This window comes from Amblyraja radiata, chromosome 2, assembly GCF_010909765.2.
Source record: "Amblyraja radiata isolate CabotCenter1 chromosome 2, sAmbRad1.1.pri, whole genome shotgun sequence".
Classification (NCBI taxonomy): domain Eukaryota; kingdom Metazoa; phylum Chordata; class Chondrichthyes; order Rajiformes; family Rajidae; genus Amblyraja; species Amblyraja radiata.
Genome location: NC_045957.1, coordinates 133,628,596 through 133,772,774, shown reverse-complemented (window position 1 = coordinate 133,772,774; position 144,179 = coordinate 133,628,596). Strand labels below are relative to the sequence as shown.

At 43.8% G+C, this 144,179-nt stretch overlaps 3 protein-coding genes across 3 annotated transcripts; 1 reads left to right on the top strand and 2 right to left on the bottom strand.

Annotated features, from left to right (window-relative positions):
* Positions 1 to 23,755: 23,755 nt before the first annotated feature.
* On the bottom strand, positions 23,756 to 36,000 carry LOC116985391 (putative uncharacterized protein encoded by LINC00614). The gene is made up of 6 exons (XM_033040191.1): positions 35,892 to 36,000; positions 34,634 to 34,707; positions 29,517 to 29,670; positions 28,749 to 28,909; positions 25,863 to 26,066; positions 23,756 to 23,769 (listed from the first exon to the last, which is right to left on the bottom strand). Exons 2-6 carry the CDS (start codon positions 34,689 to 34,691, stop codon positions 23,756 to 23,758), a joined length of 591 nt encoding a protein of 196 aa, XP_032896082.1. The 5' UTR covers positions 34,692 to 34,707; positions 35,892 to 36,000.
* Positions 36,001 to 64,186: 28,186 nt separating this feature from the next.
* LOC116969213 (patched domain-containing protein 3-like) lies at positions 64,187 to 85,448 on the bottom strand. Its single transcript, XM_033016118.1, has 6 exons — positions 85,347 to 85,448; positions 82,210 to 82,276; positions 80,827 to 81,612; positions 76,020 to 76,141; positions 75,770 to 75,915; positions 64,187 to 66,205 (listed from the first exon to the last, which is right to left on the bottom strand). Exons 3-6 carry the CDS (start codon positions 81,553 to 81,555, stop codon positions 64,551 to 64,553), a joined length of 2,652 nt encoding a protein of 883 aa, XP_032872009.1. The 5' UTR covers positions 81,556 to 81,612; positions 82,210 to 82,276; positions 85,347 to 85,448; the 3' UTR covers positions 64,187 to 64,550.
* Positions 85,449 to 90,416: 4,968 nt separating this feature from the next.
* LOC116985385 (patched domain-containing protein 3-like) lies at positions 90,417 to 131,365 on the top strand. The gene is made up of 4 exons (XM_033040177.1): positions 90,417 to 91,130; positions 102,831 to 102,952; positions 103,043 to 103,188; positions 129,843 to 131,365. Exons 1-4 carry the CDS (start codon positions 90,417 to 90,419, stop codon positions 131,363 to 131,365), a joined length of 2,505 nt encoding a protein of 834 aa, XP_032896068.1.
* The last annotated feature ends 12,814 nt before the right edge of the window (positions 131,366 to 144,179 follow it).

The following is a 144,179-nucleotide window of genomic DNA, read 5'->3' as shown; positions in this document are numbered from 1 at the left end:
TTGTGATATTCTTGTTGGGGGAATAAGCACATTAATTTGTTCATGACGTCTTGGTGATCAATCTTCAATTGTTGCTGCCTTGGCCACGATTTCTTGAGCGTATTTAAGAGATTCTACCGAGTTAATGAATGTTTTTGACATTCCCATTAAAGTAATACGCATTCTGGCCGGATAATACACTCCACATATGACACCCTTGACACCGTAAAGAGCTTCTCTGGTCTGTGAGAACTTTCTTCTCTTTTGCACAATCTCGTAAGGGTAGTCCCGTAGGAGTTTAATAGAATCATTTCTGTACATCATCTTCTCTCCGTATTTGATCTTTTTCATCAGCGCTTCCATTGTTGGGATATCCCGAAGTTTGATTATGATCTGTCGTGGGTAGGCATGTTCTCCTTGAGATCTTGGTTTAAATCTGGGTAGTTGATGTGCTACTTCAATTACAGGTGCCTCAGGTAGATTGAGCACGTGTTTGATTAGATTGGCAGTGAACTCACAAGCATTGTCCCCCTCAGCTCCCTCTTTTACTCCACGTATTCGTATATTTTGACGTCTTGAGCGAGCTTCTAGGTCAACATATTTATCAGAAACTTTTGTAAGTTGGCTCTTGAGGCTCTCTATTTCTAACTTCATCGTCTGCATCTCTCCGGTCATCTCTTCCACAACAGCTTCCATATCTTTCACTGCAGTTACATTTGCAGAAACAGTTTCATGCACAGCCTCAAACATCTTTGTGGTCTCTTCTGCCACCTTATTAATTTTCCCCGTTAATTCTTCTTGCACATCATCAACTCTTTTTTGCAGAGCACTAATGCCCACAAGTATTTTTTCATTACCGGCATTAATAGTGCATGTTTTCCATCAAATTTAAGTTTCCAGCTTTCAAATCATTTTTCAAATCTCTTACCGAGATCATGCAATAGTTGGTCGCTCGTTGACCATTAAATCATGCAACAATTTAATGGTCAACGAGCGACAAACTATTCGACAAGTAGCAAGAGTAATTGGGGAAATGGTAGCAGCATTTCCGGCAACACAATTCGAACCTTTGCACTATCAAAAAATTTACAGAGAGCAAAGGTACAGGCAATAAAACGACATACAGGTCACTATGATCGTGTCATGAACTTACCCACTGAAGCAATATCAGAGCTACAGTGGTGGGCAGAAAACATTTGGCATAGTTTCAGCCCTATCTTTATCACTAACCCTACTTTAGTTACTCAAACAGATGTCAGTGCTCAAGGCTGGGGAGCGACTAACTCCATATCCAGCACAGGTGGTAGATGGACTAACCTAGAGTCATCATTACTACTTACACTGGGCATTAACTATCTAGAGATGTTGGGCGCCTTTTATGGTTTAAAAGCATATGTATCTAATATGCAGCACTTGCATGTTCGGTTACAAATTGATAAATACTACGGTGATGGCTTATATTAACCATATGGGTGGCATAAAATCATTATCATGCGACAAATTGGTCAACATGATTTGGCAATGGTGTGTCGAAAGACATATTTGGCTATCAGCTACTTACCTACCAGGTAAGCTAAACACCCATGCCATGAGAAAATTAAACGCCTGGGTTGCAAGTTTGAACAGACCTTACCTGGAACTGGGATTGTCCAAACAAACCATCACCACCATGTCGGCATCCCTTCGAACATCCACCAAGAGGCAGTACTTAACCAGCATCAAAAAAGGGAGAAGTACTGCCAGGAAACAGGGACAACATACGCAACAGCTACAGCCACCAACATACTGGAGTTCCTGGCCTATCTACACCACGATGTAGGGATCAGCTACAGTGCCATCAACACAGCGCAGAGTGCTCTTTCTGCTTATCTCAAACCAGCGCCAGGACAACAGGCGATGGGATCCCATCCACTGGTGGTAAAACTGATGAAGGGCATTTACAATATCAAGCCCTAAGCCCAGGTATACCCATATTTGGGATATCAGTGTGGTCCTGACATATCTCAGGGAATGGCCACCAGCCAGATCCCCCGGCCTCGAGCAAGCTACACTAAAGACGCTCATGTTGATGGCACTTGTATCCGCTCAGAGGGTCCAGTCACTACACCTATTGCGACTGGACAACATGATCACAGCTCCAGACCAGATCTGTCGTTATCCAGCGACTGATCAAAGAGAGCAGACCAGGAACACCTAATCCAGTCGTGGCTTACCCACCAGATCCACGGTTATGTGCCATGACCCACCTACTATCCTACATAGACACAACCAAAATATTCGAGGGAGATGAAAAGCCTTGTGGGTCAGTCACAAAAACCTTATGGTCGGGTGACGAGCCAAACCATTGCGAGATGGCTCAATCAGGTGCTAGAAACTGCTGGGATAAACACTAACATGTACAAATTTTATTCCACCAAAGCAGCATCCATGTCGATGGCTAAAGAATGGACATGCCTATAGACCACATCCTGGCTACAGCAGGATGGTGGGGGGGGGGGAAACACCGTTCAAAATTTTTATAATAAGCCGTTGGCAAAACCTGGTTTATTTGCAGTAAAGATTTACGAACTGCAAATATTTAATTTAAGCCCAGGGGAGCAACTTAATTCTTTGTAGTTATTGTTTAAAAAATACCATTGTGTTTTTCTACAAATAGACTCATTGGTTGATTACGATAACACTTCCTCCCTCAAGAACTTCGGCAGTGAGTGAAATGAAACTGTTACACGGTTTGAAATCACAGAGCTTTGAAATCTTCACGTAGTCACTCACGTGACTCCGAAGTAAAATAGTAAGATTAAACGAGAACTTACCAGTTTGAAGTTTGATCTGTATTTTATGAGGAGTTACGATGAGGGTATTACGTGCCCTCCGCTCCCACCCTCATTATATGGATCAAACTAATAAATTGATGTCTCCTTATCTTTACTATGTTTACTTCAAAATAACTGTGTCTATCTGTGATTCCACACCGCTGCTTGGAAGTATGCCGCGCCTGCGCACTGAGCGGGTTCTTCACGTAATACCCTCATCGTAACTCCTCATAAAATACAGATCAAACTTCAAACTGGTAAGTTCTCGTTTAATCTTACTATTAGCTCTTACAGTGTGTTCAAAAGGGAACTGCAGATGCTGGAATATCGAAGGTACACAAAATTGCTGGGGAAACTCAGCGGGTGCAGCAGCATCTATGGAGCGAAGGAAATAGGCGACGTTTCGGGCCGAAACCCTTCTTCAGACTGAAGAAGGGTTTCGGCCCGAAACGTCACCTATTTCCTTCGCTCCATAGATGCTGCTGCACCCTCTGAGTTTCCCCAGCAATTTTGTGTAGCTCTTACAGTGTTTTTGTTTAACAATACTTAATTGATGTTCTTCAGCCCTGCGCCTTAATCCAAGAATCCAGTTTGCAATTTGCTAATCTCTCTAATGCTAACTCTTTCTTTATACCTTACCAACTTTAAGTTATACTATGTTATACCAAAGGAAGCTATTCCTGTTTCACTTATACGTTGGCTTATCTATTTAGTATCACCATTTTGTTAATTTGTCTTGTTGTATTATTACTATCATCACTACTATTATTACCATTAGTGTTAGCAATGTCATTGGTAGTATAACTACCAAGGCTATTATTTTAACTTTGTATCTATTCATTTAGGTTTACTTCACTTTATTTCTATTTTCTATTTTCTATTTCTCAAATTATTATTATCATTGTTATCATTACTATATTTATTTCATTTTATGTTACTTTACTGATATTGAGCGACTTTGCTGCTTTGGGATGTGGAAATATTGGGAGTTAAGATCGGACTACTCCATGCGGAAGCGAGGACAACGTACCTTGGTGCAATGGGCACTCAAGGTTCGGTTGGGACATTGGGGATCTCAGGTCCGGGGACTCAGGTTTGAAAGATGGTTAAGTGATTTGTGTCACGACTGTTTGTTGTGTGTATACGTATGTATGTATCTTTTTTTTTCTTCTTTTTTTTTTTCTCATTTTATTTTATTTTATTTATTTATTTACTTATTTATTTATTTACTTATTTATTTATTTATTTATTTACTTATTTGTTTGTTTATTCCCTTTTACCACCCACACCCCCACTCTCAGCAGCTGGCTTCGATGCGCTCTTCCATCTCAATTTGCAGTATTACAGCGCTCTGCCCACTCGTTTGGATATAGCTAAATATGGCCAACACAAACGACACTCTTAGATTTGTCTCATGGAACGTGAGGGGAGTGGGGGGTCCTACTAAGACTGATAAGATCTTGGCCCACTTGCAATACCTTAAGGGCGATATATTTTTTATTCAAGAGACAGACCTTCGCAACAGAGAGGTAACACGGCTTAAGAGAGGCTGGATTAGCCACTTATTTCATTCAAAATGTAATTATAGGGCTAGGGGTACTGCTATCCTGATTCGTAAAAACGTTATGTTCGAACCACAGAAAACGGTGGAAGACCCTGCTGGCCGCTTTGTCATGGTTTCTGGCAAACTGCAAGACACACCTGTCATATTGGCCAGTATTTACGGTCCCAACTGGGATGACAGCTCATTTGTAACCAAATGTTTTACATCTCTCCCAAACATTGAAAATTACCACATCATTGTGGGTGGAGATTTTAATCTGGTCCAAGACCCTATACTGGACAGATCTTCGAACAAAGCCTCCACTTTAACTAAATCAGGTAGGACTTTGCATGTTTTTACCAAACAACTTGGGCTCACTGACCCATGGAGACATACATTTCCCACGACTAAATTATTTTCATTTTTTTCCCACGTGCACCGTACCTATACCCGTATAGACTTCTTCCTCTTAGATAACAGACTGCTCTCCAAAATCAAATCCAGCGAGTATCATAGTATCGTGATATCAGATCACGCTGCGACTTCCCTCGATCTTCACTTTCGTAAACGAACTAACCCCTTTAAACAGTGGAGGTTCAACTCCTCATTACTAGCAGAGGCTCACTACAAGCAATTCCTGCACTCTCAAATCATTTTATATTTTGAGCTGAATGACTCGCCAGACATAGCAAGAGGTATACTCTGGGAAGCTTCAAAAGCTTATATTAGGGGCCAACTTATCTCTTTTGTCTCCAACCTCAAAAGAGCCGAGACGTCCCAAATGGCAGACTTGTTACGAAAAATAAAGGACATTGATGATAAATACGCATCTGACCCAGACCCTAATTTTTATAAAGAACGCCTTAGGTTACAAACAGACTTTGACCTCATGTCTACTAATAAAGCCAAGCTACGACTGCTTAAATCTAGGCAACACTTTTTTGAATCTGGGGATAAAGCTGGGAAGCGTTTGGCCCATCAGGCCAGAACCGAGGCGACTTCACAGCTAATTCCAGCCATTAGATCCAGCTTAGGGGAGATTCATACTGATCCTCTTAAAATTAATGAAGCATTTGCTAAATTTTACGCTGAGCTATACGCTTCCGATTGTCCTCCCACTGCAGATGACATGTTCCGTAGTATGACGTTTCCCCGAATTGACGATGAAGCCACGAGAGTCTTGGGTGGTCCCATAACTGTCACTGAGGTCCAAGAAGCCATCACATCGCTGCAAAGCGGAAAGTCGCCCGGCCCTGACGGCTTCACTGTAGAATATTACAAAGCTTTCTCTGCTCTCCTCACGCCAGTCCTGAGAGATATGTACAATGAGGCGTTTTTACATCGTCGCCTTCCGCCCACCTTGTCGTGGGCTACTATCTCCCTAATTCTTAAAAAGGAGAAAGATCCCCTGCTTTGTAGTAGCTATAGACCAACTTCACTCTTGAATGTGGACCTCAAAATCCTCTCTAAAGTTCTTGCGCTCCGTCTTTAACAAGTGATGCCCTTTAATATCTCATTAGATTAAACAGGGTTTATGCCAGGCCGACAGTCCTCGCACAATACTAGGCGTCTCCTTAACATCAACCATTCACCAAGTAGTGAGGCCCCGGAGATAGTGGTCTCCCTCGACGCCGAAAAAGCTTTCGACAGGGTCGAGTGGAAGTACTTATACGAGGCGATGGACAGGTTTGGCCTCGGCAATAGTTTCATTCATTGGGTCAGTCTATTATACTCGTCCCCGGTGGCCTCAGTACAAACAAACGACACACTGTCGCCCCACTTCCCCCTTCGGAGAGGTACCAAACAGGGTTGCCCTTTATCACCACTTCTGTTTGCTGTCGCGATAGAGCCCTTGGCAGTTTGGTTTTGTGAAGAAGATATTCCCCCATTTCCCAAATCGTCCCCCTGAAACCCTGACCGATTCCATCCTAGCTCTAGATCCCAACTGGAAGAAATGAATCTCTTTTTTGTACAACTTGTTAGGGTCGGTTATATTGAAACCTCATACCTCATTAAAAGCTGTATGGGAGGGCGAGCTGAATACGAAACTAACAGACCAGCAATGGGACTCTGCCTTGGATTTGATCCATTCTTCCTCCATATGTGCCCGTCATGGCCTAATCCAATGCAAAGTCCTTCACAAAGTCCACTACACAAACGCAAGATTATCTAGAATATACCCCGCTGTTAAAGACACCTGCAACAGATGCAATCAATCCCCTGCCAACCATAGTCATATGTTTTGGTCTTGCCCTAAGCTAGCAACCTTTTGGAGGAGTGCTTTCGACGTGCTAAGCAGAGCCTATGGCCAGACTATTCCTCCAAACCCACTGTCAGCTATTTTTGGTATTCCTCCCAACACCAACCTCTCTGTTGCGTTGAAGCGGGTCCTGGCTTTTACAACCTTGTTAGCCCGGAGACTGATTTTGCTTAACTGGAGGCTTACCTGTCCCCCGACACACGCCCGCTGGATCAAGGAGGTGCTCTACAACTTAAAGCTTGAAAAACTTAGGTTCTCTCTCAAAGGCTCTACCAAGACATTCCTAGATACATGGAACACTTTCCTGGAACTTGTTAACTCTCTTAACTTGTTTCTGGACTCGGAAGAGGACTGAGTGCCCTATATCACTGCTCTGTCTTATTGCAGCTGCTATCCCCTCAACCCCTCCCCCCCCCCCCCCTCATTTTGTTTATCTTATCGTATTTGTGTGGATGTGTACGTATGTGAGTGTTGTTTGTCCTCGGGTGGCGAGGGTGGGTAAGGGTTTTGAAGGTCGTTTACATACTGTTGTATAATTATGTCCTGACTATCACTGTCTGTTATCATTGTATGTATGCAAATTGCTGTTAAATTCAAAATTCAAATAAAAAGATTTAAATATTACGTTCCATATCTACGAACTAGTAAAGCAGAACAGACAGGGATCAGCAGGACAAAATATACAATTTAGGTCATACCCTACAGATGACCGTCTCTGTGTAGTCAGACACCTGTCATCATACATAGAGAAAACAAAAAACCTAAGAGGCAATGAAAAGGGACTCTTGGTCAGCCACAAGCAACCACACAAAAGAGTGATGGTTCAGACCATCTCTAGATGGCTGAAACAGGTGCTTACACAGGCTGGGGTGGATACTAACATTTTTAAATCTCATTCCACCAGGGCTGCAGCTACATTGGCAGCAATACAATTGGATGTACCAATGGACCAAGTCCTCGAAGCAGCAGGATGGTCCGGGGAAAGAACATTCCAATTATTTTATAATAAACCAGTAATGAAACCTGGAACGTTTGCAGAAAAAAATTTAAGTTCTGTAAATTAATTCAAACCCAAAAAAGGGTTATAATTTGTGTTAATAAACTTCATGATTTCAATGTCGAACTCATGTCCAAATTATGTTAACATAATTCCTCCCACAGCCAAGGCAGACGTGAAGCATGGACTCGTTTCCACGGCATGAAATCACAGAGCTTTAAAATCTTCACGTAGTCACTCACGTGACTCCGAAGTAAAATAGTAAGATTAAACGAGAACTTACCAGTTTGAAGTTTGATCTGTATTTTATGAGGAGTTACGATGAGGGATTACTTGCCCTCCGCTCCCACCCTGATCATATACTTAACTGGAATCTCTTCTCTAATCTTACTATGTTTAGTCATTACAGTTATCTGTGATTTCACACCGCTGCTTTGAAGAATGACACGCATGCGTCCTGGCGGGCTTCTTCACATAATCCCTCATCGTAACTCCTCATAAAATACAGATCAACCTTCAAACTGGTAAGTTCTCGTTTAATCTTACTATTTATGTGGCCACTATTCGCATACGTTGGGTATGTATGTAAGTAAAGAATTTCACTGTGCTTTGTCACATGACTATAAAGTATTCAGTTCAATTCAATGTTCACGTCCATATCATTTATATATATATTACAAACTATAGAGATCCCTGCAGAATTCCGCTGCTCACAGACCTCCAGACTGAATATTGTCCTTCCACCACAACTTTCTGATCTATCAGTAAGCCAATTCTGAATTCATACAACTGTCACTGTTAATCCAGTGAGTCTTAATCTTCATCAATCACCTTCATCACCTGCTCAAAAAATTTGATCAAGTTAGTAAGACACAATCTGCCGTGTACAAAGACATGCCGACCGTCCCTAATTAACCTACTCTCCTCCAAATGGAAATAAACACAATCCTCTCCGATAGCTTCCCTACCACGGACATGAAGCTCACTGGCTTATAAGGTCCTGGTTTCTTTCTACTTACCTTCTGAAAAAAGGAATCACATTAGCTACTTGCCAGTCCTCCAGAGGCTTTTGAGGCAAGATCCAAAGTTCTTTCTTGTGGCTTGTGCAATCTCCCCTCTTATCTTTCTCAAGAGAGAAAGAGGTTCCTTTTCAGGCTGGTTGCTTGTGACTAGTGGTGTGCCTCAGGGTTCCGTGTTCGGCCCATTACTGTTTGTCTTCTATATCAATGATTTCGATGACAATGTGCATGGCAGATGATACAACAATGGGTGGTATTGCAGATAGTGAAGTTGGTTGTCCAAAAATGTAGCAGGTACGTGATCAGTTGGCCAGGTGAACTGAGGTATGGTTGATGGAATTTAATACAGAGAAATGTGAGGTGTTGTATTTTGGGAAGTCTAACATGGGCACGACTTATACAGTGAAACATAGAAACAATGAAACATAGAAAATAGGTGCAGGAGTAGGCCATTCGGCCCTTCGATCCTGCACCGCCATTCAATATGATCATGGCTGATCATCCAACTGAGTATCCTGTTCCTGCCTTCTCTCCATACCCCCTGATACCTTTAGCCACAAGGGCCACATCTATCTCCCTCTTAAATATAGCCAATGAACTGGCCTCAACTACCTTCTGTGGCAGAAAATTCCAGAGATTCACCACTCTCTGTGTGAAAAATGTTTTTCTCATCTCGGTCCTAAAAGATTTCCCCGTTATCCTTAAACTGTGACCCCTTATTCTGGACTTCCCCAACATCGGGAACAATCTTCCTGCATCGAGGCTGTCCAACCCCTTAAGAATTTTGTAAGTTTCTATAAGATGTGTATAGTATAGTGCTGAATAGTACGGCTCTGGGGAGAGTGGTAGAACTGAGGGATCTAGGAGTGCAGTTGCATAGTTCCTTGAAAGCGGAGTTGCAGGGGTGGTCAAAATAGCTTTTGGCCTCTATCAGTCAGAGTATTGAGTATAGAAGCTGGGCGATCATGTTGCAGTTATATAAGATGTTGGTGAGGGTGCATTTAGAGTATTGTGTTCAGTTCTGGGCACCATGTTATAGGGAATATGTTGTCAAGTTGGAAAGGGTACAGAGAAGATTTACAAAGATGTTGACAGGACTCAAGGTTCTGAGCTATAGGGAGAGGTTAAGCAGACTAGAACTAGAGTGCAGAAGAATGAGGGGTGATCTTATAGAGGTATATAAAATCATGAGAGGAATTGATTGGGTAGTCACACAGAGTATCTTGCCCAGAGCAGGGGAAAATTGAGAAGCATAGGTTTAAGGTGAAGGAGGAAAGATTTTATAGGAATCTAAGGGTTAACTTATTCACAGAAAGGGTGGTGGTGTATGGAACGAGCTGCCACAGGAGGTACTTGAGGTAGGGACGATCGTAATGTTTAAGAAGCAATTGGACCGGTACATGGGTAGGGTAGGTTTAGAGGGTTAAGGGCCAAACACAGGCAGGTGGGACTAGTGTAGACGGAACATGTTGGTCAATGCGGACAAGTTGGGCCGAAGGACCTGTTTCCACACTATGACGCCATGACCAATCATGATGCAGCTGTATAATAAGTCCTTGGTGAGTATGGTGTGCAGTTCTGGTTGTAAAGCTTTAATAAGGAATTTCTAACATCATCAGGATGTTACCTAGATCTGCAGTTTTGAGGTATAAAAAAATGCTGAGTAGGCTGAGATACTTTTCTTTGGATTAACTTTTTGAGTGTTCAAAATCACATGGGGCATGGATAAAATGATTGCTCACAGTCTTTTTCTGAAGATAGAGGATTCTAAAAATAGAAGTTATAGGCTTAAGGTGAGAGGAGAGTGATTTAAACGGTACCATAGTGGCAGCTCTTTAACTCATGGTGTGGTCTCTATCTGGAATGAGCTGCCAGAAGAAGCTGTGGAAGTGGATAGTTACATTTTTCAAAATAGTATTTTGTATCAGTTTATGCAGTTCCAAATTCAAGCAAATGTGATTAGCCCAGAAACCCACCTTGGTCGACATGAACCAGTTAGGCCTGTTTCCATGCTCTATAGTTCTATGACTTCTTAACCAGGAAGAGGAAGAAAAATAATCAGGCTATTGTTATCATTGGAAATTCCAAGAGGTTAGGTTGACCATTTATCTGGTTTACTGATTTAATCCCACTTACAATTCTGTCTATCTTTCTGTTTTATGTATGGTCATGTACGCAATATTGATAGGTTATCTCCTGCAATTATACATTGGACTCAGTGGATGGTAAATACAGTTATTCACTCATGAGTCTAAAGTCAATGGTCCTACAGTATTAGAATTAAATAAAGGTGACTTTCTTAATGGAAATCATTGTTATTTTATCATCAATCTAATGGAACCAGTCTGCCAAATAAATTAAAATATTTTCAACAATAACGTCTGGGTTGTTTTTGCATAAAATAAAAATTCTTTGACCTGTCTTTTCACATGAATATCCTTAGCCCTTGGTTGTCACCAAGAAACAGGCAATTAGTATCATTAAAAATACGTGCAGGTAAATCATCAGATCAACAAGTGGAGGCTGAAGCTAGTGAATTTTTTCTCTTCTCTTTTTTCTACCATTTCTTTGGGTTTTCTTAACTATCTCACGAACTAACACTGCGGCTTAGGATATTATTTTCTCCTCTATCTTGGCTACTCTCATTTTCTGTTCTATTCTGCTAAATTTGAAAAAAGAAGTTGTACATTAACTGTATTATCTCATTATGTATTAGATACTTATTTACCGCATTATTAACCATATAACCATATAACAATTACAGCACGGAAACAGGCCATCTCGACCCTTCTAGTCCGTGCCGAACACGTATTCTCCCCTAGTCCCATATACCTGCGTTCAGACCATAACCCTCCATTCCTTTCCCGTCCATATAACTATCCAATTTATTTTTAAATGATAAAAACGAACCTGCCTCCACCACCTTCACTGGAAGCTCATTCCACACAGCCACCACTCTCTGAGTAAAGAAGTTCCCCCTCATGTTACCCCTAAACTTCTGTCCCTTAATTCTCAAGTCATGTCCCCTTGTTTGAATCTTCCCTACTCTCAGTGGGAAAAGCTTATCCACGTCAACTCTGTTGTATTGTACTTACTTTTAAGACAGAGACAGAGAGGGATAAAGAAAGAGAGAGAGGGGGAAGAGAGGGAGAGGGAGAAGAGGGGGAGAGAGAGAAGAAAGATAGGGGGGGAGAGGGAGATGGGGGAGAGAGTTAGGGGAAAGAGAAGGGAGAGAGAGGGAGAGAGGGGAGAGCAGTTAGAGAGAGGAGAGAGGGGACGAGAGAGAGGGTGAGAGTGAGGTGGAAGAGAGAGAGGGAGAGAGAGAGGGGGGGACAGGGGAGAGAGAGGGGAAGAGAGGAGAGAGAGAGGGGGGGAGGGAGAGGGAGAGGGGGGCGAGAGTTAGGGGAAAGAGATTGGAGAGAGAGTTAGGGGTAAGAGGGGAGAGGGGGGAGAGAGAGGAGAGAGGGGACGAGAGAGGGGGAGAGTGAGGTGGGAGGGAGAGAGGGGGAAGAGAGAGAGGGAGAGAGAAAGGGGGGAGAGAGGGGAAGAGAGGAGAGAGAGAGGGGGTGAGAGGGGGAGAGAGAGAGGGGAGAGAGAAGAGAGAGGGAAGTGGAGAGAGTGCGAGGGGTGAGACAGGGGAGAGAGGAGAGAGAGAGGGGGAGGGGAGAGAGAGAGGGGGAGGGGGAGAGAGGGGGAGAGAGAGGGGGGTTGAGAGGAGAGAGAGCGGAAGAGAGGGGGAGAGAGAGAGGGGAGAGAGAGAGGGATGAAAGAGAGGTGGGAGTGAGAGAGAGAGGGGAGAAAGAGAGAGGGGGAGAGAGAGGTGGGAGGAGAGAGAGAGGAGAGAGAGAGGGGGGAGAGAGAGGGGGGAGAGAGAGGGGGGAGAGGGGGGAGAGGGGGGAGGGGTAGAGGGGGATAGAGAGGCAGGGCTGCCAACTCCCATGCATTGAGCGTGAGAATCACGCATTACACCAAATTCTCACGCTGATTACAAATTTCTATAGTGAAGATTTTAAAGCTCTGTGATATCATGCCGTGGAAACGATTCCATGCTTCACGTCTGCCTTGGCTGTGGGAGGAATTATGTTAACATAATTTGGACATGAGTTCAACATTGAAATCATGAAGTTTATTAACACAAATTATAACCCTTTTTTGGGTTTGAATTAATTTACAGAACTTAAAAAATTTACTGCAAACGTTCCAGGTTTCTGGCTTATTATAAAATAATTGGAATGTTCTTTCCCTGGACCATCCTGCTGCTTCGAAGACTTGGTCCATTAGTACATCCAATTGTATTGCTGCCAATGTAGCTGCAGCCCTGGTGGAATGAGATTCAAAAATGTTAGTATCCACCCCAGCCTGTGTAAGCACCTGTTTCAGCCATCTAGAGATGGTCTGAACCGTCACTCTTTTGTGTGGTTGCTTGTGGCTGACTAAGAGTCCCTTCTCATTGTCTCTTAGGTTTTTTGTTTTCTCTATGTATAATGACAGGTGTCTGACTACACAGAGACGGTCATCTGTAGGGTATGACCTAAATTGTATATTTTGTCCTGCTCAACCCTGTCTGTTCTGCTTTACTAGTTCGTAGATATGGAACGTAATATTGTCAGGTGTGGAGGTCTTGTTGTCCAGTCTAAGTTTTTGCAGTGACTGTACCTTCTGTGCTGTGACCAATGCCATTAGCATGACTGTTTTTAAAGTCAGTCTGTGTAGTGACAGAGCTGTTGCTGGGGACCAATTTCTTAGCGTCTTCAGGACAATGCTTACATCCCAATTTTGGGAGTACCTGGTTTTTGGGGGATTTGTATTAAAGATTCCCCTCATGAGCTTTGTCCCTACAGAATAACGCTCTGTCCCTTGCCATAGGTAAGTCGATAAGGCATGTTCCTGCTGGTGATGTTGTTTTTGTGGCAGTACATTTCCCACTTCCTGATATGGACCAGATACTGTTTTTTAGTTGATTGTCTTTGGGCCGCCGAGATCATGTTTGCTGTTCGGTCCGTTAGTCCCAGTTGTAGCAGTGGTGTTTTCAAACTCTACAAATCAATAAGTTGTGGATCAAGTCTGTGGATCATGCCTTATTGTTACAAAGACTATGCAGCATCGGTTTGTCTGATCAAGCTGCCTGTTGGTTTAAAAACTATCTATCAGGCAGATCCCAGTGTGTGCGAGCAGAAGGTATTACTTCTAGCTCTCTTAATGTATCCAAGGGTGTGCCACAGGGATCGGTTTTAGGACCTTTATTATTTACTATTTATATTAATAGTCTAGATCATAAAGCTCCGAACGCAAATTTTCACTTTTATGCTGACGACACAGTGATATATTGCTCTGCGTCTACCCCAAATCAGGCTCTCTGTCAGCTCCAAACTGCTTTTAACACTGTGCAACGTAACCTGTGTGATTTAAAACTTGTTTTAAATGCTGACAAGACAAAGCTCATGCTGTTCACTAAAGCTAAATCAAAGCCCTCGGACCTCCCTCCTATCACCACTTTGCAGGGCTCTGTGATTGAATCTGTGTCTCAATATAAATATCTGGGAATTATAATTGACGATTCTCTCTCTTTTAAACCTTATATCCAGCAACTTGTGAAAAAACTAAAGATAAAATTAGGTTTTTACTTTAGAAACAAATCTTGTTTTTCTTTTGAAGCCAAAAAAAGACTTGTTGCTGCAACGTTTATGTCTGTGTTGGACTATGGTGATGTTTTATATATGAATGCATCTTCAAAATGCCTACAGTCTTTGGACACGGTCTACCACGGAGCACTGAGATTTGTTACAAATTTTAAAACCCTCACGCACCACTGCTCTTTGTATGCTCAAGTTGGATGGTTTGCCCTGTCCACCCGCAGACTCCATCATTGGCATATCCTTATTTATAAGACTATCCTCGGTGTTCTTCCTTCATACCTGCAGAAGTATGTAATTCGAAAAAGCACAGGAACCTATCAGCTCCGCTCTGAGGACTTGTTCTTACTAACTGTACCTAAAGTCCGTACTGAACTGGGGAAAAGGGCATTTAGTTATGCTGCTCCTTTCGCATGGAACCAGCTGCAGAATGAACTGAAACTTAAGGAGCTGGTTTCTATTAACAGATTTAAATCCCTTCTTAATGATGTTGAAGTGGCCTTTTCTGTCTGTACATGCTTTGTTTGATGAAGTTCTGATTGTGACTCTATTTATATGTTCTCTGTTGTTTTTAAATTATTGTCTGTAACTGTGGAACTGTGCTGCTGCCTGTCTTGGCCAGGACTCTCTTGTAAAAGAGATTTTTAATCTCAATGAGACTTCTCCTGGTTAAATAAAGGTTAAATAAATAAAATAAAAAATTATGGCATGGGTGGCTATCCCTTGTTACGGGATGTAGCAATAAGTCTGGTCTATGTGGGATAGTAATACGGTTCTAATGCCATGTTTTGTACCACTGGGAACCATGGTTGAGCAGGCCAATCGGGTACTACCAAAATACCAGACAGAGTCTTGTTGTATTTTCCTTAATACCCGACTGATGAGGCAGAAAGGAGGGAATGCGTAAATGAACAATTTCCCCCAATGCAGCGAAAATGCATCTGTCGCTGCTGCCCCAGGGTCTAGTTCCCATGAAACATAATTTGGTATCTGATGGTTTAGTCTGGATGCGAATAGATCAATATCTGGTGTTCCATATTTTGCTGTAATATCAGCAAATACTTTTTTGTTCAACATCCATTCGGCGTTTTTATTAAATTTGCGTGACCTGGTGTCTGCCACTAAATTTAGTCTTCCTGGTAGGTAAGTGGCTGATATCCAAATATCTCTCTGGATACACCATTGCTAAATTGAATTAGCCAGATTGTCACATGATATCGATTTGTTTCCACCCATGTGGTTAATGTATGCTCTCACCCCAACCACGGACAGTTTACCCTCCTACCATCTGGGAGGCGCTACAGGTCTCTCCGTTGCCGAACCAGCAGGTCCAGGAAAAGCTTCTTCCCGGCGGCTGTCACTCTACTCAACAACGTACCTCGGTGACTGCCAATCACCCCCCCCCGGTCACTTAATATTATGTATTCAAATCATTTGCTATGTCGCTCTTCCAGGGAGATGCTAAATGCATTTTGTTGTCTCTGTACTGTACACTGACAATGACAATTAAAATTGAATCTGAATCTGAATCTGAATCTGAATCTGAATCTGAATCTACCACGGTGGTATTGTCTATTTGTAATCTGACATGCTGGTGATATGACCCAGTACAATATGACTTTAGGCCATGGAATGCACCCAACATTTCCAAGTAGTTTATGCCAAATGTGAGTAAAAAAGATGCCTCCTGTGCAGTCCATCTACCTCCACAGCTGGTGATGGTATTGGTGGCTCCCCACCCAAGTGCACTGGCATCAGTTTGTAGTACCATAGAAGGGTTACTGACAATGATTGGGTTGGAACAATGCCAGATGTTATCTATCCACCATTTTAGTTCCATTTCGGCTTGGATTGGTAGTTTCATAGGTCTGTCAATGTGACCTCCATTAATTTTGAGTGCTTGTATTTTTGCTCTCTGTAAGTTTTGGTAATGTAGAGGTCCAAATTATGTGGCTGGAAAGGCAGCCACCATTTTACCAATTACTTTTGCTACCAATCTGATGGATGGTTTCCTGATGTCAATGAGGTTATTGCAAGCCTCTATTAAATCTCTAGCCTTCTCCTTAGGTAGTGTCACCGACATGTGAATTGAGTCAATGGTGAACCCCAAATAGTCTATAGTATTGGAAGGCGTTAGTTTAGATTTAAGTGGATGGATGATAAATCCCAGTTTTTCAAGTAACTGTTTTGTGGCTGTTACTGTTTGTATGGCCAATTCCAAAGTTTTGCCCACAATGAGTATGTCATCTAAATATGCCATAACCATGTGTTTACGTTTCCGTAGAAACGCTAGGGCTGGTTTTAAAATTTTTGTGAACAGCCTGGGGGCTGATGATAGCCCATTTGGCAGTGCTTTATACTGGCAGAGTTGTCCCATCCAGTTAAATTTTAAGTAACATCTGTGGTCACCTCATATAGGCACTGTATAGTAAGCATCTTTTAAATCGATGCTTGCCATGAAGTAACCTTTGGAAATTAATTGTTTAGCAGTAACAAAGGTTTCCATTTTAAAGTGAATATATTGTACAAATGTATTCAATTTTGTCAGATCGATGATGATACGGCAACCACCATCTTTTTTGATTTTGGTAAATATATTAGACACGAATTCTAATGATTCGTGTTGTGTTTCCTCAATTACACCTTTTTTGTAAAGATGCTCCAGTTCTGCTTGTGCCTCTGATTTTTCTTTATCAGAGAGTACGAACACTCGGTTTGGTATATGTTGAACTGGAGGGCTATACTGGTGTATAAACTCTATTGTATATCCCTGGATACTGCTTAAAATGTAAGTATCAGTTGTTAACATGCTCCATGCATTCAGAAAATTGTGTAATCTTCGCCCAACCTCCATGCTCTCCATATTTTTTAGGGAACCAGACCCACCTACCTCCATTGTTACCAGTGGCAGGTTTACTTCTTTTTGTAGTTGCTTCGTTGTTGTTGTTGCGCTGGTGTCTGGTTTTTCTGTTTGGTTGGCGTTGGAGGTCCCCGCATCTTCCAAGAAGGCCGGCCTGGGCCATGGCCTAAAAAAGACTCATGTTTGGAATACCGTGCCTTCGAGCTTTCACCAGTTCTACTGGTGGGTGCGTAGGGGTGCTGTCTTTGGCTGTAGTGGGTTTTCGTTGGTGTTCCTTTTATTAGTCCCAGGGTTTTGGCTTCCTCATCGAGTTCTTTTACTTGTTTCGACAGGTTGCCTCCAAACAAGAGTGTAGGTGGTTTTGAGGTCCCGGGTTTGCACAGTCCTGCGAATTTTGGGTTCAGTGTAGATTGTATGGCACTTTTCCTGATGATGTTTATCTCATACTGGGTATTACAGAAAAGTGCCAGTGCATCTTGTTGGTCCTGGGACATGTCCTTTTCGTCCACTGTACGGGCAAATGCTGTTATCCCTGCGGTCAGTAATTTCAGTACTTTTTGCAATTTTACATCCATACTCCTGACTCCTGTTCCAATGTGTTTCCATATGCAGTTGTTTATGATTGGAACGTTTAGAGATATGCAATTGCCTGGTGCCTGCTGTCTCGCTGTGGTGTCCAGTACAGCCTGCTCTTGTAGCTGGTTTATAGACATGTAGTCTATGCTGGCAGCAAGCTTTGGCTCCAGATTTTTACCAGTCTGATCCTGCTGTATGAAATTGGACACCATGTCCAGTAGGTTCTCTTCCTGCACCCCATGCACACTTGTCTGTTCTTCTGCGGACCCCTCTTCCAGGTCAGCCCAGAACTGACCCGCAGTGCTCCCCTCCGATGAGGTGGAAGCACTGTGCAGCCCTTGAAAAGGTACTCCTGTGGGTTTATCATAGGGCCCACAGTGACCCGACTCCATCTCCCGGAGCCTGTCACGTTGAAGCAAATGCTCCATACACCGCTCCAATCGGCTCCAGCGTTCCCGGTCGCTGGCCGCCCGCGGTGGTTCAAAGTCGGACTCCTCTGAGTCCACGGCCTTGTTCGTTTTGTGTCTAGCCTTGCCGCACGGCCGCGTGGATTTCGCCGGTGCGGAGGCGACATCGGGCACAGCTGATCCCACTACGGGTGATCCAAGTGCCGTCGGCTGCTGCTGCTGGCTGCCCGCTGCTCCGCGGTCCTCCCTCCCCAGCTTTGTCGCAGCCCTCGCCTTCTTTGTTTTGTCCATTCCTCCTGTAGCGGGAAATGGGAAACAAAAAAGACCGCAGAGTAATCGCTTACCTGTTATTAGCGGCTTTTAAAGCTGCCGCTGCGAGGAACGTCTTTCCACCGCGTCTGACGTTTCACAATGCGTGTAGCGTAATGACACGCATGCGTCCTGGCGGGCTTCTTCACGTAGTCACTCACGTGACTCCGAAGTAAAATAGCGCTGACAGTGTTACAAAGTATCCACAACAGGTCCCCCTTTGTTCTACGCCGCTCCTAAAGTATCCTTCCTCCACGGCGGTCCCCCCTTGCCGGGTCCTCCTTTGTTGTTCCCTCCCACCCGCAACAAGGTGCCCCCCTGTGTCCTCAACGACTGCCGTACCGCCGACCATGGGTTGGCTTGCGAGGCTCCACCGCCGCCGCAAGGTTCTGTCCGACGCGAGACTGCACCACCACCACAGCCGAGAGACACCACAACGCACCACCGCTGGTCCCACCAAGATGCCTCACCACCACCTCCCACAACACAGGCAGGCTTTGCCGCCCCGCTTCTCTGCTGCTTCCTGGGGGCATCTCCGGCCTCCTGGGAGGCACAGATGTGTGATTAGTAAGTTTAGAAACATAGAAACATAGAAAATAGGTGCAGGAGTAGGCCATTCGGACACCAAGATTTTTGCGGTCACAGACTGTGAGCAAGGTTGTCAAAGTATGCAACAGGATATAAATGAGTTACTAAAATGGGCAGAGAAATGGCAGATAGAGTTTAGTTTGAGCAAATGTGAGGTGTTGCATTTTGGGAGGTTGAATGTAAGGGGAATGTATATAATTAATGGAATGACCCTTAACAGCATTGATGTACAGAGGAATCTTGGGGACTAGGTCCATATTTGCCTGAAAGTGGCAACACAAGTAGGTAGAGTGGTAATGAAGGCCTATGATATGCTTGCCTTCATTGATTGGGACACTGAGTTTTAGAGTCAGGATGTTATATTCCAGCTTTAAAGGACTTTGGTTAGGCCGGATTTGGAGAATTGAGTGCACTTCTGGAGCCCCATTACAAAGAATATGTGGAGGGTTTGGAAAGGTTGCAGAGGTTTACCAGAAATATGCCTGGATTAGTTAATATTAACTACAGGGAGAGGTTGGTCAAATTTGGATTGTTTTCTCTGGTTTGCCAGAGATTGTGGAGAGACCTGATAGAAGTATAGAACTTAATGATAGGGTGGACCCTTTCCCAGAACGTTTTTCCCAGGATGGAAATATCAAATACTAGTGGGCATACTTTTCAGATGAGAGGGGAAATGTTTAAATGAGGCAGGTTTTTTTACACAGGTGGTAAGTGCTTGTAATGTGGTGCCGGGGATGGCGATGGAAGCAGATACAATTATGGCATTGAAGAGACTTTTGGATAGGTACATGGATATGTAGGGATGGGAGGGATATGGATTATGTGTAGGCAACTAGGTGGATCTTGGCATTATGTTCAGTATAGACATTATGGGCCGAAGAGCCTGTTACTCTGCTGTACTGTTTTATGTTCTAGAATTTATCTTATAGAATTTTTTGAGGATGTAACTAGTAGAGTGGATAAAGGAGACCCAGTGGATGTGTTATATCTGGACTTTCATAAAGCTTTCGACAAGGTCCCACATAAGAGATTAGTATACAAACTTAAAGCACACGGCATTGGGGGTTCAGTATTGATGTGGATAGAGAACTGGCTGGCAGACAGGAAGCCAAGAGTAGGAGTAAACGGGTCCTTTTCACAATGGCAGGCAGTGACTAGTAGGGTACTGCAAGGCTCAGTGCTGGGACCCCAGCTATTTACAATATATAATAATGATTTGGACGAGGGAATTGAATGCAACATCTCCAAGTTTGCGGATGACACGAAGCTGGGGGGCAGTGGATACTCCCCAGATATTCCCTCTCCAACAACTCTCACCAACTTCTACAGATGCGTCATAGAAAGCATTTTATCAGGACGCATCACGACATGGTTTGGGAATAAACTTCATCTAAGACCACAAGAAATTGCACAGAATTGTGGAAGCAACCCAGATCGTCACACAAACCAAAATCCCTTCCATTGACTCTATCTACACTTCACACTGCCTTGGCAAGGCCACCAGCATAATCAAGGACGAGTCACTCCCCGGATATTCCCTCTCCTCTCCCCTCTCCAATCAGGCAAGAGGTACAGAAGTGTGAAAACGCATATCTCCAGATTAGGTGACAGTTACTTCCCAGCTGTTATCAAATAATTTAACCATCCTATCACCAACCAGAGAGTGGTCCTGTCCTACCATCTACTTCGAAGATAGACACAAAATGCTGGACTAACTCAGCGGGTCAGGCAGCATTTCTGGAGAAAAGGAATAGGTGACGTTTCGGGTCAAAACTCTTCTTCTTAAATAATTTATGTTCCTTTTCTCCAGAGATGCTGCCTGACCCGCTGAGTTACTCCAGAATGTTGTGTCCATCTTTGTTGTAAAGCAGCATCTACAGTTCCTTCCCACCATCCACCTCATTGAAGAGTCTTTAATCAGACTTTACTGGACTTTATCTTACACTAACCATTATTCCCTTTATCCTGTATCCGTACATTGAGGACGGCTTGATTATAATCATGGCCTTTCCGCTGACTGGATAGCATGCAACAAAAAAGCTTTTCATTGAATCTCGGCAGATGTAAAATAAAATAAACTAACTACGTGATTTACATGCCTAACACTAGACTGCTGAAGCAGGCCTGTTCTACCGTGGACTTGATTTCTAATTGCGATTTGCACTAATGCGTGGCCTTGTTTTTGCACATTCGTTTTCTTTTCACCATGTTGAATAATTTATGTTTTATGTGTTGTCTCAGTCTATGTGCCTGTGATGCCACCGCAAGCAAGATTTTCATCGTACCTATAATTCATTGTACGCGTGCATTTGAAAATAAAATTGACTTGATTTTGATTTATTCAAAGAAAAACAATGTGCTCTTCTGGCGACATGGCCAACATTCATCATACAATCACCTCCAAAACAATTGAGCAGATCACTTATTTACTATTTACTACTTACAGGACTTGTCTACAGGTCTATAGAGGATGCCATATCGGCGGCCCTACACTCTGCCCTGACCCACCTGGACAACAACAACTCCTACATCAGGTTGCTGCTCATTGATTTCAGCTCTGCCTTTAACACTGTCATCCCCGCCAGCTTGATCACCAAACTCAGCGGACTTGGCATCTCCACCTCCCTCTGCAACTGGACACTGGATTTCCTCACCAACAGACCACAGTCTGTTAGGGTCAACAACCTCACCTCCTCCACTATAACACTATAACAGTGTGCTCAGCCCTCTCCTCTACTCCCTCTTCACCCACGACTGCATCCCTAAGTACGGATCCAACGCCATCATTAAGTTTGCTGACGACACCACGGTGGTAGGACTGATCAGTGACAACGATGAGTTAGCCTACAGAGAGGAGGTCCAGCACCTGACAACCTGGTGTGCCAACAATAACCTCGTCCTCAACTCCAAGAAGACAAAGGAAATTATTGTCGACTTCAGGAAGGTCAGAGGAGGCAGACATACCCCCATCCATATAAACGGGACTGAGGTGGAGCGCGTCTCCAGCTACAAATTCCTCGGGGTACATACCTCGGAAGATTTGTCCTGGTCCCTCAACACCTCCAAGCTGATCAAAAAGGCACAGCAGCACCTTTACTTCCTGAGGAGGCTGAAGAAAGCCCACCTGTCCCCCCAGATCCTGACCAACTTCTACCGCTGTACCATCGAGAGCATCCTGACCACCTGCTTCACGGTATGGTACAGCAGCTGCACTGTTGCGGACAGGAAGGCACTACAACGGGTGGTGAAAACCGCGCAGCACATCATCGGTGCCCCGCTCCCTGCCATCCTCCACCGAAAACAGTGTCTGAAACGGGCTGGGAAGATCATTAAAGACCCCTCCCACCCCAACCATGGACTGTTTGCCCTCCTCCCATCAGGGAGGCGGTACAGGAGCCTCAGGTCTTGTACCAGTAGGATGAGGAACAGCTTCTACAATTATACCATCACATAGCTGAACTCGGAGTCCCGCCGATAGATTTCTCCGGCCCCTCCGTCCCCATTGTTTAATTATTCTGTATTTTTGATTATTCTGTATCTTCTTTTTTTTTAAATTTCTATATGCACTACTACTACGGACTGACGCAAAACTGCATTTCGTTGTACCCATACTTAGTATTTGTGCAATGACATTAAAGTTGAATTGAATTGAATTGAATTGAATTGGCAGTGCTAAATTGGCTAAAAAGCTATTTGCTTTAAATTAAAATTATTGGTTTTGCAGTACTTAGGGATCATGTGAAGATCCTCATAACTACAGATAAATGTACTTATGTTTTGACAGTGATCCTGTAGAAATTGCCGAGGAAGTCCTCCTAGCTAATCAGCTCATTGGTCCTGCGCTTTGAAACACAGTCAGAAATGGGCTGGAGGTCAGGTGCTCTTACATCCCTCCTCCTGCTCTGCCATTCAGGTTACCACTGTCTGTGCACAACCAGCCCAAACTGGGAAACCAAATGCTTTAGGACCGAGATGAGAAAAACATTTTTCACAGAGAGTGGTGAATCTCTGGAATTCTCTGCCACAGAAGGTAGTTGAGGCCAGTTCATTGGCTATATTTAAGAGGGGGTTAGATGTGGCCCTTGTGGCTAAAGGGATCAGGGGGTATGGAGAGAAGGCAGGCACAGGATACTGAGTTGGATGATCAGCCATGATCATATTGAATGGCGGTGCAGGTTCAAAGGGCCGAATGACCTACTCCTGCACCTATTTTCTATGTTTCTATGTTTCTATGTTTCAGCTTTATGCCACAGATGGTAGGCAGATGTATTTGAATGAGGTCATTAACTATGATTGAAAGAAAAAGTAGTGGTAACTGGTTTGTTTCCTTAGTATATTTATTTTAAGGTATTTTAAGTATATACGGCAATTTAAAAATAAATTTTACTCTCGCTGATTATTTTAATGTATTTCAACTATTATTAAATATCTCTGATTATCAAATGGGTTTTAAATTATTTCTAGGACCTTTTACAGATCTCTGCCTCACTTGACTGCCTCAGCACCTCACCAGACTATCAGGGCAGCAACCTCCAGATAAGCTTAGGTCAAGTGTAGGAAGGATCGGCAGATGTTGGCTTACACCAAAGATAGACACAAAATGCTGGATTAACTCAGCGGAACAGGCAGCATCTCTGGAGAAAAGGAATGGGTGACGTTTGGGGTCAAGACCCTTCTTCGGACCCCTGTCTCGACACTAAATGTCACCCATTCCGTCTCTCCAGAGATGTTGCCTGTCCAGCTGAGTTACTCCACCATTTCATATCTAAGCTTAGGTCAACATAGCTGCAGATAAGCCAGGGAAATTCATGAAAGCAAACATGGGAGATTTCTGGAAATTCTGCTCTATAGGATCATTACAATCAATCTCCACGGTTTACTCACACTAACATTAATAGATTTACAGCATTGTTGTTGGTTTTCTTATCTATAATATGTGCCAAAAAAAAGTCAGTGTATCTGAAATAAACAATACTGAAAAACAGGGCAGGTATGAAATATTTATTATCTCTCAGAGCAAATTTACTTTCTGGTAAATTTTAATGTTTATTTCCTACTTCCAAAGATCACTATATACTGGTCCCATTATCTCTCTAAAGCAGGCACGTGCCGGGGGTAATTACTCAAGGTAGGCAGTCAGTCGGCTTTTAAAAAAAAACGTAAACCGCGCATGCGCAGATTGTTCTCTCCATAAAAATACAAAATAAAAATAAAAACAGTAACAATTCAATTTGTCCAAGGCTTCCAAGTCTCCTTAATTCTTAATTACTGCATGGGGGGGGGGGGGTGAAGGGTGACGGCAGGTGTAGAGATGGTGTGAAAAACTGGAGCACAGGGATAAGTTGAATCAGTTGTCATCTTATTGAATGACAAGACTTGTTCAAGGGACCAATTGGTGGGAGAGTTCCTTTCACAGTGTGTGGAGAGTCTGTGCCAGGGGTAAAGTTGCGGGGAGGGCAGGAGCATTGAGAAAGAAGGGGTCGGGAATAATGCCAGTAACTCACTCACTCACCGCTGCTGTGGTGCTCCGAACGTGGAGCCACCGCATTTTAGCCGGGGAGGGAAGCAGCTCGGGTGGCTACGAGTGGCCGCCTGGACCCGACAGCAGAACTGGCCGCCACTTCAGCGCCTTCTGCCGGCCCGCTCACCTCTGGCAGTGCTCTCTGTCTGAATACCTCTCACCTGCTGCTCGCCGGCCTCGCTCATATCAACCGCTTCCCGCAAATCCTTAAATTCCCACAGCCGAGTAAGCTCAATTGCGCTGTCAGTATTTAAGGATTTGCGGGAAGCGGATGACATGAGTGAGACCAACGAGCGGCAGGAGAGAGGTTTTTAGACGGAGAACTGCCAGAGATGAGCGGGGGCCGGCAGAAGGTGCTGAGGTGGCGGCCGGTTCTGCTGTCCGGCCCAGTGGCTGCTTCTCCCCCCCGGCTTCAATGCGGTGGCATTGCATGCCTCCGTGCAAGGAGCGTCGCAAGTGGCATAATCCCGACCCCCTCCTTCACAACACTCCTGCCCTCCCCACAACTTTACCCCAAATGCTGTGAAAGGAACTCTCCCCCCCCCCCCCCGCCCCACCCCCACCCCGGGAAATACGGTATTTAAAAACATATAGCACTAAGAAATGTACTTACCACATTACATGAACTCCATTCTTCTCTCTTTGCTTCCTGAGATACTCTTCAGATAATGGCAATCCATATTTGAAAAACCCGCTAAGAGACTAGCGCTGCACCTGCGCAGTAGGCTGCTGCACCTGCGCAGTACGGCAAAGGCAGAATTTCTGCTGCCTTCAGCTCCCCTTGAAATTGTCAGCTTGAAGCAGCGCCGACGGCACGTGGGCTGCACAGACCTTCGCGTGTTGCAACTGCTGTGGATGAAAGGCACGGAGAATTATGCCTAACTAAGAGATTGATCTCTTAGATAGGCATAATTCTCCCACGCCTTTACTATTTATATTTAGTAATTACCAATTTAAAATTTTAGTCAGGGTAGGCAGTGCCTCTAGATGGCTCTAAAGGACTGGCTCATGAAGTAAGTGACTTACGAGACTTACCATGTTGACCAATACATTATCTGGGTTCAAAGTCCCATGCACGTAAACATTTATTTTTCACCCAATACTTCCTTAGTCACAATAGTTTAGATTCTTGAAAATACATAATCATGAAGCATTTGGAAGCAAAAATCAAGTTAAATGTAAAAGGGGCTGCCAACTTGGTTTCACCCATTTGCACTATCTTACAGAATTTATTTTTTCCACGGGTGGACATCATATGAAATTTAGTTTGTTGTAAAAAGAGTTGATACATGCTTTTCATTTAATTTGTGAATAATAAGTAACAGTGCTTACTGTCAATAAAAAATATTTCCTGTACCTTGCTTGATGGCTTGAGCAGCATAATGTAAAGCCACAAGTGATGAAGAACATGCTGTATCAATAGCCAATGATGGTCCAGTAAGGTTGAAAGCAAATGAAATCCTATTTGCTGCTATACTCATTGCTGATCCGGTCCCATTATAATGGGTGATATTTTTGGCGAAGTTATTTGAAATCCCCTCGTAATCACGATTCATGAGTCCTAAAACGTGAAGGCAAGGATAAAGTGTCATATAGTGATGATGAGTATATTACATCTGTATACGTTAAACAATATATTACATTGTGTAGAAATTAGAGCCTTCATTTGGCATTACTACCCAAGCTACTCCAAACACTTCCTCCTGATCATTCTCTCAAAATCCTATTCCCCTTCCAGTCCTATTTCCATTTGCATTTACCACAGGAAAATTCACTATAATTTATAATTGAAATTTCAGTTTCCCATCAGCCATTATTTACTCTCAAACATATGCAGTTTATGAAATGGATTTTGTGTTCAAAATGTTAGTGGAGTTCACTGTTTGAACACGCAAATCACACAGCAATTTGCTGTGAATGCATTTGTGCAATTAGATCTGTAAATCAAGATGGTCTCCAAATGCTACATAAAACAAATTCTATGATATATAATAATCGAAGGGCCGAATGGCCTACTCCTGCACCTAATTTCTATGTTTCTATAACTAAGTCTCCCAGAAGAGGTTAGGCCCTAAACTCATCTTTGTACATGACCATTTAATGCAATAATAATTCTTAATATTTCCCAAATAATCTTACTGAAATGTCACACCTCAAACTTCTATGCCCGAGGGAAAAAAGTCACAGTCTACCCAGCCTCTCCTTATAGCTCAAGCCCTCCAATCCTCATAAAATCTTTTCAGCACCCTATCCAGCTCAATGTCATCCTTCTTGTATCTGAGTGACCAGAACTGCACACAATGGGGTCTCACCAACAACTTGTACTATTATAACACGATGCTCCAACTCTTGTACTCAATACCCTGACCTATTAAACCAAGTGTGTCCAAAATGTCTTCTTTTCACCCTTTCTAATCATGTCGGCAATTTCAGGGACCTCTTGGTTTCTCTGTTCTACATATTCCAGGGCCCTGCCATTTACTCTGTAAATCCAGCCTTGGTTTACTTCACCAACATGCAACACCTCCCACTTGTCTGAGTTAAATTCCATTTACCATTTCTTAACCCACTTCCTCAATTATTCTCGATCCTGTTATAATCTTAGATAACCTTCTTCACTGACCACTACATCACCAGTTTTGTTGTCATCTGCAAATTTACTAACCATGTTAACAACATTGTCATTCAAACCGTTAATAAAGGTGACAAACAACATTTTTGGGGAATATGTCCTAACACATCACCTTTTTCCTACATTTCTTAGCTTCCAGGACCTACTTCACAGTAAATACACATTGGAAATATTCATTTAATACCTCACCCATCTCTAATGACCCCACAGTGATCATTTAAAGGGACCTATTTTCTGCTTGGTTAGCCTTTTGATCTTAACATATTTGGAGAAGCTACCCTGTGTCCTGTTTTATACTCCACTCATTTCCTCTTAAGTGTACTTGTATATCTTTTATACTTCTCATGAGATGTACTTGATCTTTGCTGCCTACTATACCAGACATACATCTCCTTCATTTTCTGGACCAGTGCCTCAATACATCTCATCACCCTGGGTTCCCTACTCCTGCCAGAATTGCTTTTAACTCTGACAGGAACATGCTGTCCTTGAACTTTCCGTATTTCACTTTTAAAAGCATCCCACTTGCAGATGTCCCTTTATCTGGCTCTTGCAATCAACAAGACCCTGTCGAATACTTTGAAAATTTGCCTTGGGAAATTTAGGATTTTAATTTGTGGACTCAACCATAGACAGGGTGGTCACATCTTCTTCCCATGGGAGGATTATCAAAAATAAAATGGCATAGACTTAAGCTGAAAGGTAGAAGTTTTAGTGGAACTGAGGCGATACAGAAGATAGTCAATAAAAGGAACGATGCCAGAGAAGGTGGTGGAATCAGATACAATTATTACACTCAAGATGCGTTTAGACAAACATTTAAATAGACAAGGCATAGAATTCAAACCCAATGTGTTGTAAATGGGATTACAGTAGATTCCACCAAGGATCTAAAACACGACTGGCTATCTACCGGCATACACTACAATTCTCCAACTGGGCACTGAGATCTACCCTGGCTGCGATGTGCCGGCACCAGCAGGACCTCGCATTGACTCTCCCGAAACTTCGGGCCTCACTCACCCAAATCTACAACGGACCCCAACTATACTTCATCCTCCAGAAGATCCACCTCTTCAATCAACGACTCCTGGACCACCTTAACTCCACCAAGAACCTAAAAAATTGGGGAGTCTGCATCCTGGTGGCATGAACATTGAATTCTCCCAATTCTGTTAGCCCTTGTTGTCTCCTCCCCTTCCTATCTCTCCCTCAGCCCTCGAGCTCCTCCTCCTCCTCCTTTTTCCTTTCTTCTCCCCCCCACTTCCCAGAAATAAACGTTGCCTATTTCCTTTGCTCCATAGATGCTGCTGCACCCGCTGAGTTTCTCCAGCTTTTTTGTGTACCTACAGTAGATGGGTATATAGGTTGGCAAAGACATGGTAGACCAAATGGCCTGTTTCTGTGCTGGATAATACTAAGACTCTTTGACTCCATGGCTTCCCATAAACATTGAAGGAAATCTAGGATTCCTTGTCCAAAAGGCAATGGTTGTAAAGTGAATTTACTCAGTCAAAGGTGGGTGAATGTTCCTTTCAATAACATCATGAAACAAGTTTTGGGGTCCAAATAACCAGGTCTGATATGCATGTTCTAGCAATAACTACTCACCAATGAAAACACCCGTTTTACTCCCACTGATTTCTTCCATAGGAATCCCTGCATTTTCAAACACTTTGTATGTGCACTCCAACAGAAGTTTATGTTGTGGGTCCATACTATTGGCTTCAATTTGCCTTATGTCAAAGAGGTTGTGGTCAAATTCATTAAACCTGTTAATTAAAAAAATAAATAAAGTTTGTGTTAACAGCCAGCAAGTGCTCCAGTGTGATCACATATTCATGGACTGCAAATTCATCTAAAGAACCTTGGAAATAAAAGTCATTATGGTCACTTCATAATTAATCTTCTGTTGAATTATTGGATTGACAGTTTGGATTATCTGGAAAACTTTCACAGAAATTTAGCAAAAATGTAAACTGCATTATGTCAAAGAGCAATGAAAATCAATTAAAGATAGACTGCATAATTTTAAGCAGAATGCAAAATCAGGTATATTTGATTTAATGTTCATTTATGATAGGGATAAAACAAAGTTAAATTTGTTACTAGTAGTTATATCATTAACTTTGCCAATTTAACCTGTTTGTACCAACTGTGTTGGCCACTTTCACACCGAGCCCTGACCAGCTAACTTCAACCTCTGACAAATGGTTAAAATCTTTGCCCTCTTAATAGCATCGCGATGATGATCTGCAGATTTAATTCCGAGTTCAACTAGACCTCAAGATTAAACAGTACATTGCTCTTTATTGATTTATAATTACTGATATTTATCATTCAATTTGTCATGTTGTTAAATGTTTTACAGGTCATTACCCTTCGATTAAACTTGCTCGTTTTGTGATCATTTTCCCTGCTTTGTTGCCATCAGTGTTATACCAGAATGTCGTATCGAACCGATTTGGTGGAATGTCAACCACACAGTTCCTTCCCTGAAGAAGAACTTTCCAGAAATTATCAATGCCTTCGCCTGGAAAATGAAAGAAAATCATTTGGATATTAACTGTCTTTACCCTTGTATTTCAGTTATTTATCTGTGAGGAGGTAACGTTTCATGGACCAGGCCAGTCTCTTGTGTAGTGTCAATATTCTGCATCTATGCAATAAGAATTAGCAGCAGTTTCTGATGCTTCAATGTGTCAGTTTCTCTGATGTCTGGAGGGAATTGCCAACAGTTCTGAGTGGAGACACATGAGACTAGATGGTGCAATCTTGAGCAAAACACAAAGTGCTGGAGTAACCCAGCGGGCAGGCAGCATCCGTGCATGGAATGAACAGATGATGTCTTAGCTGGGACACATCTTAAGACTAAATGTGGCAGGAGGGAGAAAGCTGAAAAAGAGCGGTGGGAACAGGACAAAGTCGGGTCAGTGATAAGTGGGTACAGATGTGGGAGGTTATAGTGAAAGCTTGTGATCAAATTAATTAAAGCTGTTAATTTCTTTTTGACAAGTAAAATTTGTATTAGCAGCAGGCAAGTATTTTCTGGGGTGCTTGCGTGTTTGTTTATTGTAACTTTTTCTGAAGAGCCCTGGAAATAAAAGTCACAGCAAACGGTAGAGTTATAGAGTCAGAGCATAAAAACAGGCTCTTCGGCCTAACTTACCCATACCGACCAACACGTCCCATCTGCACGAGCCACATCTACCTGCGTTTGGCCCATATCCCTCTAAACCTGTCCTATCCATGTACCTGTCTAATTGTTTCTTAAACGTTGTAATGGTGCCTCCCTCAACTGCCTCCTCTAGCATCTCCTTCTATACACCCACCACCCTTAGTGTGAAAAAGTTACCCCTCAAAAGCCTTTAAACCTTTTCCCATTCACCTTAAACCTATGTCCTCCGCTTCTCGATTCCCTGCTCTTGGCAATAGACTGTACATCTACCATATCTATCCTCTCATGATTTTATACACCTCTATAAGATCAGCCCTCATCCTCCTGCGCTCCAAGGAATAGAGTCCCAGCCTGCTCAACCTCTCCCGATAGGTCTGACTTTCGGGTCCTGGCAACATCCTCGTAAAACTTCTCTGTACCCTTTCCAACTTGACAACATATTTCCTGTAACATGGTGCCCGGAACTGAACACAATACTCTAAATGCGGCCTCTCCAATGCCTTGTATAACTGCAATATGACTTCACAACTTCTATACTCAATACTCTGACTGATGAAGGCCAATATACCAAAAGCATTTTTGACTACCCTATCTACCCATGTCACCACCTTCAAGGAACTATGTACCCAAACTCCTAGATCCCTCTGCTCTACAACACTCCCCTAAGCCAAACCATTCACTTTGTAAAGTCCTGCACTTGTTAGAATTTCCAAAATGCAACACCTCACATTCCTCTGTATTACATTCCATCAACCATTCCTCAGCCCACCTGGCTAACCGATCAAGACCCTGCTGCGATTTTTGAAATCCATTTTCACTATCTACAGTACCACCCACTCAGTACCGGCTCTCCACAGGGCTGCGTGCTGAGCCCCCTGCTCTACACCATCTACACACATGACTGCACCCCCGCCCACCACAGCAACACCATTGTCAAATTTGCGGATGACACTACGGTGGTGGGACTCATCTCCGGGGGGGACGAGTACGCATACAGGGATGAGGCGGAGCAGCTGACAGTGTGGTGTGCAGAAAATAACCTGCTCCTCAACACCTTAAAGACAAAGGAAATAATAATAGACTTCAGGAAGAATAAAACGGACATGGTACCATTAATTATCAGAGGGGACTATGTGGAGAGGGTGGCGGATTTCCGTTTCTTGGGAATCCATATTGAGGAGGACCTGACGTGGAGCGTGAACACCTCTGCGTTGCTGAAAAAGGTCCAGCAGAGACTGCACTTCCTGAGGGTGCTCAGGAAGAATAACACCAATCAGAGACTGCTGTTGTCCTTTTATCGGTGCTCCATTGAGAGCATCCTAACATACTGTGTATGCGTATGGTACACCAGCTGCACAGCGGCTCAGAGGAAAGCGCTTCAGAGGGCCATTGACAACACCCAGAGGATTGTCGGCTGCCCTCTCCTTACTTTGGAGGACTTACACAGTTCCCGCTGCATCAAAAAATCCCAGTATTATAAAGGACATTTCCCACCCCGGACACTCCCTGTTTGAACTGTTGCCGTCAGGCAGACGGTACAGATCTACAAGGACAAGGACAAACAGACTTAAAAACAGTTTTTACCCCACTGCTATAAAGGCACTAAATGTAGCCGCCAAGGAACGCAGGGGCGATACATACTAAGGGACTGTGGTACACTGTGAAATCCACAGAAAGATGTAGGGTTGGGTGTTTATGCGTGCTATTTTCATGATATTTATTTTAGTTGTTTATCTTTTTTAAATATTTTACCTTGTATGTATCGTTAGCTTTTAGAAATGTTTGAATGGTGCACTGACTGGCTGACATTTTTAAATTTCGTTGTACATGGTTCATGTTACAATGACAATAAAGAAACTATTCTATTCTATCTGCAAATTTGCTAATCTTGCCATGTACGTTTTTATCCAAATCATTGATATAGATGACAAACAATAATTGGCCCAGCACCAAACTTTGAGGTACACCACTAGTCAGAGGCTCCAGTTAAAGAAGCAACCTTCCACTATTACCCACTGCTTCCTTCCACGAAGGCAATTCTCTATCCATTTAGCTATCTCTCCTTGGATCCCATGCAATCTAACCTTCCAGAGCAGCCTACCATGTGGAACCGTCTGGTTCTCCTGCTGAATGTGGGGTATCTAGGACATGAAACCTCCCGCTTCATTTACTCAGTCGTTTTGTGGGCCTGCCCGCACGATGCCTTTACCGTGCAAAGCTCAAGCTATGCACAGATCTCCATCATTCTGAATTGTGGATAGACACAACGTGCTAGAATAACTCAGCAGGTCAGGCAGCATCTCTGGAAGAAAAGGATAGGCGATGTTTTGAGTCAGGACCCTTCTTCAAACTACCAGGCTGAAGAAGGGTCCCGACCCGAAACATCACCCATCTTTTTTCTCCAGAGATACTGCCTGACCCGCTGAGTTACTCCAGCACTTTGTGCCTATTTTTGGTATAAACCAGCATCTGCAGTTCTCTTTCTACATTTTGAATTGTGGTTTTTCTTGCCAGCAACTCAACCAGACACACCCAGTACTTGATATGCCTGGGTGTCTTGCTGCTAATGGTAGGTTCTGCTTCAATAACTCTGACAAATAGCAAGGCATTGTTGACCCTTTGTCAGAACTCAAAGGGCCATTGATCTTAGAGTTGCAGCCTGACCTGCTGTGTATTATGCGGCACTGTTATTATTTCGGATTTCCAGCATCCACAGTTGGTATGATTTTCATGAGGATAATCATGTTTTTCAAAGAACGTCTGAGTACTTGCTGCCAGAAGGTGTCAGAAGCCACCTGATAAGGCTAATCCTTATCAATGTTACCTTAACTTCCCTCCTGCTTCACAAATATTGATATACCCTTGAATCCAAAATATGAGAATACATCGGCATTTTTTGATCCTGTATGACCAGCACGAAATAAGTGCGCATTTTCTATTTTCCATGATAAGACTGCAGCTGATTGAACCAACTATTCTTTGCTGCAAGTGAGTTTCTTTATTCCTCTCTTTCTGGTATAGCCTCAATTGGAGGGATTCAATTGGAAGAAAATGAGACTATCTTCTTTTCAATCACCAAAAAATTATCAAGCTGAGATAAATGAAAGGTTGAACAAGTTAGGTCTTTATTCTTTGGAGCGCAGAAGGTTAAGGGGGGACTTGATAGAGGTCTTTAAAATGATGAGAGGGATAGACAGAGTTGACGTGGATAAGCTTTTCCCATTGAGAGTAGGGAAGATTCAAACAAGAGGACATGACTTGAGAATTAAGGGACAGAAGTTTAGGGGCAATCATATAATATAACCATATAACAATTACAGCCATCTCGGCCTTACAAGTCCGTGCCGAACAATTATTTTCCCCTACATGAGGGGGAACTTCTTTACTCAGAGAGTGGTAGCTGTGTGGAATGAGCTTCAAGTGGAAGTGGTGGAGGCAGGTTCGATTTTATCATTTAAAAATAAATTGGATAGGTATATGGACGGGAAAGGAATGGAGGGTTATGGGCTGAGTGCAGGTAGATGGGACTAGGGGAAAATACGTGTTCGGCACGGACTTGAAGGGCCGAGATGGCCTGTTTTCCGTGCTGTAATTGTTTTATGGTTATATGGTTATAAATCTATTTAGGAAGATGGTTCCCCCACCATCTTAAGATTATAAATGGGTGGCCAAATACCTTCACCTTTGTGCCATGGCTAATGAGATGGGTTTTAAAGGCCTAGCATGTAATGTTATCCTGAAACACAGTGGGATCAGGCAGGCTGCTGCTGTCTTGGCATTGATCCACCAGCTAATGTGCCAATCTAAGCAGATTCTGAAAATACTGAGAACAAGTATTTTTTTCTGGAATTGGATATGCAAATGATTTTTTTTAAATTCCCTGGAATCCCCAGTAAAACCTAAAGACCCACCCATCAAGGAGAAGACACTAGTTATTTAAATCCATGAATTCAATAAAACTAACTTTGGGCAACTATAACATCTTCAGTATTCTACCCATGAAGGTCGATGCCCAACATATATAATAGTGTATAAAGAGAAAACTATCTGATGCTTTGATTTGATCTGGCTATGCTTTAATTGTATTATACACAGCCGTAAGAATCACCGGTGTGCTTAAAGACATGAAAAATGGGCAGGGGGTGCTGCAGACTGACCAAACTAAGGGGACAGAAAATTGGCTGTGCCCATTATAGGAACGTCATTGACCTTCGAGAACTTTTTCAATTTTCTGAGCACTGGAAAAATCAGCCCTAATTTGTCAATCATATTCAGTAATGTTGCTGAAAGGTTAGTTTTCCTTTGATGTTTTCCTTACCTCCAGGAAAGTTACACCCTATTCCGATAATAGCTATATCTTCACCGTTTTTTTCCATTTTCCACCTTTTGAACCTATTGCTCAAATGAGAATAAAACAAAGTGATCATTTTTTGAGATATTTGCTTGTCAGATTCCATGAACACTCTTGTTTTTGTAGAATCGTATTATGCAGCAAAAAAATTACATCATCTTTCTTTGAATTACTGGTGAAGAATACGGACAATTATTACAGGATGCTCTGATACAAAGCTGAAGTGACTGTTACCATGCTGTTTCCTGTTACCGCTCTGACTCTAAACTCCCTATCGTAATCAGACACCATTGTCTGTAAGAACTCAGATCTAACCTTAACCACAGGCAGCCACTGAATTTATATTTATGGAATACAACCCCACCTGATTATGTCTGTGATCTGTCAACTCCTCCATTAAAGTGAGAAAATAGATTATTCCATCCTTTACTAATGAATATAGATGAAGATCCCAGCCGGGTAGGTTCAACAGTTATAGGAGCAGAATTAGGCCATTCAGCCCAATCATGGCTGATCTATCTTTCCCTCTCAACCCCATTCTCCTTCCTTCTCCCCATAACCCCTGATACCCATAATAATCAAGAATCTGTCAATCTAGCATGCAACTAAAGCTTTTCACTGTGTCTCGGTACATGTGACAATATACTAACTGAATTCATATACTTGGCCTCCAAAACCCTCTGTGGCAATGGATTCCACTGATACACCACTAAATAAATTCCTCCTCATCTCCTTTCTAAAGGTATGTCTTTTTGTTTTAAGGCAATGCTCTCTGGTCCTATACTATCCCACTAGTGGAAGCATCCTCTCCACATCCACTCTATCCAGACTTCACTATTCGGTAAGTTTCAATGAGGTCCCCCTGTTGTCACTGAAAATCTAATATTTATTGTCTTTACAATTTAAGGAATCATTATTATTTTTCCAGTCATCAGCTAAAACTTAAAGTATTAGAAAGAGTGAAGTAAATTATAAATATTTGAATTCTTAACTTGGATTCATGTAATGAAAACAAAGTTAGCTTAATTCCTGTCCTGTACAGGTAATGCATTTGCAATTTTTACATTAAAACATTTGATGGATTTAGCTTTGGAAATAGTTTTGCGAAGAAGAAAATGGAAACAATTTATAGTTAAAGCACCATCTAAAACAGAAAACTGCATCTTATTTATCACTTTAAAAATTTTCACATTAATTCACAGGCTCAAATTATAGATCAACTTACCAAATAAATGTGGAATTGTTTTTGTCTTCTTCACCTGACAATAATCTTACGCAATTAAAGCCAAGTATAGAAGCCAGGTGATTTATAAAACCACATTGTCGCTGTTGAATAACATCTGTAATAATTAATCCTGTTCAACAATTGATTCATTCATCATTTAGCTTAAACATTAAAACATGTCACACATAGAAACATAAAACATAGAAAATAAGTGCAGGAGGAGGCCATTCGACTGATCATCCACAATCAGTAACCCGTGCCTGCCTTCTCCCCATACCCCTTGATCTGATAGCCCCAAGAGCTCTATCTAACTCTCTTTTAAATTCATCCAGTGAATTGGCCTCCACTGCCTTCCGTGGCAGGGAATTCCACAAATTCACAACTCATCTCAGTTTTAAATGGCCTCCTGTTTATTCTTAGACTGTGGCCCCTGGTTCTAGACTCCCCCAACAATGGAACCATTTTTCCTGCATTTAGCTTGCCAGCCCTTTTATAGTTTTATATGTTCCTATAAGATACCCCCTCATCCTTCTAAATTCCAGTGAATACAAGCCCAGTTCTTTCCAATCTTTCCTCATCCCGGTGATTAACCTCGTGAACCTACGCTACATTCCCTCAATAGCAAGGATGTCCTTCCTCAAATTAGGAGACCAAAACTGCACACAATACTCCAGATGTGGTCTCACCAGGGCCATGTACAACTACAGAAGGACCTCTTTGCTCCTATACTCAACTCCTCTTGTTATGAAGGCCATAACTTTCTTCACTGCCTTCTGTACCTGCAAGTTTACTTTCAGTGACTGGTGTACAAGGACACCCAGGTCTCGTTGTACTTCCCTCTTTCCTAATCTGACACCATTGAGATAATAATCTGCCTCCTTGTTCTTGCCGCCAAAGTGGATAACCTCACATTTATCTACATTATACTGCACCTGCAATGCATCTGCCCACTCACTCAACCTGTCCGAGTCACCCTGCAATCTCCTCTACGCATCCTCTTCGCAGTTCACACTGTCACCCAGCTTTGTGTCATCTGCAAGTTTGCTAGTGTTACTTTTAATTCCATCATCTAAATCATTAATATATATTGTAAATAGTTGCGGCCCCAGCACCGAGCTTTGCTGAACTCCACTTGCCACTGCCTGCCATTCTGACAGGGACCCGTTTATTCCTACTCTTTGTTTCCTGTCTGCCAACCAATTCTCTATCCATGTCAATACCCTAACCCCAATGCCATGTGCTCTAATTTTGCCCACTAATCTCCTGTGTGGGACCTTATCAAAGGCTTTCTGAAAGTCCAGATACACTACATCCACTGGCTTTCCTTCATCCACTTTACTTGTCACATCCTCAAAAAATTCCAGAAGATTAGTCAGGCAGGATTTCCCCTTCATAAATCCATGCTGACTTGTAAAAAGAAAAATCTTCCAGTAAAAGGTTCTAAAGAAATTAATCAATGCAATACGTCAGTTATAAAATATGCAAAGTTGTTTTCAGCCAAAAGTTGCAATAACCTGCAGATTGGTTTAAACGTGTCTGATTTTATTTAATTATCTCAATTATTGTAATTCAACACTTGAGTGTTAAACAGTCATGATTTGATGGGTATCAAAATATTTCAAATTATTATTACTTTTATTTAAACTTTCAAAAAATGAAAATATTTTTATTCACCCTGGACTTTTAGAAATATCCTTTGGCAAACCAGACAGGATATTACTCAACTGACTAAGCTGAAAATTCATGAAGTCACCAGAAACCTCGGATAATTTAGGTTTCCAATAAACAACATTTTTCAGGAAACATTATTTATAAAAAACATGTTTCACATAATTATAAAAAATCCTCATCCCTTGAAATTCGAAATGGAAATGTTTTAAATAACAATTTAAATAATACAGGAATAAGTTAAAATTACTTTAAATAAAAGTTTATTATCTCATATCAAACCCTTTTTTCTCATTCATTTTGAGAATATTTTGGTGATTTCTTATGACATTTCAAACTTGGCATGAATCTTGGCAAGTGGTTTGATTAATCATATGACTTGATGAGTACAACATATCAGCATTTCCAGTAAAGGGTTTTAAAAACATCAACCAATGTTATTCATATCGTGCTAATTATAGAATATTGCCAAAATGCTTTTAGCCAAAAATCAGAAAAGTCCAACCCAAAGCAAATTGGTCTTAGTTCACCTTAATTAATGTAAATTACCCAGTGGGTGATTCAACACTTAAGCTTAAACTTTTGTGAATTGATGGAAATCATATCATTTAACTATTAAAAGTCTGATCTTGTATGTGTATGTGTGTTTGTTTGTGTGTTTGTTTGTTTGTTATCACATCTTCGCCAAAAAAATGCCACGGTAACGATAAAATATTTAGATATTCCGGTGGACATTTTTCCTGTCGTCCTAAAACTACTTATCTGAAAATTTCATGCTTTATTTCTCGACTTATTATTGTAAATATTTAAAAATATGACAAAACGTTGAATTTAAAATCAACTGCCTTTCGCTGATGACGTCACAATGGGTCTGCTTCGCTCGCTGTTTTCTCACGTGCTGTGAGTGATGTCACCCCCCACCCCCCTCCCCCCCGGTTATTCAAAAGACGCAGAAAGAACGAGCAAGTTGGGCCCTGTACTGGAGCGGCCGAGCTCTCGGGTCCTCGGGTTGGAACCCCTCTCTCCCCCTCGGCCCCTCTCGCTCCCCTCTCTCTCTCTGCCCCTTTCTCCCCCTCTCTCTCCCCATCTCTCTGCCTCTCTCTGCCCCTCTCTCTCTCCCTCTCTCTCTGCCCCTCTCTCTCTCCCTCTCTCTCTGTCCCCTCTCTCTGCCCCTCTCTCTGCTCCTCTCTGCCCCTCTCTCTGCCCCTCTCTCTCTCTCTGCCTCTCTCTCTCTGCCCCCTCTCTCTCTCTCTGCCCCCTCTCTCTCTCTCTGCCCCCTTCTCTCTCTCTGCCCCCTTCTCTCTCTCTGCCCCCTTCTCTCTCTCTGCCCCTCTCTCTCTGGAGCGAATGAGTAATATTTATACAATATCAAGGGGGTGGTTAGTGTGTGTGTGTGTGTGTGTGTGTGTGTGTGTGTGTGTGTGGAGGGTGGTTAATGTGTGTATGACCCCCCCCCCCCCCCCCCCCCCCACCACCACCAACGGGCCCCACTTGGTCTAGTTACATTTAAAATCAATGTTACGTGTTTTATGCCATAAAAGTAGAATTGTATTTATTCACTATGTACTTACTGGAAAGAACATTAGCAATAAATCAAAATACTTTGAACACTCATGTTGGAAAAGATCGTTTGACAGAGGTTCTGCCACTTTCGTTTCTAAAGACTCCATTTGAAAATCTTCAACAATTGCATCCTACTGGGTTCTGCATTTTAAGTTACAAAACTTTGCTCTAAATTGATATCAAAGATTAACACGAGTTTAAATATTTGAAACAAATAAATGTAAAGCAATGACGTTCTCGATGTATTGTTGACTTCCACTTAAAGTGCTAAAATGTAGCACAGATTCAAGTGAATGGATAGATGTAATTAAGAATCCATGGATATTTGCCTTCAAACATAGTAGGTTTTCCTTACTAAAAGGGAAATCATATTTTCCAACATGAATGTTAAAAATATCTTGCCCGCCCGAAGGCTCGGCGGGACCGGTAATCTGCAGAAATTGACAGCAGTCGGCGGGACTTGTAACCCGCCCGAAGGCTGGTTTGGACCGGGGAGGGAGCCGGAGACTTCAGGCTGCGGGAGGCGCCCCCGGGTCAGAAAGTTAACGGGGCGAGGAAAATAGAGGTCTGTCGGTTTGTGAGAACTGCTCCAGTACTGGGAGCACACGGGCAGAGCGGACTGAATTACAGCGCCAAAAATGCCCGTGCAAAAAATATTTTCAACTGTGCAATTACATATGTGACAAATAACACCATTGATCCGTTGAAATGATCTTGGAATCATTTGTTTTTCCTTTTCTCGAGTACAGCATGTCATTATGTCACACTAAATCTCTGAACCAAGCCAATGATAGAAATGACTATATATATATATATATATATTGCCTAACATGGACAGTAATGAAGCAAAAGCATTGACCGGTGTAAAAGCCCCGCTGATCTTTAGATTTTAGAGATACAGCGCAGAAACAGGCCCTTCGGCCCACTCAGTCGGCAGCGATCAGGATACACCAACACTAGCGACAATTTACAATTTTACTGAAGCCAATTTACCTGTGTAGGAAGTAACTGCAGATGCTGGTTCAAATCGAAGATGGACACTAAAGCTTGGAGTAACTCAGCGGGTCAGACAGCATCTCTGGAGAAACATCACCAATTCCTGTTAACCGACCTTTGGAGAATGGGAAGAAACAGGAGCACCTGAAGAAAACCCACGGGATCACAGGAAGACACTACAAACTCCGTACCAAAGATATAAACTGCGCTGTAAGGAAGCAGCTCTACCCCTATGCCATTGTGCCACCCCCTTTACTTCCTTTATAAAGTAAATAACAGTAAGTTTTGACAGATTAGTAGATTTCAGAAACTGGCATTAGTTTATGGAAATTAGAAGCAGAGAATCTTCAAATATCAAATAAGAACTGTACGGAAAGTTTCATCAGAAAATATGTTTTTTACCTCAAGCTTTATTCCATCTCTGCTTTCTCTAGTTCATTTTGAAAACCTTGTTATGGCTTCTCATACCATATATAGTGTTTGAAAAGAGGAAGTAAATAGGTTTATATTGCAATCAAATAGGGAAATTCCAAGTGGTGAGGCTGAACACCACCTTAATTTAACAATTAAATGCCACTGAGGTTATAATAATAATAATAATAATAATAATAATAATAATAATAATAATAATAATAATAATAATAATAATAATAATAATAATAATAATAAACTTTATTACGGACTCAAGGTCCAGACAAGGGGCAACATTACATTAAAAAATGCATTGCATATCAAATATCATAAATATATATAAAATCATGGTATATCACATAAAAACATCATAATTTATATTTAACAAAAACCCACAATACTTAAGTTAAAAATCCAGATTAAAAGATGATCAATGTCCTACAATGATACAACGATACCAGTGTCTCCACAATTGGGATTCATAGCATGTACACAAAAGGTGCAGGAGTAGGCCATTCGGCCCTTCGAACCATTCACTGTGATTATGGTTGATCATCCACAATCAGTACCCCGTTCCTGCCTTCTCCCCACATCCCTTGAATCCGCTATCTTTAAGAGCTCTATCGAACTCTCTCTTGAAAGTATCCAGAGAATTGGCCTCCACTGCCTTCTGAGGCAGAGAATTCCACAGATTCACAACTCTGTGAAAACGTTTTTCCTCATCTCCGTTTTAAATGGCCCACCCCTTATTCTTAATCTGTGGCCCCTGGTTCCAGACTCCCTCAACATCGGGAACATGTTTCCTGCCTCTAGCGTGTCCACTCCCTTAATAATCTTATATGTGTCAATAAGATTCCCGCTCATCCTTCTAAATTCCAAAGTGTACAAGCCCAGTCGTTCCATTCTTTGAACATATGATAGTCCCGCCATCCCGGGAATTAACTTCGTGAACCTACGCTGCACAATAACAAGAATGTCCTTCCTCAAATTTGGAGACCAAAACTGCACACAATACTCCAGGTGTGGTCTCACTAGGGCCCTGTACAACTGCAGAAGGACCTCTTAGCTCTTATACTCAACTCCTTTTGTTATGGAGGCCAACATGCCATTAGCTTTCTTCACTGTATGCTGCAGGGCCGGCCTTAGGAGGTATGAGGCACAATTGGGAATAATTTTGGTGAGCCACAGGTTCCCAGCCAAGGTCTGTCAGCCCTGTTATTTAATATATATTATGAAATTGTACATTAAAATGCTATGGATTATACAGTGTCTTAATCTCTCCTGCTCCCGTCTGACTGTCAGTACCTCCGCTGGCTTCCAACCTTTACCGTAGCTGCTAATTACCATTAAACCGCATTATATGATTGGATGCAACCCCCTTAGAGACAGCGGTTGATTGGCCGCCAAATAATCGGGCACAAAAAAATTAACAAATAGGAAAACAAAAAAATCTGAATTCCGATTTAAATCTGATATAAGGTACATAGGGTGGGTGTCGATTAATTCTAGACAACAGATTTAAAAAATAATCTAATCCCATTAATTCACTCAAGGTGTATTATGATGTGTTCTACAGTATGAAGTGTACAGCAAAACTTGCACTTCCAGAGTGGTCTATCGTGTTGTTTCTTCAGCGGACCACGGATTTATTTTAAAGGTAGACACTAAATTCTGAAGTAAAGAAAGCTGCATTCTGGAGAGTTGCAGTTGATGAGGTGAACTAACCCGACGAGATTGAGACAAGCTATTAATGCATTCCGTTTTTGCAAGAGGAAGACAGGCGGAATACTTGAATATATTTGAAAAGCAAACATCACAAACAATAGTGAGCCAGTGGTGCACTCCAGGAAGTGAGGAGGGAGTAGCGGTACTTCAGTTACACTTGACCATGTCCACCGTCGTTGTTCCTGGACTCGTTCAGAAAGTACCACTTGAACGGAAGTAGTACCTGCATTGTAATGGATTAACCCACTGAAACTTGCAGCAAGTGTTGTCACACACAAGTAGCAAGCCACTTCAACAGTGCGGGCAGTATGGTGGCACAGCGGTAGAGTTGCTGCCTTATAGGGCCAGAGACCTGGGTTCATTCGTGACTATGGGTGCTGAGTGCACGGAGTTTGTACCTCTCCCCGTGACTGATGTGGGTTTTCTCCTGGATCTCCGGTTTCCTCCACACACTTCAAAAACATCCAGGTTTGTAGGCCGATTGGCTCTGGTAAAATTGTAAATTGTCCTCAGGGTGAGTCGGATAGCGTTAATGTGCGGGGATCGCTGGTCGGTGCGAACTCAGTGGACCATCTGCGCTGTATCTCCAAACTAAACAGTATAACATGCAGGTACATTCATTTAAAATAAAATTTAGTGATTATAACCATATAACAATTACAGCACGGAAACAGGCCATCTCGACCCTTCTAGTCCGTGCCGAACACATAATCTCCCCTAGTCCCATATACCTGCGCTCAGACCATAACCCTCCATTCCTTTCCCATCCATATAACTATCCAATTATTTTTAAATGATAAAAACGAACCTGCCTCCGCTACCTTCACTGGAAGCTCATTCCACACAGCTACCACTCTCTGAGTAAAGAAGTTCCTGCTCATGTTACCCCTAAACTTCAGTCCCTTAATTCCCAAGTCATGTCCCCTTGTTTGAATCTTCCCTACTCTCAGTGGGAAAAGCTTTTCCACGTCAACTCTGTCTATCCCTCTCATCATTTTAAAAACCTCTATCAAGTCCCCCCTTAACCTTCTGCGCTCCAAAGAATAAAGCCCTAACTTGTTCAACCTTTCTCTGTAACTTAGTTGCTGAAACCCAGGCAACATTCTAGTAAATCTCCTCTGTACTCTCTCTATTTTGTTGACATCCTTCCTATAATTAGGCGACCAAAATTGTACACCATACTCCAGAATTGGCCTCACCAATGCCTTGTACAATTTTAACATTACATCCCAACTTCTATACTCAATGCTCTGATTTATAAATGCCGGCACACCAAAAGCTTTCTTTACCACCCTATCTACATGAGATTCCACTTTCAGGGAACTGTGCACATTTATTCCCAGATCCCTCTGTTCACCTACATTCTTCAATTCCCTACCATTTACCATGTACCTGTACGTCCTATTTTGATTTGTCCTGCCAAGATGTAGCACCTCACACTTATCAGCATTAAACTCCATCTGCCATCTTTCAGCCCACTCTTCCAACTGGCATAAATCTCTCTGTAGACTTTGAAACTCTACTTCATTACCCGCAACCCCACCTATCTTAGTATCATCTGCATACTTACTAATCCAATTTACCACACCATCGTCCAGTTCATTGATGTACATGACAAACAACAGTGGACCCAACACAGATCCCTGTGGCACCCCACTCGTCACTGGCCTCCAACCTGACAAACAACCATCCACCATTATTTCTCACGCAGATTATTTCTCATGATTTCTCACTGAGTAAAGCTCAGTATCTGACCAATCTCTGTTTTACATGTTTGGTCTGCCGTGGGCAGACCAGGACATTTTTCTCTCCCAAAACAGTTCATAGGGGTAACATGAGGGGGAACTTCTTTACTCAGAGAGTGGTAGCGGTGTGGAATGAGCTTCCAGTGGAAGTGGTGGAGGCAGGTTCGTTGGTATCATTTAAAAATAAATTGGATAGGCATATGGATGAGAAGGGAATGGAGGGTTATGGTATGAGTGCAGGCAGGTGGGACTAAGGGAAAATAATTGTTCGGCACGGACTTGTAGGGCCGAGATGGCCTGTTTCCGTGCTGTAATTGTTATATGGTTATATGGTTATATATCTAGCAATACGATCAACAAACCAGACAGCAATTGGACGCAGTCATGCGATTAGCAAGCGATTGATAGGATTTGACGGGGCACCCTGGGCTTTTTTGCACTAGTATTAGGGTTATTAAGTTATTGAATTTACTTGCTTCTCATACGTTCTCATACAATCTATGCGTATTGTGTTTACATGCCTGTTATGCTGCAGCAAATAAGAATTTCATTGTTCTGTTGTGGGTACACATGACAATTATACATTCTTGACTTAACTCTTCACTCATGCATTTGTGCAGCAGAAAATGGGTAACCATTGCACTCTGCGCCAAGTTAAAAAGAGTCAGCAGTTAGTCAGGAAGTGACTATTCGCCTCCAAAGAGCATCCTTTTGTTAGGTGGTTTCACTAAATGGTGTGACTCAATATTCCTCCAGCAGTTTGTTTGTTTGCTCAAGATCTGCAGCATCTGCAGTTGCTTGTGATTCAAGTTGCTTGCAGTTGTACAGGGTCTTGGTGAGACCACACCTGGAGTATTGCGTACAGTTTTGGTCTCCAAATCTGAGGAAGGACATTATTGCCATAGAGGGAGTGCAGAGAAGGTTCACCAGACTGATTCCTGGAATGTCAGGACTTTCATATGAAGAAAGACTGGATAGACTCGGATTGTACTCGCTAGACTTTAGGAGATTGAGGGGGGATCTTATAGAAACTTACAAAATTCTTAAGGGGTTGGACAGGCTAGATACAGGAAGATTGTTCCCGATGTTGGGGAAGTCCAGAATTAGGGGTCACAGTTTAAGGATAAGGGGGAAATCCTTTAGGACCGAGATGAGAAAAACTTTTTTCACACAGAGAGTGGTGAATCTCTGGAACTCTGTGCCACAGAAGGTAGTTGAGGCCAGTTCATTGGCTATATTTAAGAGGGAGTTAGATGTGGCCCTTGTGACTAAAGGGATCAGGGGGTATGGAGAGAAGGCAGGTACGGGATACTGAGTTGGATGATCAGCCATGATCATATTGAATGGCGGTGCAGGCTCGAAGTGCCGAATGGCCTACTCCTGCACCTATTTTCTATGTTTCTAAATCTATGTTCCGCTGCGATCGAACTAATGGATGGCCCCAGGCTGAAGCACACGCAGCATTGAAATGCTAATACGACAATTAGCAAGAATATTGAACAATACAGTAACACGTAGCTCACAGGACACTGGGGTTTATTTTTACAAATGCACATTTTCACGCAGCAAGTCACTTTTGGCAACGATACCAAGTTTTAAGAAGGCAGACTTTGCACTGACCACTTGAAAATAAATCAGTGGTTAACTGGCAATGCTACCAAAGCAACAGGCACCGTGAAACAAAAAGATAAAGAGCTGGTTTCAGTCAACAGCAGTACAAAACTAGAAACAGCTGGTCACAGGGCTAAGAGGCTGAAGTGCTTCAGGCTGCTGTGGAAACAATTCTGCCATGGAACCGGGCCACTTTCTATAGCACCCATTATCACAAAATCACTTTAAGCCTGGTCTCTGCATTATAAGTGCAACATGAACAGTGATGGAAATGAGTTTAAGGAACTAGGGGTACTCTAAGGTCCGTGAGGCTGAGGTTGTGAAGAAAGGGGGGTAGACGGTATAAGCCCCCCGTGAGAAATTTTATTTCTCTGAAATTGAAGATAGACATTAAGCAGGAATAACTCAGCAGGACAGGCAGCGCAGCGACTCCGGAGAGAAGATCCCTCTTCAGACTGAACTGAACTCTCGTCGGTGAGTTGTGAAACTAGAGTTGTGATTGTCTGAAGAAGGGTCTTGACCAGAAATGCAACCCTCTCCCCAGAGCCGCTGCCCGTCCCACTGAGCCACCACAGCCCCCTGTGTCCACCTTCAACTCCAGCCAAACAAAAAACAGAGAGTGCTGGAGGCTGAGCGGGCAAGGCGGCACCCACGGAGGGAACGGACCAGGAGCCACCACGGGCCAGGACTCTTCCCCCCCCCCCCCCAACAGAAAGGAACCGCAGATGCAGCCATCACCGCAAAACGTCAAATGATTCCCGGAAATGCCGAGGTGACAGGGTGAGAGAGAGGGAGTGAGAGAGCGAGAGAGAGACGAGATGGGGCACGGGAGAGAGAGTGCGCGAGAGGGAGAGATGGATGGAGGGAGAGAGCGAAAGACAGAGAGACACAACATGGGTTGGTAGGTGAATGACTTTACCTGCACACCAAGAAGAAGCCCGTGCTCGTGGTCCGGAGCCCTCAATCAAGAAGTGAGTTTTAAGAAATTCTCAATATGTCACCAATACATCATAGAAACATAGAAACATAGAAATTAGGTGCAGGAGTAGGCCATTCGGCCCTTCGAGCCTGCACCGCCATTCAATATGATCATGGCTGATCATCCAACTCAGTATCCCGTACCTGCCTTCTCTCCATACCCTCTGATCCCCTTAGCCACAAGGGCCACATCTAACTCCCTCTTAAATATAGCCAATGAACTGGCCTCGACTACCCTCTGTGGCAGGGAGTTCCAGAGATTCACCACTCCCTGTGTGAAAAAAGTTCTTCTCATCTCGGTTTTAAAGGATTTCCCCCTTGTCCTGGACTTCCCCAACATCGGGAGCAATCTTCCTGCATCTAGCCTGTCCAACCCCTTAAGAATTTTGTAAGTTTCTATAAGATCCCCTCTCAATCTCCTAAATTCTAGAGAGTATAAACCAAGTCTATCCAGTCTTTCTTCATAAGACAGTCCTGACATCCCAGGAATCAGTCTGGTGAACCTTCTCTGCACTCCCTCTATGGCAATAATGTCCTTCCTCAGATTTGGAGACCAAAACTGTACGCAATACTCCAGGCGTGGTCTCACCAAGACCCTGTACAACTGCAGTAGAACCTCCCTTGTATTGTATTGTATTGTATTCAAATTTATTGTCATTGTCTCAGTTAGAGACAACGAAATGAATTTCCCTTACAGGCAGTATCATAAAAATAAAAATAAATAAATAATAATAAATAATAAAACATATTAAAAATAAAATAGAATTTTTAAAAAAGCACAAACAGTGAAAGTCCACGACACAACATAACACAGTGGCACCAAGGTGAGGAAGGCACCATAGTCCAGCCAGCCTCCCCTCCGTTCTTCCCAGATGTTCACTCGTGGTCGAGGCCTTCCTAGCACCCGCAGTCGCCGCCCCGGGTGGCCCGATGTTCAGGCCCTCACGCCGGGCTGGTGGAACGCCGACGCCGAACCCCGACGGTGAACATCCTCCTCCTCAGCGGCCCGGACCTCCCGATCAGCTCCCGAGTCCGCAGCAGCTCCCGAGTCCGCAGCAGCCCCCGAGTCCGCAGCAACCCCCGAGTCCGCAGCAGCCCCCGAGTCCGCAGCAGCCCCCGAGTCCGCAGCAGCCGCAGCAGCTCCCGAGTCCGCAGGCCGAGCCGGGCAGAGTCGCAGGACCCCGCGCTGTCCATCAGCGCCGCCCGCGTTGGGAGCTCCGCAAACCGCAGCTCCATGATGTCGGTGCAGCAGGTCCAGCACTCCGGGCTCCAGACGGCGATCCCCGGTAAGGCATCGCCAGCCCCGCGATGTATCAGCGCTGTCCCGCCGAACTGTGTGTGAGATACATAGATAAAATACAAGAGGTACGAAATATGAAACTAGTGGAAGGAATATAGGTGGAAGGGGATGGTGACGGGGCGGGGGGGGGGGGGGGGGAGGGAGAGGGGTAGATCAGGGGAAAGGGATAAATGGTTGTGCATCCAGGTGAGACAAAGGGAAGAGAGGGGGAGAACAAGAGGGGGGTAGGGAGTTTATGGTCATAGAATGGTTACCTACAATTGGAGAATTCAATGTTCATACCGTTGCCTTTCCATAATCTTCACGTTCAAGTTACCCAAGTGGAATATGTGGTGTTGTTCCTCCAGTTTGTGTGTGGCCCCTCTCTGGCAATGGAGGAGGCCTGGGACAGAAAGGGCACAGTATGGGAATGGAAAGAGGAGTTAAAATGGTTAGCATCTGGGAAATCCAGCAGGCCTAAGCAGACTGAGTGTAATTGTTCAGCGAAACAGTTGTCAAGTCTACTCTTGGTCTTGCCGATGTAAAGGAGGTGCCACATGCAGTAGATGAGGTTAGAAGAGACGGCACGGTGGCACAGTGGTAGAATTGCTGTCTTACAGAGCCAGAGACCCGGGTTTAATCCTAAATACAGGTGCTGTCAGTACGGCGGTTGAACATTTTCCACGTGACTGCGTGGGTTTTCTCCGGGTGTTCCTGTTTCATAGAAACATAGAAAATAGGTGCAGGAGTAGGCCATTCGGCTCTTCGAGCCTGCACCGCCATTCAATATGATCATGGCTGATCATCCAACTCAGTAAATATAGCCAATGAACTGGCCTCAACTAGCTTCTGTGGCAGAGAATTCCAGAGATTCACCACTCTCTGTGTGAAAAATGTTTTTCTCATCTCGGTCCTAAAAGACTTCCCCCTTATCATTAAACTGTGACCCCTTGTTCTGGACTTCCCCAACATCGGGAACAATCTTCCTGCATCTAGCCTGTCCAACCCCTTAAGAATTTTGTAAGTTTCCATAAGATCCCCCCTCAATCTTCTAAATTCTAGCGAGTACAAGCCGAGTCTATCCAGTCTTTCTTCATATGAAAGTCCTGACATCCCAGGAATCAGTCTGGTGAACCTTCTCTGTACTCCCTCTTGTTCGATCTTGTTCGGCGCCGGGGTACAACCTGGGAGTTTTGGGTCCCCATTGTAAACATGGGATTGCGTGCAACCAGCCCAAAAACTTGAAGTTGTATGCAATTGTAAATTATACCTGTTCTTGTCTTTTTTAAAGTGTATCAAAGCTCAATGTACTTTGAGTTCAGGGAGATTCTACCAAAAGATTCTTCCATGACGTCTCCTCTGTGTGTCTGCTCTGCTTGTGTTGAATAAAGATCTTTATTTACAGCTCATATTTCCAGGTGGCTCATTCAATGACACAGCAACCCCACATTCATTTTACTCTCTCCTGGACTCTGTTTCCCATGCTTGCTTTAAACTCACTGGCACCCCATTTTTCGCATTTCCATTAAACACAACAGTGCCTGGTTCCCAAGATTCCAGTAAATTCAATGGTTGACTGGAAACTTCACCATACCACTGTATAATATTTATAATTTTTTATAGTGTACAGCATATAAAAACTTGAACTAAGCATGTGTTGTGATATTGTCCCCGGAGGGTTTTGGCCTGAAACGTTGCCCATTTCCTTCGCTCCATAGATGCTACTGCATCCGCTGAGTTTCTCCAGCATTTTTGTGTACCTTGTGTTGTGATGTTAATACGAGTAATATCACTGGACAAACTGCTAAAACTAATAGAACTACGGCCGCTGGTCCCAAAATGCTTCCCCACCTGACTCCTCAGACACTTGCTCTACCCTGGTGGAAAATAAATGGGAAATATCTCCGATGACTTATTGACTTAATGTGGCAGTTAGTAAACATTATGCTGCTTTGTCTGACATGTGCGGCTACCAGTAAGAATATGCTACTTGCCCAGCATTTGGACAATAATAATACAACAAGAAAAACAGACAAAATGATGGCAGGCAGAAATGGTCACCTGATACAAACAGGAAAGTTGGAGAATTCAACATTGAAGCATGAAGGCTGCAATGTGCCCAGCCAGAAGAGGTGTTATTCTTCAAGCTTCTATTGGACCTCATTACAGTGCAGCAGGCCACAGGCAGATAGTTCAGAGTAGGAGTGGGGTGGGGTATAGAAACATAGAAACATAGAAAATAGGTGCAGGAGTAGGCCATTCAGCTCTTCGAGCCTGCACCGCCATTCAATATGATCATGGCTGATCATCCAACTCAGTATCCTGTACCTGCCTTCTCTCCATACCCCCTGATCCCTTTAGCCACAAGGGCCACATCTAACTCCCTCTTAAATATAGCCAATGAACTGGCCTCAACTACCTTCTGTGGCAGAGAATTCCAGAGATTCACCACTCTCTGTGTGAAAAATGTTTTCCTCATCTCGGACCTAAAAGATTTCCCCCTTATCCTTAAACTGACCCCTTGTTCTGGACTTCCCCAACATCGGGAACAATCTTCCTGCATCTAGCCTGTCCAACCCCTTAAGAATTTTTAACGTTTCTATAAGATCCCCCCTCAATCTTCTAAATTCTAGCGAGTACAAACCGAGTCTATCCAGTTTTTCTTCATATGAAAGTCCTGCCATCCCAGGAATCAGTCTGGTGAACCTTCTCTGTACTCCCTCTATGGCAAGAATGTCTTTCCTCAGATTAGTAGGAGTGGGATTGGGGTATTCAAGTGGCAAAACAGCAGAGCCTGTTCTGAACATTATGAGGACTTCCAAAAAGATCTTGGCTGCAACATTGACACCAAGAAAATAGATCTTGGTTGATTGGTATTTTGAAACCAGGTGTGTGCTCAATACCATATGGACATAATCTGGCAAGAGCAATGCCTTTTTTATATCCCCGACAACATGTGTGTCATGCTGGAAGATGATTATCTTGACTTACATTTTAGGAAAGACCCTGGGAAAGTGGAAAAGGTGACATTGAGAGAGTATACTGAGGGGCCATAATCATAATTCAGTAACATTTACAACAGTTAAGGTAATGCCAGTGATAAAATGGAGTAGAAGCTCTAAATTAGGCAAAGCCAATTTTACCGGTTGAGATGTGATTGAGCAAAAAGGACTGACTACAGCTATTTGGAGTTAAAATCACTGTTGAAATTTAGGAATTCAAGGAGTTAATGTCAAATAGGCTTGAATGGCCAACAGATACACATGCACAATCACTTGGCTCTGTGTAGAAGAATGGTACATTACATTAGGATACTTCAGATGCATTGTTTGGCGTTACAGGAGGCAGAAACATGGTGAATTTGAATCAGAAGGATAGTGAGTTGCAGTGCATTAACTGTAGTAATTGAGTTACAATAGATATTGCTCAGAGAAATGCTCTTGGTTTTAGATTACCACCTAGAGCAATGTCTAGGACTTTTTCCTTGCCCGTTTAAATGAGGGAGACATATTATTACCTACGTTGTTATCACCTACTGCTCCAGAGCTTACAGACATTGTGCATCCTGTGAAGGAATACACAAACTCCACACAGCGAGCACGCAAGGATTAAATTCATGTTGCCAGAGCTGTGAGACACGGGCACCAATTACTGCACCACTTCTCCACCTCGAGGAACTGCTGCAAAGAACAGAATTTGATATAGTACAGCACAGCAACAGGCCCTTTGTCCAACAATGTCTAGTCTCTTTAATGTTGCTCAAGCAGGAACTGCAGATGCTGGAAAATCGAAGGTAGACAAAAATGCTGGAGAAACTCAGCGGGTGCGGCAGCATCGATGGAGCGAAGGAAATAGGCAACGTTTCGGGCCAAAACACTTCTTCAGACTGATGCAGGGTGGGAAGAAGAAAGGAAGAGGAGGAGCCAGAGAGCTGAGGGAGGGCTGAAAAGGGAGGAGACAGTGAGGGCTAACGGAAATTGGAGAAGTCAATGTTCATGCCACTGAAAACTGCCCAAGCGGAATATGAGGTGCTGCTCCTCCAATTTCCGGTGGTCCTCACTCTGGCCATGGAGGAGGCCCAGGACAGAAATGTCGGATTCGGAATGGGAAGGGGAGTTGAAGTGCTGAGCCACCGGGAGATCAGGTTGGTTATTGCGGACCGAGCGGAGGTGTTCGGCGCAACGATCGCCAAGCCTACGCTTGGTCTCACCGATGTAGATCAGCTGACATCTAAAGCAGCGGATGCAATAGATGAGGTTGGAGGAGATGCAGGTGAACCTCTGTAGACGGAGGAATTGGGAGTAGGGGATGGAGTCCTTACAGGAAGCAGGGTGGGAAGAAGTGTATTCCAGATAGCCATGGGAGTCAGTGGGTTTATGGTAGGGAAGTGTCGGAAATGGTCCAGGTGTATTTGAGTGCCGGATGGAAGTTAGTGGCGAAGTTGATGAAGTTAGTGAGTTGTGTGTGGGTGCAGGAGGTAGCACCAATGCAATTGTCGATGTAGCAGAGGTAGAGGTCGGGGATGGGGCCCTGGTACGTCTCGAACATGGATTGTTCGACGTACAAAGAGGCAGGCGTAGCTGGGGCCCATGCGTGTGCCCATAGCTACGCCATGTGTTTGGAGGAAATGGGAGGAGTCAAACGAAAAGTTATTAAGGGTAAGGACCAGCTCCGCTAGGCGGAGGAGAATATCAGTGGACGGGGATTGGTTGTTCTCCAGTCGAGGAAGAACCAGAGGGCTTTGAGACCATCCTGGTGGGGGATGGAGGTGTAGAGTGACTGGACGTCCATGGTGAAGATGAGGGGATGGGGGCCTAGAGAATGGAATGCGCGGAGACGACGGATAGTGTCTGAGGTGTCTTGAACATAGGTAGGGAGGGATTTAACCAGGGGGGATAGGATGTGGAAATAAGTTTGAGGTCGGGGTATGTAGAAATAAGTTTGGTAGGGCATGAACAGGCAGAGACAATGGATCTACCAGGACAGTCAGGTTTGTGGATTTTGGGGAGAAGGTAAAATCGGACGGTGCGGGGCTGGGGAACGATGAGGTTGGAGGCTCAGGGGGGCAGGGAACCGGAGTTGATGAAGTCGGTGATGGTGCTAGAGATGGTGGCCTGGTGCTCGTCAGTGGGGTCATGGTCCAGGGATAAGTAGGAGGAGGTGTCCGAGAGTTGGCGCGTGGCCTCAGCTTTGTAGAGATCAGCGTGCCAGACTACCACGGCACCTCCCTTGTTGGCGGGTTTGATAACCCAGTCCGGGTTGTTGCGGAGTGAGTCGATGGCAGTACGTTCAGGGGGGGGGGGGGGAGAGGTTAGAGTGAGACAGGGGAGTGGAGAAGTTGAGGCGGTTGATGTTCCGCCGGCAGTTTTGAATAAAAAGTTCTAAAGCCGGAAGGCCATGGAGAGGGGGGGTAGGTCCACGAGGAACAAGGATGGCGGTGTTCGATGGGCATAGTGAGGCGGCGAGGGGGAGATAGTCCGAGTATTGGTGCCAGCACTCACCAGGACGCCGTCTTCGCCAACTTCCACGTCGATGCTGCCGCCGATCTTCACCTGCCTACCGATGACGCTGAGCCTCTCTGCGTCACCGGTAACTCGGACTATCTCCCCCTCGCCGCCTCACTATGCCCATCAAACACCGCCGCCGCATCGGGCCCATCTAACATTGCCGTCGTACTGGACCCACCGAACAATCAAAACCATGATTCTCGTCACTGGAGTGTTTTCACTTTGTTGCCCAGTTTTACAAGAATTCCTTGATGTCACACTCAATTAAATGTTGTCTTGTTGTCAAGGGAAATCAATTCTATCTCACCGCTGGAATTCAGTTATTTGCCCATGTTTGGTCCAGTGCTTGATGGCGCTGTCAATGACAGTTTCTATCACTTTAATGATGAATAAGAATCTATCTATCTATCTATCTATCTATCTATCTATCTATCTATCTATCTATCTATCTATCTATCTATCTATCTATCTATCTATCTTATAAGACAATAGACAATAGCTGCAGGAGTAGGCCATTTGGCCCTTCAAGCCAGCACCGCCATTCAATGTGATCATGGCTGATCATCCCCAATCATTACCCCGTTCCTGCCTCCCCATATCCTCTGACTGCTATTTTTAAGAGCCCTTTCTAGCTCTCTCTTGAAAGCATCCAGAGAACCTGCCTCCGCCAACTCACCACTTTCTGTGAGAAAAAGTGTTTCATCGTCTCCGTTCTAAATGGCTTACTCCTTATTCTTAAACTGTGGCCCCTGGTTCTGGACTCCCACAACATCGGGAACATGTTTCCTGTTTCTAGTGTGTTCAAGCCCTTAACAATCTTATATGTTTCAATGAGATACCCTCTCATCCTTCTAAACTCCAGAGTGTACAAGTCCAGCTGCTCCATTCTCTCAGCATATGACAATCCCGCCATCTCGGGAATTAACCTTGGAAACCTATGCTGCACTCCCTCAATAGCAAGAATGTCCTTCCTCAAATTAGGGGACCAAAACTGCACACAATACTCCAGGTGTGGTCTTACTAGGGCTCTGTACAACTGCAGAAGGACCTCTTTGCTCCTATATTCAATTCATGTTGTTATAAAGGCTAACATGCCATTCGCTTTCTTCACTGCCTGCTGTACCTGCATGCTTACTTTCATAGACTGATGAACAAGGACCCCCAGATCCCGTTGTACTTCCCCTTTTCCCAACTTGACGCCATTTAGATAGTAATCTGCCTTCCTGTTTTTGCTACCATAGTGGATAACCTCATATTTATCCGCATTAAATTTCATCTGCCATGCACCTGCCCACTCCCCATACCTGTCCAAGTCACCCTGCATTCTCATAGCATCCTCCTCACAGTTCACACTGCCACCCAGCTTTGTGTCATCTTCAAATTTGCTAAAGCTCTGATCTTGATATCTTCCGTTTGTGCGTCCATTCTATTTGCGCAAAAAGTACGCGATAGCACTACGATTGTATGCCAGCTTATTCGCCGTTCTCCTGTGCTACTATTACACCAAGTTTTGTTCTGATCGCTGGTCTAATGTAGAAGTTAGCGAGGTTTGAAAAATCTGAAAAAACATGCATGCGCAGATTGATCCCCTCTCCAGCCGTTCAGCGGCACGTGGACAGGTCTTTTCGCCTGTCACTCAGCGGGATGGTCAGCCCCTTCCTGCGCCATCACGTTTTTGCTGGAGCTGAGGATGGCCGGCGGAGGTTTCCAACCGGACACAATTTTCAGAGGGGCCGGAAATGGCCCAGCCCGGCATCGGAAATGTCGCCAAACGGAAAGCGGAGAATCTGATCCCAGTGGAGGAGAACGACCAGCGACCAGCGGCCAGCGACCGCTGTGAATCCCCATTGCACCGTCTGCTCCAGCCCCTTCCCCTCTGGTCCCCTTCGCTGGCTCCTGCCCTCCTCCCCCATGATACCTCCCTTTCCCCCACAACCCCCGTCTTTTCTCCGAGCTCTCTTCGCCCCCCATGCCCCCCTCCCCCGCCCACATGATCATCATCCCCAGCACACCCTCCTCCTCCTCTTCACCCTCCCTCTTCAATCTCTATAGAGTGAGTGGGGTAGAGAGGTAGGTAGAGAGGGAGGGGTAGAGAGGGAGGGGTAGAGAGGGACGGGGGGTAGAGCGGGCGGGGGTAGAGAGGGGGATGGAGGGTGGTAGAGAGGGAAGGGGTAGAGATGGAGGGGGAGGGGTTAGAGAGGGAGAGGGGCAGAGGGAGAGGGGGGTAGAGGGAGAGGGAGGCAGGTAGAGTGGAGGGAAGATAGAGAGGAAGAGGGCGAGGGAGGGAGAGGTAGGGGGTAGAGAGAGGTGGGTGGATCGGGAGGGGGGAGAGAGGGGAAGGGAAACTACCAAAAACACCACTGCAACCCTGGTCATGGCCAAGTAGACCTTTTCAGAGAGTTCATGTAGATTTTGTGAAAAGGATAATATGATCACTTTCTGGTACTAGTAGATAGTCATTCCAAATGGATTGAGGTTAAGCATATGGGGTCAAGCACGACTACTAAGTGTACCATAGATGAGTTGAGATCAATTTTTGCATGCCATGGTTTACCAGCAGAACTTGTTTCTGATAACGGGCCTCAGTTTAGCTCAGAACGGTTCAAAGAGTTCATGCAGCGGAATGGTGTAAAACAGACACTTGTTGCCCCATACCATCCAGCCTCCAACAGGGTGGCGGAATCGTCTGTTAGAATTGTCAAAGATGCTCTCAAGAAATAGGCTTTGCAGGGTAGTTCAAAGCTCAGCATGAAACATCGTCTGGCTAGTTTCTTGCTGAAGTACAGAACCACACTGTAAAGAAGTGTTATCAACACACTGTGACTTTACTTCTTTTATTCATACTGTGGCATTACAGAGAGCACTAGCTGTACGTGGTCTGTCACGGAAACTAGAGAGCGATATATGGGTGGGGAGGTTGTAATTATACTCAGCGATATGGGGAGTGGTTAGTAGTGATGAGGTAACTATATTAAGGGTCACATGCATATATCATCTACATCCTTCCCCTTGGAAATGAAAGACAAACAAAGTAGTGACAGGGCGACCACGTCTCATGCGCTAGAAATGCTTAAGCAAAATCGCCATAGCGGACAGGCGGCTTGACAACACGCCCCGACCGGGTTCGCATATTGCCATCTCCCCCCCCTGCAGGAACAAGTGGAGGCAGTACGGCAACAGGTGCAGGCGGCCGAACTGGAACAGGGGAGCCGGGAGGGGACGGAGAAGACAAGGGCAGAAGGGCATGAGGGGATGCGGGGCTCGCAGTGGACTGCGCGCGGGCAGGCGAGGGAGGGTGAACCGGAGGAGGATCGGACGGATAGAGCTGTGAGGGTAGAGACCGTGGCATGCGAGGAGCGATGGGCCGAGCATCGCCTGGAGGCTGAAATTGAAACGGGGGAGCAAAAGGATCTGCGGGTGGTGGTCGCGGCTCGTTGACGAGCCGCAGATGTTGGCGGGACCGGCGGTAGATGGTTCCTGCATGGTCGACGAGATAGGACCGAGGCGACCCAGCAGAGGCGACTACGGTAGCGAGCCGGGAGTGACCGGTGGGGGTCTGCACGCGGACAACCTGACCGGGTAAAAGGCGCGGCAGGGGGCGGCAGGACTTGTCATGGGAACGTTTCTGGACATCGCGCTTAAAGGCAATGCGCTCCTGTACAGCAGCGGGCTTGAGGACAGAGGGGACGAGTGAGCGCTGGGCCACTGGGATCGGAGGTCTGGTAGTGCGAGACATGAGCCGCTGAGCAGGGGAGCCCATGGCAAAGGTAGAGAAATGGCGGCGCAGCTTATCGACAATGGCCGAAGAGGTGAGGGAATGCAGCTGGTCTACCTCGAACCAGTTGGAGTAGGAGTCGACAAGTACCAGGAAGTGTTTGCCTCGCCACTCGAAAATGTCAGTGGCAACCGCCATCCAGGGCAGTTCGGGTGCAGGCTGCTGCAGAAGCGGCTGTCGTTGCTGGTGGGGGCGAGGCTGTTGCAGGTGGAACACGAGGAGACCCTCTCCCGGATGTATTGGGCCATACCAGGCCAGTAGAACTGGCTCTGGGCGTGAGACAAGGTGGCTTCGGCCCCAGGATGCCCGTTATGAGCGGCCTGAAAATAGTGGTCGTGCAGAGCAGCAGGCACTACCACCTTGTGTCCTTTCACGACCACGCCGTCGTGGAGTACGAGCTCATCACGGACCAGGAAGTAGGGCACGGCGCCAGCCGGCAGAGTGGAACGACGGTCGGGCCAGCCCTGCTGGATGATGGCAGCAAGCTGTTGCAGGGCAGGATCATCGGCAGTGTGCTCGACCAGGGACTTCATCTGCTGTGAAGGGACAATATTGACATTGAGCACCATCAGGTCAGACATTTCATAGGGGTGGCGATCGGTGGATGTTAGCGGGGCGCGGGATAGCGTGTCGGCCACGAACATGTCTCTGCCTTTTCGGAAAACGGCGTTGAAAGTGAAGCGCTGGAGCTGCAGCATCATGCGCTGCAGGCGGGATGAGGCAACCTGGATCGACTTGCTGAGGATGGTGACAAGTGGCTGGTGATCTGTTTCAATGGTGAAAGTGTTGCATAGTATGTAGTCCTTGAATTTAAGTGTGGGGGTACTGATCAGCGTGGACTTAAGGATGTCGAAAGCTTTTTGGTGTTGAGGGAAACTAGAGAGCGATATATGGGTGGGGAGGTTGTAATTATACTCAGCGATATGGGGAGTGGTTAGTAGTGATGAGGTAACTATATTAAGGGTCACATGCATATATCATCTACACACACCACACACAACAACGGGTTACTCACCTGCAGGACTGTTGATGAAGAGAAGGCTAAGAATACACCTAAGTCTAGTTCAACCCAATTTGGCCTTGAGAGTTGAGCAAAAACAGTTAAGTCAAAAACGCCATTTTGACTCCCACAAAAAGGAGAGGAACTTCAAGCCAGATGAGCAGGTTTGTGTTCTCAGTCCTCCCAACTTCCAGTCGAGACAAATGGAATGTTGGGAAAATAGTGGAAGTGTGTGGAACAAAAAGATACAAAGTAGGAGATAGGATCAGGTGTTCATGTTGATCAAATGATTCCAACCAAAGATGAACCAAAAACTGAGCATGGTCCAAATCCGAGTTTTTATCTGAAAGCGAGTTGGAAGAGACCACTGTGATTGAAACACAAAGTTCAGTTAGTACAGACAAAGAAACAGATTCCTCTGGTCAAAGTCAGGGTACTAAAACAGAACCAAACAAGCCTACAGTTGAGTCAACACCTAAACCGGTTACACCTGTTATGGTTAGACAATCAGGCAGAATCCATAAACCAGTAGTCAGATTAGGTTTGTAAATTAAGTAAATCACTGTATAAGTAAAATAAAAATGTGTAGATATGTAAAATATATTATGTTTATCATTTAAGATTTCATAAATACTGGTTTAAATCAAGTAACACAACAACAAAATTGTAACTGAGTACTTAGATTTAATACTTAAAAAAAGGAGAGCAGTGTAATGTATTCATACATATTCATGTATATGTTAATGAGTTGGTGTTCAATATAAGCAGGGAATGTTGGGTAGTAAATGTCTCTCGTGTTCCAGGCAACCTGCGTCATTCTGCCGTCCAGAATATAACAGGAGGGAGGGTAGAGAGGGACGGGGCAAGAGAGGGAGTGTAGACATGGCAACTACCCTCCCTACCCCCTCCTCTCCCTCAATCCCCCCACTCTCCCGCATCACCTCCCCAGGATCTTTTCCCTCTCCTCCTCCCCTCCCCCAATCACTCCTTTACCTCGCGTTTCCTCTACTTTCCCCTACCGCCCTCGCGGCGCCATCGTCACCGCCGCGAGCGTCACATGCGAGCGTAACCTGCACGAGATAGACCAGCCGTTGGCGGTTATGCAGTAAACAAGCAGAAGCAGAAGCAGACGACCCACCGTCGCGATGCCTCACCACCACCGCGGCCCCATCGTCGCGAGGCCTCACCAAATCGAGATCTCCTTGCATTTAATAAGATCCCACATAGAAGATTAGTGGGCAAAATTAGGGCACATGGTATTGGAGGTAGAGTACTGACATAGATAGAAAATTGGTTGGCAGACAGGAAACAAAGAGCAGGGATTAACGGGTCCCTTTCAGAATGGCACGCAGTGACTAGTGGGGTACCGCAAGGCTCGGTGCTGGGACAGCAGCTATTTACTATATACCTCAATGATTTAGATGAAGTGATTTAAAGTAACATTAGCAATTTTGCAGATGACACAAAGATGGGTGGCAGTGTGAACTGTGAGGAGGATGCTATGAGAATGCAGGGTGACTTGGACAGGTTGGGTGAGTGGGCAGATGCATGGCAGATGCAGTTTAATGTGGATAAATGTGAGGTAGCACTTTGGTAGCAAAAACAGGAAGGCTGATTATTATCTAAATGGTGTAAAGTTTGGGAAAGGAGAAGTACAACGGGATCTGGGGGTCCTTGTTCATCAGTCAATGAAAGTAATCATGCAGGTACAGCAGGCAGTGAAGAAAGCGAATGGCATGTTGGCCTTCATAACAAGAGGAGATAAGTATAGGAGCAAAGAGGTCCTTCTGCAGTTGTACAGGGCCCTAGTGAGACCACACCCGGAGTATTGTGTAAAGTTTTGTTCCCCGTATTTGAGGAAGTACATTCTTGCTATTGAGGGAGTGCAGAGTAGGTTTACAAGGTTAATTCTCGGGATGGCGGGACTGTCATATGCTCAGAGAATGGAGTGGCTGGGCTTGTATACACTGGAATTTAGCAGGATGAGAGGCTATCTTATATAACATTATTAAGGGTTTGGATACGCTAGAGGCAGGAAACATGTTGCCGATGTTGGGGGAGTCCAAAACCAGGGGCCACAGTTTAAGAATAAGAGGTAAGCCATTTAGTACAGCAATGAGGAAACTTTTTCACACAGAGAGTTGTGAGTCTGTGGAATTTTCTGCCTCGGAGGGTGGCGGAGGCCGGTTCTCTGGATACTTTCAAGAGAGAGCTAGATAGGAGTCTTAAAGATAGCGGAGTCATGGGATATGGGAAGAAGGCAGGAACGGGGTACTGATTGGGGATGATCACATTGAATGGTGGTGCTGGCTCGAAGGGCCGAATGGCCTATTCCTGCACCTATTGTCTACTGATGGCTGCCAAAAACCCCAGCCGGGGCGTCGCGAGTAGAAGCCCAGGTCGGAAATAGAGGAACTTTAATTTAAATGCAGCCCTCCCCGTGACGTAACTGGAAGCTGGTGGCCGCCCACTCCTCCTTTGTGACGTCACTCAAAGTGGGTTGAAGGAGGATTGTCGTTAAAAAGTTGTTTTTTACTATAAAATGCTGTAACTTGTGAAATATAGCATGTAATGTGAAGTGAAGCAGTTAATTTTGTCGAAGGGCTTAATGTGATGAATAAGGTGTGAATATTTCTGAGCTAGCACGTGGCGTTTTGATAAAGGGAGAAAGACACAGATGACACACACACATATACATACATACATACAAGATGAGACTTTTAATAGTATAGAGATTGCCAATCTTCAATTATTCATAACTGCAGGCAAGTAAGAATTCTAATGTATTGAAATACTGGCAAAATATAAGTAAAAAAAGGATAAAAGGATGTACAACAAGGATGGGTTGCACTTGAACCCGAGGGGGACCAATATCCTGGCGGGGAGATTTGCAAAGGCTACTGCGGAGACTTTAAACTAGAACAGTTGGGGGGAGGGACTCAAATAGAGAAAGCTAGTAGACTGTGTGTGAGGCAGGAGGCAGAGAAGGGAAGCACTCAGACCCAACATGTAGGGGGGAAAGAAGAAAACAATAATAAACAGAGAATAAGAGGTGGTGGGATTCTTAAATGTGTGAGCAGAGAGACAGAGGGGTGTAAAATGGGGGTAGAAGCAATAGGTAGCAAGGTGAAAAGTAAAAGTGGCAGGCAGACAAATCCAGGGCAAAAATCAAAAAGGGCCACTTTTCAATATAATTGTATAAGGGGTAAGAGCGTTGTAAAAACAAGTCTGAAGGCTTTGTGTCTCAATGCAAGGAGCATTCGTAATAAGGTGGATGAGTTGAATGTGCAGATAGCTATTAATGATTATGATATAGTTGGGATCACGGAGACATGGCTCCAGGGTGACCAAGGCTGGGACCTCAACATCCAGGGATATTCAATATTCAGGAGGGATAGACAGAAAGGAAAAGGAGGTGGGGTAGTGTTGCTGGTTAGAGAGGAGATTAACGCAATGGAAAGGAAGGACATTAGCTTGGAGGATGTGGAATCGATATGGGTAGAGCTGCGAAACACTAAGGGGCAGAAAACGCTAGTGGGTGTTGTGTACAGGCATCCTAACAGTAGTAGTTAAGTTGGGGATGGCATCAAACAGGAAATTAGAAATGCGTGCAACAAAGGTAAAACAGTTATAATGGGTGACTTCAATCTACATATAGATTGGGTGAAGCAAATTGGCAGGGGTGCTGAGGAAGAGGATTTCTTGGAATGTATGCGGGATAGTTTTCTAAACCAACATGTAGAGGAACCAACGAGAGAGCAGGCTATTCTAGACTGGGTATTGAGTAATGAGGAAGGGTTAGTTAGCAGTCTTGTTGTGCGTGGCCCCTTGGGCAAGAGTGACCATAATATGGTTGAGTTCTTCATTAGGATGGAGAGTGACATTGTTAATTCAGAAACAATGGTTCTGAACTTAAAGAAAGGTAACTTTGAGGGTATGAGACGTGAATTGGCCAAGATTGACTGGCAATTAATTCTTAAAGGGTTGACGGTGGATATGCAATGGAAGGTATTTAAAGACTGCATGGATGAACGACAACAATTGTTCATCCCAGTTTGGCAAAGGAATAAATCAGGGAAGGTAGTGCATCTGTGGATAACAAGGGAAATCAGAGATAGTATCAAAGCAAAAGATGAAGTGTACAAATTAGCCAGAAAAAGCAGCCTACCTGAGGACTGGGAAAAATTCAGAGACCAGCAGAGGAGGACAAAGGGCCTTAATTAGGAAAGGGAAAATAGATTATGAAAGAAAACTGGCAGGGAACATAAAAACTGACTGCAAAAGTTTTTATAGATATGTGAAGAGAAAGAGATTAGTTAAAAACAAATGTAGGTCCCTTGCAGTCAGAAACAGGTGAATTGATCATGGGGAACAAGGACGTGGCGGACCAATAGAAAACTACTTTGGTTCCGCCTTCACTAAGGAAGACATAAATAATCTGCCGGAATTAGCAGGGGGCCGCGGGTCAAAGGAGATGGAGGAACTGAGTGAAATCCAGGTTAGCCGGGAAGTGGTGTTAGGTAAATTGAATGGATTAAAGGCCGATAAATCCCCAGTGCCAGATAGGCTGCATCCCAGAGTACTTAAGGAAGTAGCTCCAGAAATAGTCGATGCATTAGTGATAATTTTTCAAAACTCTTTAGATTCTGGAGTAGTTCCTGAGGATTGGAGGGTAGCTAATGTAACCCCACTTTTTAAAAAGGGAGGGTGAGAGAAAACGGGGAATTACAGACCAGTTAGTCTAACATCGGTAGTGGGGAAACTGCTAGAGTCAGTTATTAAAGATGAGATAGCAGCACATTTGGAAAGTGGTGAAATCATTGGACAAAGTCAGCATGGATTTACGAAAGGTAAATCATGTCTGACGAATCTTATAGAATTTTTTGAGGATGTAACTAGTAGAGTGGATAGGGGAGAACCAGTGGATGTGTTACATCTGGACTTTCAGAAGGCTTTCGACAAGGTCCCACATAAGAGATTAGTATACAAACTTAAAGCACACGGTATTGGGGGTTCAGTATTGATGTGGATAGAGAACTAGCTGGCAAACAGGAAGCAGAGTAGGAGTAAACGGGTCCTTTTCAGAATGGCAGGCAGTGACTAGTGGGGTACCGCAAGGCTCAGTGCTGGGACCCCAGCTATTTACAATATATATTAATGATTTGGACGAGAGAATTGAATGCAACATCTCCAAGTTTGCGGATGACACTAAGCTGGGGGGCAGTGTTAGCTGTGAGGAGGATGCTAGAAGGCTGCAAGGTGACTTGGCTAGGCTGGGTGAGTGGGCAAATGCATGGCAGATGCAGTATAATGTGGATAAATGTGAGGTTATCCACTTTGGTGGCAAAAACAGGAAAGCAGACTATTATCTAAATGGTGACCGATTAGGAAAAGGGGAGATGCAACGAGACCTGGGTGTCATGGTACACCAGTCATTGAAAGTAGGCATACAGGTGCAGCAGGCAGTGAAGAAAGCGAATGGTATATTAGCATTCATAGCAAAAGGATTTGAGTATAGGAGCAGGGAGGTTCTACTGCAGTTGTACAGGGTCTTGGTGAGACCACACCTGGAGTATTGCATACAGTTTTGGTCTCCAAATCTGAGGAAGGACATTCTTGCCATAGAGGGAATGCAGAGAAGGGGTTGGACAGGCTAGATGCAGGAAGATTGTTCCCGATGTTGGGGAAGTCCAGGACAAGGGGGTCACAGCTTAAGGATAGAGGGGAAATCCTTTAGGACCGAGATGAGAAAAACATTTTTCACACAGAGAGTGGTGAATCTCTGGAACTCTCTGCCACAGAAGGTAGTTGAGGCCAGTTCATTGGCTATATTTAAGAGGGAGTTAGATGTGGCCCTTGTGGCTAAAGGGATCAGGGGGTATGGAGAGAAGGCAAGTACAGGATACTGAGTTGGATGATCAGCCATGATCATATCGAATGGCGGTGCAGGCTCGAAGGGCCAAATGGCCTACTCCTGCACCTATTTTCTATGTTTGTATGTTTCTAAAAGGTAATACTATATATAAATATGGTAAATCTTGATTCCAACACGGTAACAATGCAAGACAAATGATGATGCAGTGAAAATCCCCCCAAAACTGCAAATGCCTTAAGTATTAAACAGATTGCACTAGAAATACACAGAAGGTTGGGCATAGTCAGTGGAGAGAAAAACAGTTACAATTTGAAGCCAATGACAACTTGCAGAGTTTCGCAGAATGGCATATTTGCAACATGAAAAATAATTATCTTTACAATAGCTAAATCTTGACATTCATGTGTATTCAAAGGCTTGATTTTCTTTTCCTGTATCTCAAATTATACATGTTGTGATAATACACAAGTTTGTGAAAACAATTCTATCTTTAAGACTGAGGTAAATGTCACTGAACAGGCTCCTGTCATGATATCTGTGTTAATTCACTCGACGTATCTACATTTACTTTACCATGATGTACATACTGATAGGTGTGAGGATATTTGCTCTTTTCACACTCTTTAACATCATTTGACATATCATTATTCTCGTTGCCACAAATTTGATAAAAGGTCAGAAACACCGGCATAAATACAATGCCATGAACTGCACCAAAAAATATTACAAGAAACATGATCTTAAAAAAGGTTCTAAATATGTAACTTTCTGCAACAGACAATACAACAACACCTAATATTGTTGAGAAAGCCCCCTGGATTACAGGATAGCCAAGAGTGTATAGGACATCAATAGCTCGTCCATTGGCATTTGTTTTATCACTTGAAACAAAAGCATATGAAATATGAGCTGTAAAGTCCACAGAAAAACCAATGCAAATGACCAGGTCAATCATAGATATAGAATCTAAATTGACATCCCAGAAAGCCATAAAACCAGCCACACCCACTAAAACGGATACAATCGCAAATGTCACCCATAATGAGCAAACTGGATTAGGTATTAATAGTAAAGAAATAATCAACATAGCAACTGTTGCCATGATTATGTTCTGAATTGTGTTAGCCACTATCACAAGAAATTGATCAAAGTAAATGAAAGCAGAATGATATAGAAGTAAAGAGATTCCACATTCCTGTGCCAAATTTCTTAATTCAATCAGCATGTTTTTCTGATCTAGCGAATCACTGGCATTTACAATTTGAATGAAAAATCTTGAAGCTCTAATGTTCATATTATCTTGTGAGAACTCAACATCTTGTTGAAAAGCAGGAACAAACTTAAATAATTTGGTTAAATTTCCAGTAAAAGCATTTTTCTCTTTTATATCTATGTACATTTTTTTAGAAAGGTCAATATATGCACGAAGCCAGGACTCTGACAATTCCTGATCTACGTACGAGTTGTTTTCTAGCTTGCCCATACAGGTTTCTATTTCATCCAGAATGGTGGCATTCCAATAATCTACAGATTCAGTCACAGTCACCATAACTCGTGGACCATACTCTGAGAAAAAATCACGTTCGGCATCATAGAATGGAATTACATACGAATCATCAAAGGCCAGATTTCTGAGATCTATTCCTTCTTTGATCTGTAAACAGCCATAAATACTGCCCGATAAGTATGCTAAATACAGAAGAATCACAGCTGCCTTGGTCCATCCATTTGTAAGGAATGGTCCATAATATTCTTTAAAGAAGAAGTAGACTGGATGTTCCAATTCTGTGCCTGATTCCTGATCATAAGCACCACCTACACAACACTTTGCACTGAGTGTAGATTCTCCTTGTTTAGGAACCATTTCAACCTTTCTGAATGTCAGCCAATGTCTGTTACTGGCTTCTCTTCGTCCATTCAGTGCAAGAACAGCTCCAAAAAATGTAATGTTGTAAATGAAGCAGAACAGAACAGATGTACCAGTGTAAATACAAAATGATTGCACGGATCGAAAAGGTGTCGCAATGCCAATATAAAAGGCCAAAACATCAGTCAGAGTGGTGATTGTGATGGAAACAGCTGCTTCCGCGTACGTATCTGCCAAGCGATCTTCAACTTTAGCATGAACTTTTGTCTTTTGCCAACTAGAAAGCATAATGAACATATCATCCACACCAATACCTGAGGATAAGAGAGGTTCAATATGTGGTAAGTCAATCAGTGTATTGTTAAATATTTTGTATTTTCAGAGTTCAGATTTTTACCTAATTTAGTTAAATACTTTATTATTCAGAGATGAAGTATTAGAGTGTTAAACAAATCAGTTTTACAATGAGGATAAAATCTATTTCTATGCAACAATCATTGCTTTGATTTCTTTACTTCCTCGTACGCTCTGAATTATAATTAATAAGAATGAAATATTAAGATTAATATTGATTGAAGAAAATTACTTTTGTCCACTGAAACGTGGAGCAAACTTCATCAACAATATTCAACAATGTTGTATGGGAGAGAAATTTGATTACTTCAGGAATATTTCAGGAAGAACCTGAAGCGGTTTTCATGCAGTCTAATGCCACATGAAATGCAAGACAGAGAGGCCAATGCCTTCATAACATTTGCTGCTGCCTTCCTAAGGTCTAATAGTGAATGACATGTCTGCTGATACCTGGTGCGAAACAATTCTATCATTAGCTTAAAATGAGTCAGTCATATGGTACAGAATCAAGCCCCTTGCCAATCATCAAGTACTCTTCTAAAATAATGTCATTCACCATATCTGGTTCGTAGCCTTCATTGCCATGAGAATTTAAGTGCTCAATTTTAAGTGTTGAGATTCTTTGCTTGCATACCCAATGTATACAAAAAGTGTCATGAGAGTACCTACTGTGAACGTTTGTTACCATTACATTTCAGATTTTTTTCATTCCCTTTAGCAATAAAAACATTCCTTTGATCCACTCTAACCTGTTTACTCCTCAATGAGTTTTCCAACAATATATTTTTTCACCATAATGGAAAACTGTCCCTGAGTCACAGTTTCTATGTTTGAGAATAGACATCAGCTCACACTAGGTAGTAATATAGTAATTTTCAAATTGTTTCAAAATCCTGCAATTGTTTGTGTATTTATTCAAACAGTCCAGGAGGATAATCCATCTTTTAGCAAGTGTTCAACAAACATTAGATAATTATTTCTGGCTTTTCTACCTCTTGTGGCCTACATGTTGAACTCATATATGGTGTGATTTGCCTAGATAAAAAACAAAACACATGACAATAAACCGATAATCAATGATAAAATATGTTTGAAAAGTATTTAACTATATTTAAATAATTAATATTTTAAAAATCTGTAACACGTTGAAATACCAAGAAATAATTAAGAAAGGCAAATCACTTTCTTTACATAGTTTCGCAAAGGGTCAGTGATGTTATACCAGTCAGCCCCAGTGAAATGGTTCCAGCCCCTTTATCCATCTCAACCCATTAGACTGATGGTTGTAGATGTCTGAGACATGTTGAGGTGTGGACCACAGATAACCACAGAGCCAGCAGCTAAGCGTAAGCCTGTTCTGGAATGTTGCTTGTTATGTGATAACTGATTCGAATGAGAACAGGTTGACAAAAGCTGTTTTCCTACATGTTGACTTGTCCAATTTTTAATTTATACCCCTGAGTTTTAGTGTATCGAACATACAGAATGTGGACATAACTAAGAGTCACCCCTGAATTGAATGAACTTTTTCGACCATTTCTAAGGATGGTTAGGAAGGTTTGAGGGAGCATTGGCCCAATCTACTCAAACTTCCCCCCATCATTTCACGATTCAATCTAATGGGCCTTCTCCTGATGACTTCCACGGCAAGTTTATCCTTCGTTAAACATGAAGACCCAAACCACACAAGGATTTCTTTATTTTAACTTTATATAATTAATTGAAGTAAAATCCCTTCAGTTGCTGCAAGGGAATTCAAGCCAATGTCTCCATATATCAGTTGGGTAAGATGCCAGATGAAAAGGGCGGCAGATGAATCTGGATATACTTTGTCTATTCAGAAAAGGATGATTAAGGAAGTGTAATGGAACGGGTAAGTAGAATAAAAGAATAGGCTAATGAAATCTCTCATTACACACTAATGAAAAGATTAGAATAGTTAATATGACATTTACCAATTGTGTGTCTTTGTGTAAGAAGACATAGAAAACTTCCTAAAAATGGCAGGGAACTAAGGGCCAAAAGTGAATGAGCTCAAAAAAATTAGCATGAGTGAAATATTAGTATTAAAGAAATTAAAAGAATAGAAAGCTGATGAGTGACCAGGAAATGATAATCTTATTTCTTTCGGGAGATTACAGGAGGCTGGAAGACTAAAGAAATCAAGAGCCAGAGGATATAGCTTTAAGATTGGAGGGGAAATATTTAGTAAGCCCCTCTCGGTCATGACTGACCATGGGTGATGCATCCTGGTCGGATGCAAGCCGATGTCATATGGAGGACAGGGTGTTGCCCATGCAGCACGTCATCCCCTCTCCACATCGCTGATCGATCCAAAGGAACAGCAGGGCCGTTACAGTTTGGCACCAGCGCCGTTGCAGGGGCTGCCAGAACGAGGTTGTAGACAACGACAAACTGCCTTAGGAGCTCCAACTCCGGATTTTCTTGAAGTTTACTCGTGGAGCCGTTTCCATGACTGGATATGGCCACAAGGCAGTGGAGGTTTTAAATCAGCGTTTTCCCTCTCCTAGATGGACTGCCTTCCCAGGCTGACGAGCCCCATCTGCCGGAGACTTGTGGGGCCGGGAGCGTCTACCTTCCCGTGCAGGTCTATAGCACCTGCCCACTGCCCAAATATTTAATAGGAAATATTTACTAGGAACCTAAAGGACAATCCTTTTACACATAGAGTGGTAGATACAGTGCATTCAGAAAGTATTCAGACCCCTTCACTGTTTCCATATTTTGTTACGTTACAGCCTTATTCTAAAATAGATTAAATTATTTTTTTATCATCAATCTACATACCCCATAATATAAAAGTGAAAGCAGGTGTTTAGAAATGTTTCCAAAGTAATTAAAAATAAATAACTGAAATATCACATTTACATATGTATTCAGACCCTTTTCTATGACTCAAAATTGAGCTTGGGTTCATCCTGTTTCCATTGATTATCCTTGAGATGTTTCTACAACTTGATTTCTAAACACCTGTTTTCGCTTTTTCATTCTGGGGTACTATGTGTAGATTGATGATTAAGAAATAAATTTAATCCGTAACATAAAAAAATGTGGAAAAAGTGAAGGGGTCTGAATACAATATATAAGAAACATTTGGACAGGTACATGGATAGGATAGGTTCAGAGGGATATGGGCCAAATGCAGGCAGGGGAGCTAGCGTTGATGGCATGTTGGTCAGCGTGGACAAGTTGGGGTGAAGGACCTTTTTCCATGCTGCATGACTTGAATAGGGTCATAGTTAGGAGATTTTAACTTTCCCAATGTAGACTGGGATTGTTATAGTGCCAAGGGCATAGATGGGGTGAGATTTATAAAACGTGTTCAGGAAAGTTTCTTCATGCAATATGTAGAGAGCCCTACAAGGGAGGGGGCAAAGGTTGATCTACTCTTAGAAAATGAGGAATGGCGATTGACTCAAGTGTCAACAGGCAAGCCCTTTGGGACCAGTGACATAGTTGTTTAAGTTAGTTATGGATAAAGACAGGATGGGCCCACAAGTTACAATTTTAAATTGGGGCAAGGCCAACTTAGATGGTATTAGACAAGAAATTGCTAAAATTGATTGGAGTAGATTAGTAAGCAAAGGAACAAGTGGCATGCTTTTGCAAGTATGAGGACAAGAGTTCAGGGTATGAAGGTTCCTGTTATAATAAAGGGCAAGGCAGGTGGAAGTAGGGAATCCTAGATGATGAGGGAAATTGAGGTTCTGGTTTGGAAAAAGGAGGAAGAATGGGACAGATATAGACAACTGAGATTAAGTGTATCCATTGAGTGGGTGCTGCACAGGAATTCAAGCCAATGTCTCCAGATGCCAGTCGGGCAAGTTAACTATTATGGCAGATAAAAGGGACTACAGATGAATCTGGATATACTTTTTCAGCAGAGGATGATTAAGGAAGTCTAAAGGAATGGGGAAACAGAATAAAAGAATAGGCTAATGAGATCTCCCATAACTACACACAAATGAAAAGATTAGAATAGTTAATGTGACATCCTTACATATCGTGTGTCCTTCTGCAAGAGGCCATAGAAAACTTCCTAAAAATGGTAGGGAAATATGGACCTAAAGCATATGAGCTCAAAAATATATTAGCATGAGTAAAAAATTGGTATTAAAGAAATTATTAGAATACAAAGATGGTCAGTGGTCAGGAAATAATCCTCTTCGGAAGACAGTGGGAGAGTGTGAAGAGAGCAGGAAATCTGAAAGGAGTGCGATTAGCCAAGTCAGTTGAAGTCAGTTAAACTGAGAGGTGGGGCAATTTTAAGGTAACCATTGGACTGGTTGCAGCATCCAATTTGATCAATTGGGTAACAAATAAAGATAAGGCAAGGTGTAGCATGGTGGTCTACTGGGAGTGGCCAAGTTGGGAGAGAGGATGTGGGGGAAGTCAAGTGCTCTGGTGAGGAGGCTATCTCAGAAGTGGATTGGAGGATGTTCAATCTACTCTTTTTGTGAGTTTCGTTATTTAATTATTGGTTTAGTTGCAGTGGTGATGGCAGGCAAGTTGGCACAATGCTCCTTATGTGGGAAGTCAGAAAAACTGTTGGGACCCCTGATAACTACACCAGGTGAAATTGTGTCCAGCTGCAGATCCTTAAGGACCACATTAAGGAACAGCAGCAGCAGCAGCTGGGTGACCTCAGTACCATCTGGGAAAATTAGAGCTCCTTGGACAGGACGTATAGTGAGTTTGTCACACTGAGATTCCAGGATGGTAGAAGGCGGGTGACCACAAGGAAAGGCATTAGACGTGGAGTGGAGGTGACCCCAGAGGCTGTACCTCTTCAAAACAGGTACACCCTCTTGGATGCTGTCGGGAAGGACGACAAATCAAGATTGGGCAGTAGTAGCAGGCAGGGCTGTGGCACCAATCCTGGCACTGAGGCTCAGCAGGAAAGGCTGACGTCGGGCAGAGCCATAGTGGTAAGTAACTTTATAGATAGGGGTGCAGACAGAAGATTATGCAGCAGCAGTTGAGACTCCAGGATGAGAAAAACATTTTTCACACAGAGAGTGGCGAATCTGTGGAATTCTCTGTCACAGAAGGTAGTTGAGGCCAGTTCATTGGCTATATTTAAGAGGGAGTTAGATGTGGCCCTTGTGGCTAAAGGGATCAGGGGGTATGGCAAGAAGGCAGGTACAGGATACTGAGTTGGATGATCAGCCATGATCATATTGAATGGCGGTGCAGGCTCGAAGGGCCGAATGGCCTACTCCTGCACATATTTTCTATGTTTCTATGTGGTGCCTCTATGATGCCAGGGTCCACGTTGTCTTGGAGCAGCTGCTAGACATCCTGAGGGGGGAGGGGGATCAGCTGGAAGTCGTTGTGCATGTTGGCACAAATCCTAGGTAAGAAGAGGATTGAGGTTCTGCAATATGAGCATAAGAAGTTATGTAAAAGGCTAAAGAGCAGGAACTCCTGGATAGTGATCTTGGGATTGTTTTCAGTGCCACGTGCTAGTGAGTGTTAGGAACAGGGAGATGATTGTGGGGCTGAAGAGTTGGCAGCGATTCATATTTCTAAACCATTGGGAGCTCTTCTGGGGCATGGGCTACCTGTACATGAGGGATGGGTTGCACCTTATCTGTAGGTGTACCAATATCCTGACAGGCAGGTTGCCGGGTGATAAACGGATGGATTTGAACTAGATTGGCAGAGGTGGGGTCCTATACAGAACAAAGGCAGGTGAGAGGGTCGAAGTTGATCTGGAGGGTGATGAAAGAATGTTTAGTGGACAGAAAAGGCAGCAGTACAGTTTTTCTTCCTAAAGATTCCAGCATTCGCAATTTCATGTAATAATAATAATAATAATAAATTTTATTTTCGGGCGCCTTTCAAATCTCAAGGTCACCTTACAAAGATTAAACAGAAGAGAAAAAAAACATATAGTCGGAGAAAAATAAATAATAAGGACATCATCAATACACAAATTAAAGATAGAAATCGCTCCAAAGACACAAAATCAAAAAATCCAAAAAAAACATATGTGTCTGTATTTGAAAGAAAGTTGGCTTTGTGGACAAATCATAATAACCATATAACAATTACAGCACGGAAACAGGCCATCTCGGCCCTACAAGTCCGTGCCGAACACTTATTTTCCCCTAGTCCCATCTACCTGCACTCAGACCATAACCCTACATTCCTTTCCGGTCCATATACCTATCCAATTTATTTTTAAATGATAAAAACGAACCTGCCTTCACCACTTCCACTGGAAGCTCATTCCACACAGCTACCACTCTCTGAGTAAAGAAGTTCCCCCTCATGTTACCCCTAAACGTTTGTCCCTTAATTCTCAAGTCATGTCCTCTTGTTTGAATCTTCCCTGCTCTCAATGGGAAAAGCTTGTCCATGTCAACTCTGTCTATCTCTCTCATCATTTTAAAGACCTCTATCAAATCCCCCCCTTAACCTTCTGCGCTCCAAAGAATAAATAACTATCTTGTTCAACCTTTCTCTGTAACTTAGGTGCTGAAACCCAGTCAACATTCTAGTAAATCTCCTCTGCACTTAATAATAATTAATTAAATTTAATAATCCACGAATTCAAATATCTGAAACAAATGATTGGACTTAAACTGAGGCAAAAGAGAACAAATTTAAGCTTATGAAGGATGAGTAGGGGTAGCAATGAGGTCTCCTGTGGTTAAAGATCAGTGCACAGACAGTTAAAGATTAGTCGACACCAACTTGGCAAATTCACTTCTCATAAGCGAACCAAGTTATCACTGATTGTACCTGCCAGTCCCTCTAGTGACTAATTTGAGACCATCAAGGACTTTCACCTTAAATCTATTCTCTGTAGTTTTACACCACCATCCTGGAAAAAGATTGAACATCCACCTTGCAAATGCCCCTCAATATACCTCTATATGGTCAACCCTCAGCCTCCTGAGCTCCAGGAAAAACAATACCACCCTATCCAGTCCCTTTATAAATCAAGCTCTACAATTCTGATAACATCATATAACCATATAGCAATTGCAGCACGGAAACAGGCCATCTCGGCCCTACAAGTCCGTGCCGAACACTTATTTCCCCCTAGTCCCATCTACCTGCACTCGGACCATAACCCTCCATTCCTTTCCCATCCATATACCTATCCAATTTATTTTTAAATGATAAAATCGAACCTGCCTCCACCACTTCCACTGGAAGATCATTCCACACAGCTACCACTTTCTGAGTAAAGAAGTTCCCCCTCATGTTACCCCTAAACTTCTGTCCCTTAATTCTGAAGTCATGTCCTCGTGTTTGAATCTTCCCTACTCTCAATGGGAAAAGCTTATCCACATCAACTCTGTCTATCCTTCTCATAATTTTAAAGACCTCTAATCAAGTCCCCCCTTAACCTTCTGTGCTCCAAAGAATAAAGACCTAACTTATTCAAACTTTCTCTGTAACTTAGTTGCTGAAACCCAGGCAACATTCTAGTAAAACTCCTCTGTACTCTCTCTATTTTGTTGACATCCTTCCTATAATTGGGCGACCAAAATTGTACACCTTTCCAGAATTGGTCTCACCAATGCCTTGTACAATTTTAACATTGCATCCCAACTTCTATACTCAATGCTCTGATTTATAAAGGCTAGCATACCAAAAGCTTTCTTTACCACCATATCTACATGAGATTCCACCTTCAGGGAACTATGCACAGTTATTCCTAGATCCCTCTGTTCAACTGCATTCCTCAATTCGCTACCATTTACATCCTATTTTGATTTGTCCTACCAAGATGTAACACCTCACAGTTATCAGCATTAGACTCCATCTGCATCATCATGAATCTTTTCTGCATCTTTCCAACCTAATAACATTTTCTTATACAGTAGCTAGGAGACCAGAGTTGTACACAATGCTACAAGTGTGGTCTCACCAGAGATTTGTAAAATTGCAAAACAATGTCACAAACCCTGACTGATGAAGGCAAGAATGCCAAACGCCTCTTTCGCTAGGGTACTCTGAGGTCTCTCTGTTCTATAACACTCCCAAGGCAGTTCCATTTACTGTTAGTCCTGTTCCGGCATATTTTACGAAAACACTTTGCAAATATATTCAAGACAGAAATCAATAGGTTTTTGTATCTTTAGGGAATAAGAGATATGGGATTAGTGCAGGAAATAAGTAATGATGGTATAAGGATTATTTTATCCACATCTCTGAACCTCAAGTGATCTTTCATATGGTGACCAGAACTGGACCTAAATCTAAAACATTTTGCATGTCCACAACAGCTGTTTTGGAATGGCACTGTAACATCTATCATTTGAAATATCAATTGCCCTTTCTCCTGTAAACAACCACTGACTTGAAGACCTTACAAATGGATGCAATGCACAAGCATAAATTCAAATTATTTCTCAAATAATTGTCTCTTTAATGAATCACAGACAGTTACCAGCATACAGTGTGGTCGAGGAGACTTCTTGAAGAAGATCTTTGCATCCTCCCTAGCCACAGATAAGGTTCTGGATTACTGGAGATTGCCAATGCTGTTCTTTTGCTTAATATAAATGTGGGAGCTGCCTGGGGAATCTAGAGAGGAAATTGCAGGTGCCCTGGCTGAGATCTACAAGTCATCCTTAAATACAGGTGCCAGAAGACTGGAGGGACAAATGTTGTGCCTCTATTCAAGAAGGCCAGCAGGGAAAAGCTTGGGAACTGTATATGGATATTGAGGGGGGATCTTATAGAAACTTACAAAATTCTTAAGGGGTTGGACAGGCTAGATGCAGGAAGATTGTTCCCGATGTTCGGGAAGTCCAAGACAAGGGGTCACAGCTTTAGGACCGAGATGAGTAAAACATTTTTCACACAGAGAGTGGTGAATCTCTGGAACTCTCTGCCACAGAAGGTAGTTGAGGCCAGTTCATTGGCTATATTTAAGAGGGAGTTAGATGTGGCCCTTGTGGCTAAAGGGATCAGGGGGTACGGAGAGAAGGCAGGTATGGGATACTGAGTTGGATGATCAGCCATGATATTGAATGGCGGTGCAGGCTCGAAGGGCCGAATGGCCTACTCCTGCACCTATTTTCTATGTTTCTATGATATTATTTTTTATCCCATTCCATGCACTTTCCTCATACTGATTTATTAATATATATTTACCGAATATAGCGTGAAAGCTTGAACATTCTGCTTTCTCTGTCCAAATAATTTGGTGCACTAAAAAAATGATACTAAACACTACGATTTTTTTATATTGTAATAATAGGCAAAGTATTAGCAACTGGCAGTCTGGGCTTTGTGTACCATAAAAAAAAAAAAGGAACACAAGCGCAATGTAGTGCTTAACCCATGGTGACGATAAAACATTATTTTTGAGTTGTTTATGTTCAACCTTAAGGCTGCTAAGTTTTTGTCTAACATTTTATGTTGACATATGCAGTGTTAAGAGCTGCCAATTCCAATTATACCACAAACCACAAAAATGATCAGAACCAGGCCAAATCATAGTCCTGTCAGAGAGAAATTGTTGAAGGGGCACTAACCTAGAATCAAAAAGGGTGCACTGGCAGTATTGATAGCAAATGTTGTCCCACAATAAAGCAGCAATCCAAAGGCAGTTAATACAGCTAGTCCAGCTGATACGACTCCCAGAACAGCAACCCAGAATTTATTCCTCACGGTGTCAAGCCTGAAAATAAATAACATTTATCATGTAAAATAGAAAGCTTATACACTTCATGTGAACTATTTATGAAATAAAAAAATTATGTATTTCATAAAAATTGACGTTACCTCACACAAGACAAGATGGAAAAGGATATTGAAAGTAAATACGTGACGGAAAACAGAGGAATAATTCTTTTGGAATTTTTCTCAAATTCTTCTTGCCTCGAGACCGAGGTAAAATGGGAAACCTGCAATTCATGAAAATGAGTGTCAATGATATTCTGTCACCAAACACACCAAAGCTTCTGGATAAACCTGCCCCATTCACTTCATATCACAGTACAGAATAAGAAATTTTACAGGTTCAGCTGGTGCCATGGGTCAGCAATCATGGAGCAACCAGTGCTGTTGCCTCAACTCCAGCAATCCAGGTTCATTCCTAACTTCTGGTAATGTTTGTGTGAAGTTTACACCTTGTCCCTGTGACTGTCTGCATTTCCATAGCGCAATGTAGTTGCAACACCAGTGGCCAAGTTTCAAATTTAATCTCCAGTACTGTCCATGTGGAGTATCCATGTTCCTCCTGAGACTATGTGGGCTTCCCACTCTTGTTCCATTTTCCATTCACATCCCAAAGAGGTGCTGGTTTACAAGTTAATTTATTGCAACTTAACCCTAGTGCTGGTCGGCATAGAGTTGAAGGGCATGTGAGAGAGAGAACTGGTTTTAGGGAAATAAGGTGACGTAGCAGAGGCAAAGGAGAAGGGTAGAGAGGAAAATTAGGAGAGAGGTCAGGAGGAGGCAACAGTTAAGGATATGGTTAGGTTTGAGGTTAGACCGGAAATCCAAAGGAATGGTGGCAGTCGGAGGGGAGGGAGAGAGAGTTTGAGATGGGCAGGGTAGGGAGATTGGGAGGAAACAGTGGGTGGGTACAGCAGAGGAGCAGGAAAAAGGGGAGGCAAGAGGAACTTTCCTGACCAGACACTTTTCCTTTAGTAAAATAAAATCCAACTGCTGCAGCAATTTGATGGGTCAGGCAACATCTGTGGAAGGAAATGGATAAACAATCTTTTAGATCGCCTTCTTCCGATTGAAGGGATCTGATCCAAAATATGGTATGTTTACTTTCCTCCACAGATGCTGCATGACCTGCTGAGTTCCTCCAGCATTTTCTATTTTACTGAAGATTCAGCATCTGCAGTCTCGGGTGTCTCCACATTTTTATTCTTGTCCTTTTTGGCTTCTATTGCAAGGAGATATTGCCTTTGGACACATTATCCTCTTTCCATTCACGGTAAGGATGCAATAGGACCCCAACTAAAGCACCCACATTTTTGGAGGCAAGGGGTATCTGCTCCTCAGACTTGACATAAAATATCAGCAATGCTTGCATTAGAATTTTTCAGCCCTTTTAAGTACAAACCCATTTCTTCCAATACTATTTATATAAACCTGCAAGTGAGTGAGATTCCATTAAAAAAGAGACTAGATCAGGAAATATTCCACCACTGCCCCATAGCCCCAACTGCTCAGGCGCAGCTGAGGGGTTCCCGTTGTGAAGCGAGTCACGGCAACCCTAGATCAACAGCGCCTCGCCATCCCTCTTCCTACCCCTCTTCTCCTCCATTCCCCCTCATCCATGGCACTCCATCCCCCACCTCTTCACACTCCCTCTTCTTTCCCCTCTCCTCCTCCCCCACTCCCTTCCTCACCTCTCCCTCCCCTTTCTCTACCCTCAGTCACTCCCTCCCTCCATAACCCCTCTCCCCTCCCTACCCCCTCCTTTCCCTCTATCTCCACGCTCCCCCATTCCTCACCTCGCCTATCCCATTCCCCCACTCTCCTTCCTCACCTCCCCCACAGTCCTCCTCTCCCTTTATCCCCCACTCCGTACTCCCCCACTCTCTCCCTCTATCCCCCCCTCCTCCCCGCTCTCCCGCCCCACCTCCCCCACTTTCCCCTCCCTCTCCCCTTCCTACCCTCCCTCTATCCCCCTGCTCCCCATTCCTCACCTCCCCCCTATCCCACCCCCCACAATAAAAATCGCGATTTAAAAAAAAAAGAAATTCTCAATGAAAACACGTTTTTTCTTTAAAATAACCTAAACACAATGTTAGCTGTTAATGAAAACAGAAGAATTTGATTAAAACGGAGTTTTGAAAATCGCTATTTTAAAAAAAAAATGTAAATGAGATTCGGGATCCCATTGTGACATCGAACGGGATCCCATTGTGACGCTGAACGCGGCTGATGCGCAGGGCAAGTGGAAAAGTGGTTTGAAAAGTGATTTTTGTCGTTTAAAATGTCAATAACTTGTAAAATATAACATAAATCCGAACAAAACCTGTTTCATTTACATCCCAGGACAATGGTGAGTAAGGTGGGCCAAAAATGTAGAGCTATCGTGTACCGTTTTGGCAGGGTTTTGGGATATCACACACAAGCATGCATACAAACAAACAAACAGAGAGTTTTAGTAATATACAAGTGGGACCCGTTGGGTCCCTGTCACACGGGAGGCTTGGCCTCCAACGCAATCCGTTCCCCAACACAATATTCCACCACTCATCCATTCCCCCAACGCAACACATTCGCCCAACTCAATATTCCACCACTCACCCATAGCCCCCAACTGCGTAGACGCTGCTCATTTTCCCTCATCCCCCAGCACTCCCTCCTCCTCCTCACCCTCCCTCTTCTTTCCCCCTCTTTCTCCCTTCCCCTGTCCCTCACCTCTCCTTTCCCCTAACCTCAGTCACTCCCTCCCTCAATAACTCCTCTCCCCTCCCTACCCCCTCCTATCCCTCTATCCACACAAACCACCACAGGACAATTGTGAGTATACGTTTTGGCGTAGTTCCAGGATCACAATTACAGACAGACACGTACACACGCATAGAAACAAACAAGATGAAAGTATTAGTAATATACTAGACCAAGTGGGACCCGTGGGGTCCCTGTCACATGGGAGGCCTGGTCCCCCAACCCAACCCGTTTCCACAACGCAATATTCCACCACTCACCCGTTCCCCCAATGCGAGCCATTCCCCAACGCAATATTCGACCCCCCACGGAGGCCTCGTCCCCCAATGCAACCCATTCCCCAACGCAATATTCCACCACTCACCCATTCCCCCATATTCCAGCACTCACCCATTGTCGCCAACTGTGCAGGGGCGTATCCCCCAGCACTGTCTCCTCCTCCTCTTGCTTTGAGGACTTTAAAAAATAATTAATTGCCCCCTCCCCCTCTTGTTCAGCTAAAAACACTGGAAGGACTGAGTGTTCCTCGATTGCAACTTTGTTGCAAGCTGGGCCAGCAAAGATTTGGATCCCAATAGCTGCTAAATTTTTCTTAAACTTGAATATGTCATTTTTTAAATGTCAATAACTTATGAAATATAAAACAACATCAATTTGAACGAAACTTGACACAAACGACCACAGGACAATGGCGAGTAAGGTGGTGCAAAAATATTAGCGCTATCGTGTACCCTTTTGGTGTAGTTCCAGGATCACATGGGCAAACACACATAGATAGATCGAAACAAGACGAGCATTTTAGTTATAGATAGAAGATAGATAAGGTGTTTTATCCTGATATGTAGACGTGATATCCTGTTCATGGTTTCCATGGTACATTAGATGCATATCTGTAGCTTAGTTGTGTATCAAGGATTGATCTGACCAGTCTGATTTAATTTGTCAATGAATATGAGGAGCCTAATGATGTAACAAATGCAGTGCACAGTTGAAATGCCACCGAATTTGAGAATCATAGCATTGAAAGGAAAATCCACTGTATTATGCAATTTCTCAGATTAACTTTTGGGAATTAGCAATAGTCATCAAAATCGCTTTGGGAGAAGTGAAAGCAACGTTTGATACCGTTGGATAAAGGCCATCCAATGTCCAAAAAGTATTAAAATCAATGAAATTCAATTTCTAGTCAGAGATGCAGTTAAAACCCGGTTGTTAAAATCCAGTTAAATTGTTAAAATCTGGTTTATTATCTTCACGCAAATTGTTCACCTTTTCAATAACATTGAGATAATTTTGTAGTTACTACTTTCAAGAAAAGGTTGGGCCATTTTAAAGGTTGTCAAAGGTAGATTGTTATTTTCCTAATATTTCAAGTTATTAATTACAATGATGAGCAGTGACAAACATAGAAACATAGAAAATGGGTGCAGGAGGAGGCCATTCGGCCCTTCAAGCCAGCACCGCCATTCATTGTGATCATGGCTGATCATCCCCTATCAATAACCCGTCCTTGCCTTCTCCCCATATCATATATGACCAAATAACATATAACAATTACAGCACGGAAACAGGCCAACCCGGCCCTTCTAGTCCGTGCCGAACACTTATTCTCCCCTAGTCCCATCTACCTGCACTCAGACCATAACCCTCCATTCCTTTCCCGTCCATATACCTATCCAATTTATCCTTTGACTCCACTAGCCCATAGGGCTCTATCTAACTCTCTCTTAAATCCATCCAGTGACTTGGCCTCCACTGCCCTCTGTGGCAGGGAATTCCATAAATTCACAACTCTCTGGGTGAAAAAGTTTTTTCTCACCTCAGTCTTAAATGACCTCCCCTTTATTCTAAGACTGTGGCCCAACATTGGGAACATTTTTCCTGCATCTAGCTTGTCCAGTCCTTTTATAATTTTATATGTTTCTATAAGAACCCCCTCATCCTTCTAAACATCCAGTGAATACAAGCCTTGTCTTTTCAATCTTTCCTCATATGACAGTCCCGCCATCCCAGGGATCAATCTCGTGAACCTACACTGCACTGCCTCAATCACAAGGATGTCCTTCCTCAAACAAATGAATCCCAATTTTAGTAGGAAGTCAAAAATCTACTGATGGTGGACATAGACATAGTTTTCTGAAATGGTTTAATGCAAATTTAAAATTCTTACCTGAATATGAGTTAAATGTGTTTGCACCATTGTGAATTCATGAAGAAACTTCTGGATCCAAAGTAAACTAAGTATCTTGTCTTTTTCATCATCTTCTCTTAAGGGATAACGCAGCCGAATAGCTTTGGCCTTTTTAAGAAAAGCTCCAATATCATCCAACTCAATCCCTCCCAGTTCACTGCCAATAAAAGTATGATTTGTTTTTGGGTAGTAGATCTTTTCCGTCTCAATCAGATTAGGGTCATAATTCAGCAAATCTAAGAGTGCATTTGAGACACAAGTTTCTCCGACTTTTGCACAAAGATTAGAATAATTGTAGGTTGTGCCATTCTCACAAAATTGAAAATCGTTGACTTTTCTGTCAAGTGATAAAATCTCTTCAAATGCTGCTTTTGTAAGAATATTACCATCTTTTGAAATGGCAATAAATGAAGCAAATGTCCCTTCTGTGTAAAGTCTTTGTTTAGAGAAGGATTGAGAATCATTGGTTGGAAAATGTTCTTTAATGAACTCTCTCTCAGATTTTGCTGGTCCGTTAATGGGAGTAAACTGATCTTCTATGTTATTGCTTTCATTTTGAAAGAAGAAACAAAATCCTGCTCCTAATCCCCCAGAAACAAACAAAGGGACAAGCAAGAACCACCAGGGGTTTTGCCCAACACAAAATCCTAGTTTCCTAAATGCTGTACAAAGAGGTTTCTCAATACAGTCTGTTCGACATTGAGCCATCACAGGTCAGAATTGAAGCTTTGATCCAAAGACTTTCAGATTGCCATACTCAATTTTCTGTAATAAAAAGATAGAAATATATATTGCTCTTTAAATTTGGGGTCGATACCATGAAGCATCAAATGTATAAATTAATTCATTCTAAATTAGAATGACTGAGTTGAGTTGAATACTTGCATAAGAATTTGTAAAAATGTTGTCTGAAATACATCAACCTCAAAACAACGGCGTGCATATTTGTAGTATCGTTAATAAAATGCCCCAGACAATTGATAGGATATAACCACATTTGACAACAAGCCACATAAGATGATATTAGGTCAAGAGGGCAAAGCATGTCCAAAAAAATAGATTTTAGGCATATGTTAAAGGAGACGACGCCATTCTGATATAAGAATAAAGCTTCTTAAAATTAATGTCTCCATTAGTTTCACTTTCCTAATGTATCCTCATTTCCTTTATTGTTGAGAATCTAAGCCTCAGTTCTGAATATACCCAAATGAACAAAATTTAAATGAACATCTCTAAAAATGTACAACTCTCCATTTCAATAAATTTCTCCTCATCACGGTCCTATATAGCCAAATATTGAAGCCCAGCACTATGCCTGTCAGTTCCAGCCACAATTTGTCAGCTTACCAGAAATCCACTTACCAGAAATCAATCTTGTGACCCGATGCTCACACAAAATGTTGGAAACAAACAGCAAGTCAGACTGCATCTATAGAAAAAATAGTTAATATTTCAGGTCAAAGATGTTTCTCCAAAATGTGATTTTTTTTTGGTCCCCCAAGTCCTACGTAATTACAGTAATTACTTGTTAGCACGTAACAAAAACTTTTCACCACCTCGCTACATGTGACAAAAACAAAACTAATAACACTTTGCTCTTTAATTCCTTTCTAATATATTTGCTGTGTTAAATATTAACCTTCTATGACTTGGACCAGAGATAATAACTTGGTCACTCCAAAACTTGCGAATGTTGGTAATACAGACTTGGTAGTACTCATGAGTTACCTGAAATTTGAATCACATTGATTTCAATGCAGATTCTAGTACTGCCAAAGACGGAAACAGAAATGTATTTTTGAACAGAAAATGCTGGAAACAGGTCTGGCATTCTTGGAAAGAGAAACAGTTAACATTTCATGTTGGACACCCTTCATCAAAACTGGAATAAAGGGAAAACATGTTAATTTTCACAAGCTGAGAAGGGGTGGGGTGGATGGATGGATAGAACAAAGAAAATATCTCTGCAATAGAGTCAGAGAGTCATACAGCGTGGAAACAAGTTATTTGGCCAACTTGCCCACGATGACCAATGTGTCCCATCTACACTACTCCCACCTGCCTGGCCCATATTTTTCTAAGCCTATCTTATCCATGGCCAAATCTTTTTTAAATGTTGTTATAGTACCTGCCACAACTACCTCCTCTTGCAACTCATTTCGTATACCTATTACCCTTTGTGCAAAAAAGTTGCTCCTCAAGTTCCTATTAAATAATTCCCCCCTTATTTTAAACCTATGCCTTCTGGTTCTTGATTCCCCTACTCAGAGTCATAGAGTAATACAGGGTGGAAACAAGCCCTTCGGCCCAACTTGCCCACTCCGGCCAACATGTCTCAGCGACACTAGTCCCACCTGCCTGCGGTTGACCATATCCCTCCAAACTTGTCCTATCTGGCTGTTTCTTAAACAATCGTGTGAAAAAACGATTGACACAGAGAAGGTTCACCAGACTGATTCCTGGGATGTCAGGGCTTTCATATGAAGAAAGACTGGATAGACTCGGCTTGTACTCGCTAGAATTTAGAAGATTGAGGGGGGATCTTATAGAAACTTACAAAATTCTTAAGGGGTTGGACAGGCTAGATGCAGGAAGATTGTTCCCGATGTTGGGGAATTCCAGGACAAGGGGTCACAGTTTAAGGATAAGGGGGAAATCCTTTAGGACCGAGATGAGAAAAACATTTTTCACACAGAGAGTGGTGAATCTCTGGAACTCTCTACCACAGAAGGTAGTTGAGGCCAGTTCATTGGCTATATTTAAGAGGGAGTTAGATGTAACCCTTGTGGCTAAAGGGATCAGGGGGTATGGAGAGAAGGCAGGTACAGGATACTGAGTTGGATGATCAGCCATGATCATATTGAATGGCGGTGCAGGCTCGAAGGGCCGAATGGCCTACTCCTGCACCTATTTGCTATGTTTCTATGTTTCTATGTTAATATCACTTGTAATCAGCAAGGATTTAAAAATCTCAATTAAAGTCCCAATAATCCTTGCCTCCCACAACATCCTGGGATAGATCCGATCTGGCTTTTTCCGTTTAAGTCTGCTAAGGTGTCGAGTACCTCCTCTTTATTTGCAGGGACCTGCTCTAGAATTTCATCTTCCCCTTCACTAAATTTTCCAACTACAAAATCTGTTTCCCTTGCAAATACCAATGGAAGATATTCATTTAAGACAAGTATACCTTCTGGCTCCATACACAAATTACCTCCGTTGTCCCTAATGAGCCCTACACTTTCCATGCTTATTCTTTTGTTGTTAATATATTTGTAGAACACCTCATTTTACCCTTAATTCAGTCTGCCAGTGACATTTCATGACATTCTTAGCCTTCCTAATTTATTTTCATAGCACCTCCTTACAACATTTTGTACTCCCGATGAGCCTCGCTTTTCTTTAGTTCCCTATACCTCTCTTTTTATCCAACCTGTCCCATCAGGGTCCCAAACCATGTGAAGCTCTCTTTGTCAACCTATAGAAAGGATATAATTGCAGTGGCAAACTTTTATTTAAGGGCTGCAAGGCCAAGCCAGGGAACTAGAGGCCAGTGAGCTTGACGTCACGGTGGATGAGTTACTAGAGGGAATTCTGAAGGACAGAATCTACCAACATTTGGAGAGATAAGGACTGCTTAGGAAAAGTCAGCACAGCTTTCCGTGTAAGATATCATGTCACACCGATTTCATAGTTTTTCGAAGATGTCACCAAAAGGATTAATGAGGGCAGGGCAATTTACATTATTTATATGGATATTACAAGGCTTTTGATAGGGTCCCGCATGGTAGGCTCATCCAGAATGTAAGAACATATGGGATCCAGGGTGAACTAGCCAACTGAATTCAAAATTGGCTTGGTGTAAAGCATCCAAGGGTAGTTGGGGAGGGTTGTCTTTCTGATTGGAAAGCTGTGACTACTGATGTGCCGCAGGGATATGTTACAATGTAATAAAACATTTAGACAGGTGCATGGATTGTAAATGTTTAAAGTGAAGTGGCTTATTGCAGGCAATTGACTCTACCTTAGGAAGGCGCAATAGTCAGCAGGGAAAAGTTGGGCCTAAGTGCCTATTTCTCAATGACTCGACAAAATATTAAATGTAGTATATCTTTCCCAGCAGGGGAAACTCGATACCTTTCCTCCAGTAACATGCTGACAGTAACTTAATTTGGATAATTTGTGACCGACTTCCTCGTGATGTCCTACTGGGCTGTGGTTTTGTCATCTCAAAAATAACACCGCAACAGATGAGATAAAAAGCAGAACAGTTGCAAACTAATTTGCAGATCATTCACACTTTTAAAAGCTAATAATTGAAAAGTAATGTCCAAGATACCAAGGGTGAATACAAACGTAATGAGGATTTTTTTTTAAATTAACATAGCTCCAATTTAAAAAAGCTGTCCAACCATCTTTTAAGTGTGTGCAGATTACCGGTATGGTCTCAATATTACAGCGACTTTGAAGACAATAACAACAAAAAATTGTTAAAAGCCTACCTGATAGGATACATATACATCCAAGATATGACAAGAGTAATTTATATTAAATTGTTTATGTTGCGACGCAAAAAGATCTTTCCTTCTCAAGAGGCACCAGCTGCTTCTGGTTTCACCGAGATAAAAAAAAACATCAATGACATGTGACATGTGGGGAAGCAAACCGTAGTGTGCAGGAGTTCAAAGCAATTGTGTGACTAAAGAACTTAGATATTTGTCTGTTGTGCACTGCATGCAAATAAATGAATACATCAATATATTTGAAAATCTGATGGTGTTTAAACAGAACATAATTTGTATGTGAACAGATGTTCATTCGGGTAATAGACTAAATTTTGGGTTGTGGTCCTGGTAAAATTTGACTTTCCAGTACATGCAATTTGACCAGAATGTCTAATCTACATATATAATCAAGTGGACAGAATAGCACAGTCCTTGCAATTTGCCAAATCACTAGACGCACACACGCACGCACGCGCGCACACACGCACACACACACACGACTAAGTGGGACCAATATTCCAATATTCTACTCTTCTTTGTCCTCTTGTTCACTTACCTCAGGGCTATTATCTATTCGTACCTGCAGGACAGCCCTCATGTAATTATTGAAATTGTACTAGGTATCTCAACCTTCTAAACGAACATCGGTCGGTGATTTAGAAAACTCATACATACACCTTGTCTTCAGGTTTAAAGGGTCCTTCCTCCTGGTCCATCTCCGACAGCTTTTACTTTACCTGTTCATAAATAGACTTGTATATCATTATTAACTGTTTCATATACTTTTTTTTAAATTTGATCTGTAACTGTTCCAAACTCGGTCCCCATGCAGGGACTTCTCCATTGTGCCACCCACGGCTGGTTAGTTTGCATGCAACATTTCTTCAGTGCCAATGGAAGAGCATTAAACAAATGTTCCATTTATTCTTTTCATCAAATGAAAACAATCCGTTGTCAAAGCTGATTTCTGTAGGTTTACCAAACCTCTTAATTACCTTATTCATCATAAACGACACTCTAGTGTTTATACCTAAATTGATTCAGACTTACCCTGGATATCTCTTCCAGATGCTGTTTCAGCTGCTTTGTCTGCATTTTAATTTAACTTCTTTGACATGTACTTTTTCCGTTTCACCATACAATTTCAACATATTTTCCGACCTAGTCTGAACTATATCCTGCCTTTCCCAAGGTCATCATCTGCTGTCTTATATTCTGAAGTATTTCTCTCTCTCTCTCTCTTTACTTGTGGAACAAACCAACAAATTGTCCACATCAGCAAATACTTTCTAAGGGTATAACCATATAACCATTACAGCACGGAAACAGGCCATCTCGATCCTTCTAGTCCGTACCGAACACGTATTCTCCCCTAGTCCCATATACCTGCGCTGAGACCATAACCCTCCATTCCTTTCCCGTCCATATAACTATCCAATTTATTTTTAAATGATATAATCGAACCTGCCTCCACCACCTTCACTGGAAGCTCATTCCACACAGCTACCACTCTCTGAGTAAAGAAGTTCCCCCTCAACTTTCAACTCTGCCTTTCCCATCTAATTTAAAAAACCTACCTCATCCTAGCCTTTCTTGACATCCTTCCTTAAATCCCTTCCTCGCTCTTGGGGACCCCAGTCCTGTTAGGGCTTATCATCTCCAGATTAATTTCACTCCTGATAGGACTTTTCGAGGAAAAGTTCCCCAAGACATGTATTATTGGCATGTAATTCTCTGGCCCCGCTTGGTTCCGTCATAGGACTCACTTGTGTCAGTTCATCACTTATTTCAGTCTTTTCAACCAGGGGCTTTGTTCATTGACATTGACCGCAGAGAGCAACTGTTTACTGATTCTGCTTGACTTTAAGAAGAATGGCTTCCACCACAATAGTTCATAATATAATGTTCATCAACTGGTTGCCTTCTATTTCTTGCTCATTTTCAACTCTCCACCTTTTCATTCCCCTTTGTTCCTTGGGGTTCACCTTAAGTGGGTAACATTTGCTGAGGGGCCTGCATACCCTCGGTCATGACGGCATCCAACCAGAAGATGGCGCTGTGGCCGGTAGTCATGCTGCAGTGACGGCATCCAACCAGAAGATGGCGCTGCAGCCGGTAGTCAGGCTGCAGTAACAGCAGCTGACCTAACGGTGGCGCTGTTGCCGGTAAGTTTGTGAGCGGCGGCCATGTTTGTAGTCTATTGCCGGTCATTGTAACAATTTACATAGTGGTTCCCACCACTTCACCAATGGTGCCTTCAAATCTTCCATGGCCAACAATCGTCCCACGTTCTCCTCCTCCAAAGCCCTAATCCATTTTTTTTTTTTTTTTTAAATTTAATTTTAGCCCTCTCAGTTCATGGGTGCTCCAAGGGATAATCTGTCGTCTCTTACTTCTGTTTCTCTGTCTGTCTCTCTCTCTCTCTCTCTCTTTCTGTATGTGTATGTGTGTCTCTCTCTCTCTTTCTCGACGCTGAATAGATTCAGGACGACATGGCCCCTGCTTGGCCAGCCTTCACAAATGGGGCAGCAGCCCAACCCCACGGTGTGCTTGTGGCACTCCCTTACAACACATCATTGAAGCATGCCTTCAACAAAGACTCAAAGGAGTACTTGTCACCCTTCATACAGCAGATCAAGAGGCAACTGCTTGGCTAAAGGACTTTGCATTCGCTAAATAAATAAAATCTCTCTCTCTCTGTCTGACTGTCTCTCTGTCTGTGTTTCTCAACTTGAATGTCTACCATAAAACAACATAAAAGCTGGTCATGTTTCATCAATTAACCTATTTCCAGTTAACTTTACTGACAAGAAATCTAAAAGAACATCAAGAAACGATTTTTACAACTTCTCTTTTTCAGGTTACCAGGATACAAAGAGTTAATTTTTGCAGCTTGTTCGCAATCCCCCACGGCCCAAACACTGTGGGAATTCCCACCTCCGCCACGGGGCGTCTGTGTTCAATTTTACAACTTGCTCATTTCAACCATTTGTTCCAAACCGGTTTTCAAACAAATCACTTCGTTTCATTCTTACTTCAAATAGATTATTCAATTAATATTTTCTCCCTGCCTGCACTGTTGTCCCACGGCCTTTGCCGTCTTCTATCACATCCCCCTTTCGCGGCCTCTGCCGTCTTCTTATCTGCTACTTTCGGGAGTAACTCCCTTATCATCCTGTCTCAGGAATTTTCCTGTCTCTCAGGAATTGATCTAACTGTTCTCGTCAGACCTAATGAATCTTCAAGGAGGCAAACTCCCTTCCCCCTCAGGGTCCTCTCCTAGGTACCTCCCTCAGGGGTCTAATTTCTACCGAACTTCTTATCTTCCCCTTCTGCCCTTTGACTCCCCGTCTTGTTGGCCGGGTGATCTTCGTCCACCCCGGCCCCTGTCTTCTCTTTCCCTTGGGTATTTTGGCCCCCTCCGGCTCTGCATTTTCCGTGGACATCTCCTGCCCATATGCAGCTCTGCATTTTCCGTGGACATCTCCTGCCCATATGCAGCTCTGCATTTTCCCCAACTGACTATACCTTATCATTGTTGGCTTCTCCAAACCCTGGGTATTTCCTGCCCTCCAGGGTCCAGCATTTGCCCCAATTGGGCAGAATGCGGGGATTTGGCTCACAGCCTTTTCCCCTCCCTTCTGGGTTTGCCTTGCAGCCCCCTGAATCCTTCAGGGCGATAACCACAAGGTCTTTACAATCACCCAGGAAGTACTTTATTAGTCATTGTTCCTACCTGGGTCTGTGCACAGAAATTGCTCGATTGACTTTTCGCGATTTCCAACCACTCCCACACTATCACTTGTTTCTCGTGTCTCTCTGTGTGGTCCTGGATACTACTGCTCAAACAGCTGGCGGCAAGCAAGGAGTCTGAGACTGCTGAACTCAGCAGGGTGCACCTTCCCTTCGTCAGTCTACTCCCGTCAGCTGGCTGGAGTAATTGATCCCGGAACCGAGCCCCCATCCGTGAGATTCAAAATCAATCACAAACTCTTCAGAGACAAAATCAAAGAAACAAGTTTTCCTTTATTACATTTCTGCGCAGAAAAGGGTGTCCCTCCTCTATCATCCTCTAGAGACACACAAAAATGGAGGTTGTATCTATCTTTTATACCTTTCTTCACTATGGTCACTGCCTCATGTATCCCCATCGAGCTTCGTCCAATCATAACATAAAGCCCACATTCCCACGAGAACATCCAGAAACGTCTCGGAACATCTCCTGACGTCAAAGGCTTCTGCTGGAGTTTTTATCTGTTACTTCTTTATCTAGAAGTTCCCTCTGTCCTGTATATTGTTACTTTCTTCTACCAGCAGTCTGGCTTCTGCTGACACCTTATTTCTTTCTAAGTTATATTTTTCAGAGTTCTAGTATACATCAACCATCCCTATTAACCCTTCTCTCACAGTATGAAAAAGGAACAAAGTGCTGGAGTAACTCAGCAGGTCCTCCAAAACAATGCTGCCTGTCCAGTTGAGTTACTCCGGCACTTTATGTCTGTTTTTTGGTAAACCAACAACTGCATTTCAGTGTGTTTACTTAAAGGCAACGTCTGATTTCCATTCCCCACAAGGATTTAACGTCGTGCATCCTACCGAGAGCGCACGGGTCACTCTCAAAGCTCCGCTCTATAATCTTTGGAGGCTCCTCTAGTATCTTTGGCTTTGGTCCAACCTCCCAAAATGGAACGGAACGGCCAGCGCTCGCGCCTCCAGGTCGCTCCAGCCATCTCCGCTATAATATTCAAACGGCACGCGACCCGCCCACCCGCTAAGTCAACGCGAACCCACCCGCCACGCCCCAACGCGACCCACCCGCTACGTCACGACGACCCACCTGCCACGCCACGCCTCGCGAGCTGGGCTGGGCTGGGCCACCGTTTGTTGATCACAGGGCGGCGGTTTAAAATGGTAGCCGGGTGTTGGTAGTTTGTGGTCGCGAAAGACGAGATGGGTATTATGGTCTAAACCTCAGACGGTGCTTATAAAAGAACCGTTTGTGTAATCAGACAGTCTGTCTCAGTTTGCGGGTTTAGTGTGAGGTCACACCAAAGACCTGGGGGAAAAATGAGGACGTGTAACACAGATTGCGTTGAAAGGCCTCTTCGTATTGGTTTTATGAAGCTTGGAAGATTCGTGGGCCGGCACCCATATTGGTTTGTTTTATGTCCTCTTGTAATTTCTGTAGTACTTGGGGCAGGATTTATGAAGTTTAAGGAAACTGAAGCAAATAATATAGAAGAACAGTTTACCCCTTTGCGAGGTCACGCGAAAGTAGAAAGGGCGTTTATCCGAGAGCATTTCCCCATGGATTTCGCCACGTTCTCGGCGTCGAGGCTTTACACAGAAGGGGCGTACGTTTCCTTCATCGCTGTTGCTAAAGAGGACAACATACTGACCAAAAAGGCATTTGAAGAGATCTTATTACTTGATAAAATGGTCCAAAGTTTAAAGGTTACTTACAATTATACTGAATATGACTTCAATACTCTTTGTGCGAAAATTGGTGGTTTCTGTTTCACAAGTCCTATTTTAACTTTTATAAACCGCAACGCTGCTCTAGTAGAGACCTCTGTGTATGAATATCCTAACAATAATGGCTCGTTTGTTGGGTCTGTTTTGGGCGGGATTGAGTTAGATGGAAATAAAGTTAAAAAAGCTCGTGCAGTTAAGATCGATTATTTCTTGAGAGAAGACGACTTGCAATTTCAAATTCCGGTCGAAATGTGGATTCTAGAGTATCTGAAAGAAGTTGCCAAGACAGATTTGAAGTGGATTAAGGTAAATTTTGAAATGGTAACAATTCATTACGCTTTGTTGAAATTCCCAAAAGATATTTGTTGCCGTTTTAATTTGGTGTGTTTATTAGTTGATAGTTATTCAATTTCTAGCTAACCTAAATTGTATTGTTGGAAATTGTAATCAGAAGACGAAGATGAACCTGAAAATTAAGTAAACCGTTCTTCCGCGTGACTGAAATGTAATATAATCCAAATAGTTCCGATTTTAAAAGCTGATACCTCCTTTTTTAACATAAGTACTTGAACTGCACTTGTCATTTTAGATTCATTTGGATACTGTTGTTTTAATGCTGTCAGTGGAGATCTGTTTCACAATTAAGACGGGCTTATTTCTGGAAAAATAATTTTAATTTATGCATTTTGTTTCGTAACCTCCATTCAGGAAATGACACTATTTCAGAAATGTAAAGAAAAGTATCAAAATATTAAATAGTTTAAATGTTACATTTTATTAATTTGACACAAAACAACGGGGGAGGGGTGGGGTGGTGTGGGAGAGAGGGTGGTGCCAGGGCCGGATTTAGATGAAGAGCTGTTCCACTTGTGAGGACCCTCCCAATCCCCCACCCCCACAACTAGAGGAAGATGGTCCACCAGATTGACACCGATTCGCAGCCGAGCGTGGCCAATGAGATAAGGGGCTTGAAAGCCGCGCTATTTATTTATTTATTGCCAGTGCTAGTGTTGAGTTATTGGCATAAAACACTATTATTCTGAAATAGAGGGCAAAGAAAATTTACTGAAGGGTTATTTAGAGACTACAGTGTGTTGTGACAGCATATGTAAGAAAGGCCTATGACAGTGTAAAAAAATATTATACACCTTGCAGGGCTCTCAATTAATTTTTTTCTCTGTTGTCAGCCGGGCAACCTTGGCAGCTTTTTAGGTTGCCAAATGACAGTTTAAGTGGTCATTTAAGACGGCTTACATGACGCGTGCGATAATGTGCTCGGACGAAGTGCGTAGTTACCAGTCGGAATTATGCTCAATGAAGCATTCGCATATTATTTCTGCTTCAAATAAAGTTACAAACTAAACATATTCACCAATCAAGACATGATATATACCACAATGACATGCAGCAAAATTATAATACAGTATCTCAACTCTTTTTACACATTGCAATTAATGCAAGTTCTATTATTTATTTCCACTTCCAAACAAAAATGTGGCTGGATTATTCAGCGTATGGTCAACCTCGGTGAGACCAAGCGCATGCTTGGCGATCGTTTCGCACAACACCTCCAGTCAGTTCGCAATAACCAACATGATCTCCCGGTGGCTCAACACTTCACTTCCCCTTCCCATTCCGAATCCGACCTTTCTGTCCTGGGCCTCCTCCGTGGCCAGAGTGAGGTCCACCTCATATTGGAGGAGCAGCACCTCATATTTGCTTGGGTAGTTTACACCCCAGCGTTATGAACATTGGCTTCTCTAATTTCAGGTAGTCCTTGCTTTCCCCCTCCTTCCCCTCCCATTCCCAGCTCTCCCACAGCCTACTGTCTCCGCCTCTTCCTTTCTTTTTCGTGTTCCCCCCCCCCCCCCCCCCCCTACTGTCTCCGCCTCATCCTTTCTTTTTTGTGTTCCCCACCCCGGACATTAATCTGAAGAAGGGACTCGACCCGAAACATTGTCTATTCCTTCGCTCCATAGATGCTGCCTTACCAGCTTTTTTGTGCACACACACACACACACACACACACACACACACACACACACACACACACACACACACACACGTGTGTGTGGTCCTTATTTGCTTAAGTCCAAGTCAAGAGAGTTTTATTGTCATGTGTCCCAGATAGGACAATGAAATTCTTGCTTGCTGCAGCACAATAGAATATGTAAACATAATACAGAACAGGAGATAAAAGTTCAGTTTGTTTATATACCATAGACCATATATATACACAATAAATAAACAGATAAAATGCAATAGGTTGTTATTGTTCAGCCCTCCACCACCTCCAGTTTAAATTCCATTTAGAATATTTATGGAGGATCAGGAAACCAGAAGCAAGAGTTACTCTAGATTCAGGGTCAGGGAGTGATTCTACGTTGGTTTTCAGCGGTAGCGGTGAGGCGGCGACCGGTCAGCAATGGTGGCCAGATCTCCCACAATTCAAAGCGAGGGAGAAAGTGCCCAGCGCTGACCAGTTGCCGTGGCAGTGCGCATGCGCAGGGCGGCCGATGAAGTGCTGGCCGTGGTTGTGCGCATGTGCAGGGAGGAGGATGTGCTGGCCGTAGCAGTGCGCATGTGTAAGGCGGCCTGCCGTGCCGGCGGATGAGGAGCGAGCGGAGCCCAGCGGCCCGGACACGATGCGGATGGCGGGCAGACGGAGATTGAGAGAGAGATAGAGAGGGGGGCCCGCCCAGAGTTGAACGGCAGGTGTCCTGCCTTGGCCGGAGGCCCCCTAGATTTCGAGGCCCTAGGCTTCAGCCTATGAAGCCTATTGGTAAATCCGGCTCTGCGAGCCCCCCCTAGATCTAGAGGCCCTAAGCTTAAGCTTGTCAAGCTTATACGTAAATCCGGCCCTGGGTGGTGTGGGGGAAGGGGGTGGTGGTGGGGGAAAGGGTGGTGGTGTGGGGGAGAGGGGTAAAGGTGGGGTGGGAGGAGAGGGCGGAAGGGGGGTGTGTTGAGGGAGAAGGGGGTGTGTGGGGGGGGGAGGGACTCCACTCATCGGCCGCGGCACCACACAGCACCTCCCAACTCCACACACAGTTATCCGACTACACACAGCGGCTTTCTGGTGGAGATTGGAGGAGCAGCACCTCACATTCCGCTTGGGCAGTCTGCACTCCAGCGGCTTGAACATTGACTTCTCCAATTTCCGGTAGCCCTTGCTGTCTCCTCCCCTTCTCAGCCCTCTGGCTCCTCTTCCTTTCTTCTTCTCCCCCCCCACCCCACCCTGCATCAGTCTGAAGAAGTGTTTCGGCCTGAAACATTGCCTATTTCCTTCGCTCCACAGATGCTGCCTCACCCGCTGAGTTTCTCCAGCACTTTTGTCTACCTTCGATTTTCCAGCATCTGTAGTTCCTTCTTGAAACATAGAAACATAGAAAATAGGTGCATGAGTAGGCCATTCGGCCCTTCGAGCCTGCACCGCCATTCAATATGATCATGGCTGATCATCCAACTCAGTATCCTGTACCTGCCTTCTCTCCATACCCCCTGATCCCTTTAGCTACAAGAGCCACACCTAACTCCCTCTTAAATATAGCCAATTAACTGACCTCAACTACCTTCTGTGGCAGAGAGTTCCAGAGATTCACCACTCTCTGTGTGAAAAATGTTTTTCTTATCTCGGTCCTAAAGGATTTCCCCTCTATCCTTAAGCTGTGACCCCTTGTCCTGGACTTCCCCAACATCGGGAACAATCTTCCTGCATCTAGCCTGTCCAACCCCTTAAGAATTTTGTAAGTTTCTATAAGATCCCCCCTCCTAAATCTCCTAAATTCTAGCGAGTATAAGCCGAGTCTATCCAGTCTTTCCTCATATGAAAGTCCTGACATCCCAGGAATCAGTCTGGTGAACCTTCTCAGCACTCCCTCTATGGCAATAATGTCCTTCCTCAGATTTGGAGACCAAAACTGAACGCAATACTCCAGGTGTGGTCTCACCAAGACCCTGTACAACTGCAGTAGAACCTCCCTGCTCCTATACTCAAATCCTTTTGCTATGAATGCTAACATACCATTCGCTTTCTTCACTACCTGTTGCACCTGCATGCCTACTTTCAATGACTGGTGTACCATGACACCCAGGTCTCGTTGCATATCCCCTTTTCCTAATCTGCCACCATTTAGAAATAAAGTCTACTTTCCTGTTTTTGCCACCAAAGTGGATAACCTCACATTTATCCACATTATACTGCATCTGCCATGCATTAGCCCACTCACCCAGCCTATCCAAGTCACCTTGCAGCCTCCTAGCATCCTCCTCATAGCTAACACTGCCCCCCATCTTCGTGTCATCCGCAAACCTGGAGATATTGCATTCAATTCACTCGTCCAAATCATTAATATATATTGTAAATAGCTGGGGTCCTGGCACTGAGCCTTGCGGTACCCCACTAGTCACTGCCTGCCATTCTGAAAATGACCCGTTTACTCCTACTCTGCTTCCTGTTTGCCAGCTAGTTCTCTATCCACATCAATACTGAACCCCCAATACCGTGTGCTTTAAGTTTGTATACTAATCTCTTATGTGGGACCTTGTCGAAAGCTTTCTGAAAGTCCAGATATAACACATCCACTGGTTCTCCCTTATCCACTCTACTAGTTACATCCTCGAAAAATTCTATAAGATTCGTCAGACATGATTTACCTTTCGTAAATCCATGCTGACTTTGTCCAATGATTTCACCACTTTCCAAATGTGCTGCTATCCCATCTTTAATAACTGACTCTAGCAGTTTCCCCACTACCGATGTTGGACTAACTGATCTGTAATTCCCCATTTTCTCTCTCCCTCCCTTTTTAAAAAGTGGGGTTACATTAGCTACCCTCCAATCCTCAGGGTATATCCGCCATTGTAGTATATCCGCCATTGCTTTACTGTAGATGATAGTTATTTTTTATAGCTTTATATACATATTACTCCTGCATGATCTACAATAATTGTCTATATTTTTAGTTTCCCTTATCACTAACCAGTCTGAAGAAGGGTCTCGACCCGAAACGTCACCCATTCCTTCTCTCCAGTGATGCTGCCCATCCCGCAGATTTACTCCAGCGTTTTGTGTCTATCTTCGATTTAAGCCAGCATCTGCGGTTCCTTCCTAAACATATGATGAGCGTTTGATGGCACTGGGCCTGTACTCGCTAGAGTTTAGAAGGATAAGGGGGGAATCCTCATTGAAACTTACCGAATAATGAAAGGCCTGGATAGAGTGGATGTGGAGGGGATGTTTTCACTAGTGGGAGAGTCTAGAATTAGTGGTTATAGCCTCAGAATTAAGGGACGTTCCTTTAGGAAGATGAGGAATGTCTTTAGTCAGAGGGTGGTGAATCTGTGCAATTCTTCGCCACAGAAGACTGTGGAGGCCAAGTCAAAGGCAGAGCTAGATAAAAAATCTTGATTAGTACCAGTAAGGGGTTATGGGAAGAAGGCAAATGAATGGGTTTCAAAAGGAGAGAAGTGCCCTCCTTAATGTTTGGGACAATGATTCATTTATTTATTTGCTTCTCCACAATTTGAGATTTGTAATAGAAAAAAATCACATGTGCTTAAAGTGCACATTGTCAGATTTTAATAAAGGCCATTTGTATACATTTTGATTTCACCATGTAGAAATTACAGCAGTGTTTATACATAGTCCCCCCATTTCAGGGCACCGTAATATTTGGGACGCAGCAATGTCATATAAATGAAAGTAGTCATGTTTAGTATTTTGTTGCATATCCTTTTCATGCAATGTGATGCTCTGCCAGGAATGTATTGCAGCCATCTTTAGCTTATGCTTGTTTTGGGGGCTAGTCCCCTTCAGTTCTCTCTTCAGCATATAAAAGGCATGCTCAATTGCCTTCAGATCGGGTGATTGACTTGACCACTCAAGAATTTATCATTTTTTAGCTTTGAAAAATTCCTTTGTTGCTTTAGCAGTATGTTTGGGATCATAGTATTGCTGTAGAATGAACCGTCAGCCAATGAGTTTTGAGGCATTTATTTGAAATTGAGCTGATAGGATGTGTCTATACACTTAAGAATTCATTTTGCTACGTGGCACTGAGTAGGACTAATGCACTTAAGGCCGCTGGCCCTGACGGCATCCCCGGGCGCGTCCTCAGGGCCTGTGCTGCGCAGCTGACAGACGTCTGGACTAACATCTTCAACCTGTCACTTGCCCAAGCAGTTGTCCCCACGTGCCTTAAAACCACCTCCTTCGTGCCGGTGCCAAAACACTCCACTGCGGCAAGCCTCAACGACTTCCGCCCAGTTGCACTTACTCCCATCATCACCAAGTGCTTCGAGAGGCTGGTCCTGGCACACCTCAAAGGCTGCCTACCCCCCACATTGGATCCCTATCAGTTTGCCTACCGCAAGAACAGGATTACGGAGGATGCCATCTCAACGGCACTTCACTCCGCCCTCCCCCACCTCGACAACAGAGACACTTACGTAAGAATGCTGTTCATCGATTACAGCTCAGCATTCAACACCATTATACCCTCTAAACTGATCACCAAACTCGGTAACCTGGGCATCGACCCCTCCCTCTGCAACTGGATACTGGACTTTCTAACCAACAGACCCCAGTCTGTTAGGTTAGACAAGCACACCTCTTCAACCCTCACCCTGAACACCGGCGTTCCACAGGGCTGTGTGCTGAGCCCCCTCCTCTACTCCCTCTTCACCTACAACTGCACACCAGTACATGGTACTAACACCATCATCAAGTATGCAGATGATACAACGGTGATTGGCCTCATCAGCAACAACGATGTCGGCCTATAGGGAGGAGGTCCAGCTCCTAGCAGCATGGTGCGCTGACAACAACCTGGCCCTTAACTCCAAGAAGACCAAGGAGCTCATTGTAGACTTCAGGAAGTCTAGGGGCGGCATGCACACCCCCATCCACATCAACATCAACGGGACGGAGGTGGAACGTGTTTCCAGCTTCAGGTTCCTGGGGGTCAACATCTCCGATGACCTCTCTTGGACCCACAATACCTCAACTCTGGTCAAAAAGGCTCACCAGTGTCTCTTCTTCCTGAGGAGACTGAAGAAGGTCCATCTGCCTCCTCAGATTCTGGTGAACTTCTACCGCTGCACCATCGAGAGTATCCTTACCAACTGTATCACAGTATGGTATGGCAACTGCTCTGTCTCCGACCGGAAAGCACTGCAGAGGGTGGTGAAAATTGCCCAACGCATCACCGGTTCCTCGTTCCCCTCCATATAACCATATAACAATTACAGCACGGAAACAGGCCATCTCGGCCCTACAAGTCCGTGCCGAACAACTTTTTTCCCTTAGTCCCACCTGCCTGCACTCATACCATAACCCTCCATTCCCTTCTCATCCATATGCCTATCCAATTTATTTTTAAATGATACCAACGAACCTGCCGCCACCACTTCCACTGGAAGCTCATTCCACACCGCTACCACTCTCTGAGTAAAGAAGTTCCCCCTCATGTTACCCCTAAACTTCTGTCCCTTAATTCTGAAGTCATGTCCTCTTGTTTGAATCTTCTCTCTTCTCAAAGGGAAAAGCTTGATCACATCAACTCTGTCTATCCCTCTCATCATTTTAAAGACCTCTATCAAGTCCCCCCTTAACCTTCTGCGCTCCAGAGAATAAAGACCTAACTTATTCAACCTATCTCTAACTTAGTTGTTGAAACCCAGGCAACATTCTAGTAAATCTCCTCTGTACTCTATCTATTTTGTTGACATCCTTCCTATAATTGGGCGACCAAAATTGTACACCATACTCCAGATTTGGTCTCACCAATGCCTTGTACAATTTTAACATTACATCCCAGCTTCTATACTCAATGCTCTGATTTATAAAGGCTAGCATACCAAAAGCTTTCTTTACCACCCTATCTATATGAGATTCCACCTTCAAGGAACTATGCACGGTTATTCCCAGATCCCTCTGTTCAACTGTATTCTTCAATTCCCTACCATTTATCATGTACGTCCTATTTTGATTTGTCCTGCCAAGGTGTAACACCTCATTTATCAGCATTAAACACCATCTGCCATCTTTCAGCCCATTTTTCCAAATGGCCTAAATCACTCTGTAGACTTTGGAAATCCTCTTCATTATCCACAACACCCCCTATCTTGGTATCATCTGCATACTTACTAATCCAATTTACCACCCCTTCATCCAGATCATTGATGTACATGACAAACAACAAAGGACCCAACACAGATCCCTGAGGCACCCCACTAGTCACCTGCCTCCAACCTGACAAACAGCCATCCACCATTACCCTCTGTCTTCTCCCATTCAGCCACTGCTGAATCCATCTTGCTATTCCTGCATTTATACCCAACAGTTTAACCTTCTTAACCAACCTTCCATGAGGAACCTTGTCAAAGGCCTTACTAAAGTCCATATAGACAACATCCACTGCTTTACCCTCGTCAATTTCCCTAGTAACCTCTTCAAAAAATTCAAGAAGATTAGTCAAACATGACCTTCCAGGCGCAAATCCATGTTGACTGTTCCTAATCAGACCCTGTTTATCCAGATGCTTATATATATTATCTCTAAGTATCTTTTCCATTAATTTGCCCACCACTGAAGTCAAACTAACAGGTCTATAATTGCTAGGTTTACTCTTAGAACCCTTTTTAAACAATGGAACAACATGCGCAGTACGCCAATCCTCGGGGACTATTCCCGTTTCTAATGACATTTGAAATATTTCTGTCATAGCCCCGGCTATTTCTACACTAACTTCCCTCAATGTCCTAGGGAATATCCTGTCAGGTCCTGGAGACTTATCCACTTTTATATTTTTCAAAAGTGTCAGTACTTCTTTTACTTTGAAACTCATAGTATCCATAACTACTCTACTCGTTTCCCTTACCTCACATAATTCAATATCCTTCTCCTTGGTGAATACCGAAGAAAAGAAATTGTTCAATATCTCCCCCATCTCTTTTGGCTCTGCAGATAGCTGCCCACTCTGTTTCTCCAATGGACCAATTTTATCACTCGTTATCCTTTTGCTATTAATATAGCTGTAGAAACCCTTTGGATTTACTTTCACCTTACTTGCCAAAGCAACCTCGTATCTTCTTTTAGCTTTTCTAATTTCTTTCTTAAGATTCTTTTTACATTCCTTATACTCCACAAGCACCTCATTTACTTCATGCTGCCTGTAATTATTGTAGATCTCCCTCTTTTTCCGAACAAGATGTCCAATTTCCCTTGAAAACCAGGGCTCTTTCCAATTTTTACTGTTTCCTTTCAACCGAACAGGAACATAAAGATTCTGTACTCTTAAAATTTCCCCTTTAAATGTCCACCATTTCTCTTCTACATCTTTCCCATAAAACAAAATGTCCCAGTCCACTCCTTTTAAATCATCTCGCATCTCATCAAAGTTAGCCTTTCTCCAATCAAAAATCTCAACCCTTGAGTCTGTCCAAAGCAAGCGTTGTCTACGAAGGGCGCTCAGCATCGCCAAGGACTGCTCTCACCCCAACCATGGACTGTTTACCCTCCTACCATCCGGGAGGCGCTACAGGTCTCTCCGTGGCCGGACCAGCAGGTCCAGGAACAGCTTCATCCCTGCAGCTGTCACACTACTCAACACTGTACCTCGGTGACTGCCAATCACCCCCCCCCCCCTGGACACTCCTCCCACAGGAAAAACACTATGACTGTATGCATGTAAATAGATTTATTTATTGAAATCATATTCTATGTCGCTCTCCAGGGAGATGCTAACTGCATTTCGTTGTCTCTGTACTGTACACTGACAATGACAATTAAAGTTGAATCTGAATCTGATCTGAATCTGAATCTGCTACTACCATCAGCAGTTGTATGATCAATGAACTTAAGTGAACCAGTACCTTCAGCGGCCATACATGCCCAGGCCATAACACCACCACCACCGTGTTTCAAAGATGAGGTGGTATGCTTTGGATCTTGGGCAGTTCCTTCTCTCCTCCATACTTTGTTCTTGCCAACACTCTGATATAAGTTAATCATCTCGTCTGTCCAAAAGAACTTTTTCAAGAACTGTGGTTGCTCTTTTACGTACTTCTTGGCAAGCTGTAACCTGGCCATTATATTTTTGCAACTAACTATTGGTTTGCATCTTGCAGTGTAGCCTCTGTATTTCTTTTAATGAAGTCTTCTGCGGACAGTGGACATTGACATATCCACTCCTGACGAGTGTTTCTGATCTCTCGGACAGCTGTTTGGGGACTTTTCTTTATCATAGAGAGAATTCTTCTGTCATCAGCTGTGGAGGTTTTCCTTGGCCTGCCAGTACCTTTGCAATTAGTAAGCTCACCAGTGCTCTCTTTCTTCTTAATGATGTTCCAAACAGTTGATTTTGGTAAGCCTAAGGTTTGGCTGATGTGTCTAACAGTTTTATTCTTGTTTTTCAGTCTCATAATGGCTTATTTGACTTTCATTGGCACAAATTTGGTCCTCATGTTGATAAACAGCAAATGTGATGGAAAGATTGGAGGAAAGACTACGTGCTGAGAGCTCTCTTATATCTGCATTAAGGAGGCAATTACAAACACCTGTGAAGCCATGTGTACCAAACATTATGGTACCCTGAAAAGGGGGGACTATGTATAAACACAGTTGTAATTTCTAATAGTGAAACCAAAATGTATAAAAATGGCCTTTAATAACATCTGACAATGTGCACTTTAACCACATGTGATTTTTTTCTATTACAAATCTCAAACTGTGGAGTACAGAGGTAAATAAATAAATGATGGGTCTTTGTCCCAAACATTATGGAGGGCACTGTAGATCAGCCATGATTAAATGGTGGAGCAGACTTGATGGGCCAAATGGCTTCATTATGTTCCTATCCCTTATGACCTTATGATAAAAGTAGAATTATTAGGTGGTATTGGTCAAAAGCTATTTGTACATTGGTTTGGTTTATTATTTTTGTCATGTGCACCAGATACAGTGATAAACCTCTGTGTGATATCCAGTCAAATACCATACATGAGTACAATTAATCCACACAAAAGTACATGGGTAGTGATTTAAAAGAGTTGAACAATTTTGTAGTGGATGCTACTGGAACCCCTTTTTCGGATGAGCACTCAGTCGCCATGCTCTGGCAACATCTTCCATCTCAACAGCAGGTATTGAGGAGAGGAAAAGATCGAGAGACTCGGGTTGCAATCATTTTTCCAAGGCAGAGGTTCCAAAATCTGTTTTCAAAATCACGAGTGAAGGATCTTTGACCTAAAACTTCATCTGTTTCTGTTGTGACAGATGCTCCCTGACCTGCATAGTTTTTCCTTTTTTTTCTGGTTTTATCCCAAATCCTGTTGCCACATTCCATTTCAGAAAGATTTGCTAATATTGAAAGATATTGCATGGAAACAGGCCCTTTAGTCCACTGAGTCAAGCTGATCATCGTTCGCTCGTTCTTTGTTATCTCACTTTCGTATTCACTCCCGACAGACTTGGGGCAATTTCCAGATGCCAATGAGCCTACAAACCCATACATCTTTTGAATGTGGGAGGAAACCAGAGCACCTGAAGGAAGCTTGTGCGGTCAAGGAGAGAACGTGCAGAGTCCACACTGACAGTACCTGAGGTCAAGATTGAACCCGGGTGTCTGGGACTGTGAGGTAGCAGTTCTACCAGCTGTGCCAATGTGCTGCCCCTCCACATTCTTCACCACTCACCCCTTTGTTTATGCTGAATAAAAACTTTAATTGATATCACGGTGTGCCCCATTCCCTTTCAGTATAAACCAGTTAGAAAATCTAGGTTCCAGAGGCTCATGATGTGCATTTTAATTTGCTGGGATTGCTCACAAAAAGCTTGAATTGCTACAATAATACGTAACTAATTATGTTTTACCATTTTATTTTAACTAGTGAGACATTTTGTTACAAACAATCTATTAGGTGTGAATGTGCTGGAGGAATGTATTTAGTCTTTTTGTAACTTGACATTTATGATTGTAACATTTGTGTCATTTTCCTGAATTACAGATTTCGCGTTTCACTTCCATATCAAGACAAGTAGAATTTGAAGGAAATGCCAAAGTAATAATTCCACTTTTTTCCATTACTTACTTCCTTACAATAACCTTTTCCATCATATCCTGTATGAGGTAAAAAAAAAAATCACTTGGATGTATCAAATAATTGTACCGAATACAAGATATAAAATGGGTTACAAAAGCTTTGTTATTTATTTTCAGGCTCGATTGTGTGAGGAATAAGGTCTGGGTTGCTGCTCTGGGAGTCATATCAACTGGATTAGCCGTACTATCAGGTTTTGGACTACTGATATTTAGCAGAGTGTCATTTGCCATCAATACTGCCAATGCACCTTTTCTAATTCTAGGTCAGGACTTTTTTATTAGTATGATAATTAATGATTTACAAATTAAGTAGAAATAAGTAGTGATTTCTTTCGTAGACACCCCAAACAGTAATACTCGATGAGACCCATTATCTTACAACATTCTCCTTGTTCTACCTGTCCCTTTGCAATTCACCTGCCTGTTTCAGGTCTTCCAAGTCTATTCTCTTGGGGTCCCCTCCCAAGAGAATCATCTTTGGTCTTAATTTTAATGGGGTCTGGCTGCCACTGCTTTCCTGTAGATGTTCCTCGTTTTCCTCTGTGCCATCTACCTCCCTTTCTGGTTCAGGAATCACCAAGGCCAGTGTTCTCTGGATGAGCCTTCTCTTGTCTTAGATCTTAGATAAGAGGACATGACTTCAGAATTAAGGGACAGAAGTTTAGGGGTAACATGAGGGGGAACTTCTTTACTCAGAGAGTGGTAGCGGTGTGGAATGAGCTTCCAGTGGAAGTGGTGGCGGCAGGTTCGTTGGTATCATTTAAGAATAAATTGGATAGGCATATGGATGAGAAGGGAATGGAGGGTTATGGTATGAGTGCAGGCAGGTGGGACTAAGGGGAAAAAAATTGTTCGGCGCGGACTTGTAGGGCCGAGATGGCCTGTTTCCGTGCTGTAATTGTTATATGGTTATATGGTTATCTGCTTATTGATCTTAGTTGTTATGACCTTTGCAATCTCCATGTTAACGTTTCAGTGACAGTGGATGTTGCAGTCTAGTTCTAATACCATTCCTACTACCTCCTTTGAAGATACAGATTTCCAGCCTGTTTCTACATAACCAGGACTTCTTTTGTGGTTAGACAAAAGTGCATCTATGGAGCGAAGGAAATAGCCTATTTCCAGCACTTTTGTCTACCTTCGATTTTCCAGCATCTGCAGTTCCTTCTTAAAAACCTATTTTGTGGTTCCTGAGCTCAACATGTCGAAGCCTTTCATGCTGATCTAGACCACTTTCTGTGGCAAATCTCTCCTGGTACACCTCACATATGAAACTCTTTGTGTCCTTGATCTCATTTGCATTTGGTGTAGTAGCATGCAAAAACATGGAACTCACTGATCTTGCTACATAGGTTAATGTTTATTCTTGTCATGTGTACTGAGATAGTGAAAAGCCTTTTGTATGGTTTTTCTATACTATACATAAACACTATCAAGTCGAACTCAAGTACAATAAGTAAAGCAAAGTACAAGATCCAGAATGTGTAGGAAAGAACTGCAGATGCTAGTTTACACTGAAGATATACACAAAATGCTGGAGTAACTCAGCAGGACAGGCAGGAACTCTAGAGAGAAGGAATGGGGAGCGAGAATTGGAAGAGCAAATATATAAGGAGATAGCAGATATTAATAGTAAGCACAAGGTAATGATTGTGGGATATTTCAATTTTCCACACATAGACTGGGAAACACATTCTGTAAAAGGGCTGGATGACTTGGAGTTTGTAAAATGGGTGCAGGATAGTTTTTTGCAGCAATACATAGAGTACCTACTAGAGAAGGGGCAGTGCTGGACCTCCTGTTAGGAAATGAGACAGTTTAGGTGACAGAGGTATGTGTTCGGGTCCAGTGATCACAATACCATTAGTTTCAATATAATTATGGAGAAGGTCAGAACTGGACCAAGGGTTGAGATTTTTGATTGGAGAAAGGCTAACTTTGAGGAGATGCGAAAGGAGTGAATTGGGACATTTGGTTTTATGGGAAGGATGTAGTAGAGAAATGGAGGACATTTAAAGGTGAAATTTTAAGAGTACAGAATCTTTATGTCCCTCTTCGGTTGAAAGGAAAGAGTAATAATTGGAAAGAGCCATGGTTTTCAAGGGAGATTGGACACTTGTTTCGGAAAAAGAGAGAGATCTAAAATCTACTAGACTAAGTGGGACCCGTTGGGTCCCATGTTCACACGGGAGGGCTGGTCCCCCGACGCAATATTCCACCTCTCCACCAATTGCAATATTGGTGGCCAGTGGGGGGGCTTTCTGGAGTGCTGGTATGGGTTTTTGGGGTGGCAACTCAGTCCCTCAAGCCTAATCTGCTGGCAGCTCAGTCCCTCAAGCCTGATCTGCTGGCAGCTCAGTCCCTCAAGCCTGATCTGCTGGCAGCTCACTCATGGCTGGTGGGCTGGCAGTTGACTCATGACTATTCCTTGAAATTCTATTTCAAGCAGGGTGCAAGGCCACCAAATTCAAATCCATGTTCCTACCATTTCAAGCAGGGTGCAAGGCCACCGAATTCAAGTGCAGTTTCCAACCACTTCAAGCAGGGTGCAAGGCCACCAGATTCAGTGCGGTTTCATACCACTTCAAGCCGGATGCAAGGCCGCCAAATTCAAGTGCAGTTTCATTCCACTTCAAGCAGGGTCCAAGGCCAGCAAATTCAAATGCAGCTTCATACCATTTCATGCAGGGTGAAACCACCATAAAACCACACAAAACACCAAACTCAGTTCAGTAGACATTCAGTGTGTTCAGTTGATTCACAGCTCAGACAGAGTCATGACCTCTCCCTCCCCCATCATGCAGAGACTGAGCCACACCCACATTTCCGGGTTTTATAACCCCTCCCACTGGAAAAGGTGTGGCTTTCAGGGTGTGATTGACAGGAGAGAGATTCTCAACATTTTTTAAACACTAATAACAATTTTATTTTTCATTGATGGGAAGAATTCACTGCACCTGCTCAGCGGAGGGGGGACTGAGTAAGATGGCCAAAAATCACAGCTGTAAGTGGTAGCGTTTTATCTAAAATTAATATACAGTGCAAACAGGAAGTAAGTGCATTTGCAGTAGTGCCTTTTAACTTCAAGCCAAAGCACCCGCCACCATTTGCAGTAAGTAGTGCATTTCAACTTCAAGCCAAAGCACCCAAGCCACTATTTGCAGTTAGTGCCTTTCAACTTCAAGCAAAGCACCCAAGCCACCATTTACATTAAGTAGTGCCTTTCAACTTCAAGCCAAAGCACACAAGCCACCATTTGCAGTATGTAGTGCCTTTCAACTTCAAGCAAAGTACCCAAGCCACCATTTGTAGTAAGTAGTGCCTTTCAACCTCAAGCCAAAGCACCCAAGCCACCATTTGCAGTAAGTAGTGCCTATCAATTTCAAACAAAGCACCCAAGCCACCATTTGCAGTAAGTAGTGCCTTTCAACTTCAAGCCAAAGCACCCAAACAACCATTTGCAGGCAGTGCCTTTTTTACTCAAACAAACCATATTTTCATTTTCAAACCACATTAAGGGTACTCACAGTTGTGTAGACATTTGTTCAGTGTAATTCAGAGCTCATAGAGACTCTTGGCTTCATCCATCTTAGAGAGACTGAGTGAGGCACACCACTTCCTGGTTTTATAGACTCCCCCCCCTCCCTCCAGCAGGGGCAGCAGAGAGAATGGTGAATTTTTTAAACTTCAAGCCAAAGCTCCCAATCCACCATTTGCAGTAAGTAGTGCCTTTCAACTTCATGCCACCATTTGCAGTAAGAAGTGCCTTTCAAGCCAAAACACCCAAGCCACCATTTGCAGTAAGTAATGCCTTTCAACTTCAAGCCAAAGCTCCCAAGCCACCATTTGCAGTAAGTAGTGCCTTTCAACTTTAAACCAAAGCTCCCAAGCCACCATTTGCAGTAAGTAGTGCCTTTCAACTTCAAGCCAAAGCACCCAAACAACAATTTGCAGGCAGTGCATTTTTACTTCAAACAAACCATATTTTCATTTTCAAACCACATTAAGGGTACTCACAGTTGTGTAGACACTTGTTCAGTGTTATTCAGAGCTCAGAGAGGCGTGACCCATGGCTTCATCCAACTTGCAGAGAGTGATTGAGGCACACCACTTCCTGGTTTTATAGTCCCTCCACCTCACTGCAGCAGAGAGAATAGTGAATTTTAAAAAAACATTAATATCTCTGATTTGTATTCGATGGGGAAAATCCTCCGCACCCGTAAGGTGGAGGGGGGCTCTGAGCGAGGTGGCCAAAAATGACGGCCATAGGCGGCGGCGTTCTGTCGGAAATCGCAGCACAGTGGGCTAAAAGCGGTCAAGATCAGAGATTTAGTAATATAGATAGATATAGGCAGCATGGAGTAAATTAGATGCTTGAGGAGTATAAAGAATGTAAAAAGAATCTTAAGAAAGAAATTAGAAAAGTTAAAAGAAGATATGAGGTTGCTTTGGCAAGTAAGGTGAAAGTAAATCCAAAGGGTTTCTACAGCTATATTAATAGCAAAAGGATAATGAGGGATAAAATTGGTCCATTAGAGAGTCAGAGTGGACAGCTATGTGCAGAGCCAAAAGAGATGGAGATATTAAACAATTTTATTCTGTATTCACCAAGGAGAAGGATATTGAATTATGTGAGGTAAGGGAAAGAAGTAGGGTAGCTATGGAAACTATGAGGATCAAAGAAGAGGAAGTACTGACACTTTTGAAAAATATAAAAGTGGATAAGTCTCCAGGTCCTGACAGGATATTCCCTAGGACATTGAGGGAAGTTAGTGTAGAAATAACAGGGGCTATGACAGAAATATTTCAAATGTCATTAAAAACGGGAATGGTGCCGGAGGATTGGGGTCCTGTGCATGTTGTTCCATTGTTTAAAAAGGGTTCTAAGAGTAAACCTAGCAATTATAGACCTGTTAGTTTGACCTCAGTGGTGGGCAAATTAATGGAAAAGATACTTCAAGATAATATATATAATCATCTGGATAAACAGGGTCTGATTAGGAACAGTCAACATGGATTTGTGCCTGGAAGGTCTTGTTTGACTAATCTTCTTGAATTTTTCGAAGAGGTTACTAGGGAAATTGATGAGGGTAAAGCGGTGGATGTTGTCTATATGGACTTCAGTAAGGCCTTTGACAAGGTTCCACATGGAAAGGTGGTTAAGAAGGTTCAATTGTTGGGTATTAATAGTGGAGTAGCAAGATGGATTCAACAGTGGCTGAATGGGAGATACCAGAGAGTAATGGTGGATAACTTTGTCAGGTTGGAGGCCGGTGATTAGTGGGGTGCCTCGGGGATCTGTGTTGGGTCCACTGTTGTTTGTCATATACATCAATTATCTGGATGATGGTTTGGTAAATTGGATTAGTAAGTATGTAGATGATACTAAGATAGGTGGGGTTGTGGATAATGAAGAAGATTTTCAAAGTCTACAGAGAGATTTAGGCCATTTGGAAGAGTGGGCCGAAAGATGGCAGATGGAGTTTAATGCTGATAAGTTTGAGGTGCTACATCTTGGCAGGACAAATCAAAATAGGACGTACATGGTAAATGGTAGCGAATTGAGGAATGCAGTTGAACAGAGGGATCTAGGAATAACTGCATAGTTCCCTGAAGGTGGAATCTCATGTAGATAGGGTGGTAAAGAAAGCTTAAGAAGAAGTCACAGCAGCGGCTGTATTTCCTGAGGTCTCTGCGGAGAGCAAACGTCTCACAGTTGCTGCTGTCCTTCTACCGATGCGTCGTGGAAAGTATCCTCTCCTATGGCATCCTGGTGTGGTTTGCTAGCTGCACTGTGGCTGAGAGGAGGGCGCTGCAGAGAGTTATAAAAACTGCACAGAGCATTACAAACACTCAACTGCCCTCCATGGATGATATATATAGGGCCCGATGCTTGCGCCGGGCCACAAACATCAAGCAGGACACATCCCACCCTGCCAACCACCTTTTCACTCTGCTACCCTCTGGGAGGCGATTCAGGTCTCTGAAGGCTCGCACCGGTAGACTAAAAAATTGTTTCTACCCATGTGCGATAAAAGAACTTAATTCCAGCAGAGAACACTGGGGAAGCAAAATGTAATTCCAAGAAATGTAACATTCTTTTTAAATTCTTTTTAAATACTTATATATTATTTTTACTAATAAGTGTACATATAATGGTTGTCGTGTTTGTATTTTTTAACCGGAGGAGATGCAATGGAATTTCGTTGCACAGTATTGTGCAATGACAATAAACGTATTCATTCATTCATTCACTCTGGTGTGCTGGCCTTTATAGATCAGAACATTGAGTATAGAAGTTGGGATGTAATGTTAAAATTGTACAAGGCATTGGTGAGGCCAATTCTGGAATATGGTATACAATTTTGGTCGCCAAATTATCGGAAAGATGTCAACAAAATAGAGTACAGAGGAGATTTACTAGAATGTTGCCTGGGTTTCAGCACCTAAGTTACAGAGAAAGGTTGAACAAGATAGGTCTTTATTCTTTGGAGCGCAGAAGGTTAAGGGGGGACTTGATTAGTGGTCTTTAAAATTATGAGAGGGATAGACAGAGTTGACGTGGATAAGCTTTTTCCATTGAGAGTAGGGTAGATTCAAACAAGAGGACATGATTTGGGAATTAAGGGACAAAAGTTTAGGGGTAACATGGGGGGGGGGGGGGGGGGGAACTTCTTTACTCAGAGTGGTAGCTGTGTGGAATGAGCTTACAGTGGAAGTGGTGGAGGCAGGTTCGATTTTATCATTTAAAAATAAATTGGATAGGTATATGGACGAGAAAGGAAAGGAGGGTTATGGGCTGCGCGCAGGTAGATGGGAGTAGGTGAGAGTAAGTGTTCGGCACAGACTAGAAGGGCCGAGATGGCCTGTTTCCGTGCTGTAATTGTTATATGGTTATATGGTAACGTTTCGGGTTGAGACCTTTCTTCAGACTGAGAGCCAGGGGAGAGGGAAATTGGAGATATAGATGGATACTCCGATTAGATTCACTGTCTTCTTGATTAATTTTATTGTTTGTATGCCTCATTGTCACCTTTCCCTCAGCCAACAATAAATCATTCTACATTTCCTTGATCATTGTGTGTAGTAGCCAATTAGCTTAACTCAGTATGTTAAAACTATAATCACTTACCTTTAAATTTTTCTGCCTGTAATTATGTGGGTGGGATTTATACGTAGTCTGAGGCGTGTTTGCGGCTGGGATTCTCACGCAGACTTTCTAGTAGTTAGTTTAGTTTGAAGAAGCATTGGGGAGAGGTCGCAGCTTTCGACCATGCACGAGTATGACCACGAGTAAGATTAAAATGTACTTATACAAGAAGTTTGGATGAATTGTTTTTACTACTACAATAAAGAAACTATTAATCAAGAGTGTATTTGGAAGTTTATCTTTCGACGGCATTGAATGTCTCGTGGAGGGCTCGTGAGTGCATATCGATTATTTTCTGATCCCCTGTCATCAATCATAGTGACTAAAGTAAAGAATGCTCGATATAAAAATCTGTCACTACACATTGTCTGCTTTGGCCTGTCATTTTCACACCTTACATTCTCTTTGTACCCATCCATATCCAGTTTCCCTCTCTAACTTTATGTGCAAGATACAGAATATAGTTCTCAACATTGTAGCACGTGAAATGTGTAGGAAAGAACTGCAGATGCTTGTTTAAATTGAAGTTAGACAAAATGCTGGAGTAACTCAGCGGGTCAGGCAGCATCTCTGGAGAGAAGGAATGGGTGACGTTTAGGGTTGAGACCCTTCTTCAGACTGATGTCAGGGAAGGTGGTGGAACAAAGATAGAATGTAGTCAGAGACAATAATCAGAATCACACTTTATTCACCAAGTATGTTTTGCAACATACGAAGAATTTCATTGGCCAGGTCAGTCATACAATTAAAAGCAACAGATCACACAAAAACACATTTTAACATAAACATCCACCACAGGGACTCCTACACATTCCTCACTGTGATGGAAGGCAATATAAAGTCTCTTCCTTTTGTTCTTCCTCGGTCGGGGGCCTCGAGCCCTCCGTTGACGGGACGATCTTGACTCCCGTAGCCTGCAGCATTCGGGCCCTCCGCATTGAGGCGATCAGCTCCTGCATCGAGGGGGATGTCAGCTCCCCTGCGCCGTGTGATCGAACCTCGCGTCAGGCCTGGTCGAGCCTTCCGCGGCGTTGGAACTCCCTACTAGCCTCTCCCGAGACTGCGAGCCCTTGATGGTAAGTCCCGGGTGGTCGCGGTGGGAGCGATCTTAGGCAAGGGATGTGCTCCGATGTTAAGTCCATGTGGGGCTCACGACAGTCCAAGGAAGCCTCCAGCTCAAGCGATGGTAGGCCGCATAGCCCGGAGAATGTAATCCGAAAATTTATCACATCTCCAGGAAGGTAAGAACCTAAAAAAAAGTTTCCCCCGATCCCCTCCCCCCCACATAAAACATACCAAAGAACATGAAACAAACCTTTGACGCACTAAAAAATAATTAAAAAGATAGAAAAAACGAACTGATTGTTGGCAGTGCTGCCATCTCCCCAGCGCCCCTGGTGGTCACTGATGGAACTGGGAAGAGGGAGGGGATCGAGAGGGAAAGCAAGGGCTATCTGAAGTTAGTCAATGTTCGTACCACTTGAGATGGAATCAATGGTGAGAAGTCTGGTCTTTGTGATGGACTGCGCTACATCTCAAATTCGCTCGGGCAGAATTGTTGCCAAATCAAATTTATTTGTTCGATGTAATGTATTTGCAAGGTGTATATATTTATATATATATATCATTACAGCCTTTGCATCGGATGGCATCACAGGGATTATGGATTACAATCTTGGGAAGTATTTTGTTTTTGGGGGTATTGGGATACGCTCAGCATACATATCCTTTCCTTGAGTCATTCTCCAGTGGATTCTGTTGTTCTCTGCCTCAGTATTCTTTCGCTGGATTGTTTTCTCTGTATGCCAGAGGTTGCGGGTAGACCTGATAGAAGTTATACAATTATAAAGGCATAAATAGGGTAAATAGGTCAGAACCCTTTTTCCAGGATGGAAAAGACCAAATGCTAGAGGGCTAGCTTTAACTTGAGAGGGGCAAGTTTAAAGGAGAAACCTTTCTACAGAGAAGGTGGTTTGTGCTTGAAAAATGCTGCTAAGATTGGTGGTTGAGGCAGATGCAATAGTTGCATTTAAGAGACTTTTGGGTAAGCATATGGATATGCAGGAAATGGACGGATATGGATTGTGTGCACGTAGAAAAGAGATCAATGGTTTCTTTATTATCACATGTACCATGATAGGTTGAATAAGTTAGGTCTTTATTCTCTGGAGCGCAGAAGGTTAAGGGGGGACTTGATAGAGGTCTTTAAAATTATGAGAGGGATAAACAGAGTTGATGTGATCAAGCTTTTCCCTTTGAGAATAGAGAAGATTCAAACAAGAGGACATGACTTCAGAATTAAGGGACAGAAGTTTAGGGGTAACATGAGGGGGAACTTCTTTACTCAGAGAGTGGTAGCGGTGTGGAATGAGCTTCCAGTGGAAGTGGTGGTGGCAGGTTCGTTGGTATCATTTAAAAATAAATTGGATAGGCATATGGATGAGAAGGGAATGGAGGGTTATGGTATGAGTGCAGGCAGGTGGGACTAAGGGAAAAAAGTTGTTCGGCACGGACTTGTAGGGCCGAGATGGCCTGTTTCCGTGCTGTAATTGTTATATGGTTATATGGTTAAGGTACAGTGGAAAACATTTTTTGCATACAGCTCAACAAGATTATTACCATACATAAGCACAATCCCCCAGTCAGTACAGACTTTGTCTAGCATCCACCACCATCTTCCTCCATCCTCTTCTCTGCGCCTTCCCTCCAGGCAAGCCATTGAGCTCCGTCTCGGCCTGCTCGCAGCCTGCTGTGATGGTCTTGGCATCATGCTCGGCAAAGTTATTGTGATCTGAAGGGCCTGTTCTTTGTGCTGTACTGGTCTATGTTCTATATGAAGTTTAGATTGGCATCAAAGAGGTATGAACATTGACATCCAATTTCAGATAGCCCTTCCTTTCTACCTCCTTCCCCTCTCCTTCCCAGCTCTCCCACATCCTACTGTCTCCGCCTTTTCCTTTCTTTTTCCCGCCCCCATCCCCACATCAGTCTGAAGAAGGCTCTCGAGCGTCCCGAAACGTCGCCTAATCCTTCGCTCCATAGATGCTGCCTCACCCACTGAATTTCTCCAGCATTTTTGTCTGACACGTAATGTTGTTCACTTCCCTCCACAGATTCTGCCTGACCCACTGAATTCCTCCAGTTCATTATTTTTGCTCATATTCTTATTTGTTTAGTAATTAATTTTGAAAATGATAATCAATATTACTAAAAGTCGCATCTTGACCACTTCCTGTTGCACTGCATATTGATTTTAGAAAAAACGCTACCACTTACAGCTGTGATTTTTGGCCATCTTACTCAGAGTCCCCCTCCACTGGGCAGGACAAGAGGATTTTTCCCATCAATGAAAAATAAAAGACTTATTAATGTTTAAAAAATGTTGAGATTCGCTCTCCTGTCAATCACGCCATGAAGGCCACGCCCTTCCGGTGGGAGGAAGGAGGGACTATAAAACCCAGACGTGTTGAGTGCTTCAGTCAGTCTCTGCAAGATGGGGGAGCGAGAGGATCACGTCTCAGTCTGAGCTGTGAATAACACTGAACTAAGGTCGACTAAACAGTGAGTGGTTTTACTGACCTGTCAGTGCCCTTAATGCGGGTTGAAAATGCAAAAGTGTGTTTTGGTTTGAAAATGCTAAAGTTCCCTTGCCTAATTGAACAATTGGTTTTGAGAATGCTAAAGTTGCCTTGCCTAATTGAAAAGTTGGTTTTGAGAATGCAAAAGTTGCCTTGCCTAATTGAAAAGTTGGTTTTGAGTATGCAAAAGTTGCCTTGCCTAATTGAAAAGTTGATTTTGAGAATGCAAAAGTTGCCTTGCTTGATTAAAGTTGCCTTGCCTTATATATAATTAAAAGTCTAATCTTGACCACTTCCTGTTTGCGCTCTATATTGATTTTAGAAAAAATGTTATCACGTACAGCTGTGATTTTTGGCCATCTTACTCAGAGTCCCCCTCCCCCCATCAGGTGCCGAGTATTTTTCCCATCAATGAAAAATAAAAGAGTTATTAGCGTTAAAAAAATGATATTCTCTCTCCTGTCAATCATATTGTGCCGGTCCACCGGCAGCTTAAGGGTGCCCTGAGGGCGCGGCTCACTGACCCAGACTGGGTAGACGCACTACCGTGGGTTTTGCTGGGGATACGCACCGCACCCAAGGAGGACTTGGCCTCCTCCGCCGAGTTGTTGTATGGGTCTCCGTTAACGGTGCCCGGGGAGTTCATCCCGCCGGCACGTGGTCAGGTGGAGCAGCCTTCGGACGCTCTGCAACGTCTTTGGCAGATGGTGGGCAAGCTGGCGCCGGTGCCCACGTCTCGTCATGGGTCCTTCCGTCCGCACGTTCCCTCTGCTCTGGAGGACTGCCAGTTTGTTTTTCTGTGCAGGGATGCACATCGGACACCTCTACAGCGGCCGTACGAAGGTCCCTTCCGGGTCTTGGAACATGGCTCGTCGACTTTCGTCCTGGACATGGGGGGTCGGCGTGAGACTGTTTCAGTTGCGCGGTTGAAGCCAGCACATATCGATATCGATCGGCCGGCGCTGGTAGCGCTGCCCCGAAAGCGAGGGCGGCCTCTGTCTAGGGTACCTCCTCCTCTGGCTACTTCGTCCCCCGCACTTGTTGACCAGGCGCCTGTTCCGGGGCCGAGCGTTGTGTGCACCCGGGCTGGCCGCGGTATACGCCCTCCTGTCCGTTTCGTACCTCGGGTACTTGGGGGGATCCTGTGGCGGTCCCTGGGGGGTAGGCCACTCCTTGGATCATCCCCCTCGACGATTGAGGGACAGGGGCGTTGGTCTGCCACGGGGTTTCCTGACGACTCCCTAGGGGTAGAGATAAGGGTGTCGTGGTGTGTGTACTCGAACTGCTGGAATTAAACAGCTTCTTTTGAATCCGCCTGGTGTCCGGTCTTTTCCTGACCTTGACCAGGCCACCACAATATAACCATATAACAATTACAGCACGGAAACAAGCCATCTCGGCCCTTCTAGTCCGTGCCGAACACGTATTCTCCCCTAGTCCCATCTACCTGCACACAGACCATAACCCTCCATTCCTTTCCCGTCCATATAACTATCCAATTTATTTTTAAATGATAAAATCGAACCTGCCTCCACAACCTTCACTGGAAGCTCATTCCACACAGCTACCACTCTCTGAGTAAAGAAGTTCCCCCTCATGTTACCCCTAAACTTCTGTTCCTTAATTCTCAAGTCATGTCCTCTTGTTTGAATCTTCCCTACTCTCAGTGGGAAAAGCTTATCCACGTCAACTCTGACTATATCTCTCATCATTTTAAAGACGTCTATCAAGTTCCCCCTTAACCTCTGCGCTCCAAAGAATAAAGACCTAACTTGTTCAACCTTTCTCTGTAACTTAGTTGCTGAAACCCAGGCAACATTCTAGTAAATCTCCTCTGTACTCTCTCTATTTTGTTGACATCCTTCCTATAATTAGGCGACCAAAATTGTACCCCATACTCCAGAATTGGCCTTACCAATGCCTTGTACAATTTTAACATTACATCCCAACTTCTATACTCAATGCTCTGATTTATAAAGGCCAGCACACCAAAAGCTTTCTTTACATGAGATTCCACTTTCAGGGAACTGTGCACAGTTATTCCCAGATCCCTCTGTTCACCTGCATTCTTCAATTCCCTACCATTTACCATGTACGTCCTATTTTGATTTGTCCTGCCAAGATGTAGCACCTCACACTTATCAGCATTAAACTCCATCTGCCATCTTTCAGCCCACTCTTCCAACTGGCATAAATCTCTCTGTAGACTTTGAAAATCTACTTCATTATCCACAACCCCACCTATCTTAGTATCATCTGCATACTTACAAATCCAATTTACCACACCATCATCCAGATCATTGATGTACATGACAAACAACAGTGGACCCAACACAGATCCCTGTGGCACCCCACTAGTCACTGGCCTCCAACCTGACAAACAACCATCCACCATTACTCTCTGGCATCTCCCAATCAGCCACTGTTGAATCCATCTTGCTACTCCACCATTAATACCCAACCATTGAACCTTCTTAACCAACCTTCCATGAGGAACCTTGTCAAAGGCCTTACTGAAGTCCATATATACAACATCCACTGCTTTACCCTCATCAATTTCCCGAGTAACCTCTTCAAAAAATTCAAGAAGATTAGTCAAACATGACCTTCTAGGCACAAATCCATATTGACTGTTCCTAATCAGACCCTGTTTATCCAGATGCTTATATATATTATCTCTAAGTATCCTTTCCATTAATTTGCCCACCACTGACGTCAAACTAACAGGTCTATAATTGCTAGGTTTACTCTTAGACCCCTTTTTAAACAATGGAACAACATGCGCAGTACGCCAATCCTCCGGCACTATTCCCGTTTCTAATGACATTTGAAATATTTCTGTCATAGCCCCTGCTATTTCTACACTAACTTCCCTCAATGTCCTAGGGAATATCCTGTCCGGACCTGGAGACTTATCCACGTTTATATTTCTCAAAAGTGTCAATGCTTCCTCTTCTTTGAATCTCATAGTTTCCATAGCTACTCTACTTGTTTCCCTTACCTCACATAATTCAATATCCTTCTCCTTGGTGAATACCGAAGAAAAGAAATTGTTCAATATCTCCCCCATCTCTTTTGGCTCTGCAGATAGCTGTCCACTCTGACTCTCTAATGGACCAATTTTATCCCTCGTTATCCTTTTGGTATTAATATAGCTGTGGAAACCCTTTAGGTTTACTTTCACCTTACTTGCCAAAGCAACCTCATATCTTCTTTTAGCTTTTCTAATTTCTTTCTTAAGATTCTTTTTACATTCTTTATACTCCTCAAGCACCTCATTTACTCCATGCTGCCTATAATTATTGTAGATCTCCCTCTTTTTCCGAACCAAGTGTCCAATTTCCCTTGAAAACTATGGCTCATTCCGATTTTTACTATTTCCTTTCAACCGAAATAATACACCCCTATGTGTTGCTACCCCTTTCCCATTTCTCAGTTCCACCCAAATAGCCTCCCTAGACGAGCCCTCTAATCTATCATGCCAAAGCACTGCTGTAATATCTTCCCTGACAAGCAATGCAACACCTCCACCTCTTGCCCCTCCAATTCTATCACACCTGAAGCAACGGAATCCTGGAATATTTAGTTTCCAATCACAGCCCTCCTGCAACCATGTTTCACTGATCGCCACAACATCATACTTCCAGGTGTCAATCCAGGCTCTAAGTTCATCCACCTTTCTTACAATGCTCCTAGCATTAAAATATACACATTTAAGAAACCCACCCCTCTTATTCTCAGTTTATTATCTTTTTCTTCTTTCTCCCCTACATTTTGTGTCCGAATGCTACCCTTCTCTGCCTCCTGCCTCACACACTGACTGCTAGCTTTCCCTATTTGAGTCCCTCCCCCCAACCGTTCTAGTTTAAAGTCTCCCCAGTAGCCTTTGCAAATCTCCCCGCCAGGATATTGGTCCCCCTCGAGTTCAAGTGCAACCCGTCCTTTCTGTACAGGTCGCACCTTCCCCAGAAGAGGTCCCAATGATCCAGAAACTTGAATCATGCCCACTGCACCAGTCCCTCAGCCACGCATTTATCCTCCACCTCGCTCCATTCCTACTCTCACTGTCGCGTGGCACAGGCAGTAATCCTGAGATTGTTACCTTTGCGGTCCTTCTCTTTAACTCTCTTCCTAACTCCCTAAATTCTCCTTTCAGGACCTCTTCTCTTTTTCTACCTATGTCGTTGGTAACTATATGCACCACGACCTCAGGCTCCTCTCCCTCCCATTTCAGGATATCTTGGACATGTTCAGACACATCCCTGACCCTGGCACCAGGGAGGCAAACTACCATATGGGTCTCCTGACTGCGTCCACAGAATCGCCTATCCGACCCCCTGACAATAGAGTCCCCTATTACTATTGTCCTCCTCTTCTTTTCCTTACCCTTCTGAGCAACAGGACCGGTCTTTGTGCCGGAGGCCCGGCCGCAGTCGCTACCCCCAGGTAGGCTGTTTCCCCTAACCGTACTCAAACATGAGTACTTATTTTCAAGGGTACAGCCACCGGGGTACTCACCAGTCCCTGCCACTGCCCATTGCCCTTCCTAACTGTGACCCAGTTGTCTGTCTCCCGTGGTCTTGGAGTGACCACCTCCCTATAACTCCTCTCTATGACCTCCTCGCTCTCCCTGACCAGACAGAGGTCATCGAGCTGCTGTTCCAGGTTCCTAACACGGTCCCTTAGGAGCCCCATCTCGACGCACCTGGCGCAGATGTGGACGTCTGGAGGGCACTCAGACTCCATGACATCCCACATCTGACATCCAGAACAGTAAACTGCCCTGGCCCTCATTCTTCCCCCTTATCCTGGATACAATACAAAGTCTTACCCGGGATACAAGCCAATCAGCTGCTTCCTCTAGTCCGTTCGACCAATCAGTGGCTTCCTCAAGCCCACTTAATTTGAAGTGTGGTAAAAGAAGAACAATCACGCCATGAAGGCCATGCCCCTTCTGGTGGGAGGGCAGGGAGGGCAGGGACTCATCCACGCCTTCATCTCCTCCCGACTGGACTACTGCAACTCACTTCTCCTTGGCATCAGCTCCACCTACATCAACCGACTCCAACTCGTCCAGAACGCAGCCGCCCGACTCATCACCCACACCAAATCCTGGCATCACATCACTCCAGTCCTCAAACAACTTCACTGGCTTCCCATCTCCCACCGGATCATCTACAAAATCCTGGTCCTCACCTACAAAGCCCTCCACCATCTGCCCCCCCCCCCCATATCTCACTGACCTCCTCTCCCCCTACCAACCCTCACGGTCCCTCAGATCCACATCAGCCGGTCTCCTCTCCATCCACAAATCCAACCTCCGCAGTTTTGGGGACAGAGCCTTCTCCAGGGCAGCTCCCAGGCTCTGGAACTCCCTCCCCCAACTGATCCGCAATTCCGTGTCCCTCACCATCTTCCAGTCCTGCCTCAAGACCCATCTCTTCACCTCTGCCTATCCTTAGCCCCACGTCCCCCTCCCTTTTCATCTGTGCTTGAATTGCCTCATATTGTGTTTTGAATTGAATTCTGTCTTTAATTTGTGTACTAGTCATGTCTCTACTATTTATTTCATTCCGCTTACATGTTTTTCCTCTACTTGCTAAATTTTTGTAAGGTGTCCTTGAGACTCTTGAAAGGTGCCCATAAATAAAATGTATTATTATTATTATTATAAAACCCGGAAGTGTGGGTGTGGCTCAGTCTCTGCAAGAAGAGGGAGGGAGAGGTCACGACTCAGTCTTTAGTGGCCTTGCACCGTGCTTGAAGTGGTAGGAAACTGTACTTGAATTTGGTGGCCTTTATTTCACAAGTTATTCTTAATTTTTTAATTAAAAAATTCAAGTTTAAGAAGAATTTAACAGCTAAAATCCTTGCTGGCCCAGCTTGCAACAAAGTTGCATACAAACTTGCAATCGACCCAGTCCTTTTGGCTCAACAGGCGAGGAAGGGGGTAATTGCATTCTTATTTAAAGTCCTCGACGCAAGAGGAGGGGGAGGCAGTGCTGGGGATACACCCCTGCACAGTTGGGGGCTATGGGCGAGTGCTGAAATATGGGGGAATGGGTGAGTGGTGGAATATTGTGTTGGGGAACGGGTTGTGTTGGGGGACCAGGCCTCCTGTGTGACAGGGACCCAATGAGTCCCACTTAGTCTAATATCTATATTACTAAAAGTCTGATCTTGACCACTTCCTGTTGTTCTGTATATTGCTTTTAGAAAAAACGCTGCCACTTACGGCTGTAATTTTTGGCCATCGTACTCAGAGTCCCCCTCCGCTGCGCAGGACAAGAGGATTTTTCCCATTGATGAAAAATAAAAGTTATTAGTGTTTAAAAAATGTTGAGATTCTCTCTCCTGACGGCCACGCTCCTTCCGGAGGGACTATAAAATCCGGATGTGTTGAGTGCCTCAGTCACTCTGCAAGATGGGGGAGCGAGAGGGTCACGTCTCTCAGTCTGAGCAGTGAATAACACTGAACACATGTTTACTAAACTGTGAGTGGTTTTACTGACCTGTCAGTGCCCTTAATGTGGTTTGAAAATATAATTTGGAAATGCTAAAGCTGTGTTGCCTTTGGTTTGGAAATGCTAATGCTGTGTTGCCTAATTAAAGTTGCCTTGCCTAATTAAAGTTGCCTTGCCTTCTATATAATTAAAAGTAATCTTGACCACTTCCTGTTTGCGCTTTATATTGATTTTAGAAAAAACGCTACCACGTACGGCTGTGATGTTTGGCCATCTTACTCAGAATCCCCCTCCGCTCATCAGGTGCCGAGGACTTTTTCCATCGATGAAAAATAAAAGAGTTATTAGTGTTTAAAAAATGTTGAGATTCTCTCCTGTCAATCACGCCATGAAGGCCACGCACCTTCTGGTGGGAGGGGTGGGAGAGACTATAAAACCCAGAAGTGTGGGCGTGGCTCAGTCTCTGCAAGATGGAGGGAGAGGTCACGACTCGCTGTCTTTAGTGGCCTTGCACCCTGCTTGAAATGGAATTTCAAGGGATAGCCCTGAGTCAACTGCCAGCCCACCAGCCGTGAGTGAGTGAGCTGCCAGCACACCAGCCGTGAGTGAGTGAGCTGCCAGCACAACAGGCTTGAGTGACTGAGCCACCAGCCCAATAATCCATTCGGCCCACAATGCCCATACTAGCCCCTCTGGAAACCTCTTCCTTCAGCCCACAACACCCATACTGCCGCTCCAGACCTCCCCTCCCTCCCCCCCCCCCCTTAATGGAGAGGTGGAATATTGCGTTGGGGGACCAGCCCTCCCGTGTGCTGCTGGGACCCAACGGGTCCCACTTAGTCTAGTATTTTACTAAAACACTCATCTTGTTTGTGATTCTGCGTGCATGATCCCGGAACTAGGCCAAAACGGTACACGATAGCACTACTATTTTTGGACCACCTTACTCACAATTTTCCTGTGTTGTGTTGTATCATTTCGTTCAGATTGATGGTATAATTTACAAGTTGATAAAAAATACATATATTGATGCTCCTGAATACATCATCAAGTTGTTCATATCTAAAACTTTAAAATTTTAAACTTCTCACTGAAAATTCAAAATCCAATTGCTGGCCCTACTGGGTGCAATGTTGCCAATCCCAGCAATTGAGTGAATTTACTTTTCACTTAACTTCTCACCGGCTACAATGTCACAAATCACGGAGTCCTCACATCAAGCAAGTGCACTTTGGATTTTTTTTAAAGGAGGGTGAATAGGGGGAAATGAGCTGCCCCTGCACAGTTAGGGGCTATGGGTCAGTGCTGGAATATTGCTTTGGGGGACCAGGCCTCCCCTCCCTTGATGGCTATGGGTGAGTGGTCAAATATTGCGTAGGGGGAACGGGTTGCGTTGGGACACCAGGCCTCCAATGTGACAGGGATCCAACAGGTCCCACTTAAATATCTCATTGTCATGCCCAATCTGTTTAAAAAGTCATAGAGAGATCCAGCATGGAAATGGGCCTTTGGCCACCTGTCTAAACTGACCAATGAACATCCATTAAACTCATTCTCATTCAACTCTCCTACACGGCTCGAAAGTCCTGGAATTTTGAACTGTTTTTGAAAGTCCTTGAAAATGTGCTTTTTTTATGATAATTTATGCAGAGTAATGTGGCGTTTTTTCATCGTTTATAATGTGTATTTTTATTAAAAGGCGGGAAACATTGTTAGATATGTTTGCAAACATTGTTCCCTGTAGGAGGGAGGGGAGGAACACTAGGACCCAGCAGTCAGACCACGTGCTTTGTGCCCCGCCCGTGGAGGTGATGAGATGTTCGGCAGCCGCGACTCTCTCTCTTTCTCTCTCTTCTCTCTCTCTCTCACTTTCTCTCTCTCTCTCTCTCTCTCTCTTTCTCAATCTCTCTCTTTCTCAATCTCTCTCTTTCTCAATCTCTCTCTTTCTCTCTCAGTGGTAAAGAATCAGTAGTAAAGAAAGCAAACACAATGCTTGCATTTATTTCGAGAGGGCTTATATAAAAAAAACAGGGATGTAATGCTGAGGCTCTATAAGGCGCTGGTCAGGCCACATTTGGAATTTTGGGCACCGTATCTAAGGAAGGATGTGCTGGCTCTGGAGAGAGTCCAGAGGACGTTTACAAAGATAATCCCAGGAATGAGTAGGTAAAAATATGATGAGCGCTAGACGGCACTGGGCCTATATTCGCTGGGGCTTAGTGGTATAACGGGGGACCTCATTGAAACGTACGGAATATTGAAAGGCTTGGAGAGTATATTTCGACTAGTGGGAGAGTCTAGGACTAGAGGTCATAGCCTCAGAATTAAAGGATATTCTTTTAGGAAGGAGATGAGGAGGAATAGTCAGATGGAGGTGAATCTGTGAAATTCTTTGCCACACTGCTGTGGAGGTAGTGAGTGGATATATTTATGGCAGAGATAGATAGATTTTTGATTGGTATGGGTGTCAGAGGTTATGGGGAGAAGGCAGGAGAATGGGGTTAGGAGGGAGAGGCAGATCAGCCATGATTGAATGGCGGAGTAGACTTGATGGACCGAATGGCCTAATTCTACTATCACTTATGATTTTGAAATCTTTCCTATAACATGATGACCAAAACTGAACACAATACTCTAAATGTGGCTTCTCCAATGTCTTCTTGTCAAAAGTTTTCTTGACCACCCTATCCACCTGTGACACCACTTTCAACAAACTATGCACCTGGACTCCTAGATCCCTCTGCTATACAACACTCCCCACAGCCCTATCATTCACATTGTATCCCAGCCCATGTTATTCCCAAAATGCAATACATCGTATCTCTCTATTAAATTCCATTAAACATTCCTTAGTCCACCTGCCCAACCGATCAAGATCCTGCTGTAATCTTTGACAACCATCTTTACAATTTAAAATTCCACCCACTTTTGTGTCACCTGTAAACTTGCTTATCATGCAAGGTACATTCTTATCCAAATCATTGGGTAACAAACAGTAATGGGCCCCGCACTGAACCCTGAGGAACACCATGAGTCACAGGCCTCCAGTCGTGGAGCATTTTTCCACCATGACTTTCTGCTTCCTTCCATGAAGCCAATTTTCTATCTGTTCAGCTATCTCTCCTTGGATCCTTTGCGATCTAACCTTCCAGAGCGGCCTACCATGTGATACCTTGTCAGGAGATTTGTCTACCTTCATGTGTGTCAGGACCAGGCATTACCCATCGAACATAGAACAGGACTGCACAGGAACAGGTCTTTAGCACACAATACCTGTGCCAAACATGATGCCTACTTAAATTAATCTCTGATCTTATAGCTATACTCTCTGGTATTTGAAATTTATATCATGGGAAATAGATTCTGACTATCTTATCTATGCCCCTCATAGTTTTAAGAACTTCATTAGGTCGCCCCTCATCTTCCGATCCTGCAGAGAAAACAAACCAAATCTGTCCAACCGCTCCTTATATCTAATAATTGCAGCATTATATCTAATACTAAGCAGCATCCTAGTAAACCTCTTCTGTATCTATATGGCCTCCATATCCTTCCTCCATTGGGGAAACCAGAACCACATACATGGTCCAACTGCTGCTGAACCAAAGTTCTATTAGGTTTCAACATCTTTCTCGCTCTTATACTCAATGCCCCAACCAATGAAGCAAGCATATCATATACCATCATTACTTCATCTACTTGCATTGTTACTTTTGGGGAGCTATGGACTTGGAACCCAAGTTTCTGATAAACATTAACTGTATTCTTTCCTCTTACATTGGACCTACCAAGGAGCAACACCTCACACTTGCCCAGATTAAACTCCGTCTGCCATTTCCCCATCCATCTCTGTGACGGATCTATACCACTATATCCAGTGATGGCTGCCTTCACTGTCCTGCAAGTACACCTACAACTGCAAGTATACCTGAACTGCAACTCTGTAAAGTTCTTGCATACTATGGTCTGTTCTTTTCAGAGTTCATAAAAACTTTGCTGTTAATGTTCTTTAAGGTTCCCTTTTAACCTCATGCTAAATTTTGTACTTTAATATTTAATGTTTTGAAGCTTATTTTGTCATAGTAAAAATGGATGATAACATGAAGACATGTCACAATGAAGTGCTAAAAATGCAAAAAAACATAATAAGTGTGCTATTCAGATTCCCCTCCTCCAATTTCTGCCACACAAAAAGGTCATTGGCATTTTTATCACATCTCTGGAATTGGCTAATAGCAATAGTTTAAGAAAGAAACAAACGCTCCTGCCTATTATACTCAATGCTCCAATCAATGAAAGCATGCATACCATAAGCTTTCCTTACCACTCCATCTACTACTGGGCGGGCAGTAGAGTTGCTGCCTTATGCCCCTGTCCCACTTGGGAAACCTGAACTGAAACATCTGGAGACTTTGTGCCCCACCCAAGGTTTCCGTGAGGTTCCCGGAGGTTTTTGTCAGTCTCCCTACCTGCTTCCACTACCTGCAACCTCTGGCAACCACCTGCAACCTCCGGAAACCGCACGGAAACCTTGGGTGGGGCGCAAAGTCTCCAGAGGTTTCCGTTCAGGTTTCCTAAGTGGGACAGGGGCATTACAATACTTACAGCACTGGAGACCCGGGTTCGATCCCGACTACGGGTGCTTGTCTGTACAGAGTTTGTACGTTCTCCCCGCGACTGTGGATTTTCTCCGAGATCTTCGGTTTCCTCCCACACTCCAAATACGTACAGGTATATAGGTTAATCGGATTGGTATAATTGTAAATTGTCCCATATGTGTGTAGGATAGTGTTAATGTGTGGGGGTCGTTGGTCAGCGTGGACTCGGTGTGCCAAAGGGCATGTTTCCACGCTGTATCTCCAAACAACTGGTGTTGCCATTTTCAGAGAATTATGGACTTGGAATGTGCTTCAATGCTGTCATGTCATTAATATTATATTTCCTCCTTACATTTGATCTCCCAAAATGTAACATCTCATGCTTGCTTGGATTAAACTCCATCTGCCATTTCTCCACCCATTTCTGTAGTTCCTATATTCCACTGTATACTTTGACAACCTCCCTCACAATCCACGACCCCTACAATCTTGGTGTAATTTGCAAATTTACTAGCCAACTCGTCTACCTTTACGTTCAGTCATGTGTGTGTATATATGTGTGTGCGTGTATATATATATATCATATATAATATATATAATGTTATATATAATATATATGTTAATATAATATATATATGTTATCTATATATTACTAAAAGTCTGTTCTTGACCGGTTTTGGCCTTCTGTGCTGCGATTTCTGAGAGAACGCCGCCACCTACGGCCGTCATTTTTGGCCACCTTGCTCAGAGCCCCCCTCCGTCGCATGTGTGCCGAGGATTTTTCCCGTCGATTAAAAATGACAGATATATTAATGTTTTTACAAAATTCCCCATTCTCTCTGCTGCCCCCGCTGGCGGCAGGGAGGAGGGACTATAAAACCAGGAAGTGGTGTGCCACACAGTGTCTTCAAGATGGAGGAAGGCAGAGGGTCACGTTTCTCTGAGCTGTGAATAACACTGAACACATGTCTACTCAAATGTAAGTGCCCTTAGTGGTTCTAAAATGCTTGCAGAATGTGTCTATTGGTTCTAAAGCTTGCAAAAATAATGTCTATTGGTTCTAAAGCTTGCAAAAAAATGTCTATTGGTTCTAAAGCTTGCAAAAAAATGTCTATTGGTTCTAAAGCTTGCAAAAAAATGTCCATTAGTTCTAAAGCTTGCAAAAAAAATGTCTATTTGTTCTAAAGCTTGCAAAAAATATGTCTATTGGTTCTAAAGCTGGCAAAAAAAATGTATATTGGTTCTAAAGCTTGCAAAGAAATGTCTATTGGTTCTAAAGCTTGCAAAAAAAATGTCTATTGGTTCTAAAGCTTGCAACAAAATGTCTATTGGTTCTAAAGCTTGCAAAAAATGTCTATTGGTTCTAAAGCTTGCAAAAAATGTCTATTGGTTCTAAAGCTTGCAAAAAAAAATGACTATTGGTTCTAAGGCTTGCAAAAAATGTCTATTGGTTCTAAGGCTTGCAAAAAAATGTCTATTGGTTCTAAAACGGTTCATACTAGCGCTCCAGAAAGCCCCCCCCCCCCCCCCCACCTCCTCCTCCCCCCCTCCTCTGGGAGCTTTGGCTTGAAGTTGAAATGCACTACTTACTACAAATGGTGGCTTGGGTGTGGTTTGAAGTTGAAAGACACCACTTACTGCAAATGGTGGCATGAAGTTGAAAGGCACTACTTACTGCAAATGGTGGATTGGTTGCTTTGGCTTGAAGTTGAAAGGCACTACTTACTGCAAATGGTGGCGTGGGAGCTTTGACTTGAAGTTGAAAGGCACTACTTCCTGCAAATGATGGCTTGGGTGTGGCTTGAAGTTGAAAGGCACTAACTGCAAATGGGGGGCGTGGGTGCATTGGCTTGAAGTTGAAAGGCAGTACTTACTGCAAATGGTGGCATGAAGTTGAAAGGCACTACTTACTGCAAATGGTGGCATGAAGTTGAAAGGCACTACTTACTGCAAATGGTGGCATGAAGTTGAAATGCACTACTTACTGCAAATGGTGGCTTGGGAACTTTGGTTTGAAGTTGAAAGGCACTATTACTGCAAATGGTGGTTTGGTTGCTTTGGCTTCAAGTTGAAAGGCACTACTTACTGCAAATGGTGGCATGGGTGTGGCTTGAAGTTGAAAGACACCACTTACTGCAAATGGTGGCATGAAGTTGAAAGACACTACTTACTGCAAATGGTGGCTTGGGTGTGGCTTGAAGTTGAAAGACACTACTTACTGCAAATGGAGGCTTGGGAGCTTTGGCTTGAAGTTGAAAGGCACTATTACTGCGAATGATGGCTTGGGTGTGGCTTGAAGTTGAAAGACACCACTTACTGCAAATGGTGGCATGAAGTTGAAAGGCACTACTTACTGCAAATGGTGGATTGGTTGCTTTGGCTTGAAGCTGAAAGGCACTACTTACTGCAAATGATGACTTGGGTGTGGCTTGAAGTTGAAAGGCACTACTTACTGCAGATGGTGGCTTGCGTGCAATGGCTTGAAGTTAAAATGCATTACACTGCAAATGGGGGCGTGGGTGCATTGGCTTGAAGTTGAAAGGCACTACTTACTGCAAATTGTGGCTTGAAGTTGAAAGGCACTACTTACTGCAAATTGTGGCTTGAAGTTGAAAGCACTACTTACTGCAAATGGTGGCTTGGTTGCTTTGGTTTGATGTTGAAAGGCACTATTACTGCAAATGGTGGCTTGGTTGCTTTGGCTTGAAGTTGAAAGGCACTATTACTGCAAATGGTGGCTTGGTTGCTTTGGCTTGAAGTTGAAAGGCACTACTTACTGCAAATGGTGGCTTGGGTGTGGCTTGAAGTTGAAAGACACCACTTACTGCAAATGGTGGCTTGGGAGCTTTGAAGTTGAAAGGCACCACTTACTGCAAATGATGGCTTGGGTGTGGCTTGAAGTTGAAAGACACCACTTAATGCAAATGGTGGCATGAAGTTGAAATGCACTACTTACTGCAAATGGTGGCTTGGTTGCTTTGGCTTGAAGTTGAAAGGCACTACTTACTGCAAATGGTGGCTTGGGAACTATGGCTTGAAGTTGAAAGGCACCACTTACTGCAAATGGTGGCATGAAGTTGAAATGCACTACTTACTGCAAATGGTGGCGGGTGCTTTGGCCTGAAGTTAAAAGGCACTACTGTAAATGCACTTACTTCCTGTTTGCACTATATATTGATTTTAGATAAAACGCTGCCACTTACGGCTGTGATTTTTGGCCATCTTACCTATTCCCCCTCCGCTGAGCAGGTGCAGAGAATTCTTCCCATCAATGAAAAATAAAAGTGACATTAGTTTTTTTTTAAATGCTGAGAATCTCTCTCCTGTCAATCACTCCATGAAAGCCACACCTTTTCCGGTGGGGGTGGGGGAGGGGTTATAAAACCCGGAAATGTGGTTGTGGCTCAGTCTCCGCAAGATGGAGGAGGGAGAGGTCACGACTCGCTGTCTTTAGTGGCTTTGCACCCTACTTCAAATGGTATGAAACAGCACTTGAATTTGGTGGCCTTTCACCCTGCTAGAAGTGGTAAGAAACTGCACTTGAATTTGGTGGCCTTGCACCATGCATGAAATGGAATTTCAATGAATAGCCGCAACTGCCAGACCACCAGCGGTGAGTGAGTGAGCTGCCAGCACAACAGGCTTGAGTGACTGAGCCGCCAGCCCAAGAATCCATTCGGTCCACAATGTCCATACTAGCCCTCTGGAAACCAATCGCTTCAGCCCGCAACACCCATACTAGCGCCCCCCAACGCCCCCCCCCCCCCCCCCCCCAACTGGCTACCAATATTAGAATTGGTGGAGAGGTGGAATATTGCGTTGGATGACCAGCCCTCCTGTGTGATGCTGGGACCCAACGGGTCCCACTTAGTCTAGTATAATATTAAAACTGTGTGTGTGTGTGTGTGTTTCTGCCTGTCTTGTGGTTGCCAGCCTGTGGGTGCCAGCCTTTGATTCGTTGCTACGCCAACACCAGACCTACAAATGTCCAGATTTTTTCCATTTCGGTAGAGATTTCACTTTTCATTCCAAGTATCCACTCCTCATTAAATTTCCGTCGTGTTTATGTACACATTTTAAATAAAATCCTTCTCCCCACCACTCACCCATTTTGTCGCCTCCTGCTGGCCAGCAACTATAACTGCTGCTGGCGCCCGCCTCTCACCTCAAAGACGCCATTTAAAAACAGCCGCACTGCTGAGTGCTCGAATCTTCAGTTGGAAGACCACGTCTCCCGTGGGGGCTACGGGTAGGGAATGGCTGCGTTGGGGTAGCAGACCCAACGGGTCTGCACTTGGTCTAGTATGATATATATATATCACAAACCACAGGTTCCTGCCGAACTCCACTGATCAAAGTCCCTGCATGAATATCGCCCTTCGACCACAATCCTCTGTCTTCTATCAGTAAACCAGTTCTGAAGCCATCCAATCAAGTCATGGCTAATCCAGTGCATGAATCTTATGTATCAGTTTACTATGCCAATTGACAACATCAACCAACTTGCCCTCATCGAGCACCTTCATCTTCTCCTCATCAAACTCGGTCAAGTTGGTAAGACATTGAAAATAAATATTAAAAGCAAAAAGAAAACAATTGCATTGTTTTTAGTATTTATCAAAGTACACCGTAGTCAATAAGTACTTGAAATGTATTGGTTGTTACATGAAGTGTGGGAACAAAACAAGATCCCACAAATAGCAATTTATTAAAAGATTTTTGATTAATGATTATTAATTGAAGAATGAATGTTGGTCTAGAATTAACATCCTGAAGCTCTTTAAGTCTGAGAGGACAGTCAGTAGCTTAATTTCAAATCTCACCCAAAAGAAGGTTACTCTGCACTTTATAACTGAAAATAGTGTCACAGAAAGATTGGGAGAGGGAAGGAGAGATACTGTATACTCTAAAAGGAGGAGAGTCAAGAAAAACTAATGAAGGTCGAGAGATTAACAAAAAGGGTACATGATAAACAAATCAAGGTAAAATGAAAATTTGCAGATAATGACATTAAAATGTTGACATTTTGTAACCATCTTAAAATCTTTTTCAAATCATGTAAAGACTGCAATTTAGTTTAAGCTTTGACATAAAAGCTGATTTAACAGCTCACGATTTAATTTACAGGTATTGGTGTAGACAATATGTTTATTATGCTTGCAAGCTGGCAGAAAACAAATGTGGATGATGATGTTGAAAACCGCATGGGCGAAACCTACTCTGATGCAGCCACCTCCATGACAATCACTACTCTGACTGACATCTTAGCTTTTTATATTGGCGCAATGACTCCTTTTGCATCAGTGCAATCATTTTGTATTTATACTGGTACAACTGTTTTGTTGAGCTTTATCTACAACCTTACATTTTTTGGAGCTATTCTCGTATTGAATGGAAAAAGAGAATCTGCGAACCGGCACTGGTTTACATTTAGAAAAGTTGAAAGTGAGCATTTACCAGAAGAATCCAAATGTTATGGAATGTGTTGTGTGGGCGGGGCTTACAATGAGGAAACAGGTGGAGAGATCGACCATCCAATGGTTAGCTTTATGAATGAGTATTATGGTCCATTTCTTACAAAGCGTTGGACCAAAGGAGTTGTGGTGGTCCTATATTTAGCATATCTGGGTGGCAGTTTTTATGGCTGTGTTTCCCTTAAAGAAGGAATTGATGTCAGAAATCTGGCCAATGATTATTCATATGTGATTAAATACTATGATGATGCATCTAAGTATTTTTCCATGTTTGGACCACGTGTTATGGTTACTATCACCCAACCTGTAGATTATTGGAATTCACATGTTCAGAATGAAATTGAACAATGTTTGCAGAACTTTGAAAACATCTCCTATGTAGATGGTAGATTCTCAGAGTCATGGCTCCGTATATACGCTGGTGTTGCCAAACAAATGCATCTTGATATAACAACTAAAAATGCATTCTTAGGGACTTTAGATAATTTTTTTAAAATTGTCCCATTACTTAAACAAGATCTTGATATTTCAGCTAGTAAAGACAGTATTACAGCTTCACGTTTTTTTATTCAGTCTGTTTACGTCAATGATTCAAATGCTGAGAAAGTATTGCTAAAAGATTTTCGAAGTATGGCAAAGGTATGTATCATTCCTATGGAAGTGTTTCATCCTGCATTTATCTATTATGATCAATATCTTGTGATAATATCCAGCACGGTACAGAATGTAGCTGTTGCTGCTGGTGCTATGCTAATTGTTTCCCTTGTGTTGATTCCAAATCCAATCTGTTCTCTCTGGGTTACATTTGCTATTGCATCAGTTTTGGTGGGTGTGGCTGGGTTTATGGCTTTCTGGGGTGTCAGTTTAGATTCCATATCCATGATAAATTTGGTCATTTGTATTGGTTTCTCAGTGGACTTTACAGCTCATATTTCATATGCATACATTGCGAGTGATAAACTAACTGGTAATGAGCGATCTATTGATGCATTATACAGACTCGGCTATCCTATTATCCAAGGGGCCCTTTCAACTATAATGGGTGTTATCGCATTGTCTGCTGCAGCAAGTTACATATTTAGGACCTTCTTTAAGATCATGTTCCTCGTCATAACCTTTGGTGCAATTCATGGAATAGTTTTAATGCCAGTATTTATGACATTTTTCAAGCTGTAAAGACCAGACAACAAATAAGAGGTAGTAGAAACAAAACTAACGTCAAATTATGTTCCCCATGCAAATATGTGGTAAACAATTATCAGCTCTACCCTTAATAATTTAATTTAACACAAGTACTATAATTTAGTGGTTAAGAGCTTCATTCTTTTCCACCTTGCCAAGTTTTGTAGTCGTATTCCAAAAACTGGCATTTCGCAAATGAATGCCTTACAAAAGGTGTGAACAATTCTGGATTGACATGATTATGTGTAACGGCACCCATACCCATACCGTCAAGGTTGTGCAGATGTTGACAGTGGATTATGGACCCTTTCTCAGTGTATTAGCTAAAATTAGATATGTTCCTTATTTGTATTTATCTTGATATTCATTTTTGGTATGGAATCCATGTAAAAAAATGTATAATATTAAGTGCTTGTCTTTTAAAGCAGTGCAAAGAATGACTAGAAAGTGTGATGTACAACAACAAAGGCGGCAATAAAAGTGCATGTTTAATGACATGTTGTAGGTGAGTTAGAAATCCTCTTGTGGCAAGTTTGAAATTAAATTCAATAAATTTGGTAATGGCCACAAGGGTTACTGGGACAGTGTAGAAATGATTTGGTTATGGAAATTGGATTATGAACTGAGAATCATTTAAAAAAAATCCAGATTGCTTCTAATAATGCCTTTTCATGAATACGTTTTTTTCATTCTCCCCTGTGCAAAGTAAAAATGTTATTACATATTATCCAAAACCAAAGTTGCCTTTATATTTTTCTTTGTATTTTTCATCTGGAAAATAAATTATTTTTCTTCTCTTCTGGTTACAAGAAAGGAAGCAGCTGACACCAGCCTGAATACTCATCCCTTTGTTCCTTATTCCAGCAAGGTAGTATTTATAACAAATCAATTAGATACTGGAAGGCATTTACAATTAACCACATTGTGTAGAGCCAGTACCACAATTACCAGAATTGAAGGTAGACACAAAATGTTGGAGTAACTCAGCGCGTGAGGCAGCATCTAAGGAGAGAAGGAATGGGTGGTGTTGGGGGGAAGATAGAAAGTAGGCGGAGACAATAGGACTAGTAGGAGAACTGGAAAAGGGGAGGGGAAGGAGGGAGAAAGCAAGGGCTATCTGAAATTAGAGAAATCAACGTTCAGACCGCTGGGGCATAAGTTACCCAAGCGAAATATGAGGTGTGGTTCCTCCAATTTGCACTGGGCCTCACTGACAATGGAGGAGGCCCAGGACAGAAAGGTAAGATTGGGAGGGGGAGTTGAAGTGCTGGGCAAACGGGAGATCAGGTAGGTTATGACAGACTGAGCGAGGTGTTCAACGAAACGATCGCCGAGCCTGCGCTTGGTCTCACCAATGTAGAGAGATTGACACCTAGAACAGCGGATGCAGTAGATGAGGTGCAAGTGAACCTCTGCCTCACCTGGAAAGACTGATTAGGTCCTTTGATGGAGTCGAGGGGGGGGAGGTAAAGGGAAAGGTGTTGCATCTCCTGCAGTTGCAGGGGAAATTACCCGGGGAGGGGGTGGTTTGGGTGGGAAGGGACGAATTGACCAGGGAGTTACGGAGGGAATGGTCTCTGCGGAAAGCAGAAAGGGGTGGAGATGGGAAGGTGCGGCCAGTAGTGGGATCCCTTTGGAGGTGGCGATAATGTCGGGGATTATATGTTGTATGGGATGGCTGATGGGGTGGAGGGTGATGGGGTGTGCACCTTCCACCCTATTAGCCGTCCCATACAACATATAATCCTCCGACATTTCGCCACCTCCAACTTCTCTACATCGGAGACCAAGCGCAGGTTGGGCGATCGTTTCGCTGAACACCTCTGCTCAGTCCGTCATAACCTACCTGATCTCCCGGTTGCTCAACACTTCAACACCCCCTCCCATTCCCAATCTGACCTATCTCTCCTGGGCCTCCTCCATTATCAGTGAGGCCAAGCACAAATTGGAGGAACAGCACCTCATATTTCGCTTGGGTAGTTTACACCCCAGTGATATGAACATTGACTTTTCTAATTTCAGATAGCCCTTGCCTTCTCCCACCTTCCCCATCCCCGTTCTCCTACTAGTCCTACTGTTTCCGCCTACTTTCTATATTTTACCCCCCCCCCCACCCATTGCTTCTCTCCTTAGCTGCTGCCTCACCCGCTGAGTTACACCAGCATTTTGTGTCTACCTTTGATTTTATCCAGCATCTGCAGTTCATTCTCACCACATATGTTCAAAATAGATGCTCATTTTTTCCTTGTGCATACAAACATTACAGAGATGCAAATGAGGACGCAGCTTTGGCTCATCCACTTTGAGATAGCTAAATATTCTTTGTCACCAGAGATTTGGGAGGGTGGGGGGCGGAGAAAACGCTTGCAATGTGTGTTCCCCATGAATGATTAAATTGATTGCCAAAGTTCTGCATTTCAATTTGCAAGTTGTTTTATACTTATTCAATTTTTGTTTCTTAAACGCAGAATTTCCTATGGTATATTAAAGAACAATAGTGATTATTGGCAAGGGCATTTACTATCCTAAATATCATTTATGGAATGGATTTATTCAAATTAATGATTTCATGTGTACAACAAAAACATCACTTGATCATTCTAGTTTTTATATAATCATTTAGCCTGTTATTTTTCATTGTCCAATTTTACCAAGATTTTAATGCCATCTAATGTTTAAATATAACATATTTAACTTGTGATTACAATTCATTTCACAGGTGTTTAATTTTACCTATTAATTTTCTATATCAGATTTAAAAAAAATTAAGATATTAATTATATAGATTTAAATGTATTTGTAATAACCGTTCTTTTCAGTAATAATTTTTGTTAAATAGATTAGTATCAGTAAAGAATACTGATTTGCAATAAAAACAAATTTATATTCTGATTTATTGGAATTAAAACATTTTAGTGAGCGATGTTTAATTTTTGCAAGGTTTGGCATTTTTGTTTGCATGTTTAAAGAGTTTGCAAATGTAAAATTAATGATGTTCTGAATAAAGGCAAATGACACAGGAAGCTTTCTTGGAATCCAAAGGAATAATATTTGAACCTCTGTGTACCTGCTATAAACATTTTAAAAGCAGTTTCCATGCAGTCTATTTTGTATTTGGGAAATCAACAAGAAGTTGCAAAATTAGGTTCGGAAGGTGAATTATTGAAACCAAAAAAATTAGAGTTGAATTTCAAACAGAGAGCTTTGTTTAAAATTCAGAACATAGAATAGTACAGCACAGGAACAGTCACTATAGCCCATGATGCTCGTACCAAACATTATGCTGAGTTAAACTAATCTCTGCCTGCATGTGATCCATATTCCTCCATATCCATGTGCTTATCCATAAACCTCTTAAATGCTGCTATCATATTTACCTTCACTACAACTGCTGGCAGCGTGTTCCAGGCACTCACCACGGTGTAAAAAAACCCATACCCTGCATATCTATTAAAAAAATTGTCCTCACCTTTAAGCTATACCCTCTAATCTTTGACAATTCTCTACTGGTAAAAGAGATTCAACTGTAAAGATAAGCCTTTCAAAATTTCAGACTTCTATCAGATCTTCAGCCTTTGAAACAGAGAAAACAATCCAATATTTTCCAACCTCTCTTTATAGCTAATAACCATATAACAATTACAGCACGGAAACAGGCCATCTCGGTCCTACAAGTCCGTGCCGAACAACTTTTTTCCCTTAGTCCCACCTGCCTGCACTCATACCATAACCCTCCATTCCCTTCTCATCCATATGCCTATCCAATTTATTTTTAAATGATACCAACGAACCTGCCGCCACCACTTCCACTGGAAGCTCATTCCACACCGCTACCACTCTCTGAGTAAAGAAGTTCCCCCTCATGTTACCCCTAAACTTCTGTCCCTTAATTCTGAAGTCATGTCCTCTTGTTTGAATACCCTTTGATCCAGGCAACATTCTGGTAAACCTTTTTGCACTCTCTCTAAAGTCTCCACATCCTTCCGGTAATTTGGTGACCAGAACACAATCTTACAAATGCAACCCAACCAAAGTCCTAAAGCTGCATCATGACTTCCTAATTATTATACTCAACTCGACCAAGTGCAGACGCGCTGGGTCTGTTCCCCCAATGCGCGGTGGGGGAAGGGGGGGTGCTGCAGCTTCACACCCACTCTAACCACCTCCCACACACACAGGGGGATGAGGGGGCAACGGGATGGGGAGGGGAGAGAAGGGGGGAGAGAGAGGATGGAGAGAGAGAGATGAGGAAGGGGGAAGAGAGTAGAGGGGTAGGTGGGGAGAGAGGGGGAAAGGGACAGGGGTAGGGAAGGGGGGGAGGGGGTTTGGTGGGGGGTAGAGGGGGTTGGAGGAGGGGAGAAGGAGGGTGGAGGAGGGGAGTGGAGGATGGGGAGAGGGGTGGAGGGGGCAGGGAGGGGAGAGGGTCCCACCATTCAACGCATGGATGAGGGGGGGGGGGGGGGTTGCGGCGTCTCACACACACACTAACCATCCCCCCCACACAACATACACACTAATTACCCCCCCCAACACACACACTAACCACCCCACTCCCCAACACACACACACTGACCACCCACACCCACACACTAACTAACCACCCCCCCTTGATATGATATTAATGTTATTCATTGGCTCCTTTTACCCCATCCCCACCCTATCTCGAGGGGCAGAGAGAGAGGAGGGGAGGGAGATGAGGGGAGGGAGGAGGGGGGAGATGGGATGGAGAGGCAGGAAGAGGATGGGGAGAGAGGGGGCGGAGATGGATGGGGTGAGGGGGATGGGGAGAGTGAGGAGGGGAGGGGGAGAGGAGGGGAAGGGGGAGGGAGAGTGGGGAGGGGAGATCGAAGGGGAGGAGGAAGGGTGGAGATGGGGGAAAGAAGAGAGGGGGGAGGGGGATAGAGGTGGGGAAGGGGATGTGAGAGTAATGGGGGAGGATGGAGAGGGGTGGGCAGGGGGATGGAGAGAGAGGGTTGGGGAGGGAGGAGAAGAAAAGGGTGAGGAGAGAGGGGTGAGAATAGGGAATGCGGGCAGAGGGGTGCGGAGAGAGGTGGGGGGGGGAGGGGGGGAGGAGAGTGGGAGGGGGAGGAGAGTGAAGGGGGGAGAGTGAGAGACAGAGTAGGGGGAGGGAGTAGAGGGGAGAGAAGAGGGGGAGGGGGAGAGAAAAGGAGTGGGCGAGGTGGAGGGGGGAGAAGATGAGGGGATGAAGGAGAGGGGAGGATAAGACGGGTAGAGATGGAGGGGGAGTGGGGTCGGACAACTTGCTCTATTTGATTTTATTTGATTGTGCACGCCAAGTTGATTGCATTCGTGGAACCACGTGAAGGATGCAATCTGCCACCCGTCCCATTGTGATGTCATATCATATGTAAATGAGATCCATTGTGATTGGACATCTGTGAGATGGCACTGTAACTCATGCAGCAGTTTCATTTTATAATTTGATGTTTTTTACTAAAAAAAGTGGGGAAATTAATAACCAAATTTTCTAATTTTCAAACCAAAATGTGGAGGAGGAATACCTCTACAGGAATATGTAAAAAATCTCCGTTACGGCAAAGGGTGGAGAGAGGGGAGAGAGAGAGGTGCAGCCGGGCGGCAGGTCGCGGGGGCCTGAGCGACCCGAGGAGCAAAGATCCTATAGGCTCTTTGCTGAGCTGCCAAAAGCAGTGGACGACCAGCTGATGGTGGTTTCCGCTAGTGTTACAGACGTTCGGGCTGCGGACACGGAGAGGAGATGGTCCCCGGTGACAGGTAGAGAGGAGAGGGGAGAGAGGGAGGGAGATGATAAGGGGGCGAAGTGGAGGAGAGCCGGGCGATTGAGTGGGCGGGCGGGTGGGGGAGGGACATAGCTTCACAAGCAGCGCCGACAGTGAGGAGAACGTCCTTCAGCGCGTGAGCGACGCTCAGCTCCAGATCTGCAGAACAAAGATCCTATAGCTGAGCGCAGCTATTGGGTCTTTGCTGCAGAACATTATCGTTCTTTCTGCGCCTTTTAGAAACATAGAAAACAGGTGCAGGAGGAGGCCATTCAGCACTTCGAGCCAGCACCGCCATTCATTGTGATCATGGCTGATCGTCCCCTATCAATAACCCGTGCCTGCCTTCTCCCCATATCCCTTGACTCCACTTTCTAACTCTCTCTCTAAGACTGGCCCTGGTTCTGGACTCGCCCAACATCAGGAACATTTTGTTCAAAAGGGAACTGCAGATGCTGGAATATCGATGGTACACAAAATTGCTGGGGAAACTCAGCAGGTGCAGCAGCATCTATGGAGCGAAGGAAATAGGCGACATTTCGGGCCGAAACCCTTCTTCAGACTGATGGGGGGTGGGGAAAGAAAGAAGGAAAAGGGGAGGAGCCCGAGGGCGGGCGGATGGGAGGGTGGGAGGAGACAGCTAGAGGGTTAAGGAAGGGGAGGAGACAGCACGGGCTAGCCAAATTGGGAGAATTCAATGTTAATGCCATAAGGACATCGCAGGGGACAGACTCCTGACCGACATACATTACAAACCCACTGACTCACATGGCTATCTGGACTACACGTCTTCCCACCCTGCCCCCTGTAAAGACTCCATCCCCTACTCCCAATTCCTCCGCCTACGCCGCATCTGTTCCCAGGATGAGACATTTCATACCAGGGCATCGGAAATGTCCTCGTTCTTCAGGGAACGGGGATTCCCCTCCGCCACCATAGATGAGGCTCACACCAGGGTCTCATCCATACCCCGTAACACTACTCTCTCTCCCCATCCCCGCACACGCAACAAGGGCAGAGTCCCTCTGGTCCTCACCTTTCACCCCACCAGCCGGCAAATACAACACATAATCCTCCGCCATTTCCACCACCTCCAACGTGACCCCACCACTCGCCACATCTTCCCATCTCCCCCCATGTCTGCCTTCCGCAAAGACCGCTCCCTCCGCAACTCCCTCGTCAATTCTTCCCTTCCCTCCCGCACCACCCCCTCCCCGGACACTTTCCGTTGCAACCGCAAGAAATGCAACACCTGTCCCTTCACCTCCCCCCTCGACTCCATTCAAGGTCCCAAGCAGTCGTTCCAGGTGCGACAAAGGTTCACCTGTATCTCCTCCAACCTCATCTACTGCATCCGCTGCTCTAGATATAAGCTGATTTACATCGGTGAGACCAAGCGTAGGTTGGGCGATCGTTTCGCCGAACACCTCCGCTCAGTCCGCAATAACCTACCTGACCTCCCGGTGGCTCAGCACTTCAACTCCCCCTCCCATTCCCAATCCGACCTCTCTGTCCTGGGTCTCCTCCATTGCCAGAGTGAGCAACAGCGGAAATTGGAGGAACAGCACCTCATATTCCGTCTGGGGACCTTGCGTCCTTATGGCATTAACATTGAATTCTCCCAATTTTGCTAGCCCGTGCTGTCTCCTCCCCTTCCTTAACCCTCTAGCTGTCTCCTCCCACCCTCCCATCCGCCCGCCCTCGGGCTCCTCCTCCTCCTCCCCCCCTTTTCCTTCTTTCCCCACCCCCCATCAGTCTGAAGAAGGGTTTCGGCCCGAAACGTCGCCTATTTCCTTCGCTCCATAGATGCTGCTGCACCCGCTGAGTTTCCCCAGCAATTTTGTGTACCATCAGGAACATTTTTCCTGCATCTAGCTTGTCCTGTCCTTTTATAGATTTGCGGCTGTGGGCGGAACAGTTCCCGTACCAGACTATGATGCAGCCCATCATCAGCCTCTCGATGGTGCAAATGTAGAAGTTTGTGAGGATGCTGGCGTTAATGCCAAACTTCCTCCCTCTTCTCAGGAAAGAGCCGCTGGCGTGCTTTCTAGTTATTGTGTCCTTGTGCAGTGTCCAAGAGAGGGCCTCAGTGATGTGCACACCGAGGAACTTGAAGCTGCTAACCCTTTCAACCTCAGCATCATCGATGTGGATGTGGATGGGGAGGTGTCCACTCCCCTGCTGTCTCCTGTTGTCCATGATCATCTCTTTAGTTTTGCTGACATTGAGAGAGGTTATTTTCCTAGCACCAGCTGTTTAGTGCCTTTACCGCCTCTCTAAAGGCAGTCTCACTATTGTCTGTGATGAGGCCCAGGATGGTTGTGTCATCAGCAAACTTTAAGATGATGTTGGAGCTATGCTTAGCAATAGTCATGTGTGAACAGGGAGTACAGGAGAGGACTGAGTACACAGCCCTGTGGTGCGCCTGTGTTCAGGATCAGTGAGAGGTATGGCTGCCAATTCTCACCACCTGGGGCCTGCCCGTCAGGAAGTCGAATATCCAGCCGCAGATTGAGATCTCCAGTCCAAGATCTAGGAGCTTGGGGATGAGTTTTGAGGGAATGAGTGTTGAATGCCGAGCTGTGGTCTATGAAGAGCATTTTCACATATGTATTCCCTTTGTCCAGGTGGGGGAGCACAGTGTGAGTTGCCATGGCAATGGCATCATCCGTGGCCCTGTTTGGTCCATACGCAAACTGAAGAGGGTCCAAGATGTCAGGGAGAGAGGACTAGCCGCTCGAAGCACTTCATGATGACTGATGTCAGTGCGACGGGACGGTAGTCATTTAAACAGGAGATTAATGGTTTCTTTGGAACAGGAACAATGATGGATGCTTTGAAGGGAGTGGGAACCACAAACTGACTCAGGGAGAGGTTGAAGATGTTGATTGTGAGAAAAGGGTTAATAGAGATGGTTGATTTATACTAGAACTCTGAAATATAACTTAGAAAGAAATAAGGTGTCAGCAGAAGCCAGACTGCTAGTAGAATAGAAAGTAACGATATAAAGAACAGAGAAATTCTAGATAAAAAGTAGCAACAGAATTACTTCAGTATGAGTTTTAAGGGAAGTAAGGCAGAGTTGAGAAGTACAAAAGATCAATCAGATCTGCACAGGCCTAATGAGATTATATGAATATGTACTCACGCCCACTATGACGATGCCTAATTTAAATGCACATGTGATGCATGATAGGGGAGGTGTCTTTGCCGTTCTCGTGGGAATCTGGGCTTTATGTTATGATTGGAAGAAGCTCAATGGGGAGGGATGAGGGTGTGACAATAGTGAACTGAAATGTATAAAGATAGAAAGCATCTCCATCTTCGTGTGTCTCTAGAGGGCGATAGAGGAGGGACACCCTTTTCTGCGCAGAAATGTAATAAATGAGATAAACTTGTTTCTCTGACTGTCTGAGCATTTGTGAATTTGAATCTCACAGTGGGAACCACAAACTGACTCAGGGAGAGGTTGAAGATGTTGATGACCACCTCTGCCAGTTGATCAGCGCACGCCCTCAGAGCCCACCCTGGAATACCATCCGGCCCGGGAGCTTTGTGGTCATTGACCTTTTTGAAGGACCGCCTCACGTCTGCAGGGTCAGTGAGGTAGTCCCCCTGCACACATGTGGACTCATGGTGGGCGCTGTGTTGTCTGCATCGAACCGGGCATAGAAGGTGTTAAGCTTGTCCGGGAGCGAACCAGTGGCTGGACAGTGCTCCTGTTTTCCCATTGTAATCCGTGATGCAACGTAATCCACTCCACATGCGTCTGGGGTCAGAGCTGTAGTGGTTAGATTCCACATTGTCCCTGTAGGCTCTCTTGGCTTTCCTGATGGACTTCCGGAGGTCATATCTAGCTGCTTTGTAGGCATTGGAGTCCCCCGAGTTGAAGGCAGTGGTCCGTGCTTTCAGTTTGGCACGAATTTCCCCCCTGAGCCAGGGTTTCTGATTTGGGTAAGTGCAGATAGTGGCTTTTGGAACAACATCATCGATCCACTTACTTATGTAGCCTGAGACAGAGACTGTGTATTCGTTGGTGCTGCCTTCTGCTGCATCCTCAAACATCTGCCAGTCAGTTTTGCCAAAGCAGTCCTGCAAGACCTCAAGAAAGGGACCCCAAGAAAGGGACTTTGTAGAGTGCCTTCGTGATGGATTCTTAGAGCGGCTTGTATTGGAGCCTACCAGGGAGAAGGCAATTCTGGATTTAGTGTTAAGTAATGAACCGGATTTGATAAAGGACCTCGAGGTTAATGAGTCATTAGGAAGTAGTGACCATAACATGGTCAGGTTTAATCTATATTAGAGAGGGAGAAGAGTAGATCGGAGGTGTCAGTGTTACAGTTCAATAAAGGGGGCCATGGGGGAGGAGCTGGCCAAAGTTGACTGGAAAGATACACTAGCAGGGATGACAGTGAAACAAAAATGGCAGTTTTTTTTTAGGAATAACACAGAAGGTGCAGGATCAGTTCATTCCTAGGAGGAAGAAAGATTCCAAGGGGAGTAAGGGACGACCATGGCTGACAAGGGACGTCAGGGACTGTATAAAAATTAAAGCAAAGAAGTACAACGTAGCAAAGATGAGCGGGAAGCAAGAGGATTGGGTAATGTTTAAAGAGCAACAGAAGATAACTAAAAAGACAATACGGAGCGAAAAGATGAGGTACGAAGGTAAGCTAGCCAAGAATATAAAGCAGGATAGTAAAAGCTTCTTTAGGTATGTGAAGAGAAAACAATCAGTTAAGACCAAAGTTGGACCCCTGAAGACTGAAAAAGGTGAATTTATTATGGGGAACAAGGAAATGGCAGATGAGTTGAACAGGTACGTTGGATCTGTCTTCATAAAGGAGAACACAAACAATCTTCCTGATATAGTATTGGCCAGCAGATCTGGGGTGACAGAGGAAATGAAGGAAATCCACATTCGGCAGGGAATGTTGTTGGATAGACTGATGGAACTGAAGGCTGATAAATCCCCAGGGCCTGATGGTCTGCATCCCTGGGTATTTAAGGAAGTAGCTCCAGAAATCGTGGTTGCATTGGTGATAATTTTCCAATGTTCTATAGACTCAGGATCAGTTCCTGTGGATTGGAGGGTACCTAATGTTATCCCACTTTTTAAGAAAGGTGGGAGAGAGAAAACAGGGAATTATAGACCAGTTAGCCTGACATCGGTGGTGGGGAAGCTTCTGGAGTCAATTATAGAAAGATAGAAAATAGGTGCAGGAGTAGGCCATTAGGCCCTTTGAGCCTGCACCGCCATTCAATATGATCATGGCTGATCATCCAACTCAGTATCCTGTGCCTGCCTTCTCTCCATACCCCCTGATCCCTTTAGTCACAAGGGCCACATCTAACTCCCTCTTAAATATAGCCAATGAACTGGCCTCAACTACATTCTGTGACAGAGAATTCCACAAATTCACCACTCTGTGTGAAAAATGTTTTCCTCATCTCAGTCCTAAAAGACTTCCCCTTTATCCTTAAACTGTGACCCCTTGTCCTGGTCTACCCCCAACATCGGGAACAATCTTCCTGCATCTAGCCTGTCCAACCCCTTAAGAATTTTGTAAGTTTCTATAAGATCCCCCCTCAATCTTCTAAATTCTAGCAAGTACAAGCCGAGTCTATCCAGTCTTTCTTCATATGAAAGTCCTGACATCCCAGGAATCAGCCTGGTGAACCTTCCCTGTACTCCCTCTATGGCAAGAATGTCCTTCCTCAGATTAGGAGACCAAAACTGTACGCAATACTCCAGGTGTGGTCTCACCAAGACCCTGTAAAACTGCAGAACCTCCCTGCTCCTATACTCAAATCCTTTTGCTATGAATGCTAACATACCATTCGCTTTCTTCACTGCCTGCTGCACCTGCATGCCTACTTTCAATGACTGGTGTACCATGACACCCAGGTCTCGTTTATAAAAGATGAGATATCCGAACATTTGGATAGCAGTAACAGGATCGGTCTGAGTCAACGGATTTACGAAGGGGAAATCATGCTTGACTAATCTTCTGGAATTTTTTGAAGATGTATCTAGGAAAATGGACAAGGGAGAGCCAGTGGATGTAGTGTACCTGGACTTTCAGAAAGCATTTGATAAGGTCCCATATAGGATATTAGTGGGCAAAATTAGGGCACATGCCATTTGAGGGTGGAGTGCTGACATGGATAGAAAATTGGTTGGCAGACAGGAAACAGAGAGTGGGGATTAACGGGTCCCTTTCAGAATGGCAAGCGGTGACTAGTGAGGTACCGCAAGGTTCGGTGCTGGGACCACAGCTATTTACAATATACATCAATGATTTGGATGAAGGGATTCAAAGTAACATTAGCAAATTTGCAGATGACACAATACTGGGTGGCAGGGTGAACTGTGAGGAGGATGCTATGAGAATGCAGGGTGATTTGGACAGGTTGGGGGAGTGGGCGGATGCATGGCAGATGACGTTTAATGTGGATAAATGTGAGGTTATCCATTTTGGTAGCAAAAACAGGAAGGCAGATTACTAATTAAATGGCGCCAAGTTGATAAAAAGGGGAAGTACAGCGGGATCTGGGGGTCCTTGTACATCAGTCTAGGAAAGTAAGCATGCAGGTACAGCAGGCAGTGGAGAAAGCGAATGGCATGTTTGCCTTTATAACAAGAGGAATCGAATATAAGAGCAAAGAGGTCCTTCTGCAGAGCCCTAGTGAGACCACACCTGGAGTATTGTGTGCAGTTTTGGTCCCCTAATTTGAGGAAGGGCATTCTTGCTATTGAGGGAGTGCAGCATAGGTTTCCAAGGTTAATTCCCGGGATGGCGGGACTGTCATATGCTGAGAGAATGAAGCAGCTGGGCTTGTACACTCTGGAGTTTAGAAGGATGAGAGGGTATCTTATTGAAACATATAAGATTGTTAAGGGTTTGGACACTGGAGGCAGGAAACATGTTCCCGATGTTGATGGAGTCCAGAACCAGGGGCCACAGTTTAAGAATAAGGGGTAAGCCATTTAGAACAGAGACGAGGAAACACTTTCTGAGGAATTCTCCGACTCAGAGGGTGGTGAA

Coding starts and splice junctions, on each gene's coding strand:
- LOC116985391 (XM_033040191.1), bottom strand. CDS start 34,691: ATGGAAAAAAACGGTGAAGATATAGCTATTATCGGAATAGGGTGTAAC. Junction 29,671..34,633: donor AGGGTGTAACTTTCCTGGAG/GTAAGGAAAACA, acceptor TTCATTTTCCAG/GCGAAGGCATTGATAATTTC. Junction 28,910..29,516: donor CGAGCAAGTTTAATCGAAGG/GTAATGACCTGT, acceptor TTTAATTAACAG/GTTTAATGAATTTGACCACA.
- LOC116969213 (XM_033016118.1), bottom strand. CDS start 81,555: ATGGCTCAATGTCGAACAGACTGTATTGAGAAACCTCTTTGTACAGCA. Junction 76,142..80,826: donor CACATTTAACTCATATTCAG/GTAAGAATTTTA, acceptor CATGAATTGCAG/GTTTCCCATTTTACCTCGGT. Junction 66,206..75,769: donor TGCACCCTTTTTGATTCTAG/GTTAGTGCCCCT, acceptor TCTTATCCTCAG/GTATTGGTGTGGATGATATG.
- LOC116985385 (XM_033040177.1), top strand. CDS start 90,417: ATGAGGACGTGTAACACAGATTGCGTTGAAAGGCCTCTTCGTATTGGT. Junction 102,953..103,042: donor TCCATCATATCCTGTATGAG/GTAAAAAAAAAA, acceptor ATTTATTTTCAG/GCTCGATTGTGTGAGGAATA. Junction 103,189..129,842: donor TGCACCTTTTCTAATTCTAG/GTCAGGACTTTT, acceptor TTTAATTTACAG/GTATTGGTGTAGACAATATG.